The following is a 104,350-nucleotide window of genomic DNA, read 5'->3' on the forward strand; positions in this document are numbered from 1 at the left end:
TGGACAACCTCCCCCCTCAATGCTTTTGGAAGGGAGGTGTGGGTGTTTGTCAGAACCGACCCCTCTCTGCAGACATTTCGTACTCGAGGAAGAATTCCTGAGTGCAAAACTGTAGGAAGGTGTCAGTTTGGCATTTGTCCGTGGATGACGGCAGGGTAACGCACACCTTTTTGTTAGGCCCAGCCAGATTGTCACCAAGCGGGGGACAAGATTTCAAAGGTCCCTACACTGAACTGGGTGTTCGGTGCAAGAAAAGGGGCGATGGGAAGAGAGGGTGAGAAGTAACCCCTGAACCTTCAGGCTTCCCTGGAACAGAGATCCAGAAGCGTTGCAGGCTTCAGTTTGGTGTAGCGGTTAAGTGCATGGACTCTTATCTGGGAGAACTGGGTTTGATTCCCCACTCCTCCACCTGCAGCTGCTGGAATGGCCTTGGGTCAGCCTTAGCTATCGCAGGAGTTGTCCTTAAAAGGGCAGCTTCTGTCAGAGCTCTCTCAGGGTGTCCCACCCACCTCACAGGGTGTCTGTTGTCGGGGGAGAAGATATAGGAGATTGTAAGCTGCTCTGAGATTGATTCAGAGAGAAGGGCGGGGTATAACTCTTCAGTGGTCATCTTCTTCTTCACTTGACTTAGAGGGGTGGCCAAACTGCGGCTCCGGAGCCACATGTGGCTCTTTCACATAAATTGTTTGGCTTTCAAAGCCCCCACCGCTACGTCAGTTGACTTGGCAAAGGCGTCTGTCTCTTTAAATCATTTTCCCAAGCCAAGCTGGCCGGTGGCTTGGAGAATGCATTTAAAGTTAAAGCTGCTTGCTTTCTAGCTCCCCCTCCCTCTCCATCTATTTCCTCTCCCTCCCTCCCAGCTCTCAAGCATCTGACATTCGTGTCTTGTGGCTCTCAAACATCTGACCTTTATTCTGTGCAGCTCTTATGTTAAGCAAGTTTGGCCATCCCTGATTTAGACGGCGCAGAGTAAGGATGTATATTTTGTTGGCTAAAGTCGCTGTTTCAGTTCGTTCAAACACGATCGTTTAAACATTAACAGACTCGCACCATCTATCCAGGGCAAGTAGATTTATAGCAACGGTAAATGAATCCTTGCGGTTGGATGTTTTTGTGTCTCCAGCACTGGGAGCAAAGTAAAACTTTTAGGGGGGTCCAGAGACTGCTGGGCTGGGGGTTTCTGGTCTCCCTTTGAGGAAGTCAAACCTTTTCCAGCCTAAAGTTGAATCTCCGAGCCCCTTGCAAGGCGGCAACAAAGCATGAGAAATCCTTCTGTTCACAGAGTTTGGAGATTAAGTGTTATTCAGGCATGAAGTGTCAATAGAAGAAGCCAAATGGATTTGCCTGACCGAGTTCTTCAAACCTCTTTCCCTCTCCCCTAATCTGGTCTGATGCAGAGTTCGCAAACAGTTGCAATCCAGTTCCTTGCTTCGGGAGCAGCATTTTGGTCCTGATAAAAAAGATATTACCCCACTGATTTGGTGTTATTTCACCACTTCCCTTGAGGATTTCGTCTTAGAATCCTAGAGTTGGAAGGGACTTCCAGGGTCATCTAGTTCAACCCCCTGCCCAATGCAGGAACTTCACAAATACCTCCTCCTCCCCCATACACTCCTGGTGACCCCTGCTCCACGCCCAGAAGATGGCAGAAACCTCCAGGATCACTTGCCAAACCAGCCTGGAGAAGAAGCCTGGAGAAAGCCCTATATGGCCGAGGACCTGCCTACCTAAAGGACCGCCTCTCCCCATATGTACCCCGGAGAGCACTGAGGTCTGGTTCCCAGAACTTACTAACAATCCCTGGGCCAAGAGAAGCTAGGTTGAGGGCTACTAGGGAGCAGGCCTTCTCGGTGATAGCCCCTCGTTGGTGGAACGACCTTCCAGAGATGGTGCGAGCCCTGCGGGACCTGAACCAATTCCGCAGGGCTTGCAAAACATTTCTCTTTCAGTTGGCATTCGAGACAGAACCTGATTAACTAACGAGCAGACACTTAGCCATCTTATGTACATCAGGATTACAACATTTTAGCACCTATTTTATATGTTTTATCTATTTTAAATAACTTATTTGTAACTAATATTTAAACTGTTATGTTGTTTTATGTGAATCATGGGACTCCCATGTCTGTTATGCTGTTTTATGTGAATCATGGGACTCCCATGTCTGTTAGTCGCCCTGAGCCCGCCTGGCGGGGAGGGCGGGATATAAAAATAAAATATTATTATTATTATTATTAATTGCTTCCTGACCCCAAAGAGACCGTCTCCCCACACATTCCCCAGAGGGTACTTGGATCTGGATCTCAAAATCTATTTGTAATCCCTGGGTTGAAGGAGGCCAAATTAATGGCCACTAGAGAAAGGGCCTTCTCGATCACAGCCCCCTACTGGTGGAATCAGTTACCAGAGGAAGTGAGGGCCTGGCAGAACCTTATTCAGATCCGCAAGGCCTGCAAGACCACTGTCTTCTGGTTGGCTTTCGACTGACGTTGTGTCGTAGGGAAACGGAGGCAATACCGTCGCCACTGAAAATTGAAACATAACCTCAAAGAGATTAGCACCAAATTATTTTGATCGTTTTAATTATTGCTGGGGGGGTGACCGTTTTCATTGAATGCGTAATTTATAATGTGTATTGATTTTAACGGTGTGTTGTGGTTTTATGTTGTGAGCCACCCTGAGCCTGCTTTGGCGGGGAGGGCGGGACATAAATCAAATCAAATCTAAATACATAAATAAAATAAGGTGGCAATCAGCATTTCCCTGGGGGTGTAAGAAAGGGCCATGAGAACTACGCATGGATACAACCCTTCTTGCCCTCCTTCTCATGATATGCCTAATTCACAGAATCAGCATTGCTGTCAGATGGCCATCTAGGTTCTGTTTGGAACCTTCCAAAGAAGGAGAGCCCACCACCTCCCGAGGAAGCCTGTTCCACTGAGGAACTGTTCTGTCAAGTAGCTCTTCCTAAGGTTTAGTTGAAAACTCTTTTGATTTAATTTCTACCCGTTGGTTCTGGCCCGACCTTCTGAGGCAACGGAAAACAATTCCACACCATCCTCTATATGACAGCCCTTCAAGTACTTGAAGATGGTGATCCTATCACTTCTCAACCACCTCCTCTCCAGGCTAAACATCCCCAGCTCCTTCAACCTTTCCTCATAGGACTTGGTCTCCAGACCCCTCACCATCTTCTTTCGCCCTCTTCTTGACATGTTCCAGCTTGCCTATATCCTTCTTGAATTGTGGTGCCCAAAACTGAACACAATACTCCAGGTGAGATCTAACCAGAGCAGAGTAAAACAATACCATCACGTCACGCAGTCTGAACACTAGACTTCTGTTGATTGCATTTGCCTTTTTAGCCGCAGCATCACACTGCTGACTCACGTCAGCAATCTTGCAGTCTTTGACCATCCAGTGAACAGATTGGGATCCCATAAGAGGCTTGTGGAATCACACCAAAGATCTTGGCAGTCTAGAAGCCTGTTTCCAAGAGCATTTTCCTCCAACCTTCCAACTAGCGAGGCCTGAAGACTGGCTTCTTGTGAACAGCTGTATTCAAATGCAGCAGTGTTCGAACTTGCTTAATGTAAAAGCCACACGGAATAAACCCCAGATGTCTGAAAGCCGCAAGATGTGAGCGTCAGAAGTTTGAGAGTCACAAGAAAGGAAAGCAGGCAGGCAGGCAAATAGATGGGGGAGGGAGGGAGATGTGGAAAGAAAGCAACTTTAACTTTAAATGCCTTCTACAAGCCGACTGATGGGGTGGGGGGTGGGGTTTGAGAGCCACACAATATGTGTGAAAGAGCCACATGTGGCTCCTGAGCCAGTTTGGCCACCCCTGTTCAAAGGTATACTTGTCTCTGAACATGGAGGCTCCATTTAATTGTCGCAGCTTATAGCTGTTAATAGACCCATTCTTCATAAGCCTGCCTGTATTTTTAGAAAGAGCCATCTAAGCTTGTGTCTGTCAGCAGACCTTGTAGCATCCTGCCTTTTCCCCAAAGGCCCAAACATAAGAAAAGCCCAGCTGGATCAGAGGAGTTGCAGGAGCTTCTTGGCTGTATCGTTAAGAACATAAGAGAAGCCATGTTGGATCAGGCCAGTGGTTCTTCTAGTCCAGTATCATGTCTGATATACTGGTCAACCGGAAGCCCCTGGAATAACCTTTCTCTGTTATTGCCCAAACTCCTAGGACTGGTATTAAGAGAGCCAGTTTGGTGTAGTGGTTAAGTATGCGGACTCTTATCTGGGAGAACTGGGTTTGATTCCCCACTCCTCCACTTGCAGCTGCTGCAATGGCCTTGGGTCAGCCATAGCTCTTGCAGGAGTTGTCCTTGAAAGGGCAGCTTCTGTGAGAGCTTTCTCAGCCCCACCTACCTCACAGGGTGTCTGTTGTGGGGGAAGAAGATAAAGGAGATTGTATCCGCTCTCTGATTTAGAGAGAAGGGTGGGGTATAAATCTGCAGTCTTCTTCTTCTAGAGTCACGCTGTGCTAATCTTGCATTCTAACCTCTGCACCACACTGTCTAGTGAAAGCCAGTGTGGCATAACAGATAGAGTGTTCAATGATCAAATAGCAAGTGATGTGAAAGAAGTCCACCCGGGGAGCTGCTGCCTGTCTGAGTAGACAATACTGACTTTGATGAATTGATTAGGCACGTTCATATGATTCTGGGAGACCAAAGTTCGAATCTCCGCTTCTATCATGGAAGCTCTCTGGGGTCACTTCGAGCCCATCACAAACTCTTGGCCTGGCCCACCTCACAGAGCTGCCGTAAGAAAGGGGGCAATCATAAAACGGCTGAACATAAGAGCCACATAGAATAAAAGTCAGATGTTTGCGCTGCAAGACATGAACGTCAGATGTCTGAGAGCCTCAAGGAAGGAAGGAAGGAAGGAAGGAAGGAAAATATATGGGAGGTGGAGGTGGAAAGAAATCAACTTTAAATGCATTTTCCAAGCTGCCTGCTGGCTTGGCTTGGAGAAATGATGCAAAGAGACAAATGCCTTCTCTAAGCTGGCCGATGGGGTGTTGGGGGCTTTGAGAGCAACACAGTATTTGTGAAAGAGCCCCAACTTGGCCTCCCCGGTTCTAAATCACATTTGAGTCCCAACTAGTGCAAAAAAGTGGGATAGAGAAATGCAAATCTCTAAATGCACCATGCCCGCGACTTTTCACATCCTCGCATCGTTTGTGTTTCCTGAAATGCTTTGGCAGCAAAACGGCAAACCGAATCTCTGCTTGCCTTTTGGCTTAACTCAACCGGTTGACCCTCAGCCATTAAGAAGAAATTTATTATCGGGGCTGTATTGACTATGAATGGATGGCATCGGCCAAAATAAACCACCCTGGGGGCAACGCTGCAGCCGCCGTGTTATGACAGAGCCATCTATTCAAAACCAGAGAGGCGACTTCCCCTGCCCTGAACGAAAGTTTGTTGTTTACATGCTCTGTAAATACACCCGGCGCCTCTGGAAACCGGGCGACCGTCAACGGCTTCAAGAAGCTAAGGGGAAAGTTCCATCAGGGACAGCTTTGCACGCTCGCTGGAAAAAGAAATGTGCTTGGATCTTAAGGAAACAGGATTGTTATTCTCCTTTGGGACTGGATTTCCGCTGGCGAGATGCCAGAGGGATTCCTTGCGTCCACGAGGGACCTCACTTGACCGTTGCGTAATCAGCCCAAAGCACCCAGCTGGGTTTTCGTGGGGGTCACGAATAATCCCTGCTCAGCCACTGCGCCGTGCTGGCTCACTGTTTGGGCGGTAGGAGAAGGGCACTCTGCTTATGGTCAGAGGAACACGGGTTTGGGTTATTAATTCACAAGAGATCAGAAATTTGGCGTTGAAAAATGGATCTCAGGGCAGGAATGGCAACCTGGATATGTCGGGCAGTGTCTTAAGGTGCGGCTTTGGCTCTGTGTGTATAAAATTCTTGCTTCTCGGCTACATCTTTAAGAACGTAAGAGAAGCCAAGTTGGATCAGGCCAGTGGCCCATCCAGTCTGACACTCTGTGTCACACAGTGACCAAAAAACCCAGGTGCCATCAGGAGGTCCATCAGTGGGGCCAGGACACTAGAAGCCCTCCCACTGTGCCTCCCCCCAAGCACCAAGAATACAGAGCATCACTGCCCCAGACAGAGAGTTCCATAAGAACATAAGAGAAGCCATCTTGGATCAGGCCAGTGGCCCATCCAGTCCAACACTCTGTGTCACATAGTGGCTAAAACCCAACTGCCATCAGGAGGTCCACCGGTGGGGCCAGGACACTAGAAGCCCTCCCACTGTGCCTCCCCCCAAGCACCAAGAATACAGAGCATCACTGCCCCAGACAGAGAGTTCCATAAGAACATAAGAGAAGCCATCTTGGATCAGGCCAGTGGCCCATCCAGTCCAACACTCTGCGTCACATAGTGGCTAAAACCCAGGTGCCATCAGGAGGTCCATCAGTGGGGCCAGGACACTAGAAGCCCTCCCACTGTGCCTCCCCCCAAGCACCAAGAATACAGAGCATCACTGCCCCAGACAGAGAGTTCAAACAATACGATGTGGGTCATAGCCACTGATGGACCTCTGCTCCAGATGTTTCTCCATCTGGCCTTAGGATAAAAGGATGTACTTCTTTACCCAAAGGGTGATTAACACATGGAATTCACTGCCACAGGAGGTGGTGGTGGCTACAAGCATAGACAGCTTCAAGAGGGGATTGGAGAAACATCTGGAGCAGAGGTCCATCAGTGGCTATTAGTCACAGCCTATTGTTGGATCTCTCTGTCTGGGGCAGTGATGTACTGTTTTCTTGGTGCATGGGGGGGGGCACAGTGGGAGGGCTTCTAGCCCCATTACTGAACTTCCTGATGGCACCTGTTTGTTTTTTGCCACTGTGTGACACAGAGTGTTGGACTGGATAGGCCATTGGCCTGATCCAACGCGGCTTCTCTTATGTTCTTACGTTCATGCTTGTAGCTATCCCCCCACACCCCCCCCCAAAAAAGTCTAACTTGAGTGATTTTGCAAGAATCAAATCTTGCTCCAGAATAAAAACAGCCTGGTGTGTGTGTGTGTGTGTGTGTGTGTGTGTGCGTGTGTGCATATGAGAAGCTATTCTGCAGGAAAGAAGACCGGTGCGTGAGAATTCATCCCCCTCTTCCTTCCCTGGAGAAAAACTTTCCGGCTCCTCTTTCTCCCAGGATTCAGCTCCTCTAGATCCCTGGATGGACACACGGAGAGACCGATGACCTCACAACGGCTGCCGTGACAACCAATTACGAAGTCACAAGCAGAGAGTGCCTGTAGCCAAGGGGAGGGGGGAGGAAAAGCCGTGGATCGGAGTACAGCAGGGAACAGTCGCTCTCTTCCACTTGCCTTGCCAAAGCATGTTCCTGGAGTTGGCCACTGCTCCATCCTAACATCTCCCCCAACCCCCACGTTGGGGGTTTTCCTGTCTCCCTTGCAGGATGCGACCTTCCCCGAAGAGCTCTCGGGGGCCGCTTGGTTGGTGAAGAGCCAGCGTCTGCATCCTGCCACGGTGATCCTTTTTCAAGCCGGACAACCCGGATCGAAGGGGGAGAGAGCATCATGTTAGTCAAAGAGTACCGGATCTGTATGCCCCTCACCACGGAAGAGGTAAGCGCGGCCCAGTTCTGGGGACCAGGGTGGCCGCGTGGGGAGGGCCGTCTTCGGTTGGGTTCCATGTTCCTTCTTTTTGGTGGAGGGGCTCCAGAACCTTGAACCTTGTCACTCTCATCCTGTTCTGGTACCCTTCTCCTCTCGAGGGGGATGCGGATCTAAAACAGAAACGGGTTAGTCTTGGCAGAACCGATCCGGATTGAGCGTCACTTCCAGTTCAGTTCTGGGGAAGGAGACATTCGCATGAGCGAGCATAGTTCTCTTCAAGGACAATTCTAGTTTTATTTTGTTTGGGGAGGGTAGCTGTGGGTCCCTACTTTGCCTGATATGGTAGAGTTCTTAGGCCCATTAAGGAAGGGCATGTGGTACAGCCCTCGCAGGCCTCTATCATGTCAGGGTGTTATTTCGTTTTGGGAGAGTAGCTGTGGATTCCTACTTTGCCTGCTGTGGTATGCTTCTTGCACTCGTTAAAGAAAGTCATGTGGTACAGTCCTCACGGGCCTATATCACATCAGGGAGTTTTATTCCATTTTGGGAGAGTAGCTGTGGATTCCTACTTTGCCGGCTGTGGTACGCTTCTTGCACTCGTTAAAGAAAGTCATGTGGTACAGTCCTCACGGGCCTATATCACATCAGGGAGTTTTATTCCATTTTGGGAGAGTAGCTGTGGATTCCTACTTTGCCTGCTGTGGTACGCTTCTTGCACTCGTTAAAGAAAGTCATGTGGTACAGTCCTCACAGGCCTATATCACGTCAGAGAGTTTTATTTCATTTTGGGAGGGTAGCTGTGGGTGTCTACTTTGCCTGATATGGTACAGTTCTTGCACTCATCAAAGAAAGTTATGTGGTACAGTCCTTATGGGCCTATATCACATCAGCGAGTTTTATTTCATTTTGGGAGGGTAGCTGTGGGTACCTACTTTGCCTGATACATTACAGTTCTTATGCTCGTTAAAGAAGGTCATGTGCCCACAAATGTTTTACTCGTAATTCAGCTGCAAGTTTATTCTCATTTTTACATCGTTTATGCTTTATACAATGATAATGTCTTTTATGCAACTATCAATGAAGCCATACAATTGGGGTGGGAAAAGTAAAGAAGGTCATGTGGTATAGTCCTCACAGGCGTATATCACATCAGGGTGTTTTTTTTTTCATTTTGGGAAGCGAGATTCAAATCCAGGAGTACCTTAGAGACATATGAGATATTTGGCTTTCAAGAGTCAAAACTCTTAACAAAGGGAGCTTTGAATCACAAAAGCTTATACAACGTATTTCTGCTTGGTCTCTAAGGCACTACTGGACTCAAATCCAGTTCTTCTAGGCTTATTGATTTGCTTCCCATTCAGATTCCCAGGCTGTCTTGCATTCAGACCTCGCAGCACCATCTGCCTTTAGTCTTTGCCCTAGGGCCAGCTTTGCCAGTGAAATCTCTCTCGGCTTGACTTTGCGAACGAAGATTTAAGAAAGGTGCAGTAGTCCACGTCTGCTGCAGGCTCGCTGGTGGCTGACAAGACCAATGCGGGACAGGCAGGTCCGGGCACAGTGGCTGCAGGGAAAAGTCTGATTTGGGGTTGGTGCTGTAGCAGTACGATTCTTCCTCAATTTCCTTTTGTCCTCAAGACCAGCTATGCGTGCGTTCTCAAAGGAAGAGACAGCCTGGTGGATGGTGTGCCTCCATGCTTTGCGATCTGAGGCTAGGTCAGACCACTGGTGATGGTTGATGCGACAGGTACCAAGGAACTTCTTCAAGGAGTCCTTGTACCTCTTCTTTGGTGCCCCTCTATTTCGATGGCCGGTGGAAAGTTCGCCATACAGGGCAATCTTGGGAAGGCGGTGGTTTTCCATCCTGGAAATATGCCCTGCCCAGCGCAGCTGCGTCTTCAACAGCAGTGCCTCGATGCTTGTAACCTCCGCCCGCTTGAGGACTTCAGTGTTGGTCGCAAAGTGTCTCCAGTGGATGTTGAGGATGGTGCGAAGGCAGCGCTGATGAAAGCGCTCAAGGAGTCGCAGGTGATGACGCTATAAAACCCACGATTCGGAGCCGTAGATGAGGGTTGTCATCACAACCGCTGCGTAAACATTGATCTTTGTGCCTTTTTTCAGATGCTTGTTGCTCCACACTCTTTTATGCAGTCGGCCAAATGCACGGTTTGCCTTTGCCAGCCTGCTGTCAATCTCCTTGTCGATCTTGGCGTCTGAGGAGATGATGCACCCCAGGTGAAATATCAGTCGCGCAAACCCCATTTCCTACTGAGCTAGACTTCCGATTTTCCTCCTAGTTCCATATTGTCTTCTCTGACTGCCTGTAACCCTTCGAGGTCCCCAGCAAAGATCGTTCCCAGTTCAGCATCATTGCCGACGAAACCTCAGACTTTGCACACACAACGTGTGAGTTCTGTAGCGCTGAACCGTGGCTGCTTTCTAGTATTACCCTTAATTGGGTTTTCTTAGAGTCTATGCTGCTGGCCCAGGGTTGGTAACCAACATTGCCGTTTCTCACAACTCGAAGCAGAGTCGGTCTGTTAATTCTCCTGTTTCGTAGCTTGGCTGAACTCTGACTTGCTCAAGAGTGTATCCTGAGCTAAAAGCCACATTTTGCGTTGCGCAGAGGAAGGAGAGAAGATATGTTAATGCTTGAGCACTCTACCCCTTGTTCCAGAAAACCTGGAAGTGCAAATAGTTGCCAAACATCTTGTACAGAGGTTTCAAGGTACCGTGCAAAGCCTTCTCCAATAACAGATTGGAATCCGCTTTGCCTGATATGATACAGTTCTGACATTCGTTAAAGAAGATAATGTGGTACAGCCCTCAAAGACTTCTATCATGTCAGAGGCTGGCAGTTTGAAAATAACAGCCTGACCTGCCAACAGAAAGCTAATACTGGGGGACTTTTGCATCCCGGTGTTTCACTTTCCAGTTTGATGAGAGCCCATTTGGTGTCGTGGTTAAGCGTGCGGATTCTTATCTGGGAGAACCAGGTTTGATTCCCCACTCCTCCACTTACAGCTGCTGGAATGGCCTTGGGTTCGCCATGGTTATCTCAGGAGTTGTCCTTGAAAGTGCAGCTGTTGTGAGAGCTCTCTCAGCCCCACCCACCTCACAGGGTGTCTGTTGTTGGGGGAGAAGCTATAGGAGATTGCAAGCCGCTCTGAGTCTCTGATTCAGAGAGAAGGGTGGGGTATAAATCTGCAGTCGTCTTCTTCCCAAACTATTTTACGGGACATTGTGATGGGCCTGTAGCTCAACTGGAACTGCGTTTCAGATTTGCCCCTGAATTACGCTCTCCACTACAACTGGCTCACGCTTTAGGGCACAAAGAGAAGACGTCTAGCAATTGAACTATAACGAGAAGAGAGAATGAAACAATCAGCAGATGTGAAGCTCGCACCCTGTCAAAGGTGTGCCAGCTCCCCGGGGGCGACTTTAATTATTCAGTTCTGGCGGGGGAGGATGATTGACGAACGGTTCATTCTCTTGCGAGGATCTTCTCTGCTCGTGGCTACAGGGCCAGTGTGCCCAGCCTGATACTGTGAAGTTTAAAATGGTATACATGTTGGATGGAGGGTGCACGTACGCACACCATACTGGATTGTAGTCCCTCCTCCCAGCTTCTAGCACCGTTTTCACAAGGAATGGCACTCAGTGCACCGTTTCAATTGTGTTTAGCTTCAGCGGGGCCGGCTGGACTTCTCTGCATGAGTCAGGAGGGGGCTTTCTCCTCCTTGCGATGACCGGAGGGCTGGTTGTCGGAGGCACTGCAGTGCCATGGTTACACGGACAAGTCTCATTGAGCTAACTGGATTTAAGCTGCAGAAGAAGATGAAGAAGAAGAAGATATTGGATTTATATCCCGCCCTCCACTCCGAAGAGTCTCAGAGCGGCTCACAATCTCCTTTACCTTCCTCCCCCACAACAGACACCCTGTGAGGTGGGGGGGGGGCTGGAGAGAGCTCTCACAGCAGCTGCCCTTTCAAGGACAACCTCTGCCAGAGCTATGGCTGACCCAAGGCCATTCCAACAGGTGCAAGTGGAGGAGTGGGGAATCAAACCCAGTTCTCCCGGATAAGAGTCCGCACACTTAACCACTACACCGCAGGCCGGCGGAGGGAATGGATCTCGCTTGGAATGGATCTCGCTGTCAACCCATGTGCATTTTCTTGGGCAATGGGATAAAGCAACTGCTCCGGCTTCTGAGGCTGGGCTACATGGAATAGGCCAGGGGTGTCAAACATGCAGCCCGTGGGCCAGATCAGGCTCCTGGACGGCTCCTATCAGGCCCGCAAGCAACTCACTGTTGTTGGCTTTCTTCCCTCTTTTGTGCTTCCTTCTGCATCACAGCTTGCTTTGCCGGGCTTGCTCAATCGCGCGGGAGCTACAGAGCAAAGCCTCTATTTGCTCCATTGGCTGACCAGCTCATGAAGCAACGTACATGCAAAAGCTCACAATGCCCAGCCATTTCATATTTTCCTCTGGGTCTTAAGCTCAAAGCATCGACCATGAGATTTCTGTAATGAATGTCAATACATCAAAAGTAGGTTTGCAGCTTTCACACCTGAACAGCCTACTCTAGATTGCTACAACACAGACGTCTCCAAATTTTGGTGCAGTAATTCAGAGGAAGAGATGTCAGTTGTCAGAGACTGATAAATAAACAAAATAGTGAAAGTGGGCTAATCTTTTAAACATGTTTTATTTTAAGGTGTTTTTTTTTTAAAAAAAACCTTTAACTTTGTCTGTGCCCTTTATAAAGTTTATATCTCCCCTACCTGGGATTACATTTTATGAGACCCGTGACCTGGCCCCACAAGGTCTCATTTATGTCAGATCCGGTCCTCAGAGCCAGTTTGGCACAGTGGTTAAGCGTGTGGACTCTTATCTGGGAGAACCAGGTTTGATTCCCCACTTCTCCACTTGCAGCTGCTGGAATGGCCTTGGGTCAGCCATAGCTCTGGCAGAGGTTGTCCTTGAAAGGGCAGCTGCTGTGAGAGTCCTCTCAACCCCACCTGCCTCACAGGGTGTCTGTTGTAGGGGAGGAAGATAAAGGAGATTGTGAGCTGCTCTGAGACTCTTCGGAGTGGAGGGCGGGATATAATCCAATATCTTCATCTACCTCACAGGGTGTCTGTTGTTGGGGGGGGGGAGGTAAAGGAGATTGTGAGCTGCCCTGAGACTCTTTGGAGTGGACGGCGGGATATAAATCCAATATCTTCATCTACCTTACAGGGTGTCTATTGTGGGGGAGGAAGGGAAAGGAGATTGTGAGCCGCCCTGAGACTCTTCGGAGTGGACGGCGGGATATAAATCCAATATCTTCATCTACCTCACAGGGTGTCTGTTGTGGGGGAGGAAGGTAAAGGAGATTGTGAGCCGCTCTGAGACTCTTCGGAGTGGACGGCGGGATATAAATTCAATATCTTCATCTACCTCACAGGGTGTCTGTTGTTGGGGGGGGGAAGGTAAAGGAGATTGTGAGCCGCTCTGAGACTCTTCGGAGTGAAGGGCGGGATATAATCCAGTATCTTCATCTACCTCACAGGGTGTCTGTTGTTGGGGAGGGGAAGGTAAAGGAGATTGTGAGCCGCCCTGAGACTCTGAAATTCGGGGTGGAGGGCGGGATATAAATCCAATATCATCATCTTCTCATAACAAATGCGCTTGACTTGCTTTTAAAAATGTTTTCAGGAATGTGCACAGGAACCACTTGGTAGGCCAACTTGGATGGAAGAGAGGTATCTTTAAGAGAGAAGAACAATCTCCGTGTTGCTCGACGCACACGCAGTTTGTTGAATGTGATGGCGGTGTTCTTAGTAAATTAGTAAACCCCTTCCCACCTCTGTGATGTGTGAAACGGATAGCTCCTGGTGATCTCTGCATATATATATTCAATTTGTAAGTCTCTTTGAGATTTCCCTTGTTCACCCTGAGATGCAAGACTCGAACCTGAGCCTCCCAGCTAAACGTTCCCGTGTCTGTGCTCTTGGACTGTGCAGACTTCCCTGTTTTCCCCTTTGTGAGCTCTCTGAGTTGTATGGGGTGTTGCTCCCTTCGCAGAGGAAATTCGACCCTTTTGATGCAAAACGGAAGATCAGAGCTTTGCATTTTGTTCCCGATGGATGGCGGAGGCAAATGATTTTTGCAAATTTTGGCCACTCTTGATTAGATGACATCTCTGCCCTTTTATCATTTCAAGGAGAGACGTTTCCAAAGGGGTCAAGCATTTTCCCCGTCTGGAAATATTAACAAATTTGGGGCTTTTGGGTGTAGAAAAAGGGCATCTAGGGAAGGGAATAATGAGAGAAGTTTATCAAATTAAGCCTGGTGGGAGAAAAGGGGATAAAAAAAGAACTTCTCCTCCCTCTCCTGTAATTGCAGAACGGGGGTGGCTGACATGTGGCTCTTTCACACTTGGTGTGTGGCTCTCAAAGACCCCACTGTCCTGTTGCCCAGCTTGGAGAAGGCATTTCTCTCTTTAAATCACTTCTCCAAGCCAAGCCAGCCAGCAGCTTGGAGAATGCAGTTAAAGTTGCTTTCTTTGCACCTCTCTCCTTTCTTCCTCCCCTCCATCTCTTTTCCTTCCTTCCTTCCTTCCTTCCTTCCTTCCTTCCTTCCTTCCTTCCTTCCTTCCTTCCTTCCTTCCTTCCTTCCTTCCTTCCTTCCTTCCTTCCTCCTCTCAAACGTTCTGACGTTCATGTCTTGCAGCTCTCAAACATCTGACAGTTATTCTATGTGGTTCTTACGTTCAGCAAGTTTGGTTCACCCCATTACAAAATTTAGGGGCACCTAGTAAAGTTGACAGTAGACTCGGGGATATGCGGCAGAAATCCCTCCTCTGCACAATACATGGTTTACCTGTGGAACTCACTGCCTCAAGATGAAGATACGACCTTTGATGATTTTGAAGGATGAGAAGGCAGATTCACGGGGGATAGATCTGTCCTCGGCCGCTATGGAACCTTCATGGTCAGAGGCAGTGCAACTCTGAATAGCTGCCACAAAATGGCGGCTGCAGGAGGCGGAGCCAGGCGCAGTCTGATTGCCACAGCTTCCCTTCAGTCACCCAGTGCAGATCCTGCTGCCGAAGCGACATTTTTTTAAAAAAAAATCTGCAAAGCCAATCAAATCTCCGTTGGCCAATCAGAAGCTTTGCTGGGCAAGAACCCCCACCTACTTCCTAAAAACATGTCGCCCCACCTACTTCCTAAAAGCACTTGGTGAGCACCAGAAAATGTGGCACCCTGATGCCTGCGGGTACCGTGTTGGAGACACCTGGCCTAGACACGTAACTCCAGCCCTCCTCCACAGTGCCTGGTTCTCGCTTCCCCGTTTTGTCTCCACAGTGACCCTATGAGGCGGTCAAGCCTGAAGGAGATGGCAACGGCCGGCCTAAACGTCAGCCGGCGAAGCTTCACGGCCGCGTCAGGATTCGAACCCCAGTTCTGTCCTGCATTCCTAACTATGACACTAATTGTGGCGGGCAGGGATGTGTGTGGACGGAGGGGCAAAAGGGATGTGGTGAACCGGGTTCCTTTCTTGGACACCCCCCCCCCCCATATCCGTGGGTCAGCTTGACAGCCGGCCTCCCAGGCTTCGCCTCTCCTAGAGCTTCCTGCCTCCTCACGTGAAAAAGCTGCAGTTGCCGTGGCAGCGTGCGTCATGGAAACTTCCTCCTCGGCAGGTCTGCGGAGAAACGGAAACCAAAGGTATGCAGTGGCGGCTCAGAGGGAGAGCTGGCCAGTGCTGGGGAGGCGAAGGCCGAGAAGTGGGGGGAAGGGTTCAGCCGGTAGACAGAAGCACGCAACTATCTAGTCGGCCGCCGCTCTCGAAAGAGGGTTGCCAACTTTGTCTTGGGAAATTCCTGGGGATTTGGGGACAGGGCCCAGGGAGGGAAAGTTGCACGACTGGGATGCAAGGCTGCAGAGTCTATCCTCCAAAGCAGCTGTTTTCTCCAGGAGAGCTGATCTACGTAGCCTGGAGGGAGGCTGGGAGGACTCAAGGTCTCACCTGGAGGTTGGCAACACACCCAGGAGGGGCACTCAGCCGACTGCCTGGGCAACGGGGAGGCCTCTTACAGACTGCGCCCAAGGGGTGTGTCTTCGCCCCAAGCGGGCCACAAAATGTGGTCACAAGAGGTGCCGTTGTCCTAAATTTGGGCTCAGTGCTGGGCAGACTTCTGCCCAGGGGAGAGCATACGGTTAGTCGGCAGATTTATGGGGGAGATGCAGAGAACCACAATCATGTGGACATTTACCCCACAGCTTACAAATCCCATGGGTTGAATCGGTGCCACTTCTCTACAGTGCCTAACGTGTATGCCTTTAAAAAAAATTCTAGTCCTCATTGTGACACTTGACGAAAAGAACTTTTGCTCTCGAAAGCTTATACCTTGATCTTGTTAGTCTGCTTAGACCTGTATCCAGTTGTTCTTATGGCCCTTTGTTCCAGTTTCCCTGTCCCTCCACCCTGCTTTGCCTAAAATGTTGCCTGCTGTGTATAGCTCCAGGCAACTGAGGCCTATCTGGAATCTGAACACTTCCTGTGTGCCCAACAAACCCCCTTCTTCAACCTTCTAACTGAGGGTAAGCAACCTGGGCTCGGTCCCCCAACCCCACAACCTCTCCAGTTCTGCAGCCAGTCCCTTTTTTCTAATGTAAAGATGCACCTTCCAGTTTGGTGTAATGGTGAAGTGTGCAGACTCTTACCTGGGAGAGCTAAGTTTGATTCCCCACTCCTCCACTTGCAGCCCCCGGAGTGACCTTGGGTCAGTCATAAGAACATAAGAGAAGCCATGTTGGATCAGGCCAACGGCCCATCCAGTCCAACACTCTGTGTCACACAGTGGCAAAAAATTTTATATATACACACACACTGTGGCTAATAGCCACTGATGGACCTGTGCTCCATAGTTTTATCTAAACCTCTCTTGAAGGTGGCTATGCTTGTGGCCGCCACCACCTCCTGTGGCAGTGAATTCCACATGTTAATCACCCTTTCGGTGAAGAAGTACTTCCTTTTATCCGTTTTAACCTGTCTGCTCAGCAATTTCATCGAATGCCCACGAGTTCTTGTATTGTGAGAAAGGGAGTCTTGTATTGTGAGAAAGGGAGACTCACAACTCTCCCTGAGCTGTTTTGTTAAGAGCAGTTCAGCCCCACTTACCTCACAGAGTGTCCGTTGTGGGCAGAGAAGGGAAAGGAGATTGTGAGCCGCACTGAGTGAAGGGCAGGGTATAAATCCGATCTCCTCCTCCTTCTCAGTTGTGCTAACTAAATGGAATCTCCAGGTTCAAGAACAGTCTGTCTCTCAATACTAGTTGAAGAGTAGGGGGAGAGAAGCCAGCCCAACCCATTTGGGGGTGACCTGGAAGCAGCTAACTAACGCAGCAGTCCCCAACCTTTTTGGCATCAAGGACCGGTTTTCGGGAAGACAATTTTTCCAGGGATCGGGGTGCGGGATGGTTTGGGGATGATACAATTGTGCACTGTATTTCTGTTTGTTCGGCATGGTGGTTAAGTGTGCTGCCTCTTATCTGGGAGAACCGGGTTTGATTCCCCACTCCTCCACTTGCAGCTGCTGGAATGGCCTTGGGTCAGTCATAGCTCTCGCAGAGCTCTCCTTGAAAGGCCAGCTTCTGGGGAGAGCTCTCTCAGCTCCACCCGCCTCACAGGGTATCTGTGAAGATAAAGGAGATTGTGAGCTGCTCTGAGACTCTGACATTTGGAGTTGAGGGCAAGATATAAATCCAATGTTTTCTTCTTCTTACATTGTAATATATAATGAAATAATTATACAACTCACGGCCCGGTTGCTAACAGACCACGGACTGATACCGGTCCACAACCCGGGGGTTGCAGACCCCTGGGATAACAGACCTTAGGTCTGATCCAGACACACATGTTGCGGAAAGAGCAAAGTGCCTCTGAGCATGTGCGAACAGGTCTTATCTTTTGCTTTCAGATGACACTAGGCGCTTACGAAACGCCTGCTTCACATATGTTATCTCTGCCATCCTGTTCAGGGAATGGATCTGTGTTGCCAGCTCTGTTTCACATCCTGCCCTTTAAGCAGGGGTGTTGAGCTAATTTGTTATGAGGGCTGAATCTGACATAAATGCGACCTTGTAGAACCGGGCCATGTTGGGTTGGGCCATGATGGGCCAGACCGCGTGTGTACCTATTTAAGATTAGGTAGCAGAGATATAAACTTTATAAAGGACACAGACAAGCACAATTAAATATTTTTTAAAAACACCTTCAAACGTGTTTAAAACATTAGCATTTGTTGGGTCTTAAAGGTGCTTTCTTTGCATCTCTCCCATGGGATCCAGGCAACTGGGCAAAGGAAGCTGTGGCTCTTTCCTTCCTTCCCCAGGGGACCTGGAGAGGGAGGAGCCTCAGCCAATAGAAGGAAGACAGGCTTGACTCAGTAGCTCTGGCAAAGCAAACTCTGCCTCCCCCCCTTTCTCCCCAAGGGAGGAGCCTCAGCCAATGGAGAAAATAGAGATTTTGCTCTGTTGTTCCTGTGCGATTGAGCAAGCCTGGCAGAGCAAGCTGTGATGCTTTCTTTGCATCTCTCCCATGGGATCCAGGCAACTGGGCAAAGGAAGCTGTGGCTCTTTCCTTCCTTCCCCAGGGGACCTGGAGAGGGAGGAGCCTCAGCCAATAGAAGGAAGACAGGCTTGACTCAGTAGCTCTGGCAAAGCAAACTCTGCCTCCCCCCCTTTCTCCCCAAGGGAGGAGCCTCAGCCAATGGAGAAAATAGAGATTTTGCTCTGTTGTTCCTGTGCGATTGAGCAAGCCTGGCAGAGCAAGCTGTGATGCTTTCTTTGCATCTCTCCCATGGGATCCAGGCAACTGGGCAAAGGAAGCTGTGGCTCTTTCCTTCCTTCCCCAGGGGACCTGGAGAGGGAGGAGCCTCAGCCAATAGAAGAAAGACAGGCTTGACTCAGTAGCTTTGGCAAAGCAAACTCTGCCTCCCCCCTTCCTCCCCAAGGGAGGAGCCTCAGCCAATGGAGAAAATAGAGGTTTTGCTCTGTTGTTCCTGTGCGATTGAGCAAGCCTGGCAGAGCAAGCTGTGATGCAAAAGGAAGCAAGAGAGAGGAAGAAGGAAGCCGATGACAGCCAGTTGCTTGGGGGCCTGATAGGAGTCCTCCAGGGGCCTGATTTGGCCCCTGGGCCACATGTTTGACACCCCTGCTTTACGGGATTGTCTGTTGTACATCCCACCTCCATTTTAATCCTCCCAACAACCCTGTGCGGTGAGTGAGGCAGAGGAGGGGGGGCTGGCCCATGATTGCCCAGGGAGCGATGTGAGGATCTGAATCCAGCTCTCCCCAGCATCATGCCTGCCTGATCTAAACTCAAATTTGGGAAGTGTGAAGGGGTGGGATTTGAGCTCAGTTCTCGCTTGGCAGGCTGTGCTGTAAACAGCAGGGTTGGGGTTGCAGAAAAGAGAGATTTGGCCCATTTCCAAAGTTGTGCAGTGTGTGGATGTGTGTATCATTGGGCCCCGAAAGGGCCAGCACTAGGACAGGGCCTCGTGGCCCACCCATCGGCAGCCGGAGAAGGAGAACGGGGTCTTTGTGTCCCCCTGGGGTCATCTGGCTTCCCAGGAGACTTACGGAAGGAATGGAATTCTTTTGCTGTGAGTGCCCTGGAGGGAGAGAGCCTGGGTAACCGCTGTAGATGATTACACAGCCTTCTAGCGGCCGTCCCACGCAGGCACGTCCGATGGAGCGGCCTCTCTGCGAGGCCGCACGAACTTGGCATTCGACAAGCCCTAATGTCTGTGCCCCCGAAACCGAAACAAGGCCTCATGACCTCACTTTTGCAAATCAAGTACATTTGTGGGTTTTGTCTTACACAGGGGTGGCCAAACTTGCTTAACATAAGAGCCACATAGAATAAACGTCAGATGTTTGAGGGAAGGAAGGAAGGAAGACAAATAGATGAGGGAGGGAGGAGGGAAGAGGAGATGGAAGGAAAGCAACTTTAACTTTAAATGCTTTCTCCAAGCCGCCCGGTGGCTTGGCTTGGAGAAGTGATTTAAAGAATGTCTTCTCCAAGCTGGCTGACGGAGCAGCGGGGGCTTCAAGAGCCACATAATATGTGTGGAAAAGCCACATGTGGCTCCCAAGCCGCAGTTTGGCCAGCCCTGGTCTCTGAGATTCAGAGTATAGAGCGGGATATAAATCCAATATCTTCTTCTTCATTGTGGGCCACAGATCTCGCTGTTCTAGACTTCCTTCCTAGGTACGCAGCCCCTATCTCTCCTCCCCACTTGGAGGTCTGATGTTGTATTCCAACGCTAGCGCTCAAGCTGTTGTGGATTCAGGGATAAGAGCATGACCAAGGCCCCACAGACCGTCCTTGGCGGAGCAGAGAGACAAAGCTCCCGTTTGTGTGCTTAGAGGCGGCGGTTGGAAGCCCAGCTGGCACTTTCCGGAAATCGGCTGCAAGTTTTCCCTGAATGAAAACACAGAGATGGGGAGAAAGACTAAGCAGTCAGAAAACACCAGAGATCTCCCTTGTTCCGTGAAAACAGTGTACTTAATTACACAAACACATGAAAAACACACAAAAACTAGTAATACTTATGGGGGAAAAGTCAAAATGTTATAACACACTGTTGCCAATAAATACAACGGTCAGAATAATATAAACAAACCACCAAGTTCCAATACAGTTCCAAAGAATATGTAAAGAATGTTCAACACTCAAGAGTGGTGTGAAGATAAATTCTCCAAATGTGCATAAAGTTGGTTCTTAGCGGAATTTCGATCGTTATACTTCCCGTTCTGATAAATATCTTTATCAAACTATCATCCTAACAACCAGGGCCTTTTTTTGTAGCAGGAACTCCTTTGCATATTAGGCCACACACCCCTGATGTAGCCAATCCTCCAAGAGCTTACAGGGCCGACTGTATGCTCCAGGAAGATTGGCTACATCAGGGGGGTGCGGCCTAATATGCAGAGGAGTTCCTGCTGCTGCAAAAAGCCCTGCTAACAACCTAGGAATATAAAAATAAAGAACATAGGTAGAAGCATCACTATCCAGTTAAAAATACAACAACGCTGCAATGGCTAAGAAGTAAACGTATGCTGCAAAAACCATACTTATTTAAGCCTGTACATTGAGGCGCTCAAAACTGTGTCTCAAGTTCAAAATATTTATTTTAATGCTTATCTCCAGAGCCTCACGGCCTCTGTCAGGGGTGGAATTCTGGCAGGAGCTGCTTTGCATATTAGGCCACACTTCCCCGATGCAGCCAATCCTCCAAGAGCTTACGAGCATCTTTTTTGTAAGCTCTCGGAAGATTGGCTCCATCAGGGGTGTGTGGCCTAATAGGCAAAGGAGCTCTTGCTAGAATTCCGCCCTTGAACCTCTGTAACATTCACGACTCAGTGCTACACATTTCCGGCTGGACTAGTCACTCTCGATTAAAGTTGTCCCCCTCCATACTTCACATAGATATAATGTAACACAGGTGCTGCAAGTTTTCCTTGTGCAACCGTGGAGGCCAGGAAGCTAATTTGGGTACTGGGGGGATTTAAAAACCAAATCGGGACGTGTCGTCTGTGAAGTGCCATGTCGGAACAGCCGCAGCTCCGAGAGAGGCGGGTGCCAGTACAGTCTCCTTGTTCTTTAGCATCGGATGACTCATTTGGCAGGGGGGGGGAGTTTTTGCAGGGCGAACAGGGACGGTTGTTCCAGAGAAGGTTGTGCGCCTTGCCGCGGAGCAAAGCGGGGCGTGAGATTTTTTGAGCTGGAAGTGCTGCTCGAGTGTTACTAGCCGTAAGTAGTAAGGCGAGCGGCGCACGCGGGCACTGCCCGAAATGTTTGGCCGCCTGATGTCGAGGGGCGAGGCTGTGCAGCGCTTTGATTTCCAGCAGTGGGGGTTGGACTTGAAGAAGGGCCAGCTGTTCCGCTAGACAAACTAGGCGCTTGCCTAGGGTGCCAGCCCTGGAGGGACACCCCGACTTTTTTGTTTAAAAAAATTCCTTCTCCTCCCTCCCCGAATCTCTGCTGTCTTCCCCCCTTGCCTTGCTGCAGCTTCCCCCCGCCTCCTTCTCGTCCTCGATCGCTGCTGGGCATGTTTAGCCTGGAGAGGAAGCGGCTGAGAGGTGATAGGATCACCATCTTCAAGTCCTTGAAGGGCTGTCATAGAGAGGAGGGTGTGGAATTGTTTTCTGTGGCCCCGGAAGGTAGGACCAGAACCAATGGTTGAAATTGAATCAAAAGAGTTTCCGGCTCAACATCAGGAAGAACTTCCTGACCGTTAGAGCGGTTCCTCAGTGGAACAGGCTTCCTCCTCGGGAGGCGGTGGGCTCTCCTTCTTGGAGGTTTTTCAACAGAGGCTAGATGGCCATCTGACAGCAATGAAGATCCTGTGAATTTAGGGTGAGGTGTTTGTGAGTTTAGATTGGTCCTCAGTGAACAGGCTTCCTCCTCGGGAGGTGGTGGGCTCTCCTTCCTTGGAGGTTTTTCAACAGAGGCTAGATGGCCATCTGACAGCAATGAAGAGCCTGTGAATTTAGGGGGAGGTGTTTGTGAGTTTAGATTGGTTCCTCAGTGGAACAGGCTTCCTCCTCGGGAGGTGGTGGGTTCTCCTTCCTTGGAGGTTTTTCAACAGAGGCTAGATGGCCATCTGACAGCAATGAAGAGCCTGTGAATTTAGGGGGAGGTGTTTGTGAGTTTAGAGCGGTTCCTCAGTGGAACAGGCTTCCTCCTTGGGAGGTGGTGGGCTCTCCTTCCTTGGAGGTTTTTAAAGAGAGGCTAGATGGCCATCTGACAGCAATGAGGATCCTGTGAATTTAGGGGGAGGTATTGGTGAGTTTAGAGCAGTTCCTCAGTGGAACAGGCTTCCTCCTGGGGAGGTGGTGGGCTCTCCTTCCTTGGAGGTTTTTAAAGAGAGGCTAGATGGCCATCTGACAGCAATGAAGATCCTGTGAATTTAGGGGGAGGTGTTTGTGAGTTTCCTGCATTGTGCAGGGGGTTGGACTAGATGGCCCTGGAGGTCCCTTCCAACTCTATGATCCCATGATTCTATGATTCCCTTTGCTGCTGCTTCTCCCCGCCGCTGGAGTATGAAGGGGTGGCAGGGAGAGTGAGGACAGGGCAGGAGCGGCAGGAAGCAAGGTTGCCTGGGGCGGTGCAGGTCCTGGGGCGGCCCTAACTAGAAGGAAATCGACCCAGGTGGGAGGCCGTGTTGCTCTGAAGCCAGAACATAGTTCGAGTCCAGGGGCACCTTTAAGACCAACACCGTTTTATTCAAGGTGTGAGCTTTTGCGCAAATGATCACTCCTTCAGCTGCAACATAGAAGGAGAGTTAACTTATCAGGGGCACCTTGCAAAGAACTTGTTCTCATTTATTTGCAAATTTCTACCCAGCATTCCCAGAAAAAAATGGTTTGCCCAGGGGTGGCCAAACTGTGGCTCAGGAGCCATATTGTGTGGCTCTTGCAAACCCTCCACCCCACCTTCTTCAGCTAGCTTGGAGAAGGCATTTGTCTCTTAAAATGTCTTCTCCAAACGAAGCCAGCCAGCAGCTTGGAGAATGCCATTTAAAGTTAAGGTTGCTTTCTTCCCACCTCTCCCTCCCTCTCCCCCATCTATTTTCCTTCCTTCCTTCCTTCCTTCCTTCCTTCCTTCCTTCCTTCCTTCCTTCCTTCCTTCCTTCCTTCCTTCCTTCCTTCCTTCCTTCCTTCCTTCCTTCCTTCCTTCTTTCCTTCCTTCCTTCTTCCTTCCTCCTCTCCTTTTCTTTCTTTCTTTCTTTCTTTCTTTCTTTCTTTCTTTCTTTCTTTCTTTCTTTCTTTCTTTCTTTCTTTCTTTCTTTCTTTCTTTCTTTCTTTCCTCCCTCCCTCCCTCCCTCCCTCCTCTCTCTCTCTCTCTCTCTCTCTCTCTCCCTCCCTCCCTCCCTCCCTCCCTTCCTTCCTTCCTTCCTTCCTTCTTCCTTCCTTCCTTCCTTCCTTCCTTCCTTCCTCCTCCTCCTCCTTTTCTTTCTTTCTTTCTTTCTTTCTTTCTTTCTTTCTTTCTTTCTTTCTTTCTTTCTTTCTTTCTTTCTTTCTTTCTTTCTTTCTTTCTTTCTTCCTTCCTCCCTCCCTCCCTCCCTCCCTCCCTCCTCTCTCTCTCTCTCTCTCTCTCTCTCTCTCTCTCTCTCCCTCCCTCCCTCCCTCCCTTCCTTCCTTCCTTCCTTCCTTCCTTCCTTCCTTCCTTCCTTCCTTCCTTCCTTCCTTCCTTCCTTCCTTCCTTCCTTCCTTCCTTCCCGCCTGCTTTCAAACATCTGATGTTCATGTCTTGCAACTCTCAAACATCGGACGTTTATTCTGTGTGGCGCTTACTTTAAGCAAGTTTGGCCACCCCTGGGTTTGCCGTTCGCTTAAGTTTGTGGTCGCTGGTTGGGAGGGATGGGGGCTCAGTGGTAGAGCATCTGCTTGGTAAGCAGAAGGTCCCAGGTTCAATCCCCGGCATCTCCATCTAAAAATGCTCCAGGCAAATAGGTGTGAAAAACCTCAACTTGAGACCCTGGAGAGCCGCTGCCAGTCTGAGTAGACAATACTGACTTTGATGGACCCAGGGTCTGATTCAGTATAAGGCAGCTTCATATATATGTTCATATGCTGTGCCTAGAAAATCTATTTGTGTTATTTCAGAGCGGACTTTATCGCTAAATATTTGGGACTGCTAGACACTTTTCAAACATGGGCTGAAGGTGTCTGTTCTGTGTATAGCAAAAAGGGGTGCACAACTGGACGCAACTCACAGGCCCCTGGGTTTTGTGTGTGGGAACATCCCGGCGGTTCGGCATTGCTCTTGGCATGCTCCAAGGGACTTTGGAAGGGATGTCAATCCCCAATTCGCTGTGCGAGCGAGCCAAAATTTCACGCAGGCATCTCCAGAACATTTTAACCATCCGACGAAACGCGGCTAAGCATCGTTCCAGCAATTAGAGCCGTGACAAGCGTCGCCGGGAAAATAATGAAATTATGATTGTGTGGAATCGTTTTTCGGAGGAGCGTGCTTCCCCTCCCCCGTCTTACTTACCGAGTGCAAAAGTCACGTTTTTGTTCCCCGCGAGGTCTTTTGTCTAGAGCCCTCTTTGCCAAGTGCAAGCTGGGAGAGAATGCTAAAAAAAAAAAAAAAAGCTAAATGCTGTGTCTTACGCATCCTTGGAAAAAAGCCCCGTAAGGGTGAGGCAGTGATCCGGCCACGATCCACACACGCCCAAATTAGACCTGCCTTAGCTGGTCTCCGGTTTGATTTGTCAGAGCGACAAGGCCAATTAGAGTGGGTTAGAAATATTTCCTGGAAGACACATCTTTTCAAATATTTCCCAGGAAACCTTTTGATTGTGTGAATGCCCCCCCCCCTTTTTATGCCTATCTATTCAGTACATTTTTATCCCAGTTCAGTACATTTTTATCCTCGCAGCAACCCTGTGAGGTAGGTTGGGCTGAGAGAGCAACTGGCCAAAAGTCACCCCAGTGAACATCATGGCTGACTGGGGATTTGAACCCAACTCTCTGCGGTTCTAGTTAGATGACGACGACGATGATATTGGATTTATATCCCGCCCTCCACTCCGAATCTCAGAGCGGCTCACAATCTCCTTTATCTTCCTCCCCCACGGCAGACACCCTGTGAGGTGGGTGGGGCTGAGAGAGCTCTGATAGAAGCTCCCCTTCAAGGACATCTCCACTGTGGCTGACCCAAGGCCATTCCAGCAGGTGCAAGTGGAGGAGTGAGGAATCAAACCCGGTTCTCCTCAATAAGAGTCAGCACACTTAACCACCACACCAAACTGGCTGTAACCACTACACAATGCCAGCGTTCTCCACCTTTTGATGCTCTAGCCCCATACCTTTGGCGCCTGTCCCCCTTTTCCTCAATTGCGTCAAGAGGTGGACCCAGCCACGTGGCCAATCAGCACTGGCACCTCTTGAGGGCAAGCGAAGGCAGTAGAGAGTGGGAGCCAAAGCACGTTTTAAGTGCCAAAAAAAATTCATTTTAAAATGGAGGCGTTATTTGACAACTCGGTGGGGGGTGGAGAGAGAGAACCAAGGGAGTTGTGTCAGTTCAACCCTCTCCATATTTCGTTTGAGCGCACCGTTTTGTCTGTGGGTGAGATTTGCCCGTCGCTTCTTTGTGCTCCTCGTTTTTCTCCCCTGCTTCTGTGGATACCTGAATTCCTCCCACACCTGCGGAATCGAGAATAAAAGCTACCTTGTAGTTGTTGTTTAGATGGGGGGAAACAGGGCTGAGTTTTTGGTTTGTGTGTCATTCTTCTGTGCGTCTCCCTGTTCTTTTATTATCTTTTGAGAGCTCGTTCTGACTGGCATTATTGACTGGTACGGTCCTCTTCTGGAGCAAGGGGTGCCCTACCTGTATCACACAGGTATGGATTTGCACGAAAGAATTTCTGTTGGCAAGTGTGTCTTGTCCAGGGGTGGCCAAACTTGCTTAAAATAAGAGCCACATAGAATAAACGTCAGATGTTTGAGAGAAGGAAGGGAAATACACAGATGGGGAGGTGGAAAGAAAGCAACTTTAGCCTTAAAAATGCCTTCTCCAAGCTGGCCAACAGGGTGCTGGGGGTTTGAGAGCCACATAACATGTTTGTAAGAGGCCACATGTGGCTTTTGAATCGCTGTTTGGCCACACCAGTCTTGTCCAATTCAAATCCAGCTTGAGGCACTTCTCTACAGACGCATGAATTCCTTTCTGACAAAAGCCTCCCTGTGAGAAACTTGAGGTGAATGCTCTCCTCGTGAGGGGCTTTCGTTGTTGCCTCAGTTCACGAATAGCGTTCTGTGGTGAATCGGGATCCCACCTTTGCCTCAAACTCGCCCCGGACATCACAGGCAACTTCTTCCTAGCAACGATGCTCTTCAGTTTCCTCTCAGATGCATGGGCCTGCTTGAACTCAAAAGGCAAAGGCTCTCTGTGCATGCCCAGAGGTCTTTCAGTGATCGTGTCAGGTGTTCCGAGGTTGCACCCCGGCATGGCTCACAGATCTGAGGGCCGCACCTTGTCCCTCCAGCTCCGCCTGACGGCTGGAGACGCCAGATGGTCGGTGATCTCTCAGCCTGCGGGTGATTCAGTCCCGCTTCTCCGTGCGCCAGGCTAAAAGTAGCTCATTTCAACACTAGTCTGTGTTTCTTGCTCGGGCTGAGCAAACAGCCCTGGTTGTCGTATTTGGGATTTGCCGGGGCCTGGCAGCTTTCTGGGAGCCAATGTTTACTCTGTGAATACGGTTCCCCCTTCCTGTAAGCGTTCCTCAGTCAGTCAATAAAACAACTTCTTGTTGCTGGCGGAACTAAAAAAAAATCTCCTATTTGATTAAGGAGCCAGAAAACGCCAGTATTGTATTGGTTTACTTCAGTTGTACCCTCTCTTTCTCCAAAGTGGAGACCCAAAACATCTTTACAGAATTCTCCGTTCCTCCGTTTTATCCCCTGCGAGGTGGGTTAGGCTGAGTGTGTGTGACTAGCCTAAGGTCACCCCACCGAGCTTCCATGGCGCATGTGGAGATTTGAACCCAGGTCCCTCAGATCCCAATCCCGTCACTGTTAAACACTGCATCACACCTGTCTTATTTGTGCTGGGACATTCTTGTCTCCAGGTAACCTCCATCTTTGGCCTGCAAAGGGGCTCTTGCATTTCAAAATGCAGATTTCTGTCCCTCATGAAGAAAGGTCACAGAGGTTTAGGGTTGCCAATCCTCAGGGGTGGGCAGGGGACCCCCCAGTTTGGAGGCCCTCCCCCCGCTTCAGGGTCATCCGAAAGTGTGGGGGGAAAATATCTGCTGAGCACTCCATTATTCCCTATGGAGACCGATTCCATAGGGCAAGGGTGGCCAGCAGTAGCTCTCCAGATGTTTTTGCCTATAACTCCCATCAGCCCCAGCCATTGGCCATGCTGGCTGGAGCTCATGGGAGTTGTAGGCAGAAAACATCTGGAGAGCTACTGTTGACCACCCCTGCCATAGGGTATAATGGAAAATTGATCTGTGGGTATCTGGGGCTCTGGAGGGGCTGTTTTTTGGGGTCGAGGCACCAAATTTTCAGCATAGCATCCGGTGCCTCTCCTCAACCCCTCCCCAAAAGAAGGTGCCCCTATCCATTATTTCCAAATGGAGGGAAGGCATTTAAAAGGTGTGAGATCCCTTTCAATGTGATGGCCAGAACTCCCTTTGGAGTTCAACAGTGCTTGTCGCACCCTTGTTCCTGGCTCCACCCCCAAAGTCTCCAGGCTCCACCCCCAAAGTCCCCAGCTATTTCTCGAAATGGACCTGGCAACCCTCCTTTCGACGTGCCTTCTGATTTGCACCTGACCCAGTGTCTGCAGCACACACAGCATGGGCTTTGTTTTCTCCCCCCCCCCCCCCTTTGCATTTTAAACTTTTGCAAACTGCCTGGAGGGGAGGGCTTTAAAAAAAAAACCCTGAAGGCACAGGGAGGAAACAAAAACATTGAAAGTAAACACAACATGGAGTACCTTGACAACTGGGGCCTCCCAGGCTAGGAGAAGCCAAGGTCATTTGTAGCTGTCAGCCCAGCTAGTATGGGCTTCCCTAGCAGTCTCCGGCCTTGACCTGACTTCCTGGCAGTCTCCCGTGCTTGCCAATACGCGCGAGAGGCCTTTTGCTGCTAGGGTTGCCAAGTCGAATTCAAGAAATATCCGGGGACTTTGGGGATGGAGCCAGGAGACTTGGGGGTGGAGCCAGGACACTTGGGGGTGGAGCCAGGAGACAGAGTGTGACAAACAGAATTGAACTCCAAGGGGGAGTTCTGGCCATCACATTTATAGGGACTGCACTCTTTTTAAATGCCTTCCCCCCGTTGGAAATAATGAAGGATAGGGGCACCTACCTTGGGGGCTCATAGAATCGGACCCCCTGGTCCAATCTTTTTGAAAGTTGGAGGGTATTCTGGGGAGAGGCACCAGATGTTATGCTGAGAGTTTGGTGCCTCTGCCTCAAAACACAGTCCCTACAGAGCCCCAGATCCCCACAGAGCAATTCTTCATTGTAACCTATGGGAATCGGTCTCCACAGGGAAAAATGGAAGTGCCCAGCAGACATTTCCCTCCCCCCTTTGCTTTCTGATGACCCTGAAGTGGGGGGAGGGCCTCCAAACCGGGAGATCTCCTGCCCCCACCTGGGGATTGGCAACCCTATTTCCTGTACCCAGCCTGTGGTCACCAGCACGGGTCTGGCAGCCAGCCTGCCGGAGGGGAAACCGGGTCTGCCAACACCATCTGAGTCCCATCTGCTCTCCCGGATGCACTGGAGATCCGTCTCCATTACGTGTGTGCTGTAGGGCTGTTGTCTCAAGGGGGCATGTGGCGCCCTGGAATGAAAGGCGGGGGTTTCCTGTATATCTGGGAGGGGGTACAAGAAAAGCTTGTTTGCTTAGAAAACTATTCCTGGACCCATGGAGGTGGATGGCAACGTAAGAACCTAAGAAGAGCCCTAAGAAGAGATCTGACCGGCTGTCCTTCTAGTCCAGCATCCTTGTCTCACACAGGGACCAGCTAGTTCCTCTGGAGGACCAACACCCGGGCAGAGAGGCCAAGGCCATTCCTGATAGTAAGTGCGTCAGAAGAGCCTTGCTGGATCAGACCAGTGGTCCATCTAGTCCAGCATTCTTGTCTCACACAGGGACCAGCTAGTTTCTCTGGAGAGCCAACAACAGGGCAGAGAGGCCAAGGCCTTTCCTGATATTAAGAACATCAGAAGAGCCCTGCTGGATCAGACCAGTGGTCCATCTAGTCCAGCATCCTTGTTTCATACAGTGGCCAACCAGTTATTCTGGAGGGCCAACAACAGGGCAGAGAGGCTGAGGCCTTCCCCTGAGAAGAACATCAGAAGAGTCCTGCTGGATTAGGATAGTGGTTCATCCAGTCCAGCACCCCATCTCACACAGTGGCCAGTCAGTTCCTCTGGAGGGCTATCAACAGAGGAAAGAGGCTGAGGCCTTCCCCTGAGAAGAACATCAGATCAGACCAATGGTCCCTCTACTCCAACATCCTGTTTCACACAGTGGCCAGCCAGTTCCTCTGGAGGGCCAGCAACAGGGCAGAGGCCGAGGCCTTCCCCTGAGAGGAACATCAGCAGAGTCCTGCTGGATCAGACCAGGGAGGGTCCATCTAGTCCAGCCTCCTGTCTCACACAGTGGCTGACCAGTTCCTTTGGAGGGCCAACAACAGGGCAGAGAGGCCGAGGCCTTCATGAGAACATCAGAGCGGTGGTCCCTCTAGTCCAGCATCCCGTCTCCCACAGTGGCCAGCCAGTTCCTCTGGAGGGCCAACAACAGGGCAGAGAGGCCAAGGCTGAGGCCTTCTCAAGAACATCAGAGGAGCCCTGCTGGATCAGACCGGCAGTCCAGGAGGCGCAAGGGACACCTGTCACTTTCTCCCACACCGTGGGTTCCCAGGGTTGGCTTTGGTCCTGTGGGCAGAACATCAGCCTCATGGGCCAAGCGAAATGGAGTGGCCTGCCACTGTTTGGCACCCATGCCAGGGGGGTCGGTTTCCCCCCTCTGCTCTCTCCAGCTCCCATTAATAAGTCTGTTGAACGGACTCTGCTGTTTGGCCTCTGGGTTCCGGTCTTCACGCACACCAAACGACACTGATTGAGAAACGGGAGCCCGTTCCCCTGGGAAATGGAGTGGGGTCAGAGGTCCAGCCGGCTGCCAGGGGCCGTCTGTCTCTCTCTGTGTTTAAGCGCTTAGGAGAGACCGTAAACAGCCTCTTCCCTCAGTGGTCCCACAAAACGGTTGTGTTTGGAAAGTGTCAGGGGTTAATGCCAGACTGGTGTGCCAACTCTGCCTGCGTAGGCACCGGCCAGCTGCCTTGGAGCATGATGCCCGCCATGTGGGGCTCCGTGTGGCATGGGGGAGGAAAAACAATACATTTTCGGCCTCCTGTGAAACTGAGCCGATGTTCACTGTGCTTTATGGTCACGGAGATTTTTTTAAATAACTGGGTTCCTTGTTCTTGAGGTTTTGTTCTGTTCTCTCTTGCCTGTTTCCTTTCTGTTTGCTGTTCTGGTTGGACCAGAATTTGAGAGACTCAGATTCAGGGCTTTCTTTTTTGTAGCAGGAGCTCCTTTGCCACAGGAGGTGGTGGCGGCCACAAGTATAGCCACCTTCAAGAGGGGTTTAGATAAAAATATGGAGCACAGGTCCATTAGTGGCTATTAGCCACAGTGTATGTATGTATATAAAATTTTTTGCCACTGTGTGACACAGAGTGTTGGACTTGATGGGCCGTTGGCCTGATCCAACATGGCTTCTCTTATGTTCTTATGTTCTTATTAGGCCACACAGCCCTGATGTAGCCAATCCTCCAAGAGCTGACAGGGCTCTTCATACAGGGCCTACTGTGAGGGTTGGCTACATCAGGGGTGTGTGGCCTAATAGGCAAAGGAGTTCCTGCTACAAAAAAGCCCCCCTGCCCAGATTTAAGCCCCCACTTGGCCACAAAGCTCGCTAGATGCCCTTAAGTGAGCCAGTCTGTTTTCGCATCACCTACCTCACAGGGTTGTTGTCAAGGCTCACTTTTGTAGCAGGAGCTCCTTTGCCTATTAGGCCACACACCCCTGAAGTAACCAATCCTCCAAGCACTTACAGGGGTCTTCTGTAAGCTCTTGGAGGATTGGCTACATCAGGGGGGTGGGACCTAATGTGCAAAAGAGTTCCTGCTACAAAGCAAGTCCTGGGCGTTGTTAAGGTTGAGACTGGGGAGAACAACCCGGAACTCCTTGGAGGGAAGAGTAGGGGGAAAGGCATGAGGGGGAAATAATATCTCTAGCAGCAGAGAGAAGGCATGCTGGCAATGGTCCTTGGCTAGCAGTTTTTCGGTTACTCTTGCAGACAGGGGGAAAACAGGTATTCCAGTTGCCCTTTCCCCCCTGAGATGCTGGTTTTCCGAGTGCAGGGAGTGATACAAACAGATCGATTTTCAGCCCTCGTCTTTTGGGCAGGTCCTTTGGAATGAGGTAAGGGTTGGCGAGAACGAGGCTTGCCAGACGAGGACGTGGGAGGCTGCTTTTGACTTTCAGCCCCCTTCTATTCCTGCCTGTTTGGTCATGATGGAACTCCAGATTTCCTCCGTACCCCCCTCCCCCTGTTCAATTGGAAAAGTTGCAAAAGTCTGTTTATAAAAATAGAGCTGAGCATTTGGCAAGCTCTGGGATCTTTCCCAGATTGAAGGGGGCTTTAAAGAACAAATGAGTAGTAAACATCTATCTATCTATCTATCTATCTATCTATCTATCTATCTATCTATCTATCTATCTATCTATCTATCTATCTATCATCTTTATCATCTATTTCTCATCTATCTATTATCCATCCATCCATCCATCATCTATCTATCATTTATGTCTATCTCTGTATATATCTGTTATCTATCATTTGTGTCTCTCCATCTACCTGTCTTAGCTATCAAATCTCTCCCAGCATGATCCCCCCTCATCTTCTCTGATCTTTATCTTGGCATTTATTGAAGGTCCCTGGCCCACAAACTGCCTTGTGTCAACAAGGGTGAGGGCCTTCTCAGTAGTGGCCCCCCTCCTGTGGAACCAGCTGCCCAAAGAGGTGCATTTCTTGCAGCATGAAAGGCTGCTCCTTTTTGAACATCCTTCGAGTGATTGCATTTGCATCTTTACCATTCGTGCATCCCACCCCACTTTGTAGTGGATAGATTTTTAGCTGTTTATATTTTATAAAAGTTTATTTATTGTAATTTTTGTATCATTTTGATTGGGCTTATGTTATATGCTGTTAGCCACCCCAGGGTCGCTTCAGAGGAAAGGGAGCAGGACATAAATTTAATAATGATGGTGGTGGTGGTGGTGGTAATAGCATATGGCTACCTTTGTGATGTTTCCAACATTCCTTTAAGGCAGATCAGTAGTATTATTACCACATTCAAAAGAATGAGATATGGGTCATCCCAGAAAAAGCTACCTCCTGGGATCACACCTGGCAAAACATTCAACGGTTCAGTCCCTTCACTTTCAGTTCTAAGAAGATGTACCCCCTTTTATGCCCTCAACTTCAGGGCACTTAGCATGGTGTAATTCTGCTTAAAGCTATGCTTAGCTACTGGAATCTTAGTAGCTTGCATTTTGAACAGAAGCTTAAAATCATACAGGATGCAACCAAATAGGAGGGCTTGGCACAGGCTGGAACTAATTTGCATGCATAACAACTATAAAATTAGATGCTTTTTAAGAAAAAAAAAAGACTTTGGGAATCTAGCCCAGGCAGGATAACCTTTCTAAAATGCAAGATTTATGAATGAGGTGGAGAAAGCAAAACTGTGCCTTTCTCATAGCACTAGAACTCAGATTCTCTGAATGAAATCTGCGGATAGCAGATTCAAGATGGGAAAAAAAGAAAGCACTTTTTTACACAACACAGAATCAACCTCTGGAACTCACTGCCGCAAGATGGATTGATGACTGCTCGCTTGTACAGTTCTTAAAAAAGCCAGTTATTAAGATTTATTCCTGGTGGATAGCTATGTCGAAGAACCTTACAAAGGGAGTGAAATAGAAACTCACAGGTTTATAGTTGGCACGCTTTTCTTCCTCTCTTGATCCCTGGGCCTACGGACGCCCAACAGTCTTCAACGAGGACCAGGGCCTTTTCGGTCTGGGCCCCCACCTGGTGGAATGAGCTCCTGCTGGAGATCCAGGCCCTGCAGGACTTACCTAAGTTCCACAGGGCCTTTAAGACAGAGCTTTTCCGCCAGGCTTTTAATTCATCCAGCGGGTATCCCCTGAAGTCATCGCTTCTCCCAGCACCTTTCTATCTAGGTGCGTAAGTTATGCTGAACACTACCAGCCTATATGTAGTTTTATGACTAGTAGCCAATGACGTGGATCCTGGGTTTTGATCTAATCTGATAATCCTGTAATTATGATGTTGTTTTGTTTGGATGTGGTTTATTTAATGTCGATGTAAAGTTTTTAATGTTGTAATCCGCCCTGAGCCAGCTTGCGGGATGGGGCGGGGTATAAATCGAAAAATTAAATTACCGCATTTTTCGCACCATAAGGCGCTCCGGACGATAGGACGCACCTTCCTCCTGGGGGGCGATCCGCTGCCTCCAATCCCGGCGCTTCCTCCGTGCCTGCCTGCCTGGCTCCAGCTCTGACGCTTACAGCAAGCACCAGGATCGCTCCCTCTGCCCTCCGATCCCGGCGCTTGCTGTAAGCGTCAGAGCTGGAGCCAGGCAGGCAGGCGCGGGGGAAGTGCCGGGATCAGAGGCGGAGGCAACAGATCGCCCCCCCCCCCCGGAAGGCAGGTACCGGTACCTTCGCTCCATAAGACGCACACACTTTTCCGCCCACTTTTTTTGGGGGGGGGTGGGGAGTGCGTCTTATGGTGCGAAAAATACGGTAAATTTTAGTTTCACAGGCTAGGCTGAGAGTTGGGAACTGGCTCAAGGTCACCCAGTCGCCTCAGTGGCCCCGTGGAGCTACGAAGTTGGGGGGGTGTTTCCTAGTCCTCTCCTGATACTGTACCCTCCGCTCTCCCCTGCTTCTGCTCCAGTAGCCACAAACTCTTCTCACGGAGGTATTTGTGAAGTCCCTGCCTCGTGCAGAGGGTTGAACTAGAACTCGATGACCCTGGAGGTCCCTTCCAACTCTGTGATTCGACGGTGTGGTTTTGTGTTTCCTTGTAGTACCGAGTGGGGCAACTGTACACCATCAGCAAGCACAGCCACCAGGAGAGCGACAAAGGCGAAGGGGTGGAAGTGGTGAAGAACGAACCCCACGAGGACCCCGTGCACGGCCCGGGCCAGTTCACGGAGAAGCGAGTGCACCTGTCCAGGTGAGCGGGGTACGCCGGTCCGGTTTGAGGCCCGCCTGTCGCCTGCAGCTGGGTGGGACGCTGCTCTGGGTCACTGCGAATGATGATGAAGGTCGACTTCCACACAGTCTTTATTTGATGTGAATTCAGGTCTATCTAGCGGCCCCGTGGTGCAGAGCGGTAAAGCAGCAGTACTGCAGTACTGTGGTCTGAGCTCTCTGCTCACGACCTGAGTTCGATTCCAGCGGAAGCTGGATTCAGGCAGCCAGCCTGAGGTTGACTCAGCCTTCCAACCTTCCGAGGTTGGTAAAATGAGGACCCAGCTTGCTGGGGGGAGGGGGGAGTGTAAAAGACTGGGGAAGGCAATGGCAAACCACCCTGTAAAAAGTCTGCCGTGAAAACGTGAGAGCAATGTCACCCCAGAGTCAGAAACGACTGGTGCTTGCACAGGGGACCTTTCCTTCCCCAAGTCTATCTCCAGCTAAAAGGACCAGGCAGTAGGCGAGGTGAAAGACCGCAGCCTGGGACCTTGGAGAGCCACTGCCGTCTGAGTAGACAAGACTGAACTTGATAGACCGATCGGTCGGATTCAGCAGAAGGAAGATTCCTGTGTGTGGATTCCTGTGTGCTTTGTCGGCTTCCCCACCCCTCGTGTGCGTCAACTGCTATCGCGGCTTTTAGTGACCTCATAGGGTATTCAAGACAAGAGAGATTCAGAGGTGGTTTGCCATTGTTCGTCTCTGCAGAGCAAGCCTGGACTTCCCAATTAAGAACTAACAGAGCTCTCGATAGATTCGGTAGAAGGCAGATTTGTGTGGCCACCTGTCAAGGGCATCTCAGTCCTGGTGGCAGAAGTGCCATCGTTTGCAGCTGACTTCTACTGAGCCTGTTTGATGTGGAGAGCCGGCTTGGTGGAGTGATTAAGTGCGCGGTCTCTTATCTGGGAGAACCAGGTTTGATTCCTCCACTTGCAGCTGCCGGAATGACCTTGGGTCACTCATAGCTCTCGCAGAGCTGTCCTTGAAAGGGCAGCTTCTGGGAGAGCTCTCGCAGAGCTGTCCTTGAAAGGGCAGCTTCCGGGAGAGCTCTCCCAGCCCCACCTGCTTCACAGGGTGTCTGTTGTGGGGGAGGAAGATAAAGGAGATTGCAAGCTGCTCTGAGACTCTGATTCAGAGAGAAGGGCGGGGTATAAATGTACGGTCTTCTTCTTCAACCCTCTAAGATCGGACCAGATCAGGATAGCCTTGGCCATCCAGTCAAGGGCATCTCAGTTCTGGTAGCAGAAGGGGCCGTTACTTGCACCTGACTTTCTGTGACCCTGTAGGGTTTTCAAGGCAATAGATGTTAAAACAAGAGTGGCCAAACTTGCTTAAGTTAAGAATAGAAGAAATGTCAGATGTTTGAGAGCCACAAGACATGAATGTCAGATGGTTGGTTGGTAGGTAGGTAGGTAGGAAGGAAGGAGACTGTAGATTTATACCCCACCCTTCTCCCTGAATCAGAGTCTCAGAGTGGCTTACAATCTCCTTTAGCTTCTTCCCCCACAACAGACACCCTGTGAGGTGGGTGAGGCTGAAAGAGCTCTGACAGAAGCTGCCCTTTTAAGGACAACCTCTGTAATAGCTATGGCTAACCCAAGGCCATTCCAGCAGCTGCAAGTAGAAGAACGGGGAATCAAACCTGCTTCTCCCAGATAAGAGTCTACGCACTTAACAACTACCCCAAGCAGGAGAGGTTCAGAAGTGGTATTTGCCTTCCTTCCTTCCTTCCTTCCTTCCTTCCTTCCTTCCTTCCTTCCTTCCTTCCTTCCTTCCTTCCTTCCTTCCTTCCTTCCTTCCTTCCTTCCTTCCTTCCTTCCTTCCTTCCTTCCTTCCTTCCTTCCTTCCTTCCTTCTTCTCTCAAACAACAGACACCCTGTGAGGTAGATGGGGCTGAGAGAGCTCCCCCAGAAGCTGCAACTCCTATGAGAGCTCTGGCTGACCCAAGGCCATTCCAGCATCTGCAAGTGGAGGAGTGGGGAATCCAACCCGGTTCTCCCAGATAAGAGTCCGCACACTTCATCACTACACCAAAGTGGCTCTCAAACTGCCCCACTCTTCTTTATCCTGTACCCTAGCATCTGGATCTTGTGGTTTATTTTGAAGGAGAGGTGTGTGTCAGGGCAGAGCTTACTGGATTTAGGAGCTCCATCGAAGGTTGCTTTGGGTGCTTTTCGAGATTCAGCCGCAGTTAAAATCCCGTGCCTTGCTGACTCAGTGTTTTTCAGCTCTCAGCCGTTTGTTCTCAGTTTCCCAATTACCTTGTCACTAATTCTGACTATTACTCAATTCCGCCTTTGGTTGGGAGAAGACAAAAGCGGGGCCGCCCCCATGCGGGCCCCGTTCACCTCTGTCGCCTAAGGAGCTGTCTTTGCCTGACTCAGCCTCCCTGGCTGTGAGTCCCAACTTCATCCACATGGGACCACTTCCCAACCTGACCTATCGTTTGGAGCAGGGGTGTCGAACTCATTTGCTATGAGGGCCGGATCTGACATAAATGAGACCTTGTTGGGCCGGGCCATGTCGAGCCAGGCCATCTGTGCACCCATTTAAGATTAGGTAGCAGAGGTATAAATTTTATAAAAAAACACAGACAAACACACACACACACACAAAAAATATATATATATATATATTTAAACTTAAAACGCTAGCACTCATTGGCCTTGAGGATGCTTTGTTTGTATTTCTCCCATGGGATCCAGGGAACTGGGCAAAGGAAGCTCTGGCTCTTTCCTTCTTTCCTCAGGGGATGGGGGGGAGCCTCAGCCAATAGAAGGAAGAGAGGCTTGGCTCAGTAGCTCTGCTGTGCAATTGAGAGTGCGTGGCAAAGCAAGCTCTCCCTCCCCCCTTCCTCCCCAAGGGAGGAGCCTCAGCCAATGGAGGAAATAGAGGTTTTGCTCTGTAGCTCCTGTGCAATTGAGCAAGCCTGGCAAAGCAAGCTGTGATGCAGAAGGAGGCAAGAGAGAGGGAGAAGGAAGCAGATGACATCCAGTTGCTCGGGGGCCTGATAGGAGCTCTCCAGTGGCCTGATTCGGCCCCCAAACTGTATGTTTGACACCCCTGACTTGGGGGGCAGTGAGAGGGAGATAGGTACATGGTCGTGTCAGAACTACACACTCTTTTTGTGACACTCCTGCGGTCCTCATCAGTTCTTGCAAACCAGCTACCCATCTTGCAGCAGGTACGTGCCGCAGAATCCATGTTATGAGGTGTGTATGAGATTCCTACTTAGCCGGTAGGGAGAGTGGGTGGCTCGGGGCAGGTTACATCATAAAAAAGTCAACAGTAAAAACAGTAAAAAAGACCAGTTTAAAATATATAAAATCTAAAATTAGACAGGTTAAGATGGCAGATGCTGCCTCACAGATGTGACCTATTGTCCGGGTCCAGCAGATCTTGTAGCGTTGGGTCAGAATGAGGGGGGAGGGAGGCCGATAACAAGTGACTCCCCTTCCCTTGTATAGCATCTCCTGTTCACCAGCAGTAGCCCCAGACCAGCATGCTTGGGAATGCCACTTGTGGATCTTGACAAGGCTGCGAGTGCTGAAACAGACAAGAAAGGAGGTTACACAGCCTCCATTTGCCTTGGGGCCATGTAGGAAGAAAGTTAACCCTTCATCCTCCATTTTGTTTTGCTACTTGATGCTGGGCTCCTTATTTGGTTATTTCATCTACTCGGGCCGGCAGTGGCATTCCAGGGTCTCAAGCTGAGGTCTTTCACCACCTACTCCCTGATGCTTTTTAGCTGGAGATGTCGGGGACTGAACCTGGGACCTTCTGCATGCCAAGCGGAGGCTCTGCCGCTGAGCCACGGCCCCTCCCCTCCCCTCCTCTGGTCCCTGCAGGGGGTCGGCCTGATCCTGAGTCCCTTTGAAGCGCGGAGACGGCATGCTGCTTCTCTTGTGGTGTGCCGCTCTTCACATCCCAACATCATTATCTTGTCATCTCACAAGTCTTTTCAAGAAGGTGTCTTGTCATATGTCACTCACAATGTTCCCTGCAGGTAGGGAAAAGAGCTCCCCCCACACTCCAATCGATTCCCTTTGCAACAGATCCCTTCTTCCTTTTGAATTCGCCGTTTCCCCTCGAGAAAGATCTGGAACCTCTGAGAGCACTAGCTCAATACTGTTTCCCAGGGCTTTTCCTTTGTGGCAGGAGCTCCTTTGCATATTAGGCCACCCTCACCCTCCCGATGTAGCCAATCCTTCTGGAGCTTACAGGGCTCTTCTTACAGGGCCTATTGTAAGGTCTTGGAGAATTGGCTATATAACGGGGGTGGCCAGACTTGCTTAACGTAAGAGCCACATAGAATAAACGTCAGATGTTGGAGAGCCGCAAGACATGAACAGCAGATATTTGAGAGCCACAAGGAAAGGAAGGAAGGAAGATAGATGAGGGGAAGGGAGGAGGGAGAGGTGGAAAGAAAGCAACTTAAACTTTAAATGCATTCTCCAAGCCGGCCAACAGGGCAGAGGGGGCCTGGAGAGCCACACAACATGTGTGAAAGGGCTGCATGTGGCTCCCGAGCCAGTTTGACCACCCCTGCTATATAATATAGTGAGTTCAGTGCAAGGAGGAGACACGGTTCATAGCTCTCTTTATTAGTTGCAGCATAGTAACAGCTGAACTAGAAGACTGCTTAATGGGACCAACTATATCCACTTCAAGGTTCCCGCACTAGGATGCCATTGGATCATTCAAACCAGCAGGGGGGCCGTGATTGGAGCAGGGCAGCAGGGATACGGATCTTACTGCCCATTGTTCCTGGGTCCCCAAGCTCCGGCCAATGAGCCATGCAGGAACCTGGTTAATTGCAACATTCGTCCACATACACAACAGGTTTGTGGCCTAACAGGCAAAGGAGTTCTTGCTTCAAAAAAAGCCCTGTTTCTGTCCCGGGAGAAGACACTTGAGTTAATCGGCTAACCAAAGCCAGGATGATGTCCGGCTCACCTGGTTTGATGCTTGCTTTGTAAATCCAGGGCGGCAGAACGTGACCAGCTTAGCAGGTGGCCGTCGCAAGCATTTGGCCCTCTCCAAGACAGGTGAAAAGACTGGTCTTCTTGTGAGCTGGTCTTCCAGGAACCCCGAAGGTGCTGACTTTAACGAGGATGCTTCATTAAGGCTCTTGGCTGAGACAGCTACTGCAGCGGCCTGCCGGAAGCCGCCTTCCTGTTCTGCCTAGCTTGGCTCAGATGAGCCGCTTCCCTGTCCACATCCTTGTTTGCTTAACCTCCTGTAATATCCGAGAGAAGCGAGGAGGCTTTTGTTTTATTGTGACTTAACTCGTTGCCTTTTAGAAGAAACCGGGCCCTGCGGAAGGGCACACGAGCAGACCTGAGGAGGTTCTGCGACGGCTGACTTGTAGCCACTGTCAGAAACGACAGCCGCTACAGAGCCCTTGAGCTATCTTAAAGACTACCTTTTTACGTGAACTGGGGATTGCAGCTTAGCAAGGAGCAGGGGTGGCCAAACTTGCTGGACATAAGAGCCACATAGAATAAATGTTAGATGCTTGAGAGCCACAAGACATGAATGCCAAACATCTGAGAGCCACAAGACAGGAATGTCAGATGTCTGAGAGCCACAAGACACGAATGTCAGATGTCTGAGAGCCACAAGACACGAATGTCAGATGTCTTGAGAGCCACAAGACACAAATGTCAGATGTCTGAGAGCCACAAGACACGAATGTCAGATGTCTGAGAGCCACAAGACACGAATGTCAGATGTCTGAGAGCCACAAGACACGAATGTCAGATGTCTGAGAGCCACAAGACACGAATGTCAGATGTCTGAGAGCCACAAGACACGAATGTCAGATGTCTGAGAGCCACAAGACACGAATGTCAGATGTCTTGAGAGCCACAAGACACGAATGTCAGATGTCTGAGAGCCACAAGACACGAATGTCAGATGTCTGAGAGCCACAAGACACGAATGTCAGATGTCTGAGAGCCACAAGACACGAATGTCAGATGTCTTGAGAGCCACAAGACACGAATGTCAGATGTCTTGAGAGCCACAAGACACGAATGTCAGATGTCTGAGAGCCACAAGACACGAATGTCAGATGTCTTGAGAGCCACAAGACACGAATGTCAGATGTCTTGAGAGCCACAAGACACGAATGTCAGATGTCTTGAGAGCCACAAGACACGAATGTCAGATGTCTGAGAGCCACAAGACACGAATGTCAGATGTCTTGAGAGCCACAAGACACGAATGTCAGATGTCTTGAGAGCCACAAGACACGAATGTCAGATGTCTGAGAGCCACAAGACACGAATGTCAGATGTCTGAGAGCCACAAGACACGAATGTCAGATGTCTGAGAGCCACAAGACACGAATGTCAGATGTCTTGAGAGCCACAAGACACGAATGTCAGATGTCTGAGAGCCACAAGACACGAATGTCAGATGTCTGAGAGCCACAAGACACGAATGTCAGATGTCTTGAGAGCCACAAGACACGAATGTCAGATGTCTTGAGAGCCACAAGACACGAATGTCAGATGTCTTGAGAGCCACAAGACACGAATGTCAGATGTCTTGAGAGCCACAAGACACGAATGTCAGATGTCTTGAGAGCCACAAGACACGAATGTCAGATGTCTTGAGAGCCACAAGACACGAATGTCAGATGTCTTGAGAGCCACAAGACACGAATGTCAGATGTCTGAGAGCCACAAGACACGAATGTCAGATGTCTTGAGAGCCACAAGACACGAATGTCAGATGTCTGAGAGCCACAAGACACGAATGTCAGATGTCTTGAGAGCCACAAGACACGAATGTCAGATGTCTTGAGAGCCACAAGACACGAATGTCAGATGTCTGAGAGCCACAAGACACGAATGTCAGATGTCTTGAGAGCCACAAGACACGAATGTCAGATGTCTTGAGAGCCACAAGACACGAATGTCAGATGTCTGAGAGCCACAAGACACGAATGTCAGATGTCTGAGAGCCACAAGACACGAATGTCAGATGTCTGAGAGCCACAAGACACGAATGTCAGATGTCTTGAGAGCCACAAGACACGAATGTCAGATGTCTTGAGAGCCACAAGACACGAATGTCAGATGTCTGAGAGCCACAAGACACGAATGTCAGATGTCTTGAGAGCAACAAGACACGAATGTCAGATGTCTTGAGAGCCACAAGAAACGAATGTCAGATGTCTTGAGAGCCACAAGACACGAATGTCAGATGTCTTGAGAGCCACAAGACACGAATGTCAGATGTCTTGAGAGCCACAAGACACGAATGTCAGATGTCTTGAGAGCCACAAGACACGAATGTCAGATGTCTTGAGAGCCACAAGACACGAATGTCAGATGTCTGAGAGCCACAAGACACGAATGTCAGATGTCTTGAGAGCCACAAGACACGAATGTCAGATGTCTGAGTGCCACAAGACAAGGAAGGAAGGAAAACAGATAAGGAGAGAGAGGTAGAAAGAAAGGAACTTTAACTTCAAATGCATTCCTGAAGCCACCAGCTGGCTTGGCTTCGACAAATGATTTAAAGAGACAAATGCCTTCTCCAAGCTGGCTGATGGGGCTTTGGGGGCTTCAAGAGCCACACGGTATGTGTGAAAGAGCCACAGTTTGGCCATCCCTGGTAAGGAGCATCCCATTTGTGCGACTCTTGGACTAACTCTGTTCTTCGTCTTTGCAAATGGGCACCGGTTCTCTTAGCCCTCCTGCCCGCGTCAAAATACATCATGCAGCGAGAGTAATCTTCAGCGGAGATAAATCGACTGAATGGAACTCTGCATCAGGCTGCCTGCTTGTTCTTCTCTGCTTTGAATCCCATTTTTTGTCCCTCTCCCCCTCTCGCGGCGCAGCTGGGCTATTTTTATTCTGAAAAGAGCTCTCCTGGGCTGCTGGCTTGTCCCTTCACTCTCTGCTCCCGCTGCGCTGCCTGGCAGCTCAGAGCACGGAAACCTGTATTCATCCTGGACCACCAAGCTTTGCCTTATCCCGGCACACGAGCGAGCCGGTTAGCCGCCACGGGAGCTGTCGCTGCGCGAGGGAGGGGGTGGTATTTTTAGACAGCATTCTCACGATTCTCCTCTCGGGGTGCTATTTATAGAGAGCGAAATTGGATTGGGGAGAAGGGGATGGAAGCGCCGTGTTCTCTCCCCACCCCGCTGCCCGCCGCCGGTAGCTGTCAGGTTGGCACAAAACCCCGCGGGACCGGACCTGGCAGGCTCGAATGCCAAGGGAGAGCTTCTACCAAGTCCTTTCAGAGCAGAGCGGAATTGTAAGCAAAAGCAAAAGACACACGCCGTTCCCTTCTCCTGGCCCATGTATGGTATGATGCTGGTTGGCATTCGCCCGCCTGCAGCTAGGAAGACCTGCCAGAGAGAGGGAGTGGCATATGAGAGATGCTTCATTTCAAAACCGAGAGATCTCTGGGGGGGTCACGGCTAGCTGTCTGGCCCCAAGAGCATTTACCGATTCATTTCAAAACTGCGTGCCACGAAAGATCCGCTTGTTTATAACAGAAAAACCTCCAGAAATGTTTAAAAAACCAGTTTCCCAAATTCTTTTGCAAACTCCTGTTGTTTATATACACGTTTGATCTGGAATTTGCGGTGGGTTTTCAATAGGATGGTTGGCAGTCTTCGAGCTTATCAGGAATACTTTAGGCCAGGGGTTTCAAACATGTGGCCCAGGGGCTGAATCAGGCCCCCGAGCAACTGGCTGTCATCTGCTTCCTTCTCCCTCTTTCTTGCTTCCTTCCGCGTCACAACTTGCTTTGCAAGGCTTGCTCAGTCGCACAGGAGCTACAGAGCAAAGCCTCTATTTTCTCCATTGGCTGAAGCTCCTCCCTTGGGGAGGAAGGGGGGGGAAGGGAGAGCCTGCTTTGCCAGGCTCTCGCAATCGCACAGCAGAGCTACTGAGCCAAGCCTCTCTTCCTTCTATTGGCTGAGACTCCTTCCCCTCCTGGTCCCCTGGGGAAGGAAGGAAAGAGCCAGAGCTTCCTTTGCCCAGTTCCCTGGATCCCATGGGAGAGATACAAACAAAGCATCTTTAAGATCAACAAGCACTGACATTTTAAGCATGGTTTAAGTTCTTAAAAAAATCTTTAATTGTGTTTGACTGTGTCCTTTATAAAGTTTATATCCCTGCTATCTAATCTTAAACAGGCTCAACATGGCCCAGCCTGACAAGGTCTCATTTATATCAGATCCGGCCCTCATAACAAATGAGTTTGACACCTCTGCTTTAAGCTGATCCTGCTTTGATCTGGGGGTAGGGCTAGACGGCCTGTATGGGCTCTTCCAACACTACGAGTCTGTGAATTTGAACCCCGGAAATGTTAAATCTCAACAGCTGTTCTGTGAAACTCAATTCTGAAATGTGCTTTGTTTATTTAACGTCTGAAAGGTGTGTCTGATGTGCCGATGTGAACCGTTTAACGCACACCATTTTGCGCTCTGCCGTAAGCCCACCTGAAGCTGCCTTCTGCCAAAACAATCCCTCGGTCCATCAACATCAGCTGATGGTTGGCTGCAAACTGGCCTTGACTCTCCAGGGTTTCAGGCAGAGGTCTTTCCCATCACCTGCTGCCGCGTCCTTTTAACTAGAGACGCTGGGGATTGAACCGGGGACTTTCTCCATACTGAGCCGATGCCGTAGCACGGCGCCACCAGGTTGTCCTTTTAATTTGTTTCTGCCCTCTTACATAAGAACATAAGAGAAGCCATGTTGGATGAGGCCAATGGCCCCTCCAGTCCAACACTCTGTGTCACATAAGAACATAAGAGAAGCCCTGTTGGATCAGGCCAGTGGCCCATCCAGTCCAACACTCTGAGTCACATAAGAACATAAGAGAAGCCCTGTTGGATGAGGCCAATGGCCCATCCAGTCCAACACTCTGTGTCACATAAGAACATAAGAGAAGCCCTGTTGGATCAGGCCAGTGGCCCATCCAGTCCAACACTCTGTGTCACATAAGAACATAAGAGAAGCCCTGTTGGATCAGGCCAGTGGCCCATCCAGTCCAACACACTGTGTCACATAAGAACATAAGAGAAGCCCTGTTGGATCAGGCCAATGGTCCCTCCAGTCCAACACTCTGTGTCACATAAGAACATAAGAGAAGCCCTGTTGGATCAGGCCAGTGGCCCATCCAGTCCAACACTCTGTGTCACATAAGAACATAAGAGAAGCCCTGTTGGATCAGGCCAATGGCCCATCCAGTCCAACACTCTGTGTCACATAAGAACATAAGAGAAGCCCTGTTGGATCAGGCCAATGGTCCCTCCAGTCCAACACTCTGTGTCACATAAGAACATAAGAGAAGCCATGTTGGATCATGCCAATGGCCCATCCAGTCCAACACTCTGTGTCACATAAGAACATAAGAGAAGCCCTGTTGGATCAGGCCAATGGCCCATCTAGTTCAACACTCTGTGTCACATAAGAACATATGAGAAGCCCTGTTGGATCAGGCCAATGGTCCCTCCAGTCCAACACTCTGTGTCACATAAGAACATAAGAGAAGCCATGTTGGATCATGCCAATGGCCCATCCAGTCCAACACTCTGTGTCACATAAGAACATAAGAGAAGCCCTGTTGGATCAGGCCAATGGCCCATCTAGTTCAACACTCTGTGTCACATAAGAACATAAGAGAAGCCCTGTCGGATCAGGCCAATGGCCCATCCAGTCCAACACTCTGTGTCACATAAGAACATAAGAGAAGCCATGTTGGATCATGCCAATGGCCCATCCAGTCCAACACTCTGTGTCACATAAGAACATAAGAGAAGCCCTGTTGGATCATGCCAATGGCCCATCCAGTCCAACACTCTGTGTCACATAAGAACATAAGAGAAGCCCTGTCGGATCAGGCCAATGGCCCATCTAGTTCAACACTCTGTGTCACACAGTGGCCAAAAAACCCCAGGTGCCATCAGGAGGTCCACCAGTGGGGCTAGAAGCCCTCCCACTGTGCCCCTTCTCCCCAAGCCACAAGAATACAGAGCATCACTGCCCTGGACAGAGAGTTCCAACAATATGCTGTGGCTAATAACCGCTGATGGACCTCTGCTCCATATGCTTATCCAATCCCCTCTTGAAGCTGTCCATGCTTGCAGCCGCCGCCACCTCCTGTGGCAGTGAATTCCATGTGTGAATCACCCTTTGGGCGCAGAAGTACTTCCTTTTATCAGTTCTAACCCGACTCCTCAGCAATTTCATCGAATGTCCACGAGTTCTCATATTGTGAGAAAGGGAGAAAAGTACTTCTTTCCCTGCCTTCTCTGTCCCCGGCATAATCCTGTAAACCTCTATCATGTCACCCCACAGTTGACGTTTCTCCAAGCAAAAGAGCCCCAAGCGTTTTAACCTTTCTTCATAGGGAAAGTGTTCCAACCCTTGAATCATTCTAGTTGCCCTTTTCTCTTGTCCTGCTGCAGCAAGCTTCCCAGTTGGGCACGGGCTGTGACGCCGCGGATATTCTACATCACCGAGAAGGCCTGGAATTATTACCCGTACACTATCACAGGTAAGCCCTGGTGCAACCGCAGGATCTGTCCTTACCTTCACGTCCTAAAAGAAGAGCCCTGCTGGATCAGAACAAAGGTCCACGGCATCTAATATCCTGGCTCCGGCACAGGGGGGCCTCCAGGAAGGCTTGAAGCCGGGGAAGGGAGGAGAGAAATACATTTTGTTGTTCGGTGCCTCCCATTTGGTGGGGATACTAAACCGTTAGCGGAAAATCCATTTGCGTCTGTCGTGGTGCCCACTCCCCCGTCTCATCAATCTCTCTCCCTGTCTTTCTCCTCTTCGCTGTGCTTGTGGATTCCTGGAATCGCCTCGCTCAGAGTACACAGTAAGTAGCCCTCATTCAGTGCCCCCTATTCCCCCCCAACCCAGAAATATCTCCCCTAAGCAGCAGAGGACTGCAAAAGATTTCCTCTTGGGGGGATGGAAGGACGAGTCGGTCAGCATTTAATAACCTTTAAAATGTCCAGCTTTTTAGCTCTCGGCCTAGTCCCCTCTTCAAGCCGTCTATAAATTAGTTGCCATGACAACCTCCCATAGGCTATGAAACATCCCCCCCCCCCCCGTGAGTTAATTTAGCTAATTGCGTGCAGTTCTTCCTTTTGTCAGTCCTGAACCGACCCGCCTGTCAACTCCATGAAGTTCTAGTCATTTGGGAGGAAATGTTAGGAAATAAGCAGCGAGGAGGCGGGAGTCCCAGCGGACAGTGAGGCAGGCAGAGTTGAGCACAGCCTGCAGGGGACGGTAATCCCACACAGTTGAGGTCCGCCGTCCATACTGAATTGTGTCGTCGTCTTCTTGTTTTCCACTTCCTGGATCTTTTTTTTTTTTTTTAAACCTCTTTTTATGAAATTTTATGCGTGGTTCCATCTGAGAAACAGCATATGGCTGTTGACGTCAGCTCAAATGCTTCTACTTCGTTAAAACTGTTCAACCTTTGCCCAGTTGGCCGGGGCTGGAGCACCTCTCGTCCTGACCTCCTCCTTTTTCTAATAACAAATAAAAATGTTTTGTAGGGATTTTTCAGCTTTGCATCGTGGCAGTCTCTTGTTGATTGTTCCCAGCCGGTCTTTTTTGGAGAGCGCTTCATGAGCCCCACAGACCACGCCCCCCCCCCCCCAATCTCCGCCCTTTGAGCAAACACTGTCAATGGATCGGGGGTTTTATAGGAAAATCTGACAAATAAAGGTTCAGATATTTTTTACTAGGCCCACCCGCTTGTGCATTCCAGCGTGAGCAAGTCATTGTGAAATAGTTGTGGAAAGTTTTGAGAGATCCAGTGCCTCTTCCAGTTTGAATGGTTCCAATGCGCGAGTCTGTCCCTTCGTGAAGCTACTGTGCAGTGTTGTGGGCCTGGGTTCGAATGCTGAGTCCCTTTGTGAAGCTACTGTGCAGTGTCGTAGGCCTGGGTTCGAATGCTGGCTTTCCAGGCATCTCTTTGGTGAGATGGCCAGTCTTCCTCTCTGAGCCTGAGACACACTTGAAAGCCAGAGGGATGGTTAGGCCAAGATTTCCAGGGGTATCTTGTATGGACATAACATGAGAGCTCTGCTGGATCAGTCTAGTGCCCCATCTAAGTCTATCATCCTGTCTCGCACAGTGGCCAACCAATTTCTCAACAGGAGGCTGGAGAGGTCAAGGCCTTTCATAAGAACATCAGAAGAACCCTGCTGGATCAGAGCAGTGGTCCATCTAGTCCAGCATTGTCTCACACAGTGGCCAACCAGTTCCTCTGTAGGGCCAACAACAGAGTAGAGAGGCCCAGGCCTTCATAAAGAACATCCTGGATCAGCCCAGTAGTCCCATCTAGTCCAGCATCCTGTCTCACACAGGGGCCAATTGGTTCCTCTGGATGTCCAACAACAGGGCAGAGAGGCTGAGGCCTTCAGAAGAACATCAGGAGAACCCTGCTGGATCACACCAGTGGTCCATCTAGTCCAGCATCCTGTCTCACACAGTGACCAGCCAGTTCTTCTGGAAGTCCAACAATGAGGCAGAGAGGCCAAGGTCTTCCCCTAATGTTGCCTCTTGGCACTGGAATTCAGAGTGCACCCATGTTAGCTGCAGTCAGAACACCTAGATTCAAATCCAGTCGGAGTTACAAGATCAACAAGGTTTATGGGCTATACGGTTTGGAGAGTCAATGACAAAGGGAGCCTTTGTCTCTTGGAAACTGATACCCTGAAAAAATCTTTTTGGCCTCTGAGGTGCTCTGGATTCGAATCTAGCTGTTCCAACCAGTATTAGTCATGCAAGATAACACGCCTTTTGGCTCGGTTTGCATCGCAGGTAACAGCTAGGTTTTTCTTGGTGCAGAACTGGGATTTTGCCCAGGGCTGGATTTCATCAATATATATGTTTCACCTCAAAATATTCACAAATAGGATTGAATACCTTCTGGAATGCTGCTGGCCTCTGTTCCTCTTACCCATCATTTCCTGTCATTTAGAAACATTCGCTTTTTTTCTCTGCAGTGTTCCTTTCTACCCAAGTTTTCCATCTACATTGAAACCAAATATGAGGATAACTGTGGAGACAACCCGAATGTAAGTTGATCCAAGGGTGTGGTTGAGTGGATGCCCTTTTCTGGCCCTGAAACCGCTCGGCCCTCTGGCTTAGCAGCCTCTGAAGGGCACAGTAGGAGCTACGTAGAATTTCATCTATTGATTGAAAACTTTTATTGGCCGCCTTTTCCCCTTACGGAGCTCAAGACATCATGCAATATTGATAAAATGCATCCCCTCCCTCCCCCCAACAATTTAAGTTTAGGACTGCTTGTAAATGAAATAAAACCATCTTCAGCTGCCTCCTAAAGACTGAAAGTGTGGGGGTCAGGCGCATCTCCCTGAGGAAGTTGTTCCAGAATCCTGGGGCTACTACTGCAAAGGCCCTGTCTCCTGTACCCACCCAATGATCTTCTTTGATGGGTGGGACAAGCAGGAATGCCATCTCCCCAGGCAGGAACCTATGGGGAAAACATTCGTTCAGGTACCCCAATTTCAAGCCCTGTGGGGCTTTAAAGGACAAAACCGACACCTTGAACTGGGCTTGAGAGTGGATTGGTAGGCAGTGTAATTGCTGTAATACTGGGGTGATGTCTTCACATTAACTTGGAGACAGGCGGTGAAACCGATCCAGTTGTCTTTGCTACCCTTTGTCAACTAGAGCATGAGGTCATTTAGCCTTACCGTCTTTGTCCCCCCCACCCCACCCCCCAGATCTTCCACACTGACAAAATCTTGGGAGACCACGAAGTGATGTATCTGGACATTGCCTTTGACGAAATCCCAGAGCGCTACTACCGGAGCCCAGAGGTAACAGCCTGCAGCAGTGTAAGGGGTGACCCCTTTGCCCAGGTGCCTTGGGGTGTTTCCTTGCATCTCACCTGTTTGGGTGTTGGCTCCATTGTACTATATTGGCTTCTTTCTTTGGCCCTTGTTTGTGAGATGACTGAAGCACTGGACTTCACATGCCCTCTACAAGCTGCAATGAGCATACCGTGTACCCTGGAAGATCTGCTAGAGCACCATGAGAAATAATTTAAAAGCTCTTGCAAGCCCAAAGCACCCATCTGCAGAGGAGCCTTCCCACTGTGCCTCTGGATGAGTCCCTGTGCTGGTGTGGTCTCTTTCCAGACAGTTTCAGTCATTCTTCCCCTGTCTCTGTATGGGACACAACTCAGAGCATTCAGTTGATCCCATTATGCAGACACAGCAGAACTGCCAGAAGATGCCTGTCGCCTCTCTGTCTGTCACTGATCTAGGTTTGTCTTCTTCTAACTAAGGTGTCTATTGTATCCAGAAAAGTACAGAAACACAAAAGGGTGAACTGGTTTTTTTTGGGGGGGGGGGGGATGGCAAGTAGTTTTAAAAGTGATAAAACACGTCTTATGGAAGATGTATGAATTTTAAGTCAGGGGAGAAAACAATGAAGGTTCTCCTATTGAAAGTTTGGGGCTGACTGCCATAGAGACAGTGTCACAAGGAATGAGTGTACTCAATGCCAAAAGAAAAACCAAAAAACTCAGAGAACTTTCTGTAAATTTAGGATTGCAAGCACTTTTGTGTAAACAGATCGCTGGACCAGATTTAGGTTTTTAGATCTGTTTTCAAAGAGAGAAGAAGGAATGCTCTCTCGCCAGCTGGAAAAGGCCTGTTTGTGGTACATCTGGGAAATGAGTCTGGGCTTATTTTTCTTCCAAGGATGTTTGTGGTTTTCAACCTCTGGCGTGACAATCTTTTTTCCTTTTATTGCTTGGGGGCAGGATCTCCGGTACTTTAGCTCGACGAAAACAGGCCGTGGTCCCCTGCGGGAGGGCTGGCGGACACACACCCAGCCCATTATGTGCTCCTACAAGCTGGTGACAGTCAAGTTTGAGGTGTGGGGGCTGCAGACGCGGGTGGAGCAGTTCGTCCACAAGGTGAGACGCTTGGAAGCTCTTGGTCCCCTGGTATTTTAAAGCTCGGCATTTGGAAGGGCACCCCCGGCCGCTGTGCAGAGAGCGATTGGTGAATCGCGGTAGCAGGAGTGCTCAGCTCTCATTGGCTAGTGCCTGTAAAGCCATCTTGGAAAGTTGTCCAGGAGTGCTCAGCTCTCATTGGCTAGTGGCTGTAAAGCCATCTTGGAAAGTTGTCCAGGAGTGCTCAGCTCTCATTGGCTAGTGTCTGTAAAGCCATCTTGGACCGAGCCATTTATTCCTAGGCCAACTTTGACAGGCCAAGGTTCAGTGTCTGTAACGTTTTATCCAGGTGAGTAGCCTTGTTGGTTTGAAGCAGCGGCATGAAGCTTGAGTTGTAGTTTTTCTTCATTCTTCTAAGACTAAACCTGCAGGAATTGTTTAAATCCATTTTTACATAGGAAGGGAACCAAGTCCAAAAGCTTAAAAAAAAAAAAAGCACCCATTTTGTCTTTGTTGGGTGTAACTGAATGTACACTCTTTAAAAGCTGTTCTGCATATGAAAGAAGTGGTCAAATTCTGGACTATACCACAATGAGAGCCAGGGCTCCTGTTCCTGAATTCTTGGTTCCATGCAAAAAACTTAATTTCGTGTATTCAGCAAGTAATATAACCCTTTCCCTGATATCGACCATATAAACGAAGCTTCTTCTTCCTGTTTGGTCCTTGAATCCATTCAAGGGTGGAATTCTAGCAGGAGCTCCTTTGCATATTAGGCCACACACTCCTGATGTAGCCAATTCTCCAAGAGCTTTCAAAAAAGAGCCTTGTAAGCTCTTGGAGGGTTGGCTACATCAGGGGTGTGTGGCCTAATATGCAAAGGAGATCCTGCTAGGATTCCACCCCTGAATCCATTAAACATCTTCATTACACTGAATGCTAGTTTACTGCTCACTCTGTGCCGATATGTATGGACTGGTAACTTCCATTTCATTGTCTCTGAAGAGGCATGCACGCACACAGAAAGTGATACCTTGAATAAACTTTCGTTGGTCTTAAAGGGGCCACTGGACTCATACTTTGCTGCTTCAGACCAACACAGCTACCCACCTGAACCTTTCCCTGATTTCCTAGTTTTCTGCATGCGAGGAGCTTTTGAAATCGAGATTTAGAAACTCCCCACAAACGCATAGTACAACTGAGAATTATCATGCTTCATAAGCCATTAGGATGTAATTCGTGGTTTAAATTACTGTCTTTTTAATATTTTGGGGGGGTCTTGTTTTGTTTTGTAAGCCCCCTTGGCCAGGTTTAAGAACTTTCTAAATAAATAGTGGTTGGAGTGTCAGTCTAGGGTGTCCGAGAGACCTGGTTTCAAACCCTTACTCTTCAGGGAAGCTATTGGGGGAGACTTTGGGTCATTCGTTCTCTGTCTCTCAGCCGCCCCTATTTAACCGGGTTGTTGTGAGGATAAAAGAGGAGAAGGAGAGGTGTGTTTGGAACTCAGAGCCCCTTGGCGGTAGGGAGGGATAAAAACCGTAGCAGTTGAGATGACACATAGAATCGGTTGTTGCTAGAGATCCCGTCAGCTGGGTTTGCTCAGTTCATCACTCAGTGATGACAAAGGGCCCTTCCAAGAAATGCATCCTGAAATAAGACCGGATTTTGCTCCACAGGTCATCAGGGATATCCTGCTGATCGGGCACCGGCAAGCTTTCGCCTGGGTGGACGAGTGGTGTGGTGAGTAAGGCCACTGGCATGTTGCTGGTTGCATGTGAGTCAAAGGGGTAGAGAAGGCCCATCAGGCCACCGGGAGAGCCATCTTTCCTGAGTCGCCCTTCCCTCCCACTGGAACCTTCCGGGTCCCTATCGCTTTCCAGTGTCTTCCCTACAAATTGACTATTTCTGTTGGTGGGGTTTTGTGACAGTCACTGCGTTGGAGATGATCTCCCCTAGCCCTGGTTCGATACCTAAAATCCGTAGCATTCAAAATCAGTATGTCGGATTCAGGGGTGGAATTCTAGCAGGCGCTCCTTTGCATATTGGGCCACACACCCCGATGCAGCCAATTCTCCAAGAGCTTACAACAAAGAGCCTTGTAAGCTCTTGGAGGATTGGCTGCACCGGGGTGTGTGTGGCCTAATATGCAAAGGAGCTCCTGCCAGAATCCCACCCCTGGTCGGATTCAAGCCCCTCTGCTTCTAAGCCTGCACTGAATTAAGAGGCTTTGACAAGATTGGTTAAAAAGTATCTGTGAGGAACCCTGTAAAGAGGGTTTACTTGGGAGGGCGACCACTTTAAATTTCTCCCCGTCACCTTCCCTCAGTCCCTCAGTCACACTGCCAGAAATCCTGTCAGAACTCTTAATAATTGGCACCAGATGATTTTAAAGGCGAAAACCACAAAATATTTATTAGTTAACAAAAGGCAAGGAGGGGGGTGAAATAATATTGATTATAACTGTTCCATATTAAAAGGCAAATCAGTGGCAGGTGGTTGGGAGAATAAAATAATTACAGAGAGGTAAAAATATAACAAGACTTTGGCAGAAGATCTTAAAAATAAAAAATAAACCAGGCAAGTTTCAGAATCCCACTGGATTCTACTTCACACAGGCTGTGCCTTCTGGGCAGTCAGAATGCTGTTCCTTCAGTTGTTTAAGCCCTAGCTTCGGCAGTGCCAAATCATATAAATAACAAACTTGTCACTCTTACACACACACATAGAGAACTCCTGACTGGTGTCAGTATTCTCCCTCACAGATGCTTCCACGCTAGCTATCTTCCAGGACTTGCACCCCTCAATACCGATGCGTCTCAGCCCCACAGCTAGTCCTCTGGTCTGAGTCTTGGGCAATCCTGCTGACCCTCAGAATCCAGTTCTTCCCTCAGTGTGTAATTGTGTGATCTAGTTTGTACTTAGAGATTGCCTGATGCACTGGCAAAATCTCCCTCAGAGAGTTTCAGAAAACTCCGTTTTCCAAACAGAGTCCACTCAGCTTTGTCTGCCACAAGGAGCTCAGCCACTCTGGCCGCTCTCAGCCCCTCGTCTAGTTGGTTTTACAACTGCCCGGCCTAAGCCCACTGTCTTCACTTCAGAATGGTATTCTGGAGTCTTCTCTTGAAGGCCCCCCTGGCTAAGACTAAAAATCCTGAGGTGATTTTCTGCTGAGGAAACCTCAAAAGGATACTTTTCCATTACTCGGGCAACGTTCCAGCCAATTGCTGCGAGCCTGTTTCTCGGCTACTCAGGCTAAGGACCTGAGTCCGTCACAGTATCTAGGGTGTTTTTTTAAAAAGGTATCTAGGTGTCCCCAATATGGCGCCCGTGGGCACCAAAGAACCCACCAAGTGTCTTTCAAAAGGAGGTTGGGCTTTTGCCCAGCAAGATTTCTGATCGGCCGTTGGAGATTTGATTGGCTGTGTGGATTTTCAAAAACATTGCTTTCGCCAGCTGCTGCCCCCACAGCTCAAAGATCTCAGCTGCGTGACTGAAGGTGAGCTGTGGCCGCCATTTTGTGGCTGGCTCCACCTCCTTCTGCAGGCATTTTGTGGCTGCGTCTACCGGACTGTGTCGAAATCCCAAAGATGCCCACGGGCTCTATAAGGTTGGGGACTCCTAGTCTAGATCTTTGGCCAATGGTCCCACGTCAGTTCCCTGTGGTTCCTCAGCAGCAACCAACAGAAATGCAGTTTCAGAATCTGTTGGGTTTTCCCGCTGGAACTGTGATCACTCTGGATCCAGCAAGCTGCTGATAGATCCATTTCTGGGAAGGAGATCTGGCAAAAACCAACCCAAAGATTTCCACAAGTGGGCCCCTTCAGGTTTCACATCAAAACTAAAGCAACCTGTGGTCACTGGATGTTTTCAGAGAAGGGGACTTGTCTCTTCTGTTGAAGGGTCCTGATTTCTGCCTGATTTTGGGGGGCTCTCATGGCCAGGGCTTTTTAAGTAGCAGGAGCCCCTTTGCATATTAGGCCACACACCCCTGATGTAGCCAATCTTCCAAGAGCTTACAGGGCTCTTAATACAGGGCCTACTGGAAGCTCCAGGAGGATTGGCTGCATCGGGGGGGGGGGTGTAGCCTAATATGCAAAGGAGTTTCTGCTACAAAAAAGGCCTGGTCATGGCCATTTCGAGCCTAGCATCTGAAATATCTGTCCCCCTATCCCTACTCTCAGGGGCCGCAGTTTAAAATCCCAACTTGCCAGCCACTTGGAGCCGATTAATTCCTCTCTCTAGCTTCTTGGGAAGGTGATATCCCCTTCGTTTTCGACCCCCTTTCTTCCCAAGTTTAAATGAGAGTAAAGGGGGTTAGATCAGGCTTAGTTTAATTGAGGGAAAGGATAAGAAAAATTCCAGCTGAGATCTCCCGTCCTCGTTCTCTAACACCACTAACTTCTCCCCGTCCAATCCCCGTTCCTCTGCCTTTCAGCTCTGCCAGTCTTTCAGAGCACCCTCTGTCTTCCGGGCACATTTTTTAGTTTCGTTCCCTGTGTCACAACAAACCCACGAGGCAGGCTGAGTTGAGACAGACCCAAGGCCACCTGAGCAAGGATTCAAACCGGAGTCTCCCAGATCTTAGTCTGACTCTAACCACAACCCCGCACTGCTTCTCTTCTGTTTCCTGTTCTTTGGCAGTGCCGTTGCAGCCGCTCCTGTCTGGTCTGTTCCTGCTGGGGGCATGTGTACATACTTGAAGCGCTGGGGCGTGGCGGATCTCGTGGGTCTTTCCCACCTGATCCCAGGCAGCCCAGCGACTAATAGCTCACCGCTACCTGTGGGCGAATAACATTGTTGCATGCGCCTCGTCTTAGGAATAAAAACCCTCCCTGTGAGGAGAAAGGTGATACAGCAGAGAGGGGATTGGCTGGAACCATGGCTTTTTTGTAGCAGGAACTCCTTTGCCTATTAGGCCGCACACCCCGATGCAGCCAATCCTCTAAGAGCTTACAGTAGGCCCTGTAAGAAGAGCCCTGTAAGCTCTTGGAGGATTGGCTGCATCAGGGAGGTTTGGCCTAATATGCAAATGAGTTCCTCCTACAAAAAAAGCCGTGGCTGGAACCATTTCAGCTGATTTTACTGCCTGGAAATTCATTGGGCAGGGGGGATTTAACAGTGGATTGCATTACTGTGGAGAACAGGAGGGCGGGTTGCAGCTTTGAATGCATGAAAAACAAAACAACCAGGAAAGCAGAGAGAGGGATCTTTTATCCCTTCCTCTTGGCTTGCTTCTCAGGGAATCATTCCAGTCAGAAGTGGTGTAGCCCGTCCTTTTGACCACTTCGTTCCCTCCTCGTTGTCCTGCATGTGTGAATCAGGCCTCAGTGTGATCCAGAAGCTTGTATCGGGGGTCAGATTGTGTCACCTGACCCACACCGCCCTAAGTAGGGGTGCCAGCTCCAGGTTAGGAAATACCTGGAGATTGTGAGGGGTGGAGCTTGAGGAGGGGGCAGGCTTTGGAGAGGGAGGGACTTCAGTGAGTTATAATAGCACAGAGTCTCTCTCTCCAAAGCAGCCATTTTCTCCAGAGGGACCAATCTGTGTTGTCTGGAGATCAAGCTGTAACAGCAGAAAAGCTCCAGCCACCACCTGGAGTTCGGCAACCCCAGGCCTAAGGCTTTTACGGACCTCAGGCTGGCTTTGTGGTAGATCCCTCTTTTGGCTGAACCCCCCCCCCCCCAGCAAGGAATCGCTCTGCAAGGCTAGCGTTCAGTTTGGATTTGCTGCCCCCTGGTGGCAGCATGGCATATTCTCTAGAGCAGCTTTGCGGAACCCATCACGAAGCCACTGGCCGCTCGTTATCGGCCTGCAAGAAGCCGCCTGTTTCCAGCTAGCTGGCAGAACATCACAGCCCAGTTTTACCCGTTTCTCTGGCTTGCATTTGCTGGATAGGAAGCTGGCGACGTTACATCTGGCAACCCAGGCATCCCTGCCACTTTGAGAGTTGAAATCCAGATACTGGGGAGATATTTAGAGCGTAAAGCCCCGGGTAAAAAGACAGAAGGGGTTTCTGTGAACCTGGCATCTCTACTGAGCAATGGGAGACCACCAGTTATGCCCCAAAAGGTTTAGAGTTGGCATAAGAATTAGTGGTCTTCAGAAGAGGCTACTTGCTGTGACTCTGCGTGAGTCCCTGTTTTGGGTTGGCCAACCCATTGCTTTGGTTGCATGCTTCTGGGCCTGTCTGTTTCTCCTTTGTGTCAGGGCCCAACGAGCTCGCGCTCTTCCCGGTCAGGTTAGTGATGTTAGCGGGGTTAGCTGTTGCACAGTGGGTAGGAAGCTCAGAGACGGTGCCTTCCAGTTTGGTCTGGCTTTGCCTCATCCTCTCTTTCCTGTGTAATGCCACTAACGGCTCGGCTGCTTCTGACTCTTCTCGCCTCTGCGTCAGGCCGTAACTAAAGCTCGGGTCCCTTTTGATGCACGTGGTTAGGAAAGCATGGGAGATTTCAGTGATTGAGTAGCAAGGTGCTGTTCCCGTATGGACCGGGTAGTCCCTAGAAGCAGAGAAAATAAGCCATGAGTGTGGGGGGTGTGCGAAACAGTTCCTTCAAATATGCGGACACGATCTCTTGTGAAGGTATGGGAGTTCTAGCTGCTTCCCTCTAGATAAGAGGGAAGACGGAAGATGGAGAGACCAGGACGGTATTGCCTTTTAAGTAACTGATGCCACTCTTTGTCTGTTGTTATGGCAACCGTTTCGGGCTACACAGCAGCGAAAGATGCTAGAAAGCTGTGTTTTTTTTTTCTCGCAATCTCGAGACCCAACGCTCACGATCCCCTCCTTACTTTAATTAAAATGGAGGGCCACTTAACTTCCATGCCTTGAAAGGGGTTTACTGATAGCGAGAGAATTGCCAGTCTTCGGAAGAGTCCGCTTGCTGTGATTCTGCATGAGTCCCTGTTCTGGGTGTGTGAACCAGGAGCACTATGCAGATGAGGGGGGGGAGGGAGAGTGCCGAGTACATGTTATCCTCCCTCCCCACCTCAAGTCGATGATGGATCTAAGGTTGCCAGTCCCCAAGTGGGGTCAGGAGATCCCCCGTTTTGGAGGCCCTTCCCCCACTTCAAGATCATCAGAAAGCGGGGGGAGGGGAAATGCCTGCTGGGCATTTCATTGTTCCCTAAGCAAATAGATTCCCATATGGTATAATGGAGAATTGATCCACAGGTATCTTGGGCTGTGGTGGGGAGCTGTTTTTTGAGATAGAGACGCCAGATTTTCAGCATAGCATCCAGTGCCTCTCCTCAAAACACTCCCCAAGTTTCAAAAGGATTGGACCAGGGGGTCCAATTCAATGATCCCCCAAAGAAGGTGCCTCTATCCATTATTTCCAGCGGAGGGAATTAAATGTGATGGCCAGAGCTCCCTTTGGAGTTCAATTCTGCTTGTCACAGCCTTGCTCCTGGCTCCACTCCCCAAAGTCCCCGGATATTTCTTGTATTGGATATGGCAACCCTAGATGGATCATCGATTCCAGAGTGCCACATTTGGCATTCTACGCCAAACCTCTTCTTCTGTCACTTGGAATTAGGGTTTTCCAACAAGAATTGGAAGCCCTTTCTCACCATTGGTGGCACAATTGCATGTGCAGGGCCACTCTGCCGGCCTTTTTGGCACATTGACACGTGGCCCGCGCAGCCGCCACAGGCTCTGAAATCCCACACGAACGTTGTCTTGCATTCTCGATGGCTCCTTGGCTATCGGTGGGCTCCGGTGGTTCCCGTTGTCCTTTCTGCCACATTTCCCTCCTTCGGCTGAGGACTGAGAGCATCTCTGCGTGTTACAGACATGTCCCTGGAAGAGGTCCGTACCTTCGAGACTCAGATGTACACGGCCACAAACAAAAACTTCGGCAGCCAGGAGCTCTAGCTCCCCCACCTGGCCAGCCCCGCTCAGGACACCCGTTTTGTATGTATATTTTCTTTTTGGAGGGGGGGGGTTGTTTTTGCCTGAATTTGCTCTCTTTTTTTGCATGATAGTCATGGCTGCCCTCTTCCACACAGTCACCAGGGGGGTCCTCCCTTTCCCTCGGACCCTTTGGTACATAAACCTAAAATGGGTTCCCGCTGACACTAGTAACAGAAGACCATCTGTGGGGCCCTTCTCCATCGTGAACGTAAATCAGAGCATGCCCCAAGGCATCTTGGGAATGTTACCTCAGAGGAAACCTGGGCATTGTTGTTTCACAGGGGTGCCACGAATTCTTCTGACCATCTCTTACTCCTTAGCAAAGCACAACACTGTTTTTATGGAATGAAGTCATTGTCATCAAAGATTTCAGGTTGTCACGGCTGGTAACATCATTAGGGTTTGTAGAATCTTTCGGGCTCAAGTGCCATGTTCTACTGGAGAAAGTTTTTCTTCCAGACGTTACTTTCTCCAGTAGAACACGGCACTTGAGCCCGAAAGATTCTACAAACCCTAATGAAGTCATTGTCGTGGTAGGCTGAAGTAGAATTTGTGGACTGGGTTGCTTCTGTTTTTTTTTTTTAATATCTCCCCCTTCCCCTGTAAAAATCTCCCCGCATTTAATCAGCTAGCACTTCAAAGGGAGAGGCCTGTGCTAAAGCTTGCTTCCTGACGGGCTAGCTTATTCCACTCAGGGAGCTCTTTGAAAAGAAAGAAACAAAGATGAGAACTATGCCCACAACCTGCAGCAATACAGTCGCAAATTCCGCTGCCACCGCCTTGGTTTGTGTGGTTTGTGGAGCAGCTGTGGGCAGCCTTGCGAAGAAACAATCCCCAGGAACCCTTGAGGAAAGCAGCGACTCCCCGGGCTGGCTGCTGATTTCTGTTCAGAACTGAAGTGTAGAAATGGCTGAAACATTTGCAGCAAGAGAGAGAGAGAGAGATGTGCAGTTGTGGCTTTTTTTTTTTCTGTTGACCTGGGTGGGAAGGTCTTGCTAGTTCTCTTCTTGACCTCAAGAGGGAGCTCATAGACCAAAGCAGGATCCCTGACTGGCCACCTTGCCAGGAAAGCGGAGTTTTGCTGTTGACCTGCGTTACGACGCTGTGCGTTCTCCAGGGCTTTTTTTATTTTTGCAGCACCAGCAACTCCTTTGAATATTAGGCCACGCCTCCCCCTGCTGTAACCAATCCTCCATGAGCTTACAGGGCTCTTAGTACAGGGCCTTCTGTAAGCTCCAGGAGGATTGGCTACATCAGGGGGTAAGCAAAGGAGTTCCTTAATAAGCAAAGGAGTTCCTTTGCCATGGGATTGTCTCTTGTGGTCCCTTTTGGGCTTCCACAATAAGGATCCTCTCAAGTTTGTGTGAGGCTGGCAGTAGGGAAGCTTGAGAGATCTTTTGTACATCCCCCAAATCTACCTGTCTGAAAGGTGACACGGGGGCGGGGAGGGGGGTGTCGGTCGCCTGGGAGAAAGAGGTACAATTGCCAGACAGCTGGTATTCTGCAGGTGTGATTCCATCATGTGAGGAGATTGAATAGCCCAGCCAGTTAGAGGACTGAATAGCCAGCCGGTTGCTTCTGGTCACCCACCAAACTGGGTCAGGGAGCACCTCTGTCCTTCACCTGCTGGATCCCAGCCGAAGGGGTCCGACATGGTTCAAAGAGTCCTACGTGGTAAACGGCTTTGATTCATAGAATATACGAGGGGTTTTGCCTGCTGCTAGTTAGACGTTTGAGGCCTGGACGTTTGCAAGTCGCTTTGGATGGGGCAAGGAATATATTTTTAAAAATTTATTATTTATTTTGAGAAATTATTAGCCACTTTTCCATTTTTTGGAACTCAGGATGGCTTACAAGGTTAACAGCAAGAAACACAAAACACAACTGTACAGCTCTGTATAGGCTACCATGCTTTTACTTATGAATTTCACAAAAATAGACAGTAAGAAGCAATTCTCAGTTTCCATTTTGTTGTTTAGTCATACAACATCCAGTTAACTAGTTACAATAACAGATGTGTTTCATGTTGCCACTTCATCAGTAAGAAATTGCTTCTTACTGTCTATTTTTGTGAAATTCAGAAGTAAAAGGATGGTAGCCTATACATAACGCAGTTATGTTTTGTGTTTCTTGCAGTGTATTTCAACTGTGATCCTATATTTTTTTTTAACAAGGGAACCAAAACAAGACACATCGAAGACCACCTTAAAAAACTCCAAAAATTAGAATATCACTCAAAGGCAGTCCTAAATAAAACCGTTTTCAGCTGCCTCCTAAAGCTCAACAGTGAAGGAGCCTGGTGCATCTTTCTGGGGAGGTTGTTCCGTAATTTGTGGGGCAGCCACCAAAAAGGCCACATTTCGTAGACCTGACAGATGAGCTGCTTTGATTGGTGGGAAAGTCAGGATAAACCTCTCCCAGTCATCTTCATTGTTTCCTGCTTAGCTTTGAAACCAGCGGTCAGATGAGCTTTCTGCCACGGAGGGAACATTTACTGCTTAGGGTCAGGACATTTTTTGTAGCAGGAACTCTTTTGCATATGAGGCCACACACCCCTGATACAGCCAGACAATCCTCCTGGAGCTTACAGTAGGCCCTGTACTAAGAGCCCTGTAAGCTGTTGGAGGATTGGCTACATCAGGTGGGTGTGGCCTAATATGCAAAGGAGTTCCTGCTACAAAAAAAAGCCCTGCTTAGGGTTATCAGCTCTGGGTTTGGAAATACCTGATTTGAGGGAGGAGCCTGGGGAGGGTGGAGTTTAGGGAGGGGAGGGGCCTCGGTAGGGTTATAATGCCATAAGCGCCACCTTCCAAAGCAGCCATTTTCTGCAGGAGAAGTGGAACAAATAGATCATAAATAAGCCATCTAGATAGTTTGGATAGTTCAGAGAATTCTAGCCCCGACAGGAAGATTGAAACTTGAAAAATACCGTGAAACGATTACTAATCAAGTTTAAAGAACTCTTAACAATAAATATCAAAACATGTTTTATATATGTATATCTCTCAAGAGACATATAATCATAAACGGGTCTGCAAGATATAATAACTACACATTGAAAAATAGAAGAAGACGACTGTAGATTTATACCCGCCCTTCTCTCTGAATCAGAGTCTCAGAGCGGCTCACAATCTCCTTTCCCTTCCTCCCCCACAACAGACACCCTGTGAGGTGGGTGGGGCTGAGAGAACTCTCCCTGAAGCTGCCCTTTCAAGGACAACTCTTGTGAGAGCTATGGCTGACCTAAGGCAGTTGCAAGTGGAGGAGTGGGAAATCAAACCCGGTTCTCCCAGATAAGAGTCCACGCACTTAACCAGTACACCAAACTGGCTCTCTACACTTAACCACTACACCAAAATAGATACATTCCAAAGTCTAATTTCATATAGATTACAATTGCCCAATTTTGTGAATGATCGTCCAGTGTTGTGAACTTTTCTGCTAAAATTTGTAATGTTCTCTAACAGGAAACTCAGCATGGATTCACCCAAAGGGTGATTAACATGTGGAATTCACTGCCACAGGAGGTGGTGGCGGCCACAAGCATGGCCACCTTCAAGAGGGGATTAGATAAAAATATGGAGCAGAGGTCCATCAGTGGCTATTAGCCACAGTGTGTGTGTGTGTGTATATATGTATGTGTGTATGTGTGTGTGTGTATATATATATATATTTGGCCGCTGTGTGACACAGAATGTTGGACTGGATGGGCCATTGGCCTGATCTAACATGGCTTCTCTTATGTTCTTATGGATCCAGAGGAGTTAGCCGTGTTTGTCTGTTGTTGCAAAGTAGTAGAGTCCGGTAGCGCCTTTAACAAATTTTACTGTAGCGTAAGCTTTCGAGAAACACAGATCTCTTCATCCGATGCATGGAGCAACGTAAAAAAGAGACGCATCAGATGAAGAGAGCTGTGTTTCTTGAAAGCTTACGCTACGGTAAAATTTGTTAGCCTTCAAGGCGCTACTGGACTCTTTACTTTTAATCATGAACTGCTGTTAGCACATATGCCAGTTTGGGCATATGAAGGTTGGATCAACATTGTAATCTGTATGGAATTAGACTTTGGAACATATCTGTCAATGTGTCAAAAAGTGCCAAGAAAACGTCGTGATGTGACGGTCACCCCATGGGTCGGTAATGACTCAGTGCTTGCACAGGGGGACTACCTTTACCTTTTAGTTATTACATCTTGTCGAGCTGCTTACGATTATATGTTTCTTGAGAGATATACATATATGAAACATTTTGAGAAATATCGTTAAGATTTCTTAAATTTGATTAGTAATGGTTTCCTTGGAGAGCCAGTTTAGTGTAGTGGTTAAGCGCACGGACTCTTATTTGGGAGAACCGGGTTTGATTCCCCACTCCTCCACTTGCACCTGCTAGCATGGCCTTGGGTCAGCCATAGCTCTGGCAGAGGTTGTCCTTGAAAGGGCAGCTGCTGTGAGAGCCCTCTCAGCCCCACCCACCTCACAGGGTGTCTGTTGTGGGGGAGGAAGGGAAAGGAGATTGTGAGCCGCTCTGAGACTCTTCGGAGTGGAGGTCAGGATATAAATCCAATATCTTCTTCTTCTTCTTCTTCTTCATGGTATTTTTGCAGTTTCGCTCTCCTTCCGTGAACCTCTCATTTGTAGTCTTCCACACAGGGAGGTGGTCAAACCCCATACTTCCTGGTGTCGGCAGACAGGCACCCCCAAATGTCTCCTCCAGGTGTGCTCCTGAACATGTCTAAAATACTCCCTGGATGGTTATGGGTCTGATTCACACTTGCCACAAAATGAGGCAGACGAGCTCTGGAAAAAGGAAAAGGAAAGGTCCCCTGTGCAAGCACCAGTTGTTTCCGACTCTGGGGTGATGTCGCATCACGACGTTTTCATGGCAGACTTTTTACGGGGTGGTTTGCCATTGCCTTCCCCAGTCCTCTACACTTTCCCCCCAGCAAGCTGGGGACTCATTTGACCGACCTCGGAAGGCTGGAAGGCTGAGTCAACCTCGAGCCAGCTACCTGAAAACCCAGCTTCCGCCGGGGATCGAACTCAGGTCATGAGCAGAGCTTAGGACTGCAGTACTGCAGCTTTAACACTCTGCGCCACGGGGCTCTTTTAGACGAGATCTGAGGGGGGTCAAATGGCTTGCCCTGCTTGCGATGGCTGGTGGTGGAGAAACAAGAGAGGCCTGCCTCACTGGGTGCCAGTAGACTTTATGGGTTATGATTCTGAATTGTCCAGCTCCAAGCTGTCCAGGGGACTCCCAGAGGCTCTGCAACCGGGGTACTTCAGAAGGGCCGGATGGGGCAGCAGTGAAGCCGTTTTCCTTGAATAACTTTTGTCAATACCTGAGAGAGGGCAAGAGTCGGCTCAAAACGGCAAGGCGGGGGGCAGGTTCGGCCTGCTGCAGTGGCAAACGCAGCGGTCTGCCCACTCGGTTCCTATCCTCACAGAATCTCCCTTTTGCTTGCTCCCCCCTCAGAGATGACAATGGACGAGGTGCGCCAGTACGAGAGGGAGACGCAGGAGGCCACCAACGAGATTGTCGGCACGGTGCTGCCCACCGTCTCCATCCGCGACGTCTGCCTGCCCCCCAACACCCAGAGCGCCCCCTCCAGCGCCCCTTCCACGCCCCTCAGCGGGGAGGCCCCGGACTTCCTCAGCATACCCAAGGACAGGCCACGGAAGAAATCTGCGCCCGAGATGCTGACGCTGCCAGTGCTACGGGAGGGTGCCAACGCGGAGTGACGGCCCACCCTCCCGACCCCCCTTCCATGTCTCCCTTCCCCGGTAAAGATTCCCTGCCCACCCCCACCCCATTCATTTCCACAGCAGATTTTACTGGACTTAAACCCAGGTGTTGGACCTTTCACCTTGAGGTTGGATTTTTTTTTTAACAATCCCCTCCTTTTTTTGGTGACTTGTTCTGTCCCCTCTCTAGCCCGCGTGCCTCCTCTGGTCTGAGCCTGCAGTCGAAAGGCATTTCCGAGAGCTTTGGGAGTCTTTTGGAGAACTCGAATCCGCCCGGCCCTCATTCCTGCAGGCATCGCCGGATGCCTGGCTCCTTCCTTGCTGGGAATTTGCTACTGAAGCGCCAGACTCTGTCCTCTTACGACATACCTCTCTGCCCCTCCTCGCCGAACCTGGGAACTATCATTCTCTTCTGGGGGTAACACCCTTTTCTAGTAACTTTGTTGAACTACAGCTCCCATAATTCTTTGAGGGAAGCCAGCGATAGCTCCCTGGGGATGAGGCAGGAACGCTGCTTAGATCAGGTCGCCATCTGACAATTCCGTTGCTTGTGCAACCCATGATGCGGAAGAGCCTATTTGTGCGGCTCCCCCTGATTTGTCTGCATGTTTTAGAGTGGGATATTCGCTTTTCGAAAGGGTCTCTTTCTTTGTAAGAGGGAGCTGTGTTCCCTCCCCTTATTATTATTATTTTTATTTTTTTTGCGCTGAAGTATCACATTTCTTTAAAGCATTGCTGTGATATTTCAGTACATGCAGTCTAGGGGAGTATTTCTGCGCTGGTAGGACCTTTTATATCTCTCCAGCCAGGACTCTTTTTTCTAGCAGGAGCTCCTCTGCATATTAGGCCACGCCCCCCTGATGTAGCCATTCCTCCAAGAGCTTTGAGAGCTCTTCGTACAGAGTCTACTGTAAGCTCCAAGAGGATTGGCTGCATCAGGGGGCATGGCCTAATATGCAAAGGAGCTCCTGCTAGAAAAAGAGCCCTGCGGCTCCAGCGATAGCCACAGTAAAGGGAATAAGCACCCGGGGGCTTATATCTGCTTTGCTTGCTTTCAGATCTCTGTCTGGAAGGATCTCTGTACTCAGTAGTAGGCTTTCCTTTTTTCCTTTCAAAAATGTAGTCGTACCAGGGTAAGGTGGAGAGAGAGCCACAGTCTTTCCTCTCCAACCGGGAAGTTGGGATCTTGCCCACCCTGAGTACACTATGCGTTTCACGATCAGGGTGCATAGACATAGAATTTGCTGGCAAAGCATTGCATGGACTTGAGAACATAAGAGAAGCCATGTTGGATCGGGCCGGTGGCCCATCCAGTCCAACACTGTTGTCACACAGTGGCCCAAACCCAGGTGCCCTCAGGAGGTCCTCCAGCAGGACCAGGACTCCAGAAGCCCTCCCACTGTTGCCCCCAAACACCAAGAATGCAGAGCAGCACTACCCCAGACATTCGAAAATAAGAGAAGTCATGTTGGATCAGGCCAATGGTCCATCCAGTCCAACCGTCTGTGTTGCACAGTGGCCAAAACCCAGGTGCCGTAAGAGGTCCACCAGCAGGACCAGAACTCCAGAAGCCCTCCCGCTGTTGCCCCCTAAGCACCAAGAATACAGAACATCACTGCCCCAGACATAAGAACATAAAAGAAGCCATGTTGGATCGGGCCAATGGCCCATCCAGTCCAACACTTTGTGTCACAGTGACCAAAACTCAGGTGCCCTCAGTAGGTCCACCAGCATGGCCAGAACTCCAGAAGCCCTCCCATTGTGGCCCTCCCAAGCATCACTGCCCCAGACATAAGAATATAAGAAAAGCCATGTTGGATCAGGTCAGTGGCCCATCCAGTCCAACAATGTGTCACACAGTGGCCAAAACCAAAGTGCAATCAGGAGGTTTTCCAGTGGGGCCACAGCTCCAGAAGCCCTCCCACTGTTGCCCCCCAGGCACCCAGAATACAGAGCATCACTCCCCCAGACATAAGAGAAGCCATGTTGGATCAGGCCAGCAGCCCATCAAACCAACACTATGCCACACAGTGGCCAAAACCCAGGAACCATTGGGAGGTCCACCAGCAGGGCCAATGGCACCATCCTAAGAGTCTCACCCATTTTTTAAAAAGGCAAGTTTCTAGATCTCAGGATTGCCAAGAAGAGGTGGAAAAGATCTCAGTTGGTGACTGGTGGTTCTTCCGAAGCCAGGACTCGGTAGGATTTGATGGGGAGCAACGGTTCGTGATTCTTGCCTTGTGCCTCAGCTCGCTTGCTGCAATGATGCTCCGTTTGTATAATCAGTGTCAATCGCAGAGCTGAGTACAGAAGGCAAGTCGCAGCGTGGCAGAAGCCGAACTTGATGCTGTCAGCTGGGCGTCGTGTCTTCGGTAGGGGGAAACCAGTCAGGGGGCAGATGTTCACCGGGCGGCTGCACAGCTGCAACCCCAGCAAGGCACCCTGTTCTGCAGGTTCTTAGTTTGAATCCCCAGTGCCTCTTGACGTCATTGAACCGTAGATTCCCCAAGTGCTTCTTGATGACATAAGCTAGCATATGGCCTTCAAGGTGGGGAGGCGGGGCAGGGGTGGAATTCTATCGGGAGCTCCTTCGCATATTAGGCCACACACCCCTGATGTAGCTAATCCTCCCAAAAGCTTACAAAAAAGAGCCTTGTAAGCTCTTGGAGGATTGGCTACATTGGGGTGTGTGGCCTAATATGCAAAGGAGCTCCTGATAGAATTCCACCCCTAGGTAGGGGAATCCTCAAGAGCCAGAGGCCTTCGACTTAGATGTGTCTTAATCAGATCTTTTCCTGGATCTGCTCCATGTTTTGCCAGTGCCCCAAAGGTCTGATTTCCTCCCCCCCCCTTCCCTAGTTCCTGTGTCTGAATCAGACACTTCAGCTCCTCCCACCCAGGTGATAGCCAATGGACCGTCTTCTCCTCTGTGCCTTGGAAACGGGAACCATCTTGCCACTGCAATGGAGGAGGAGTCCCCTTGCCGGGGTTGAGAGGCATTCGGTGCCCTCAGGGTTCATCCCCGGAGGCTGGAGCATGTGCCCACCCGGCACCAGCGTCCGGTTTGCCTTTTGTTAAACAGGGAGCTCAGCACCTAAGGGGGGGGGGGGCGCTGGACAGAGCCGCGAGTTCCTGCAATGTAAACCTTCTCAGTCTTAACACGGTCTCTGACCGGCTTCGTACAAGCACAGTTCTGATTTGCACTGTCTTATCGCACAAGGTCCTTCCTTCTCGGCTTCCCTCTGCATAAATGTTGGCTCTTGGCTTCTTTTTTTCTTGAGTTTAACCAGCTGCTACAATTTTACGTCGTAATGCACAGGAATTGCCTCTCGAGGCAAGGAGGCTAAGCAAAAAGACGGCTGCACTTTGCATTGTAATGCACATCCATCGCCACTAGGGGCGAGGAGGGTAAGCAAAGACTGTTACACTTTGCGGTGTAATGCACAGAAATTGCCACTGGGGGGGAGGCAAGGGACCTAAGCAAAGACCGCTGCACTTTGCCTTGTAATGTACAGAAACTGCTACTAGAGGCATGAAGGCTAAACAAAGACTGCTATACTTTGCGTTGTAATGCACAGAAATTGCCTCTAGAGGCAAGGAGGCTAAGCAAAAACTACTACCCTCTGCATTGTAAGGCACAGAAATCGCCTCTAGAGGCAAGGGACCTAAGGAAAGACTGCTACACTTTGTATTGTAATGTACAGAAATTGCCACTAGAGGCATGGGAGGCTAAGCAAAGACGGCCATGCTTTGCGTTGTAATGCACAGAAGCCGCCTCTAGGGGCAAGGGAGCTAAGCAAGGACAGCCACGTCTTGTGTTGAAATGCACAGAAATCGCCACTAGAGGCACTAGAAGCAAGGAAGCTAAGCACAGACTGCTGCACTTTGCTTGTAATGTACAGAAGTTGCCACTAGAGGCACGGAAGCTAAGCAAAACTCTAAGAAGGACCTTCACCAGAATAAAGAATTTATGCGCTGGGGAGCCGTTGAGAATCTACTGTGGGATGCTTAGCCTCCTGTTCTGGAGTTCTGTCCCAGGAGGCAGATGGCGACGGAGGAATCTTCCAGAATGTTTGAACGAGCCCCCTTTGGACTCTCCGAAACCCCCAAGGCTGCAGACGCTATGGGGAGCAGAGTTCACATTTGCTCCTGTCAGCCATCCCACGGTCGAGTTTTGGGTGGCAGACGGAACGCAGAACCTGTATGTTTCTGAGCCTTTCTGGGAAAGGGGTTTCAGTTCCCGAGGACGATTTGGAATTGGTTCTTATCCGGCGTATATGCCGCTTTGCGAGTCTCTGCAGGGAGGATCCGCAAAGGGCCAGAGGGTGGTGTGTGTGTGTACAGAGAAAAATTGTGTGTAAATAATTTGTGATCTGTTCGGCAGCGGTGCTGTATGTATGTATTAAAAGGACTGATAAAGACAAGTTTCGTACGGAAAAACGTGTGTGTGCTGACAGCGACGTTTTCTGACCTTGGTGGTCTGTTTGCACCTTGCCTGGGTGTAGAAGTAATGGGTAGAGGAGAAAGTGTGAGCCCCTGCCAACAGCTACAGTAAAAAAGGAGCCTTGGGTGTTGTATTCCAAGTTCGACATGACCTTCTGAGGACTAAACTGAGAGCCAGTTTGGTGTAGTGGTTAAGTGCACAGACTCTTATCTGGGAGAACCGGGTTTGAGTCCCCACCCCTCCACATGCACCTGCTGATGCGACCTTCAGTCAGTCACAAGTTCTCACAGAGCTGTTCCTCTCAAGAGCAGTTTCTGTCGGAGTGCTCTCAGCCCCACCTACCTCGCAGGGTGTCGTGGGAAGGGGAAGGGAAAGGAGATTGTAAGCCCCTCTGAGACTCCGAGTAGTGGAGGGCGGGGTATAAATTCAATTCCCTCCTTCTTCTAAAGCCCACTTTGTTAGATGCTTGTAGTGGGTAGATATTGAATAGCCACCACAGGCAATCTGGCAAAAGGGGCTCTATCCCACAAAAGCGAATGCTGGGATAAAAAGGTGTTGGTTTTCAAGGTTCCTATAAGGCTCTGGTTTATTTTTGGTGAGACAGCTGCTACCCTGGAGGGAAAAATCATGAGAACGTAAAAGGCCTGCTGGATCAGACCGATAGTCCCTTGTCCACCATCCTGTCTCACACAGTGGCCAACCACTTTGTCTGAAGGACTAACAACAGGGCATAGAAGTCGAGGCCTTCCCCTGAGAAGAACAAAAGAGCAACCCTGCTGGATCAGAGCAGTGGCCAATCTAGTCCAGCATCCTGTCTCACACAGCAGCCAACAGGTTCCTCTGGAGGGCCAACAACAGGGCAGAGAGGCTGAGGCCTTCATAAGGCCTTCAGAAGAATGTCAGAAGAACCCTGCTGGCTCAGACCAGTGGTCCATCTAGTCCAGCATCCTGGCTCCCACAGTGGCCAACCAGTTCTTCTGGAGGGTCAACAAGAGGGCAGAGAGGCCGAGGCCTTCATAAGAATATCAGAAGAGCCCTTCCCCTGAGGTTGCCTCCTGAATGGGGAGGCTCCCCTCAGTCACTGCGGCTGAATGTCACTGATAGACTTGTCCTCCATGAATCTGTCTAATCCCCTGTGAAAGCTGTTTCTTCCTGTGGCCATCATGGCATCCTCTGGCAGAGAATTCCCCATTTTAATCACTCCCTGGGAAATGTATTTCCTTTTGTCCGCTCTGAACCTACTGTCCCTCAGCTTCATTGGATGCCCTCGAGTTCTAGTATTTTGGGAGAGGGAGGGGGGGAAATTCTCTTTGTCAGGTTTCTCCACCCCATGCATAATTGTATAAACCTCTTATCACGTTCCCCTCTTTTTCTAAACTGAAAAGTCCCAGACACTTCAGCCTTTCCTGGCACTTTCGGGATAGAAAGATCATCCTTGTCACCCTGCTTGCAGGTTTGCAATGACCAGAGGTGCCCGTGAGCACCGCAGTGCCTATCAACACCTTTCCTGGTGGTGTTGGAAAATGGGCCGGGCCGGGTGGGGCTTCTACCCAGCAAAGCTTCTGATTGGTCACTGAAGATTCTATCGGCTGTGCTCCTCTTTAAAAAGACCTTGCTTTAGCAGCACCTGCTGCCACGGCACAAGAAACTTCTCTATGGGATTGAAGGTAAGCTGCGGCCGCCATTTTCTGCCTGGCTCCAACCTCCTGAAGCAGCCATTTTGTGGCTGCACCCACCATGCTGTATCAGAATTCCAAAGATTGGGGACCCCTGGCAGAGACTGATCTACGGGGGAGAGGATGTTATGAAAAGATGGACTCTTGTTTTGTCGTAGGACTGGTGGATCATTCCTGAAGTTCCCAGGATTAATCCTTGGCGTTTCCAGTTTAAAGGATCTGGATATTGGGACTAGAGAAGGTTCTTGCTTGATACTCTGTAGAATCATTGCAGGTTGGAGTTGATTGTGCTGGACTTAGGTGGTCTGGTTTGATACAAATGAATATTAAGAAAGTGCAGGACATATCGGGACTGACGATTATTCAGAACCAAAGAGGCACTTAATCGGTTAAAAACGTGAGCCATCCTTCCTGTGAAATGGCTGGAAAAGCAATTTGCAATTTGAAAGTTAAAGAGCTCGTCTAATTAGAATGCCTAATTAAACCCAGTATTTATTAGCATAAAGAAATATGCAATTGCGATTCAATCAACGGTGAATGAGAACTGGGTCAACTATATCGAGTGCAAACGAGGGAAATAATAAGACTTGATTAGAAGGGACTTCCAAGGGGGTAACAATTTCAGGTGAGCCAGAATCAAAGGTTTGGGCTATTTTGTTCTGCTTGGCTTCGGAGATTTGCCATGTGCTCCATCCTATCAGACCGAGGATGTTATCAGCCAGCCTGCCTGTTAGGTCAGAGCAAATGGGCCAGATTGAAACCTCGACTCTTTAAATTGGAATTTGTTGGCCATGATAAAATGAAGCCTCTAGTGGACATAGCTCATAGGTTGCATGCCTCGAAAGCGTCCCCATTTCTAATTATTTTCACTCTCATCTGCTTCCAGCTCTTCGTTGTCTGGAGAGCCGGACAATCCACAGAACATGAAATAGTGGGAGTTGCAGTAGACAGGAGGCTTGTTGGGGTTGGAATAGGCCTGCTCCGGTTTGAGGGAGGTGAAGGGGTTGGGGCCGCAGCCTGTGATCTGCATCTCCAGCTCCATCGTGATCTTCAGGGAATATTTGAGCTCTTGCTCGCTGTGGGGACACAAAGGGAAGGGTCACTTAACAACTTTGCAAAACCGAAAACACCAAAGTGAAAACCTGCCTGTTCTCTGAGATTATCTTCAGGGACCCAGAATTGTGCAAATAAGTTTGGTAGGGACCAGTATGAAGGGTCTTCTCAAAAGCAACCCAAATCTCTGGAAATCCCACCTGGAATTAAGTTTTCCCCATCAGTCTTTTGAAGTCAGCTGAAGGTGTTTTGATTTGGGAGACCCCTTTTCAATTGAATCATAAATTACATTGTTTTATACAAGAAGTCCACAACATAGTGCCTGTGGATACCACAGTTTGGTGTAATGGTCAAATGTGCGGACTCTTATCTGGGAGAACCGGGTTTGATTCCCCTTTCCTCTGGGCCCTGGGCCAGCCATACCAATCGCAGAATTGTCCTTGAAAGGGCAGCTTCTGGGAGAGCTCTCTCAGCCCCACCAACCTCACAGGGAGTCTGTTGTGGGGGAGGAAGGGAAAGGATATTGTAAGCCGCTTTGAATCTCTGATTCAGAGAGAAGAGCAGGGTATAAAGCTGTGGCCGTCTTCTTCACAATACTGACTGACACCTTTTTCTGTCACTCCCCAAGTGTTCTAAGAAAGCAGTGGGGCCCGGCGGCACTTTTGCCTGAGCAAAGTTTCTGACTGGCGGCTCAGACATCTAAAAACATTGCTTTAGCAGCAGCTGCCACCGTGGCACAAAGATCTTCACTGTGTGACTTGAAGATAAGCGGCAGCAACCATTTTTATGGCTGGCTCCGCCTCCTACAGCAGCCGTTTTTGGCAGCCATTTTGTGACTGCGGCACCATGCTGTGGCAGAATTCCAAAGGTGCCCGCAGGCTCAAAAAAGTCAGGGAACCCCTGTTCTAAATGTCCCAGTTCTATTCTTCTGTTTGCCATTTATTTGCAAGCTGCGCACTGTTTTCAAGCAGAAAGGAAGCACGCACATTGCCTAAATCAACAGATGTAACAGGTTTTGAGAAGCCCACGCGACACTGTAACCTGACTACCGTTAAGGCTTGCTGCCCACGTGCAGTAGAATGAGGCTATGGAATGGAATGGATCCCTTCATCCTGCAGTTGTAGGGAGATCCCCTTAAAACTTCCATGCCGGTGGATCTCCCTGGAATCGCAGCTGAAGATCCATCAAGCTTGGGATCTCAAGCTCTGACCTGGATAGCCCAGGCAAGTGAGATCTCGGAAGCTATGTAAGGTCAACTCTGGCAAATACTTGGATGGGAGACCTCCTTGGAATACCAGCAGTCAGGAGGCAGAGGCAGGCTTTGTTCTGCCACCTCTCTGAATATCCTCCAGGCCCCCAGTAGGGGTCAGTCACCAGAGGTCACCATGACTTGTGAGCAGGGCTTTTTTTGTAGCAGGAACTCCTTTGCATATTAGGCCACGCACCCCTGCTGTGGCCAATCCTCCAAGAGCTTACAGGGCCTACTGTAAGCTCCAGGAGGATTGGCTACAACGGGGGTTTGTAGCCGAATATGCAAAGGAGTTCCTGCTACAAAAACCCTGCTTGTGGGTACGCATACACCCATGCACATAAAAAAGCTTGGGACCTCGGTCTTCTTGAGCAAGCAGTTAAAACTGGTCTGTGTGGTTGTTTTAAGAAGCCCCGTATTACGTTGCTGCTGCTGCAAAATGTTTGGACTATTAGACAAGATGTATGTTTTTAATATAACGTTTGGCCCTTTGTACCGCTCTCTGCATTGAAAACCGGTTGAAAAGCTGGGTGCGTTTCTCAAAGAAATGAGCCGCGCAATTTGATTTCCTCGGACAAAACTGAATTTCGGGCCAATTAGGGGGAACGAACCAGCCCGGAAAACACAATGTTTTACCTGTAAACGGTGAAGAGCGAGGGGATGTTGTAGTCTCTCAGGAGCAGCAAAGTCGGGAGCCAGCTCTCCATTAGATCAGGGCAGGAGTGGAAACCTGCAGGGAGAGAAAACGGATCATGGCTCATCTGCAGATGGTGGAGAGCCCGCCCCCCCCCCCCCCGCAAAGATCTGGGAGGATTCAATTTTTGCCTTGGAACAAGAGCTTTACATTTGACTGGCTTTGCATTTGTGCTCAAGGAGTGTCAAAAACCTGCAGTGTCCCTACAGGGAGAGAAAACGGATCATGGCTCATCTGCAAATGGTGGAGAGCCAGTTTGGTGTAGTGGTTAAGTGTGCGGACTCTTATCTGGGAGAACTGGGTTTGATTCCCCACTCCTTCACTTGCACCTGCTAGCATGGCCTTGGGTCAGCCATAGCTCTGGCAGAGGTTGTCCTTGAAAGGGCAGCTGCTGTGAGAGCCCTCTCCAGCCCCACCCACCTCACAGGGTGTCTGTTGTTGGGGAGGAAGGTAAAGGAGATTGTGAGCCGCTCTGAGACTCTTCGGAGTGGAGGGCGGGATATAAATCCAATATCATCTTCTTCTATCTTCTTCCCCCAGGGCAAAGATCTGGGAGGGTTCAATTTTTGCCTTGGAACAAGAGCTTTTACATTTGACCGGCTTTGCATTTGTGCTCAAGGAGTGTCAAAAACCTGCAATCGGGCAGTGTCCCCCCCCACAGGAACTAAGTGGTGGGATTCATTACTGATGCACGGCCACTAGTCAGGGATGCCAGCCTCCAGGGGAGACCTTGGGATCCCCTGGAATTACAGCTTAGCTTCATAAGACAGAGGTCTGATTCCTCTGGAGAAAATGGCTGCTTTGGAGGGTGGACTCTAGGGCATTGCACCCCACTGACTTCTCCGTCTACCCCAGGCTCCACCCCCAAATCTCCAGGAGTTCCCCAACCTGGAGTTGGCAACCCCACCCCATCCCTTGCCAGTGGCCTGAGAAGCACAGATAGCTTTAAAAGCAGATTCGACTTTGGCGGAGCTTAGATCCACCAACCGTGGCTAGCCATAATGAATAAGGGGAAACGGTCACATCCGGAGACGGTAGCAACCCTCTGAATAGCAGCCTTAGGAGGGAGGGCCTCTATGCCTTGTTTGCTGTTGCTTCAGAGGAACGGGTTGGCCACTGTTCGAAACAGGATGCTGGGCTAGTTGGACCACTGGTGTTGATCCGCGAGGGTCAGGTTTGCGGCTGGTGTTTGTCTCCCAACAACTCGAACATAAGAAATTGTATTAAACAAGGTCAAAGCAGGGACCCTGCTCTCACACAGTTTTCTCACTAGTAGCCAAAAAGAGTTTTCCCCATGGCCAGCAATCGGAAATATTTGCATTGGGAACTTTTCTCTTGGTGTTCAACCACTGCATCGTGACCCCTCTGTAACAATGTGAAACTGCCGTATACCAAGTCAAACTACAGGCCCAGGTAATTCAGTATCGTCTCTTCTGGCTGAAAACAGCTCTTTCCACATTTTCGAGCAGATGTCTTTCACATCACCTGCTACCTAATCCTTCAGCTTGGCGATGCTGAGCGTTGAACCTGAAATCTTCGGCGTGCAAACCATAATATGCGCTCGAAACAGAGAAGACACCAAACGGAATGAAATGTTTCCTTTAAAAAACGGTGATGTAGAAAATCAGCAAGCAGAAAGAACCAAGGCTTTTTTTTTTTTAGCAGTTCCGGCTAGCTTGGTTTCAGGGGGTGTGGCCTAATATGCCAATAAGTTCCTGCTGGACTTTTTCTACAAGAAAGCCCTGTGTGAAACAATAGTGACATTAGAGGAGGTGGCCTAATATGTCGATGAGTCCATGCTGGGTTTTTTCTACAAAAAAAAGCCCTGGAAAGAACTAAATTGACATTAATGTTTGAGTGAGCAAAGATACCAGACAAGACTCCAGGGGAAGTGCATGCTAAAACTGAGGTGCCACCACTGGGAAGGCCATGCTCCTTGCTGTCCCTCCAGCTCATATCTGTGAATGAAGGACTACTCTGAGCATAAGAACATAAAAGAAGCCATGTTGGATCAGGCCAATGGCCCATCCAGTCCAACACTCTGTATCACACAGTGGCCAAATATATATATACAGGCTAATAGCCACTGATGGACCTCTGCTCCATATTTTTATCTAACCCCCTCTTGAAGCTGGCTATGCTTGTAGTCGCCACCACCTCCTGTGGCAGTGAATTCCACATGTTAATCACCCTTTGGGTGAAGAAGTACCCCCTTTTATCTGTTCTAACCCGACTGCTCAGCATAAGAACAGAAGAACATAAGAGAAGCCATGTTAGATCAGGCCAATGGCCCATCCAGTCCAACACTCTGTGTCACACAGTGGCAATTTTTTTATATAGGCAGTAGTGGTTAAGTGTGCGGACTCTTATCTGGGAGAACCGGGTTTGATTCCCCACTCCTCCACTTGCACCTGCTAGCATGGCCGTGGGTCAGCCATAGCTCTGGCAGAGGTTGTCCTTGAAAGGGCAGCTGCTGTGAGAGCCCTCTCCAGCCCCACCCACCTCTGTTGTGGGGAAGGAAGGCCGCTCTGAGACTCTTCGGAGTGGAGGGCGGGATATAAATCCAATATCTTCTTCATATATATATATATATATATATATATATATATATATATATACACACACACACACACACACACACACACTGTGGCTAATAGCCACTGATGGACCTGTGCTCCATATTTTTATCTAAACCCCTCTGGAAGGTGGCTATACTTGTGGCCGCCACCACCTCCTGTGGCAGTGAATTCCACATGTTAATCACCCTTTGGGTGAAGAAGTACTTCCTTTTATCCGTTTTAACCTGTCTGCTCAGCAATTTCATCCAATGCCCACGAGTTCTTGTATTGTGAGAAAGGGAGAAAAGGACTTCTTTCTCTACTTTCTCCATCCCAAGCATTATCTTGTAAACCTCCATCCTGTCACCCCGCAGTCGACGTTTCTCCAAGCTAAAGAGCCCCAAGCGTTTCAACCTTTCTTCATAGGGAAAGTGTTCCAGCCCTTTAATCATTCTAGTTGCCCTTTTCTGGACTTATAAATCTAATCTCCTTCTTCTTCTCCACCACGTTCTCCAGATTTGCAGACCCCGAGAAGGGCATTTGAACCTGTGTTGCGCACGGGTCTCTCCAGAGACCAGTAGCTCAGCATGGTAGGGAAAGCATTTGCGCATCCTTCATTCGTGTGGGTACACAAGCCCCAGCAGAAGGTTCCATGCCTCGGGCGGCTGAGGCATTTTCCATCCCTCTTCAAAAGCGAGAAAAGGCTTCTGTTGATTCCAGTAATAAATCACACTTCAGGCCATGAAGAGCTGGGAACATTTCCAGGAGAGAGAGTGAGAGAATAGTGCGGAGCTCTCGTTTGCGCAGCTGTCGAAGAACGACACCGAACTTGCGCTCACGTCATCGGCTAGGAAAGAACGGCAGGCATGAATTGTACTGAGCGCCGAGCGTTTTTGAGCTAAAGGTGCAGAGCAGAGGGGGAAATTCTGTCCCGGTTTGCAACATCCTCTGGCGTTTTGCATGCCACAAACTCTTTTGCCAAGGGACTTATGTGTTCACAAAGGCATTTCACTGTCCTGGCACCAATGCCAACAGAACGTCTCACTGGGGACGAGGGAGGGGGCACCTTGTAATATCTACCGTCATAGAGCTACTGTGGAAAAGATACAGATACTATTTTGAGGTTCACAATAGGGGGGAATTGGGATTTCTAACAAGGAAAAATGTTCCTTGTTATGATAGGCGAGGGGCAATGTGAAGGAGGCAGTTGCTTCTATGCACATAGCACATTGGGCCACATTTCTTAGGATGTGGAGGTTGTGGAAAGTGCCGTCAAGTCACAGCTGACTTCTGGCACCCCTTGTAGACTTTTCAAGGCAGGTTTGCCACTGCCTGCCTTTGTGCGGCTACTAGAGATGGGAACGAACCAGCCGCTGAAGTGCATCCTGAATTTTGTCTGGCTTGCGGTTCGAAAAGCAATGTTCATGCACTGAAGAACCGCCACGAATTTTCGTGAATTTTGATGACGTTCGTGGTGGTTCATGAAGAGCAGAAAGCAGGGGCTGAAACCCCTGTTTTCTTCTCTTCATGAGAAACAGTGAAAAAAACAAAAACTGAGAACCCAGAAGCAATGGCAAGCAGAAACCAGGGGTGAAGTGGCTCCGAGCCATTTAAACCCCTGCTTTCTGCTCCCTTTGAAAAACAGCGGGAACTCTGGGCTGGTAAATTCCTGGAGATTGAGGGGGTGGTGGAGCTTGGGAAGGGGAGGAAGCTCCGCATATCATGCAGCCCACCCACCAAAGCCGCTATTTTCTACAGGGCAACTGATTTCTGTACTCTGAAGATCAGTTGTAATTCCAGAAGAGCTCCAGTCCCCACTCCAAGTCTGGACGTAACCCCTTAGGATATGAAGCCATTTATAGCCTTCGGCCCAAGGTTGACTCAGCCTTCCATCCTTCCGAGGTCGGTCAAATGAGGACCCAGCTTGCTGGGGGGAAAGTGTAGATGACTGGGGAAGGCAATGGCAAACCACTCCGTAAAAGGTCTGCTGTGGAAACATCCTGATGTGACGTCACGCCAGAGTCGGAAACAACTGGTGTTTGCACAGGGGACTACCTTTACCTTTGAGAGCCCCGTGGCACAGAGTGGTAAAGCTCCAGTACTGCAGTCCAAGCTCTCTGCTTACAACCTGAGTTCGATCCCGGCGGAAGCTGGGTTCAGGTAGCTGACTCAAGGTTGACTCAGCCTTCCATCCTTCCAAGGTTGGTAAAATGAGTCCCCAGCTTGCTGGGGGGAAAGTGTAGATGACTGGGGAAGGCAATAGCAAACCACCCCGTAAAAAGCTTTCCGTGAAAACGTCGTGATACGACATCATTCCAGAGTTGGAAACGACTGGTGCTTGCACAGGGGACTGCCTTTTTACCTTTATAGCCTTCGGCCAGCTTAACCCAACTTGGTGAATGCAATTTACCAAATGCATCATCTTGATTTCCAGCACTATAGAAGGAATTTGGGGTCTACAGCAAACGGACAACTTCCGCACACGACAGCACACAACCAGGTTTCTAGCCAATTATATGTGAAGCAAGCATCCGACCTTTGTTTGAAGATGGGCGTTTTAATGCTCTGCCACAGCTGTCCCGCTCTTAAACGGCTAGTTAGCAACTGGTATGCAAAAGAACTGATTAGCCCTGATGGTATCTATCAACTCTTTAGTGCTTGGGCTAATTCCAGCCACGACGCCCCTGTCAGCACCCAACAGCTGAGAGGAAAAAGTGCGGCCTCCCTCAAGTTCACAGGAGAAAATTTGGTACTTGTCAGCAAACTTGGGATGCATGCGATACTGCCACCGGAGACGTCGTTCGGCATTGCGAGACCTATAGGTTCCCTCTGCATATATCTGTCTGCTAACCGAGGTGAGGAAGAGTAAAGATTGTTTTCCGCCTCATAAATCTGAGGTCTTGCCTGCATCTTCCACTGTGTGATCCTTGTACGGTTCAGTTATGAGGCATGTGTGGGGCTAAGTCATCAAGGGGCCCCAACATTAGGGCTGCCAGCCTCCAGTGGGGCTTGGAGATCTCCCATTTTGACAGCTGATCTCCAGCTAGCAAAGATCAGCTCTCCTGGAAGAAAATGGCTGCTTTGAAGGGTGGACTCTATGGCACTGTACCAAGCTGAGGCCCTTCCCCTCCCCAAACCCTGCTCTCTCCAGGATCCCCCCCCCCAAAAAAAAATCTCCAGGTATTTTCCAACCTGGACCTGGCAACCCTGTTTTTGAACTCGTGGGCATCTTTGGGATTCTGACATAGATTGGTGGGCATAAATCACAAAATGGCCGCCATGGAAGGTAGGTCACAAAATGGCTGACATGGGAGGTGGAGGCAACCTCACACACAGAGGGATGAGAGGAGTCATTCTTTAAAAGTGCAAGTGCAAGGGACGAGAGGAGTCATTCTTTAAAAGCGCACTGGGGAATAGGAGTGAGGGAGACTACCAATGAAACAATGTTGTTTGAATCTGCACAGCCAATCAGATTGCCAATCCGAAGCTCTGCTGGGCAAGAGCCTCACCCACTTTCTAAAAATACTCAGAGAGCCCGTGCCAGATTGGGGACCTCCGTGCTAGCGTTCCCCCCTCTGCCTCATCTTCATCCCTGGTCGGCACTAGTGGAGGGAGCAGGGGGAAGTTTTGGATTCTAAGGTAGGCAAGGTAGACCCCTGTGCAAGCACCAGTTGTTTCCAACTCTGGGGTGACATCGCATCACAACGTTTTCACGGCAGACTTTTTACGGGGTGGTTTGCCATTGCCTTCCCCAGTCATCTACACTTTCCCCCCGGTAAGCTGGGGACTCATTTTACCGACCTTGGAAGGATGGAAGGCTGAGTCAACCTTGAGCAGGTTACCTGAACCCAGCTTCCACCGGGATTGAACTCAGGTGGGGGCAGAGAGCTTAAGACTGCAGAGAGCACACTGTGGCTTAGTACCTTGTACCATCTTTAGGGATACCTCAAATCTCTCATCAGAGGCAAAGACTCTGGGGAAAGAAGGCGTGTCACCTTCCAGCAGACTTGATTCCTCCCTGCTACCTTCATTTGAAGAAGCGTGGGTGCAAAGCGGATGTTTTTGAGCCCAGAAAGGAGGAACAAATCTTGTTTTGCAAAAGAGAGTCCCAATAAAGTGAAAGTAGAACCAAAAACAACGATCTGCAGATCTCACTAACAAACTTTTGTCCAGGTTGGCTCATCTCTGGACAATAGAGACGACGAAGGAATCGGAGGCTGCGTTCCGTGGCTTCCATCGGCTTTGGCTACTGTGCTGTTCAAGTTTCATTACTTCCCCCGGGGATAAATGTCGGCCTGACACTTGTAGTGCCTCTGATCTTGGCACTGTAGCAGCAACAAAAGATTACTGAAAGGCTTCTCCTTCAAACTTGAAGAGTGTTTCCCTCAGAGCTTCACACTGGAGAGGCATCGGGACATAATTAAGAGGGGCCTTCCAGATACGGTTGCCAGGTCTGTGTTGGAAAATACCAGGAGAATTTGGAGGTGGAGCTGGGAGAGGGTGGGGTTTGGGAGGGGAGGGGCCTCAGCATGCTCCAATGCCCTAGAGCCCACCCTTCAAAGCAGCCATTTTCTCCAGGGGAGCTGATCTCTGCCAGCTGGAGATCAGCTGTAAAAGCAGGAGATCTCCAGACCCCACCTGGAGGCTGGGAACCCAACTTCCAAGTCAGCCCCATTGCTCTGAAAAAGCTGTCACTGGCGTAGAACACAGAAAAACCGTGGCAGCAGTCAATGTGTTTCCCGTTGCCTGTTGGCTTCTTGAGTCTGGGGGACTCCATCTTACAGGTCTTGAATGTACCAAAACAACAGGGAACTTCAGGTCCTTCCCTACTGACTGATTAGTTAGCAAAGCGCTGAGCTCAGCCGCAGATGGGTGTCATGGCCACAAATCCTTGCAATTGACCAGGGTTCTCCAACACAGTGCCCACCTTCCCTGGCACCTGCCAAAGGTTTTAGAAAGTGGGTAGGTCTCATGCCCAGTGAAGCCATTGGAGATTTGATGAGCTATACCTGTTTTAAAGAACACAGCTTTGGCAGCAGCTGCAACCACAACACAAAGATCTTGACTGTGTGACTGAAGGTAAGCTGTGGTGGCCATTTTGTGTCTGGCTCCGCCTCCCGCAGCAACCATTTTGTGGCTGTGCCCATCACACTGTTTCAGAATTCCAAAGGTATTGAAAAGCTCAGAATGGTTGGGGACTCCTGCCGAAGACAAAGACTTCCGTATGTCTCCAGTGTTCGAAACTTCTCCCTGTGAGAACTGAGGGAACAAGCGCTTTCCAGTCCTGAAGCATCTACCTCCATCGTAGGCTAATGCTTGACTTGGGACATTCCAGCATTTTGTGGAACCTCCCGACATTTGGTGATGGCCCCCGGCGCCCTTGTGTCAGCCATTTTGTGACTGGGCCCATCCCCATGGCAACCGTTTCGCACTATGTCTTCTCAAGCTTCCAGGAGAAACCAAGACGGGGATTTGTTGCTGTAAAGACACCTGTTTTCCGCTCGTGTGAAGCACAAAGAGGAGGAAAAGAAGGTTTCTTTTCCTCAGGACTGGAGACAGATGATAGCTTTCAAGGCCAGGCACTACAGCCTCACTGAGTTTAAAATAAAAAGAAAACACCTCCAATTTGCTGGCAACCCTCTCAGACAGATAAAGCATGGTGTCTCACTTTCTCGGCAGCCATCCGGCACATTCCATTTTCAGTAGCTCACGGACAAATTTAGTGATGGTCTTAAGAGCCCTTTTCCATAAACAGGATTTCTCAAGTTCTCTCACCAGTGGGCCAAAATACCTCATGCATCCAGCAACCATTCCCTCGAAGGGAGGGTTATGGGGTGTCCGAAGGCATGCCAGAATCTTTTCAGAGGGTGAGAACACCATTGTGGGAATGTCTTGCACCTCACAGGGGGTGGTTTGAGCGGTAACAATCCAGAAGCTTCAACGCAGAGGCATTAAGAGTTCCTAATGATCCCGGAAGAGGGTTGCCAAGTCCAATTCAAGAAATATCTGGGGACTTTGGGGGTGGAGCCAGGAGACTTTGGAGGTGGAGCCAGGAGACAGGTTGTGACAAGCATAATTGAATTCCAAAGGGAGTTCTGGCCATCCCATTTAAAGGGACCGCAAGCCTTTTAAATGCCTTCCTTCCACTGGAAATAATGGATAGGGGCACCTTCTTTGGGAGCTCATAGAATTGGACCCCCTGATCCAATCTTTTTGAAACTTGGAGGGTGTTTTGAGGAGAAGTGTTGGATGTTATGCTGAAGATTTGGCACCTCTACCTCAAAATTTATCTCCATAGGGGATAATGGAGTGCCCAGCAGACATTTACCTTCTTCCTCCTCCCCCGCTTTCTGGTGACCCTGAAGCTGGGGGAGGACCTCCAAACTGGGGGATCCCTTGCCCCCCTCCAGGGATTGGCAATCCTATCCTGGAATGGAATGAAAGCCCTTCTTTTCCAAATAGGAAGGAAGCTTGGCCAGTCATCCAGAAAGCAGCTGTGCCTCTGAGCATGTGCAAAGTGGTCTCCCCTATGGCTAGCACCATGAGATAAGGAGGTGTGACCTACAGCTCAGGGGGATGACTGCGACTTCCAGGTACCCAGGAATTCTGAAATGACTTAATGGGTGCTTTCACACAGCCTAAATAACACACCTTCAACCCAATTTTAACGCACTTTGCAACTGGATTTTGCTGTGTGAAATGGCAAAATCTGCTTGCAAAACGGTTGCTGAAGTGGGCTGAAATTGGCATTATTTAATATGCATGACAGCGTGCTTAGTTAAAAGCCATGCAGGATCAGACCAATGGTCCATCCAGTCCCGCAACCTGCACCTACAATGGCCAGCCAGATAACCTCAGAAGGCCTACATGGATGCCAAAGTAGCTGGAATTCAGAGATAGACGGTGTCTGGATGTGGAGGTTTCATTTAGCCATTACGACTAATCACAATCTATGAATCTCCCTTTCCTGGAGTTTTAAAATCTCCTTTTAGAGACATCTACTGACTCGTGGGCTGTTCCACAAGTCAGTGACACACAACAGGGCTTTTTTTTTTTAGCAGGGATGCAGTTCTGGCTGGCTTGGTGTCAGGGGGTGTAACCTAATATGCAAATGAGTTCCTGCTGGGGTTTTTTCCTTTTTAAAAAAGCCCTAGTGACACATCATGTGAAGAGGAACCTCTTTTGGTCTGTCCAAAAGCTACTTCCCAGAGAAGGAGAGGAGGAGGAGGAGCTTTGGACTTATATCCCGCCCTTCACTTGGAATCCCAAAGCAGCTTATAACCACCTTCCCTTCCTCTTCCCCGCAACAGACACCCGGTGAGGCAGGCGGGGCTGAGGGAGCTTTGTGAGAACTGCTCTCGAGAGAACGGCTTCTTCAAGAACTGTGACTGACCCAAGGTCACTCCAGCTGGCTCCCTGTGAAGGAGGGTGGAGACCTAGTTCTCCATTCTTAACTGCTACCCCAAACTGGCTCTCAAGCTGGGATACTTAGCTCTTCCTAGCTCTATTACTGTAAGCAAAGGAGGAAACCTTCTCTCCCTCCATTTTCTCCACCTCATGCATAGCCTGTTCCTGCCCCATCCTCTTTTTTACTAAAATGAGATGAAGCATGGAGGATTCTGCCCATCTTAGAGTCATCTCCCACAGATTCTGCCCATCTTAGAGCCATCTCCAATGGGCTAAATCTATGTACTCAGTTGGCCCTATGTCCAAAGACAGTTCTCCCTGGGCATAAGCCTTGCTGTCCTTTCCTAATAACCGTGCCACCTGCTCAGGTCCTTACGGATAGGGTTACAGGGACCTGGCAGTTCAGGCAAGGAAGATCAGGTTGCTACTGGAACGCCGCTCCCTCCTGTCAGCTTCCCTTTTCTAAAGCCCCCAAAGCTCTTTCGGTAACGAGATGCAAAAAAAGGTGTGCCCCGAGCAGGTCTTCTCCAGCACCAGCCGCAGCCACCGTCTCAGGCTGTTGACTTATCGCGGACAGCCTGCTTAAAAAAAACCCTGTTGCAGGCCCTGCGGAATTGTGTAGAACCCGGAATTTTCTACAGATGAAGGAAAAGTAGAAGGGGTCAAGAGAACTTACGCACCAGGATGGAAGCCGACAACGAGGTCAGGCCGATTTGCCTCCCGAGTCTCCACTTGCGACTCCCAGAAATCGTGATAAAGGCCTTTGTAGCTGCTGAGGTAGACCCTCTCTCGAGGCCCGAAGGCCACCAACGGAGGCCTCATGATGGGCCCGTCTACTACGTCGAGGCCCACCATCACCACCTCGATGCCCTGGTGTTTAGGAAACATGCGGGACAGCTCGTCATAATCCGTTACCCGGGCGTTGAGGGTCTCCACGTGGGAAGCCCCAACCACGTGCACGACGATCGGTTTTGCGTAGGGATCAATCCGAAACACGTGCAGCCCTAGGCCAATGGTGGTGGGCCTAGACACAAAGTCTGTGGTCACCCGTTTGATGGACTCCACCAACTCCACCTCGTCTGGCTTTGGTTTCCCTGCATTGGCCCAGAGAATATTCATGTAACGGCCAGTCAGGATGGAGCGTAGCTTCTCGTCCAGATCTTTCTGCATGGAAAACCAGTCTTCCCAGACTCTTACCTCCTGGATGCGTTTCGTCCAGGGAGTTGTGGGAAAAGGGATGTCACCTATGGGAAGAATCGGAGAAATATAAAGTTCACCAGGGCTTTTGTTTGTAGCGGGAACTCCTTTGCATATTCGGCCATACACCCCTGATGTAGCCAATCCTCCAAGAGCTTACAGTACTCTTAGTCCAGGGCCTACTGTAAGCTCCAGGAGGACTGGCTACATCAGGGGTGTATGACTTAATGTGCAAAGGAGTTCCTGCTGCAGAAAAAAAGTCCTGAAGTTCACAGAGTTGTACTCTCTCTTCGGATACTGGAATTGTTTCTTACAGAATATTTCATTGGTTACGGTAAGATTCAGCATATCTGTAGCAACCAAAAGTGGTCAGAGTGCTTCTTGAGTGCTAATATAAATATGAAATAATAAATAAATAGATGTTACCTGCCCTGAGCCCGTTTAGGAAGGGCAGGATATAAATATAAAATAATAAATAATAAACATCTGTATGCCACCATGACCTTGAATGGCCCAGGCTAGCCCGATCTCATCAGATCTTGGAAACTTAAACAGGGTCAGCCCTGGTTCGTCTTTGGATGGGAGACCACCGAGGAACACCAGGGTTGCTACAAGAGGCAGGCAATGGCAAACACCTCTGAATGTCTCTTGTCTTGAAAACCCTACAGGATCACCAAAGGTTGACTATGATTTAAGGGCACTTTCTACCACCACCTCCACTAAGTAATGTTAACCCTGGTTAGTGATTCGATGGAGGGCCACCAAGGAAGTCCAAGGTTGCTACACAGAGGCAGGCAATGGCCAACCACGTCTGGACGTCTTTTGCCTTGAAAACCCTACAGGATCACCCAAGGTTGGCTCTGACTTGATGGCACTTTCTACCACCGCCTCCACTAAGTAATGTTAACCCTGGTTAGTAATTCGATGGAGGGCCAACAAGGAAGTCCAAGGTTGCTACACAGAGGCAGGCAATGGCAATGGCAAACCACCTTTGAATGTCTCTTGCCTTGAAAATCCTACAGGATCACCAAAGGTTGGCTCTGACTTGATGGCACTTTCTACCACCACCTCCACTAAGTAATGTTAACCCTGGTTAGTAATTCGATGGAGGGCCAACAAAGAAGTCCAACGTTGCCACACAGAGGCAGGCAATGGCAAACCACCTCTGAACCTCTCCTGCCTTGATCTGGCTGGCCCAGGCTAGCCTGATCTCATCAAATTTCGGAAGCTAAGCAGGGTTGGCCCTGGATGGGAGACCACCAAGGAAGCTCAGGTTTGTGACGCAGAGGCAGACAATAGCAAATCACCTCCACTAGTCTCTTTCCCTGACCTGGATGGCTAAGGTTAGCCCAATCTCATCAAATCTCAGAAGCTTAGCAGGGTCGTCCCTGCTTAGGGATGACCACCATGGAAGTCCAAGGTTGTCATAGAGAGGCAGGCAAAGGCAGACCACCTCTGGTCATTTCTTGCCTTGAAAACCTCAGGCTCCAGGGATCGCCGTGAGTCAGTTATGACTTCACTGAACACAGTTATTCACTCTAGCTGGATAGCCCAAGCTTGCCCAGCCTCATCAGATCGTGGATTCTACGCAGGGTGGGTCCTGGTTAGTTCTTGGATGAGAGACCACCAAGGAAGTCCAAGGTTGCTATGCAGAGGTAGGCAATGGCCAACCACCTCTCTTCATCTCTTGATTTAAAAACCCCAGTAGGGGTCGCCATAAGTCCTCCGTGATTGGAGGGCGTTTTCCACCATCACCACCACAAATCTATAACGAGACCCTGGGCGATCGCCGTACCTCCTTCCACCTCAGGCCTACCTGTGAACGTAAGCCACTCCATCAGCCGGTCAAGAGCCACCAGTTTCAGTTTCTTGCAGAACTTCTTGTGGATGGGCCAGTTGGCCCGTTGACACTCTGAGCCACAGTAATAGACATTCTGGCACCTGGGAGTGGAAAGGAAGGTGAAACATACAGATTCCCAGACCACATTGGTATCCATCCACAGCCACAAAAAATGGCCATTGTTCACCAATGTCATGAGCCTTTACAGAAGTACCCGGTAAAATTGGCCAGGACTGAGCCACCAGGAGCCTGTTCAAAACAGAAGAGCTCAGCTTTGGAAGAGATGGACATAATAGTTCCTCAGAGCATACACAGAGTGCTTATTCTCTCACATTTCAGTAACCACAGCCTGTGCATTGGACCCTGGGAGAAAGCTATGGCTCCCCAGCAAGCTTCAACCCCAGCATTTGTTTGCGTCTTTATGAAATGGAATTTGACGTCTTTATGAAATGGTATGCTTGGGAAATAGCTGGGGACTTTGGATGTGGAACAAGAAGCAAGGCTGTGACAAGCACGACTGAACTCTGAAAGGAGTTCTGGGCATCGCATTTCAAGGGACCGCACTCCTTTTAAATGCCTTCCCTTAACTGGAAATAATGAAGAATAGGGGCACCTTCTTTGAGGACTCATAGAATTGGACCCCCTGGTCCAATCTTTTTGAAACTTGGGGAGAAGGTTGAGAAGAAGCACCAGATGATGTGCAAAAAATGTGGTGCATCTGCCTTCAAAAACAGCCCCCCCAGTGCCCCAGATACCCACAGATTGATTGTCCATCATACCCTATATAGCAGGGGTGTCAAACATCTGGCCTGGGGGCCGAATCAGGCCCCTGGAGGGCTCCTATCAGGGCCCCGAGCAACTGGCTGTCATCTGCTTCCTTCTCACTCTCCCTTGCTTCCTTCTGTGTAATAGCTTGCTTTGCCAGGCTTGCTCAATTGCATAGGAGGTACAGAGCAAAACCTCTATTTTCGTTATTGGCTGAGGCTCCTCCCTTTGGGAGGAAGATGGGGGGGGAGGAAGAGCTTGGTTTGCCAGGGCATCACAATCGCCCATCAGAGCTACTGAGCAAGCCTCACTTCCTTCTATTGGCTGAGGCTCCCAATTTTTTTTTTAATCTTTAATTGTATTTGTCTGTGTCCTTTATAAATATCCCTGCTATCTTAGGTACACACATGGCCCAGCCCAACATGGCCCGGCCCAAGAAGGTCTCATGTCAGATCCGGCTGTCATACCCTGCTATATAGGGTATAATGGAGTACTGAGCAGACATTCAACCCAACCCACCCCGCTTTCTGATATCTCTGAGTGGGGGGGGGGGGCACTAAACTAGGGGATCCCCTGGGCCCAACTGGGAATTGGCAGTCCTATGTGGTTAACAGATTCCTTTAGAATAGTTTGGAGATGGGAGGGATTTTGGAAACGGGGACCTCGGCGGATTCATAAAGCCATAGACTCTGCCCTCCAAAGTTGCCATTTTGCTCCAGGGGAAATGATCTGTGAAGTCCGTAGCTCAGTTGTAATTCAGGGAGATCTCCAGGCCCCACCTGGAGGATGGCAGCTCCCCAGAGAGGATTTCCATGGTTGCAACAAAATTGTAATTTTTACCTTTTACACCTCCGCAGGCTTTTGGGGTCGGGCAGTGATTCGGGAAGCTTCTTGCACTCGGCGCAGAATTTGAACGTGTCCTCCATTTTCTGGAACATCTCGAAATAGGATCGGATGCCAAATTCTGCACTGGGTTTCTTGCCTTCCATGGCAGACCTGCAAAGAAGGCGCCCGGGCAAAAGAGCTTGGAGAAAAACAGGCAGACAGCCTCGCTGTATCCTGATGCCGTTTAAAAATCCCAGAAATTTAAAGAGAGCATATTTTATTTATTTAAAACATCTTAAATAATAGTTTTATTTATTTAAAACAATTGTTTTATTTTGTGAAACATTTTACGCCAGCTTTCTGACCAGTCAGGGCCCAAAAGGTAGCAAACATTAAAAAAAAAACCAAACAATTAAAAATACAATAAAAATGGTAAAATAATTCCATTAAAAACACATATTTAGGGTTTGTAGAATCTTTCGGGCTCAAGTACCGTGTTCTACTGGAGAAAGTTTTTCTACAAACCCTAATGATGTTACCAGCCGTGAAAACCTGAAATCTTTGATAAAAACACATAGACAGACAATACTAGAAGAACATCCAATAACTGTTATTGGGTATATGCCCGATGAAACAAAAAAGTCTTCACCTTCTGGAAAGAAAGACTCTGATAGAGACAGGTGAATCTCCCTAGTCAAGGAGTTCCAAAGTTTGGTGTCAAATTTGGTGCTATGTCCAAGAAAGGCCCATCTAGCTTCAAACGGTTGGGGCATCCAAACCAAACTACTCCCCATTATATTTCAGAATTAGGGTATCATAGTCCATGAAGAATTAGGGATAGTGAATGGCTTCAAAATCCACCTCAGTCTCAAATCTTCCACATCTAGGATACAGTAACCTCTTGGGGTCTTGTGCGAGTTATTTTTCTTGTACCCACCACCACCAGTGTTTAACACATCTCCCGTGCTGTTCTCCTGAAGCATAACAAGCCTCATCAGGCCGTTTGGGAGCTTCGTTGGATCTGGCTGACCAGCCCAAGGTCACCCAGTGAGGATTTGAACTCAACTCTCCTGAACAGTATTGTGACTGTAACCACTATACCACCCTAGCTGTCTACTAGGAGTTGCCTTTCTTCTCCTGTGTGGCACTGGTACTACCCCATCGCCCACTTTCAGATATCCCACTGGAGCAGGGGTGGAATTCTAGCAAGAGCTCCTTTGAATATTAGGCCACACACCCCTGATGTAGCCAATCCTCTAAGAGCTTACAAAAAAAGAACCTTGTAAGCTCTTGGAGGATTGGCTACATCAGGGGTGTGTGGCCTAATATGCAAAGGAGCTCCTGCTAGAATTTCACCCCTGCTTTGGAGGATACCAACCTGTCCATCTGGATCCTAAAACCTTGGACAAGGCTTGTTAGCAAACGAGGGATTTTAGTCTCTTTCTAAATGGCACCATAGCTGGGTTGGCCATTTTGGCTCACCTGTATTCATCGTAGCTCTTCATGTTAAGCTTCTGAAGGATGACCTGGGACAGACCGGGGACGTTGCTATCCATAGCCAAAAATCCCAGAGAGTCCATATTGGGTCCTTTGACAACAGGAGTCTCTGTGAAATCATTCTTGGAGCTGCTTTGGACTTGAGAGGCCTTCTTCATCTTCCGGTGAGACATCTCAATGGGGATGCTAGAAGTGGATTGGAAACAAATGAACACCCTACTTGTCCAGAAGGGGCTTTTCATCAACTCCAGTTTCATCTCACGGGACAGTTAAAACACCAGTCTATATTGCGTTGCACCAAAGCCTTTGATTCTGACTGGCTGAGCTGATGATATGCTATGGAATGTGCACAAACATTTCAGCTGCTCAGGGAACAGCAAGCAAATCTTATATTCCAGATCCTTAGAAAGGAGCATTTTTGAATGGTGTTTGTGGGTTGTAGCAGCTGGATAGTTTTGAAAAGGCAAGGGGTGAGCGGAGAGTTTCTAGCTAGAGCTTGCTAAAGCTGGGAGTGAGGGTGGGGGTGCGGCTGTCAGCGTTTTGACCTCACTGCTGCAGACTGACGGCTGCTAGTTTAAGTGGCTTTAAAAAGGGATAAGACAAATTTGTGGAGGAGAGATCCATTGACCGTTATTAGACACAGTGACTAAATGGAGCTTCCATGTTTAGGGGCAGTATACCTCTGAGTGACAGCGCTGGGTGGGGCCAGAGGAGGGAGATGCTTAAGTCTCTGTCTCCAGCTTGTGGGCCTTCCAGAAATATTTAGGTGGCCACCTTTCTATAGAGTGATGGACTCAATGGACCACCATCTGATACTAGAAGCTTGCTTCTATTGCTATGCCCAAGTTGTTCCCTGTTTGCCTTCCACTCAGCATCTCAGGGTATATTTTCAAGTATTATTGATGTATCATAAGTCTCCTAAAGGAAAAAAAATCAGTAAGAGGAAGAAGATATTGAATTTATATCCCGCCCTTCTCTCCGAAGAGTCTCAGAGCGGCTCACAATCTCCTTTATCTCCCTCCTCCACAACAGACACCCTGTGAGGTAGATGAAGATATTGAATTTATATCCCGCCCTCCACTCCAAAGAGTCTCAGAGTGGCTCACAATCTCCTTTACCTTCCTCCCCCACAACAGACACCCTGTGAGGTAGATGAAGATATTGAATTTATATCCCGCCCTCCACTCCGAAGAGTCTCAGAGTGGCTCACAATCTCCTTTCCCTTCCCCCCCCCCACAACAGACACCCTGTGAGGTAGATGAAGATATTGAATTTATATCCCGCCCTTCACTCCGAAGAGTCTCAGAGCGGCTCACAATCTCCTTTATCTTCCTCCCCCACAACAGACACCCTGTGAGGTAGATGAAGATATTGAATTTATATCCCACCCTCCACTCCGAAGAGTCTCAGAGTGGCTCACAATCTCCTTTACCTTTCTCCCCCACAACAGACACCCTATGAGGTAGATGAAGATATTGAATTTATATCCCGCCCTCCACTCCGAAGAGTCTCAGAGCGGCTCACAATCTCCTTTATCTCCCTCCCCCACAACAGACACTCTATGAGGTAGATGAAGATATTGAATTTATATCCCACCCTCCACTCCGAAGAGTCTCAGAGTGGCTCACCATCTCCTTTACCTTTCTCCCCCACAACAGACACTCTATGAGGTAGATGAAGATATTGAATTTATATCCCGCCCTCTACTCCGAAGAGTCTCAGAGCGGCTCACAATCTCCTTTCCCTTCCTCCCCCACAACAGACACCCTGTGAGGTGGGTGGGGCTGGAGAGGGCTCTCACAGCAGCTGCCCTTTCAAGGCCAACTCATGCCAGAGCTATGGCTGACCCAAGGTCATTCCAGCAGCTGCAAGTGGAGGAGTGGGGAAATCAAACCCGGATCTCCCAGATAAGAGTCCGCACACTTAACCACTACACCACCCATGAAATGTCTTGTTGCTTAGGAAAGCCAGGTGTACACTTGAGATGTACCTGGAATTCTTGAAGGCATCACCAGTCCAAGTCAACAAGGTGTTTTTTTTTTGGGGGGGGGGGGAGGAATGAACAGATAATTCTCTAATAAGGAAATACATTTTATGATGGCTTGCAGGACAGAGACGGGAAGAAGAGGAAGAGGAGGGTTGTTTTTTTATGCCCTGCTTTTCTCTACCGCAAGGAGTCTCAAAACGGCTTACAATTGCCTGCCTTCCTCTCCCTTACAACAGGCACTTTGTGAGGTCAGTGGGGCTGAGAGAGTCCTGAGAGAAGCATGACTGACCCAAGGTCACCCAGCTGGCTGCAAGTGGAGGGATGGGGAAATCAAACCCGGTTCTCCAGATTAGAGTCCCCGGCTTTTAACCTCTACTCCACAGGTGGCTCTCAGGAAGACTGTCAATTCAGAGGTGGGACTGAGAGAATCAGCACTTTGGAATCATGCAGAGCCAATGCCCATGCCTTTCACGGACTAGACCAATTCAGTATGGGATGGGGGAAATGGGTCGCACCCAGTAGAGTCCCCGGCTATGGAAATGTAGCCTAGCAGCATTCTAGTTACTCCCTTCTGACGCGCCAGCCGTCTAAGTACAGAGACTCCTACAGCAGTGCAAGTATTCCATTTTCGTCAGCAGAAGGAGGAGTCTGTTTTTCAGTTTTGTGCTGCATTGCCTTTCAATGCAAGGGTTTGGTATCATTTTGACGTCTTGGCCGCCTTGAGTGGGAAAGCCGGATGTAAATTAATTGGAAGACAAGCATTTATCCTACATTAAGAAGTGATATAGTCCCAGCCAGGGATGGAATTCTTGCAGGAGCTCTTTTGCATATTAGGCCACACAACCCTGATGTAGCCAACCCTCCAAGAGCTTACAAAAAAGAGCCTTGTAAGCTCTTGGAGGATTGGCTACATCAGGGGTGTGTGGCCTAATATGCAAAGGAGCTCCTGCTAGAATCCCACCCCTGGTCCCAGCAGAGCTTTTTCAGAAGGCATGATTTCGGTTCTAAATTTCGTCAGCACCGACGGCCTTTCCCAATGCTCTCCCAACCTCCTTTCCCAGGTGTTCGAAAGCCCCAAAGGAGCCAAATCCAGTTTTATTCCCTCCCTTATCCCCATTATTGGGGCAGAGGACCCTCTTCCATTCTTCCTTCTTGTGCATTTCCCCCCCCACACACACACACACCACTTTCTTTTTCACTGGTCTGTCCCAGCACGGAACATTCACCGGGCGAAAATGAGCCACCCCAAAGTTAGCGACGAAAAACATTCTCCGCCGGCTAACAGACTCGCCCCCTTTCGCCTGCACCTGCTTCCATAAATCACCCCATTATACGATACCCTGGGGTAGGGAATCTGTCTTGGAGCAAAGGCAGACGGTGGGCCCGGGGCCAGAAGGGATTGCCTGTCTTCACAACTGATATCCATTTGATAGCATGCCTATAATCCGACAGTTTGTCACTTTTTACAAGCAGACTTGTGGGTCCCCGTGGCAAACGGCGGGCGTTATGGGGCTTCCCTGGAGCCTCGGAACCAATTCCCAGTGTTGGCGGTTCATTTTGGGGATTGGGTGGCTTAAGAAAGGCCGTTTTGTATCTGAGCGTGCGCAGAGTGCTGTTCTTACACTGTGGGGGTAACGACAGCCTGCATGAATTCTCCAGGCCGTTTTGGAACGGGATTCTCCTAGAATCTGTCAGGGGCTACAGCCAGAAGCTCACGGATGGGTGGGCTGCCACAGGGCCGGACCTAGACTGCCTGGCACCCTAGACAAGGCTAACTTCTGGCAAAAACCACTGATAACGTCACCGAGTCACATGGGGGATGATGCCCAATTCGGTTTCCCCAGAAGGGAGGCGCCCTAGGCGATAGCCAAGTTTGCCTAGTGCAAGAGCTGGCCCTACACTGCCACAAGGGTTTCCAGGTTTTCCCTGGCTACCAGCAGGGGATGAGGGGTAGGGCTGCCGGATCCAGGTGGGAAGACTCCTGGGGACTGAGAATGGATCCTAGGATGGGCAGGGACCTTAATCCCCTGTGCAAGCACCAGTCGTTTCCCACTCTGGGGTGACGTTGCTTTCACAACTTTTTCACTGCAGACTTTTTACGGGGTGGTTTGCCATTGCCTTCCCCAGTCCTCTACACTTCCCCCCCCAGCAAGCTGGGGACTCATTTGACCGACCTCGGAAGGATGGAAGGCTGAGTCAACCTCGAGCCGGCTACCTGAAAACCCAGCTTCCGCCGGGGATCGAACTCAGGTCGTGAGCAGAGGGCTCCGACTGCAGTACTGCAGCTTTACCACTCTGCGCCACGGGGCTCGACAGAGGACCTTAAAGGGGTGTAATTTTGGAGTCCACCCTCCAAATCAGCTGTTTTCTCCCAGGGGAGTTGATCTTTGTAGTCTGGAACTGAACAAGGTTGCCAGCGTCCAGGTGGTAGCTGGAGATCTCCAGTGATTAAAACTGATCTCCAGGCCAATAAGATCAGTTCCCCTGGAGAAAATGGCTGCTATGGAAGAAGAAGAAGGCCACAGATTTATACCCTGCCCTTCTCCCTGAATCAGAGACTCATAGTGGCTTACAATCTCCTTTATCTTCTCCCCCCACAACAGACACCCTGTGAGATAGGTGGGGCTAAGAGAGCTCCCCCAGAAGCTTCCCTTTCAAGGACAACTCCTACCAGATCTATGGCTGACCCAAGGCCATTCCAGCAGCTGCAAGTGGGGGAATCAAACCCAGTTCTCCCAGATAAGAGTCCGCACACTTAACCACTACACCACACTGGCTCTAGGTGGACTCTATGGCATTATACTCCATTCAAGTCCCTCCCCTCCCCAAACCCCACCCGTGGCAACCTTTCCTAGCTTTCAACATCCCCTGGAGGAAATGTCATAACACTCGAACCAAACCCAGACATAAGGGCATTTCCTCACCACGCAGGAGCACTAAAACTATATGCAGGGTCCACAATCGGAAGAGTGTGATGACAATATCTTTCTCCGAGAATGTCAAAGGGAAGCCCTTTGCTTAATTAACAAGCCGGTGGAATGTCAGAGAGAGATGTAATAAGCAAAGATGAGAGTCCCTAGCGCTGGCTCAAAAAGTGTCCTACGGGAGTATCTGGTGGGCAGAGGATGTGTTTTCCTGTCAATTGAAAAAGAGAGAAAAAAAGAACTCGCCCGACTTTGTCGGGGTGGGGAGCAAGGTTCCCTCTAAGTTGCAGAGTCTTGTAAGCTGCTGGCATTAAAGCGGTGAGCTCCTGCATCACTTAGTGTGCCCTGGGGTCCTCCTTCCTGAGCGAAGACAAAAATGGGTGAGCGGGAGGTTAAAAACCTGTGAGCTCGCTCACGCTAACACAGCTTAGAGGGAACACTGGTGGGGAGAGAAATGCCAAATCTGCTGCCTGGAATGAAATCCATTTGTTACTCACAAGGAGAGAGGGAAGCTCTCCAAGGCACGTCCACAGGCCAGGAAAAGCACAACAGATTTCAAGAATCTGCTTCAAGTGACAAGACCGTCATAGAGCCGACCAGGATCTTAGAGCTCATCTAGACTGGCTGCTCTCCTCAGTGCTGAAAGCTCAAAGAAGAGCAGTTTTGGCAGAAGGTTCTCCGGCCTCTAGTGAAGGCCGCCACTAAGAGACATCTCCTCCCATCCAAGAAACGCTTCCCACTATCAAAGTGCTCTTGATGTTAAGGGAGCCAGTTTGGTGTAGTGCAGGGGTGGCCAAACTGTGGCTCAGGAGCCACACTGGGGTCTTTCACGCATATTGTGTGGCTCTCAAAGCCCCTATCCCTCTGTTGGCCAGCTTTAAACCACTTCGCCAAGCCAAGCCAGCCAGTGGCTTACAGAATTCATTTAAAGTTGCTTTCTTTCCACCTCCACTTCCTCCAACTATCTTCCTTCCTTCCTTCTGTCCTGCCTGCCTGCCTTCCCATCCTGAAGCGGAGAAGAAAAGTACTGAAACATGATAGAGCGGTTCCTCAGTGGAACAGGCTTCCTCGGGAGGTGGCGGGTTCTCCTTCCTTGGAGATTTTTAAACAGAGGCTAGATGGCCATCTGACAGCAGTGCAGATCCTGTGAATTAGGCAGATCAGGAGAAGGAGGGCAAGAAGGGTTGCATCGATGCTCAGTTCTCATGGCCCTTTCTGACACGCCCTGGGAAATGATATTCACCACTTTGGGGTCGGTTAGCAATTTTTCTCCAGGCCAGTTTGGCCCAGGGATCCTGCAGGTTTTTGCCATCCTCTGGGCCCCTGAGCATGGAGCAGGGCCGCTCAGGATGCCTATGCGTGGGGAGATATTTGTGAAGCTCCTGCATTGTGCAGAGAGCCAGTTTGGTGTCGTGGTGAAGTGCACGGCCTCTTCTCTGGGAGAACCGGGTTTGATTCCCCACTCCGCCGCTTGCACTTGCTGGAATGGCCTTGGGTCAGCCTTGGGTCTTGCGGAGGTTGTCCTTGAAAGGGCAGCTGCTGTGAGAGCTCTCTCAGCCCCACCCACCTCACAGAGTGTCTGTTGTGGGGGGAGAAGATAAAGGAGATTGTAAGCCGCTCTGAGACTCTGATTCAGAGAGAAGGGCGGGGTCTACATCTGCAATTCTTCTTCTTTTTCTTCAGGGGGTTGGACTAGATGCCCTTCTAATTCTATGATTCTCTGACCTGAGATTTGCAGCTTCTCCAGCAAGAGATGCGGGGGGGAGGTGCTCAAATATCAGTCACCAAGATGATAAAACAGCCTCTGCCAACTTGGATGAGGCAGCAAGGCTATTCCGGTCTTCTGCCTGTCGCCAAGCCAGCCCATTGAAGTGATAACATACATACCCTGCGATGTTTCAGAGACACTGCTAGGTGCTCTCTCGCTCTCTTTTTAAAACAAAAAAATCACTCTCCACTCCATGCAAAGGCACAAAATACACTAGCAGGGGCTTTTCTCCCTCTACTGCTTCCTGTTAGCTATTTGTCTGCACCTATTGGCCCAATCTGCTTTTTTAAGCTGCACATCTTAGTAAAAAGGACATAAATCTATGTGCGTAAAGTGCCGTTTACTTGCAGCCGACTTATGGCGACCCCAACAAGGGGCTTCCAAGGCGAGGGAGAAGCGGAGGTGGTTGGCCATTGCCTTCCTCTGCAGAGCCTTCTTTGGTGGTCTCCCATCCAAGACTTATGGTGACCCCAGCAAGGGGCTTCCAAGGCAAGGGAGAAGCAGAGGTGGTTGGCCATTGCCTTCCTCTGCAGAGCCTTCTTTGGTGGTCTCCCATCCAAGACTTATGGTGCAGCAATGGGCTTCAAGGCAAGGGAGAAGCAGAGGTGGTTTGCCATTGCCTTCCTCTGCAGAGTATTTTCCTTGAAGGTCTCCCATCTAACATTTATAGTGACCCAGCAAGAGGCTTCCAAGGCAAGGGAGAAGCAGAGGTGGTTTGCCACTGCCTTCCTCTGCAGAGGCTTCCTTGGTGGTCTCCCATCCAAGTACTGCCCCTGCTTAGCTACTGAGATTCCATGAGATTGAAATATATCCAAGGAATGGCCAAACTTGCTTAATGTAAGAGCCACATAGGATAGGTGTCAGATGTTTGACAGCCACAAGACATGGACATCAGCAAAGTTCCCTCAAAGCTGCAGAGTCTTGTGAGCAAAAAATCTGCATTGTGAGCTACTGCATAAATTATTGTGCTGTGGGGTTATCCTTCCTGAGCCAAGACAAAAATGTGTCAGCTGGAGGCTAAAAATCTGTGAGCTAGCTCACGCTAACTCAGCTTAGAGGGAATACTGGACATCAGATGTCTGAGGAAAAAGAAGGAAGGAAAATGATAGATGATAGATAGATAGATAGATAGATAGATAGATAGATAGATAGATAGATAGATAGATAGATAGATAGATAGATAGATAGATAGATGAGAGAGAGAGAGAGATGGGGAGGGAGGCAGGAGGGAGAGGTGGAAAGAAAGCAACTTTAAATGCATTCTTCAAGCTGCTAGCTGGCTTGGCTTGGAGAAGTGATTTAAAGAAAGGTCTTTTCCAAGTTGGCTGATGGGGTAATGGGGCCTTCAAGAGCCACACAATATGTGTGAAAGAGCCACAGTTTGGCCACCCCTGAACTATGCCTAGCTGCCCTCCCTCCCCATAACTCTTTTACAAACAATGAGAATGCAAATATTCATTTGCACACCCTGAATCCAACTAAATTGCACCTATTCCAATAATTCGACAGGATGTAATCTCTGGAGCTTGCATTTGAAGGAGAGCCACAAACCACTGTTTTTTGAATCTGCTTGGTTAATTTGGGGCTCATAATCCCTTCGTTCAACATCTGCATGACTTTTCTAAATAAATGGTAAATCTATACCTCTGCATCTGCCGGATAATTGAGATTCATCTTAAGCCTGACCGCAGAGAATGAACTTTTATAGAATTGGAAGTACACATCTCTTCTCGCTTGCCAGATTTTTAAAAAGGCATACCCAGCTTGCTCCAAAAGACAAAAGAGAGACAGCAATTGCCTTGAAGGAGCATAAAATAGGGATTAACTTTGATAAATGGGACAACATAGACGATGGCAATTTTTAACAGTAAATGGGGGCTTGCTATTGACTTCCAGAAACCCACAGGGAGATCATTTGTGGCCAGATATCAGAGGAGAATACAGAGAAAGAAGAGTGGCAAATTATGGCGTCATCAGTCGAAGCTCTGGGGAAGTTCCAAGAAAGTTAAGGGATTCATGGATAGGACATAGGGAAAGTCCAGGTAGCAAAGAAGGCCAACTCACCTGTCTGTGCTTTTGCTATCTTCTGCTAATCAAATGCTCCCGTCTTGCTTTCTGCTTCCCACTGGAGAAATGTGACCAAGAACCTCTGGCTCTAAGAATACCTTCCTAGTCTTCAGATCTGGACAGGTCTCTCCCTGGACAGAGGGACTGCAAGACCTCCAAGCGGCTAGCCAGCCCGTCCAGCAGTCCGAAAGCCTGCAGCTGAACTGCAAAGGGACATCTGCCTCCTGCAGGGAAACGCAGGCTGCTACAACCAAATGTCCTTTTCAGGCCCATCGTCCTAACGGGAAAGAATCCCAGTTCCCCTTTGCAAGGCGGTAGAGTGTTAGAGTTGCCAGTCCGCACTTGGGTAAAGACAGCACAACCGAAGTTATAGTGACCGAATAACTAAGAACGTATTGGAACAAAATCATACAGATATGTTCAATAGACGACTAAATAGCAATAACAATCCCCCCCGCAAAGTTTCACAGTTCCATCAAAGGAGTCCCAATGAACAGGAGGTCGACTGGATTATTTCGTGCTTTGAATCCCCTTCTACCATAGGGTGCTCCAACCACATCTCTCAAGCAAAGGCAAAAAGCTCAGAAAAAAATAGCGAAGTGTTTCTGACGCATCGATAAGTTGCAAAAAGCTGCAAACCCCACAAGATTCGTCTTCAGTGTGTCCAAAGACTGCACATAGAATTCCCAGTGGACAAATGGGACAGAAAGTCTCCAGTAAGATTGCAAAATGGCACTACCCACTACCTTGAGCCTTTTGGAGTTTAGTGCCATTTTGAAATCTTACCGGAGACTTTCAGTAACAGACTCGGGATCTTGGTTGTCCCCCAGGCCCAGCCAACGGAGCATCACCAGACCACAGAAAATCCACGGGGTGCACCTTTTCTAATGGTAGTTCGCTGGATGGGTGGGCAACCTCCAAGGCATACATAAATCCCCGGGCCAACGCACCAATTGTGATAAATGGGTTCCCCTTGAACCTCCGAAAGAAAAACGAAGTCAGTCAAGTAGATCCATTCTAAAGTTTTTACTGATATCAGCAGGAGCTCAAAATATAGGCAAGCTCAGCTCATTAACAACATTCCATGCAATTTATCCTGATCCCGACCGATAGGCCCCTTCCCTGCTGTCTCATTGGATGAGACAGCAAGGTTTACAACTTTCCGGTACGCCTCACACACACAATTTACTTATCGACTCCTTAATATGACCCCCCCCCACTTTCGACATGTATTCCATGTCCATGCAAATGAAGTATTTACCTCTGCTGGGCGTGAAACTGAATATGCATAAAGCTATTAAGCACGGCTCAGTGGTCCCATTTTTATTTCTCGCTGCCAAGATGGCCTTGAGATAGGGCTGCCAATCCCCAGGCGGGGGCAGGGGATTCCCCGGTTTGGAGACCCTCCCCCCGCTTCAGGGTCGTCAGAAAGCGGGGGGGAGGGGAGGGAAATGTCTGCTGGGAACTCTATTATTCCCTATGGAGATTTATTCCCATAGGAAATAATGGAGAATTGATCTGCGGGTATCTGGGGCTCTGGGGGGGCTGTTTTTGGGGTAAAGGCACCAAATTTTCAGCATAGCATCTAATGCCTCTCCCCAAAATACCCCCCAAGTTTCAAAAAGATTGAACCAGGGGGTCCAATTCTATGAGCCCCAAAAGAAGGTGCCCCTATCCTTCATTATTTCTTATGGAAGGAAGGAATTGAAAAGGTGTGCCATCGCTTTAAATGTGATGGCCAGAACTCCCTTTGGAGTTCAATTATGCTTGTCACAGCATTGATCTTGGCTCCACCCCTAATGTCTCCTGGCTCCACCCCCAAAGTCTCCTGGCTCCACCCCCAAAGTCCCCAGATATTTCTTGAATTGGACTTGGCAACCCTACCTTGAGATGTATCAAACTCTGTGTAACACAGAGACTTCACTATAATATGTAGCATCCCTAAGTTTCACTTCTGCTTCTCTGTCCGCTAAAGTTAACCCTTACACATTGGGTTTCACTTCAGCTCAAACATCAAAATCATCTCCCTCGGAAGGAAGATCCATAGTAAATATGCATGAGATAATAATGGAATCCAGACCACCCAGTAAACAGCTCTCAAGATATCATTACAGGATTATGGCAGGAGACGTACAGTTGCAAACTGTAAGTTAGGAAATTCCTGGAGGTTTCGGAGCCTGGGGAGGGAAGGAACCTCTGTGAGGTGCAGTGCCGCAAAGCCCACCCACCCCTGCCCCCAAACAACATGGCATTGGAGCAAACGAGCCGGAAACAGAAAACTTGTTCCCCAATAAAAGGGTTAAGCTGCCCAAATATTTTGTGCTATATATTTATCTACTGCCTCTTTTATTAGTGGCCCTGTGGCGCAGAGTGGTAAAGCAGCAGTCCTGCAGTACTGTGATCTGAACTCTCTGCTCACGACCTGAGTTCGATCCCGGCGGAAGCTGGGTTCAGGTAGCTGGTCCAAGGTTGACTCAGCCTTCCATCCTTCCGAGGTCGGTCAAATGAGTCCCCAGCTTGCTTGGGGGAAAGCGTAGATGACTGGGGAAGGCAATGGCAAGCCACCCCCTAAAAAGTCTGCGGTGAAAACATTGTGAAAGCAACGTCACCTCAGAGTCGGAAACGACTGGTGCTTGCACAGGGGGCCTTTCTTTTTATTATTATTTTATTGTATTTTTATTACTATTTATTTTCTTTATTATATTGTTATTTTATTTATTTATTATTTTATTCATTGCCTCTTCTCTGGCCGTTTCCAAAACTTGCACATCATTTAACCAATGGAAAAGGGGAGATGCGGCTAGTAAAGGCCTGATGGGCGGGGTCGATGGAGTGTGCCCGCCCCCCAGAGGCCAATATTCGCTCATAGAGGTAGATAATAGATCCGGCCGTGTCGGGCTGAAGCAGCAGAATGAAGTTGGGCCCCAGGAGCCCCTTTAAGACCAACACAGTATGCTCTACACTTCAGGTTCCCCTTCGAGAGGCGTCATTGGGGGGGCATCACGCAGGCTGCAGAAGGAACTCCTTTCCTCTCCGGCATCAACCCTTTGGGCGGCCCCCCTCTTTGTGTCTAAAGAGCCAGAATTCCCCATTCCCACCCCCGACGTCGTGATAGGCCGCCTAGCTCTTTAAAAACCAATAGTTGCCCGCCCCGCGTTGTTTAGAATGAACCGGAAGTGTCGCCTTCATCTTACATGTCATCCCATACCCCCTAGGGAAGCGAAACTCCGGTAAGGTCAAAGAGAAATACAAATTATAACAATTCTATAATAATATCCAGTTAAGGACTCAAGAAACAGAAGCCTCGCATGCTTAAAAAAGAAAAAAGAAGAAGAGGAGAAGGGGGGAAAAATCAGTGGCAGCGAGGCCGGCCCTTTGCCCGTCACAAATATGGCGCCAGTGGTCGGTGTTGAGTGTCCTCCCGCGAGAGTTCTGGAAACTGAGGACCGCGAGGATGGAGGACGCTGTCGCTATGGCAACGAAGATTCGTTGCTGGCGGTTGCGCCGCGTCCTCGCGCCGCGGTCAGCCCTGAAGCTCCTCCGTGACCTCCCGGCCTCGCCCACCTCGCAGGGTTGTTGTGGAGAGACTTTTGAAAAGGCGGATTTGACCAAACTCTGGGGAGGGGGAAGGAGGAGAGACTTTAATTTAGGCGGGGGGGGGGGGGGTTGAGAGGGAGGGGGGAAGGGAGGAGCCAGGGCTGGGCTCTGGTGGCGGGGATGCCAACCTCCAGGCGAGCCAGGGGGATCCCCCCGGTATTACAGCTAATTTCCAGGTTCCCTTGAGAAAAAAAGGATGTTTTGACAGGTGGACTCTGGCATTGCACCCCACTGGCCCCTCCCCCAGGCTCCATCCCCAAATCTCCAGGAATTTTCCAACCTGGAGCTGGCAACCCCACCCCCACCCTCTGAGGGTGGCAGTGGTCATGAGATAGAGTTGCCTTCAAGGCTCTCATGACCCTTTCTTATATGCTCCAAGCCAGATTGGCTCAGGGATCCTGGAGGTTTTTTGCTTTCCTCTGGGATAGAGCAGGGGGTCACTGGGGGAGTGTGGAGGGGGGGGAGGCAGCTGTGAATTTCCTGCATCGTGCAGGGAGTTCGTATTGATGACCTTGGGGGCCCTTTCCAGCTCTAACCCCTGCAGAATCAATGCAGACACATTGCCTTGCACAAGATTCAGAGACCAGAGATGGAATGGGCCGATTGTATTTTAACTTTGCTTTCCAGACAAGAAATTTGAGGATAAGACACAAAGAGACTGGAAGAAGAAGGATTAATGCAGCCTTCAGATACAGACGCTTGTATACCTCTGAGTACCAGTTGATGGGAGGCGGCAGTAAAAACAACAACAAAAAGTCAGGTACGGGTGATTTAAAAAAAAAATCCCTTGGTTCTCAGATGAAAAGTGTGAATAAGATACGTGGGATCTAGGAGGGATGGGAAATAGTAGAACTTGCTGGTTCAGAACTGTTAAACCTTTTAATGCTAGTTGTGAACGAGTCACTTGACAGGAGTTAGTCCCCCCACCCCCACCAATTTGATCCTGAATTTGGATTCAGATGGTTCGTAATCACAAATTACGAGAGGGAAACTAACTGCGATTGACGTTGTTTTTCTGCATTCCTTTGTCATAAGTGGACACGTAAAAGGTAAAGGCAGGTCAATCCTAAACATGGTTATTGGTGTTGCCAGTGCCAGGTTGGGAAATACTTGGATATTTTGGAGGTGGAGCCTGGGAGGGGGGTGGGGTTGGAGGAGAGGAAGGACTTTGGTGGGGTCTAAGGCCAGAGAGTCCACCTTCCAATGCCAGCATTTTCTCCCAGTGAACTGATCTCGGCCACCTTCAAATGGGTTGTAATCCCAGGAGATCTCCAGCCACCGTGGGTGCCACTGAAATGTAGTAGATTTCTGTGTGAGAGCTTTAACTTGGAACACTGCTTCCATTTATGACTGTAACCTGAAGAAGATTTTCTAATAGAACCATGCTTTGCAACCTGGAGCGCATGTTGCCCTATACGCCAAAGGAGTGGATGAAATTGGCAACTCTTTCCAGGACCTGCATCAATTGAAATGACAGCCGTTGCTGCAATCGACATGGGATTCTGAGCAGTTTGGTGGTGACTAGCGTGATATGCATTGTACTATAAAGAATGTATGGACTGCAGCTTTAAGAATATATGAATTTGCAGCAAAGAGTGACTGTAATCCTTTCTGGAAAGCTTGAATGTATTCTAATACTCACTTATTGTTTTTGTTTTACCAAACACCCTGGAGGCTGGCAACCCTACCCACAAATAATTCCCCTGGTAGGCCTTAAAAAGGTAAAGATAGTCCCCTGTGCAAGCACCAGTCATTTTCGACTCTGGGGTGATGTTGCTTTCACAACGTTTTCATGGCAGACTTTACGGGGTGGTTTGCCATTGCTTTCCCCAGCCATCTACACTTCCCCACCCCCCCCCAGCAAGCTGGGGACTCATTTTACCGACCTTGGAAGCATGGAAGGCTGAGTCAACCTGGAGCCGGCTACCTGAACCAGCTTCCACTGGGATCGAACTCAGGTCATGAGCAGAGGGCTCCGACTGCAGTACTGCAGCTTTAACACTGCGCCACGGGGCTCTTCCAGTAGGCCTTACTCTGTAAGAAATGTGTTTGCAGCCTTGATTTCTCCAGTCTGCTTTGTGCAAGGGGAGACGTGAGAACCTAACGGGATTTATTCACATCCCGGCCTAATATTGGTGAAAACCAGGCCTTTTTTTTTTTGTAGCAGGACATCCTTTGCATATTAGGCCACACACCCCTGATGTAGCCAATCCTCCAAGAGCTTGCAGGGCTCTTCTTACAGGACCTACTGTAAGCTCTTGGAGGATTGGCTACATCAGGGGTATGTGGCCTAATATGCAAAGGAGCCCCTGCTAGAATTCCAAGCTCTTGGGGGATTGGCTACATCAGGGGTGTGTGGCCTAATATGCAAAGGAGCCCCTGCTAGAATTCCAAGCTCTTGGAGGATTGGCTACATCAGGGGTGTGTGGCCTAATATGCAAAGGAGCCCCTGCTAGAATTCCAAGCTCTTGGAGGATTGGCTACATCGGGTGTGTGGCCTAATAGGCAAAAGAGCCCTTGCTAGAATTCCAAGCTCTTGGAGGGTTGGCTACATCAGGGGTGTGTGGCCTAATAGGCAAAGGAGCCCCTGCTAGAATTCCAAGCTCTTGGAGGATTGGCTACATCGGGTGTGTGGCCTAATAGGCAAAAGAGCCCTTGCTAGAATTCCAAGCTCTTGGAGGGTTGGCTACATCAGGGGTGTGTGGCCTAATAGGCAAAGGAG

General features: G+C 49.4%; 2 protein-coding genes across 2 annotated transcripts; one reads left to right on the forward strand and one right to left on the reverse strand.

Moving 5' to 3' along the window:
- The first annotated feature begins 7,378 nt into the window (after positions 1 to 7,378).
- Positions 7,379 to 64,119, forward strand: LOC132588489 (cytoplasmic phosphatidylinositol transfer protein 1-like). The gene is made up of 9 exons (XM_060260889.1): positions 7,379 to 7,632; positions 34,338 to 34,486; positions 45,944 to 46,032; positions 46,352 to 46,359; positions 48,506 to 48,577; positions 49,250 to 49,345; positions 50,296 to 50,451; positions 52,104 to 52,167; positions 63,812 to 64,119. Exons 1-9 carry the CDS (start codon positions 7,585 to 7,587, stop codon positions 64,075 to 64,077), a joined length of 948 nt encoding a protein of 315 aa, XP_060116872.1. The 5' UTR covers positions 7,379 to 7,584; the 3' UTR covers positions 64,078 to 64,119.
- A 6,935-nt stretch (positions 64,120 to 71,054) lies between these two features.
- Positions 71,055 to 89,458, reverse strand: MSS51 (MSS51 mitochondrial translational activator). Its single transcript, XM_060260890.1, has 6 exons — positions 89,271 to 89,458; positions 87,804 to 87,959; positions 86,175 to 86,299; positions 83,842 to 84,405; positions 73,139 to 73,232; positions 71,055 to 71,276 (listed from the first exon to the last, which is right to left on the reverse strand). The coding sequence occupies exons 1-6, from the start codon at positions 89,456 to 89,458 to the stop codon at positions 71,057 to 71,059; spliced, it is 1,347 nt and encodes a 448-aa protein (XP_060116873.1). The 3' UTR covers positions 71,055 to 71,056.
- Positions 89,459 to 104,350: the final 14,892 nt, after the last annotated feature.

This window comes from Heteronotia binoei, chromosome 20, assembly GCF_032191835.1.
Source record: "Heteronotia binoei isolate CCM8104 ecotype False Entrance Well chromosome 20, APGP_CSIRO_Hbin_v1, whole genome shotgun sequence".
NCBI lineage: Eukaryota > Metazoa > Chordata > Lepidosauria > Squamata > Gekkonidae > Heteronotia > Heteronotia binoei.

Bases quoted from the DNA above. Each gene is read 5' to 3' on its own strand.
- LOC132588489 (XM_060260889.1), top strand. From the start codon at position 7,585: ATGTTAGTCAAAGAGTACCGGATCTGTATGCCCCTCACCACGGAAGAG. The intron at 48,578-49,249 runs GTAAGTTGATCC...CCCACCCCCCAG, and splicing joins ACTGTGGAGACAACCCGAAT to ATCTTCCACACTGACAAAAT. The intron at 52,168-63,811 runs GTGAGTAAGGCC...CTCCCCCCTCAG, and splicing joins CTGGGTGGACGAGTGGTGTG to AGATGACAATGGACGAGGTG.
- MSS51 (XM_060260890.1), bottom strand. From the start codon at position 89,458: ATGTCTCACCGGAAGATGAAGAAGGCCTCTCAAGTCCAAAGCAGCTCC. The intron at 84,406-86,174 runs GTAGGCCTGAGG...TTCTTCCCATAG, and splicing joins GGAGTGGCTTACGTTCACAG to GTGACATCCCTTTTCCCACA. The intron at 73,233-83,841 runs GTGCGTAAGTTC...CTCTCCCTGCAG, and splicing joins CGTTGTCGGCTTCCATCCTG to GTTTCCACTCCTGCCCTGAT.